Source organism: Callithrix jacchus, chromosome 3, assembly GCF_049354715.1.
Source record: "Callithrix jacchus isolate 240 chromosome 3, calJac240_pri, whole genome shotgun sequence".
Lineage (NCBI taxonomy): Eukaryota > Metazoa > Chordata > Mammalia > Primates > Cebidae > Callithrix > Callithrix jacchus.
Window position 1 is genome coordinate 7,657,912 of NC_133504.1, and position 144,179 is coordinate 7,802,090.

Genomic DNA, 144,179 nt, shown 5'->3' on the forward strand with positions numbered 1-144,179 from the left:
TGAAAATGCTAATCCTCAAAGTTACATATCCTATTTATATAACATTTTTGAAATAAAGTGATAGAAACAGAGAGCAGATTAGTTGTGGCTAGAGATGAGAAACTGAGGTGGACAGTGACAATCGTGAACCACATATGGAATCCTCATAGAGATGGATCTTTTCTGCATCTTGTTTTAGGTTTTGGTTTCTTCTTAGGAGAAAAAAATAGAATAGGTCTCACTATATCGTAGGCTGGTCTCAAAACCTTCTGGCCTCAAGCAACCTTCCCACATTGGTCTCCCACAGTGCTGAATTATAGTTACGAGCCATCGTGCCTGATCTACACTACGGTGGTGGATATGTCAACCTATATAGGTGATAAAACTGCCTGGAACTAAATACACACACCCCCCAAGTGAAAGTGGGGAAATCTGATTGGTGGATTGTATCAGTGTCAACATTGTGATCTTATACTGTAGTTTTGCAAGGTACAAAGGATCTCCCTGTAATATTTCTTTTTTTTTTCCCGAGTCGCAGTCTCACACTGTCACCCAAACGGGAGTGCAACGGCGCAGTCTCGGCTCACTGCAACCTCCGCCTCCTGGGTTCAAGCGATTCTCCTGCCTCACCCTCCCAAATTGCCTCACCCACCTGGCTAATTTTTTGTATTTTTAATAGAGACAAGGTTTCACTGTGTTGGCCAGGCTGGGTAATAGTTCTTACAAATGAATGTGAAGCTATAATTATCTCAATATAAAAAGTTTATATTTAATTTTTTAACAATGCAGTGCTCTGGGCTCACCAATGTTCTTTCAACATCAGGGAAATGTCCCTGATGACAATGGTGAAAGTGGTAGTGCTGATAACGCCAACTGTCATTTGCTGAGCTGTCACTGTGGGCTCCAAAATAGCTGAGATTTGGTCTATATCATTCCCCACTATCCCCCAAACACTACAACCTCTTGAAAAATTATTTGTTAGCACTAAGCAAATAATTGTTGAATAAATAAATGAAAAATTCTGCAAGATTTTTATTTTTTTTATTTTACCTATTATCATGTTTCAGATGAGAAAACTGGAACTCAAAATGTTTAAGAAGGCCAGGTGCGGTGGTTCACACCTATAATCCCTGCACTTTGGGAGGCCAAGGTGGACGGATCACCTGAGGTCAGGAATTCTAGACCGGCCTGTCCAACATGGTAAAACCTTGTCTCAACTGAAAATACAAAAATTAGCTGGGTGTGGTGGTACACGCCTATGATCCCAGCTACTCAGGAGACTGAGGCAGGAGAATCGCTTGAACCCTGGAGGCAAAGGTTGCAGTGAGCCGAGAGCGAGCCCCTGCACTCCAGCCTGGGCAACAGAGCAAGACTCCATCTCAAAAACAAAAAGTTTAAGTAATACCCCAAGGTCAAACAACTTACAAGCAGAGAAGCCAAGATTGACTCATCACTGTCTGCGCTATTAACAAGGAATCATGGTCTCCCAAAATGCAAACGGAGCTTCCAATAAACCAAAACAAATATTCTGTATTTTAGCAACAATCACTGTAACTGCCTACCATCTCTCAAACGAACCTCCAGATGGTTCTTACTTCGGTTCTTATTTCTAGAAAGGCATCAGCAGCCCTCCTCCCACCCCGTATTGTTCCCTGAGCATCACTGTGATACAGTATTATTAGCGCTTCATGTGCGTTCAGAAAATCTACCAATGACTACGGCAGTTTGAAAGCGTGTTGGCCACTTCAGGAATGTCCACTAATCTCTGATACTACACTTAGGAATCTTACCCTGTGGGTTTGTATGACTCCGATTTAAGTTGGCCATGTAAACTGCAAATAAGGTGGGGCAGGGTGGCTCGTGCCTGTAATCCTAGCACTCTGGGAGGCTGAGGTGGGAGGATTGCTTGAGCCCAGGAATTCAAGACTAGCCTGGGCAACACAGTGAGACAAAAATAAAAAAATTTAAAAAGTAGCCTTGGCTGGGTATGGTGGCTTATGCCTGTAGTCCCAGCACTTCGGGAGGCATTGGCGGGTGAACCACCTGAGGTCAGGAGTTTGAGACCAGGCTGCCAACATGGTGAAACCTCATCTCTTCTAAAAATACAAAAATTATCCGGGCGTGTTGGTGTGTGCTTATAATCCCAGCTACTCAGGCGGCTGAAGCAGGAGAATCGCTTGAACCCGAGAGGCGGAGGTTGCGGTGAGCTGCGATCCTGCCACTGCACTCCAGTCTTTTTCTGAGACTCTGTCTCAAAAAAAGAAAAAGAAAGAAATGTAAGATATTCTGGAATAAACTTAGCCCAGGTTCCCTAGAAACCAGGACCAAGGACAAGGCATTTGTGCTTAGGCTTTATTAGGGAGAGCAATACCGGGAAGTGTCAGTGAAGGAAGGAGGGAAGGAGGAAGGAGGAAAAAGGGAAGAAAAAGGGGGAAAGAGGAAAGGAAAAAGGAGGAAGGAGGAAGCAGGGAAGGAAGGAGCAAGGAGGGAAGGAGGGAGAGCAAACATAAGCACATTGCTGAGCTCATCACAAAGCCCTGATTTTTCTGCCTTACAGGATATCTCCGGAGAGGCTGACTACACTATAAACAGTCGTGAAACAGCCCACGAAGGAAGGGAGATTTTATCCACTGACTCCAGTCTGCCATCGAATGAAGTTTGCCCCGCAGGACACCAACTCCTTGTCCCTTACCTGGGCGGTGTCTGCAGGCAGCCACCAGGAGACTGAATCCCAAGCAATGGTGGCAGCCTCCCTGCCCACCTGCAGCCTGCAGGTTCCACAGCCTGGCGAGGTGAGCAGGAGGGCAACCATGGGCTCCAAGAGGTCATGGGAGCCGAGGAGTGTCCCACAGAGGAGAGGCAGGCAGTGGGGTGCTATCCGATGGTGAATGCCCTGGGCACCCCTGCAGCCAGTGGCCAAGTGTGCAGGTACAGCTCCACACGCCACTGCTGGCATCACGAGGTGGGGACGCAGCTCAACAGCCCTCCCTCCTGTGAAGGCAGAAATGCCCTCTCTGGACATGTGGGTTGTTTAGGGGTCGTGGACAGACCAGCCACTCCTGCAGCCCTGCTCTGGTGGGCACTCAGTACGTGGTCGGTGAGGGTGGCTTTGCTCGGCTCACCTTCAAGGGAAAGTCTGAAGCCCAAGGCTCCGTGCATCTGTGATGGGTACGAATCACATCCTGGTAACTTGTTTTCAACGAAAACTAAAAATAACATTCATCCTGTTGTTACTTGGGACTCGCCATGAGAATAAAGGTGGGCTCAGAATCACCAGGACTGTGCTGTGATGGGACTTGGAAGCTTCCAGGTATTAGAGATGGCTATGGCCAGTGCTTTTCCCGGCATTCATGTGGACCCTTGATTGACTGATTGACTGATTGATTGAAACTGTCTCACTTTGTTGCCTGGGCTAGAATGCGGTGGCACAATCTCAGCTCACTGCAACCTCCATCTCCCAGGTTCAAGTGATTCTCCTGCCTCAGCTTCCCCAGAGGCTGGGATTACAGGCACGTGCCACAATGCCTGACTAATTTTTGTAATTTTAGTAGGCACGGGATTTCACCACGTTGGCCAGGCTGGTCTTGATCTCCTTGGCCTCTCAAAGTACTGGGATTACAGGTGTGAGCCACTGCACCCAGCCTGGGCCTCTGTGGTTTATTCTGAGCAAATGACTAATGGGCAAAGGGTGGGGTGAGGGAGGAGTTCTCAAATGTAGATGCAAACGTGAAAAATGAAGAAGAAAGGCCAGGTGCAGTGGCTCGCGGCTGTAATCCCAGCACTTTGGGAGGCTGAAGTGAGGGGATTGCCTGAGCCAGGAGTTTGAGACCAGCCTGGGGAACCTATCAGGACTCTGAAATAAATAAATTGATAAATAAACAAAAAGAAGATGAGAAAGAAAGGGCAAGAAATGGGAACGAAAAAGAGGAGGAATCTGAAAACTGGGGAATAAACCATTTCTAGAGAGTAGGCCTAAATTTACCTGTATATGCAACAAATATTCAGTAGGTCTCTTTTTTTTTTTTTGAGACGGAGTCTTGCTCTGTTGCCCAGGCTGGAGTGCAAGGGCATGATCTTGGCTCACTGCAACCTCTACCTTCTGGGTTCAAGCAATTCTCCTGCCTCAGTCTCCTGAGTAGCTGGGACTACAGGTGTGTGCCACCAAGCATGGCTAATTTTTGTATTTTTAGTAGAGACAGGGTTTCACCCATTGGTCAGGCTGGTCTTGAACTCCTGACCTTGTGATTCGCCCACGTTGGTCTCCCAAAGTGCTGGGATTATAGGTGTGAGCCCCCACGCCGGGCCGAGTAGGTCTCCTCTGATGCACCATGGATGGTTCTGGGGAGCTGGAGGCAAGGCGGTGAATACATGTCTGTTTCACACTTGCAGCCTAATGGTTCTGCTGGAAGGCCGGTTTAGGAGGTTGTGGGAAGACTGAAGCCATCCCCTCCAGTTTAGTTAAGTCTCTGAAACTGGGTCACTTGGCAGCATCCCATTAGCCAGAGGCCCAAGTTTAGGTCTGTCTCCTGCCACCTAAAAACTGAGACACCTCAGAGTGTCTGCTATGAGAACTCCCCCTGGCCACGTTAGACCGGAAATGTGGAGAGAACCGACTCAGCGAACACGCCACGCAACATGTGACAGTCACTGACATCCTCAGGAACCTTCTGGGTTAGAGAAAAGCAACATGGCCGTCATTCCAGCAGTAACTCCTCTGCTTTTGCCCGGAGTCGCCATCAGACAAGAGCAGAGCGTTGTCTAATGCAGGGTGGAAGCTTGCCAGGAATCCACCTCAGGTGCTTTCAGTGTCCTATTGGTCACTAGATATGTTTTTGATCGAGAAAAACGGTGTGCACAAGAATTTTTGCAAAAATATCCAGAAATCCTAACCAGGTATCAGTGTGTGTAGCAAAGAGTGGGTGTTTGATAAACCACCTTCTAGCCCCTTTGAGTATATATAACTAGACATATACTCAAATGCACTGATGCCTCAAGACAACCAAAATCACATGCAAAAACCTTCATCTCAGCATGGCCACTAGGTGCCCAAAGGTTGAAGAGGAGGGTGGTAGAATAAGCTCGACATTGTAACTTGAGAGAACTGAGTTCTTACCTGACTAGCTGTGTGACCTAGGGCAAGTCACTTTAGTTCTCTCCAGCATCTGAGCACGTCCCATCAGTTCCACTGCCACTCCCCTCTCTGGGTCCCTGGGATCCCGCAATGTCTCCTCTGCCTTTGTGCACTGGGTCCAGGATCAACACAGCAGCCAGAGGGATCCTGTGAGAGCTAACTCAGAGCTTGTCACTCCTTTGCTCAGACCTCCCACTGGATCCTTATTCATTCAGAGAAAAAGCCATCTCTGTGCAATGAGTGGCTTGGAAGTTCCTGCACGATCGGACACCCCTGTGACCTCATCACCTAGCTCACTCTGCTCCCCACACTGCTCTGGAAATTCCTGAACCTGCTGAGCACGCCCCTACTACGTCGGGACATTTGAACTGACTCTTGTCTGTACCTAGAGCCTGCTTTCTCTAACCAGCTCAAAGCTGACGTCCTCCTCTACGGCAAGTCTTTGCTTAAACGCTACTTTTTGGGTGAGTCCTGCCCTGACCTCCTTTTTAGCAATGCAATCCCCACACACCCTGCTCTACTTCTTTTTTGTTGGGAGTTGGGCAGGGAGAGACAGGGTCTCATTCTGTCACCCAGGCTGGAGTCCAATGGCACAATAATGGCTCGTTGCAGCCTCAACCACTCAGGCTGCAGTGAGCCTCCCAAGTAGCTGGGCCTACAGGCATGTGCCACCACACCCAGCTAATTTTCGTATTTTTTTGTACAGATGGGGTCTTGCTATGTTGCCCAGGCTGGTCTTGAACCCCTAAGCGCAATCAACCCACCCACCTCAGCCTTCCAAAGTGCTAGGATCACAGGCGTGAACGACCATGCTTGGCAGCTGCTGTATTTCTTTTTTCTTAGTATGTATCACCTTTTAAAATACTTTCTAATGTTTATCTATTTCTGGTTTATTATCCATCCTAAAAGACCTATGAGGGGGGGAGTCTTGATGTATTTTGTTCACCAATGTCCCTGAACTGGCTTAAGAGAGCCCCTGACACATCCTCAGTGTTCAGTAAGCATCTGTTAAGTGAAGGAATGGGCACTTCGGAGTATAATAAGAAGTCTCCATCCACATGCAAATAGGACTCCAATGGAGATGACTACAGATGTCCAGGCAGTTTCCCACTTTGTCTTCCCAACAAGTGGCAACGCATATGTGAGCAGAGGCAGGACCCAACCAACTTCCAGGGAAAGCTGCCCCTTCGTAAGGAATGTTTGTTTCTGGCGCTTCTCCTACGACCTCTATCAAGGTTCCAACTGTCTCGGTGGAATCAGTGCTGGGGTCAGAGACCAATGAATGATGGACCGACACTGGGTCGCTGTCAATCACAAGGATCTGCCAGCCCCTCCCTCCCCTTACCCCCTGAGTTCGGAGGGTTCATTCGCGCCACCCCCTTGGACTGAACAGAATCCAGGTGAGAGCTGTGCAGCAGGCAGAACAAGCCACTGTTTGGCAAAATGATATTCTTAGCACTGGCCAAACTGGAAATGCGGAGAGAACTGACTCGGTGAACGAAAATGGTAACATTTCTGTTAACATTAGATCCTGTTAAGGTCCGGGGTCTAGGCCGGGCGCAGTGGCTCACGCCTATAATCCTAGCCCTTTGGGCGGCCAAGGCAGGTGGATCACTTGAGGTCAGGGGTTCAAGACCAGCCTGGCCAACATGGTGAAATCGTCTCTACTAAAAATAAAAAAAAATTGCCAGTGCAATGGCTCGTGCCTATAATTGCAGCACATTGGGAAGCTGAGGGAAAGCGGATCACTTGAAGTCAGGAGTTTGAGACCAGCCTGGCCAACATGGCAAAACCCCATTCTGTACTGAAAATACAAAAAAAAAAAAAAAAATTAGTCTGGTGTGGTGGCAGGCACCTGTAATCCCAGCTACTGGGGAAGCTGATGTGGGAGAACCGCTTCAGCCTGAACCTGGGAGGTGGAGGTTGCAGTGGGCTGAGATTGCGTCACTGCCCTCCAGCCTGGGTGACAGAACGAGACTCCACCTAAAAAAAAAAAAAAAGGCCGGGCGCGGTGGCTCAAGCCTGTAATCCCAGCACTTTGGGAGGCCGAGGCGGGTGGATCACGAGGTCAAGAGATCGAGACCATCCTGGTCAACATGGTGACACCCCGCCTCTACTAAAAATACAAAAAATTAGCTGGGCATGGTGGCGCATGCCTGTAATCCCAGCTACTCAGGAGGCTGAGGCGGGAGAATTGCCTGAACCCAGGAGGCGGAGGTTGCGGTGAGCCGAGATCGCGCCATTGCACTTGGGTAACAAGAGGGAAACTCCGTCTCAAAAAAAAAAAAAAAAAAAAAAGATCTTGTTAAGGTCTAGGATCTCTCCTTATTTCTTCACAGATAGAGAAAGGCAAATCAGCTATTCTACAAGCACTGGCTGCCTTTAATTCCATTTTTAGCATTCAGGAAGTATGCATTTTTAAAAATGTTGCTTGATCACTGAATAAATCCTTATTTAACTGCACCAAGTAAAACGATCATTGACAAGAACACCTAGAACCATGTCCTGTAACTATCCAGGACATAGTCCCTGAAGGTAGCGGCTACACTTCTGGGTACTCTGGCTGGAGAGCTTTCTCCCTGCGACTGAATCAATTAGGCAGCTGACCTTGGGCCTCGATACTATTTAGATTCTCTCTAGTCACTGTATCCAGTTCAGTCACTGAGTTAAACCAGCAAGTGGCTGTAACTGTGGCATTTCACAGAACTATTTTTAGTAACAACACAACCAGATCGCACATTTTTGAGCATCTAAGTCATCCCTTGGCTATTGATGGCTGTGTCTAACCCTATCTGAGCCCTGCGTTGGACACTGGGGAGAAAAGAGATACAGGACAAAGAGATTCCATCTAGTCGAGAGACAGAATGCAGCCTTTAAAAAGATACGAAATGGTGGCCAGGTGCAGTGGCTCACGCCTGTAATCCCAGCACTTTGGGAGGCCGAGGCAGGCAAATTACATGAGGTCTGGAGTTCGAGACCAGCCTAGCCAACATGGTAAAACCCTACCTCTATGAAAAAGACAAAAAAATAGCCAGATGTGGGGCCAGGCGCCTGTTATCCCAGACACTTGGGAGGCTGAGGCAGGAGAATCGCTTGAACCTGGGAGGTGGAGGTTGTAGTGAGCCGAGATCATGCCATCGCACTCCAGCCTGGGCGACAGAGCAAGATTCCATCTCAAAAACAAACAAACAAAAAACAAGTAGGGTATCTGCAAAGCCTGAGTCCTGTCCTCCCACCTTCCTCTATGGACAGGATGAGCTTCGCCATTTGCTCCACCTTCTCCACCAACTACCGGTCCCTGGGCTCTGTCCAGGTGGCCCGTTACTGCACTCGGCTGGTCAGCAGCGCTGCCAGCGTCTATGCAGGGGCTGGGGGCTCTGGTTCCCGGATCTCTGTGTCCCACTCCACCAGCTTCTGGAACCATATGGGGTCCAGGGGCCTGGCCACAGGGATGGCGGGGGTTCTGGCAGGCATGGGAGGAATCCAGAATGAGAAGGAGACCATGCAAAGCCTGAACGACCACCTGGCCTCCCACCTGGACAGAATCAGGAGCCTGGAGACTGAGAACCGGAAGGTGGAGAGCAAAACCCAGGAGCAGCTGGAGAAGAAGGGACCCCAGCTCAGATACTGGGGCCATTACTTCAAGACCACTGAAGACCTGAGGGCTCAGATCTTCACAAATACTGTGGACAATGCCCGCATCGTTCTGCAGAGCAACAATGTCCGTCTAGCTGCTGATGACTCTAGAGTCGAGGAGACAGAGCTGGCCATGCGCCAGTCTGTGGGGAGCGACATCCATGAGCTCCGCAAGGTCATTGATAACACCAGTGTCGCTCGGCTGCAGCTGGAGACAGAGATCAAGGCTCGCAAGGAGGGGCTGCTCTTGTGAAGAAGAACCATGAAAAGGAAGTAAAAGGCCTCCAAGCCCAGACTGCCTGCTCTGGGTTGACCGTGGAGGTAGATGCCTCCATATCTCAGGATCTAACCACAATCATGGCAGACATCCAGGGCCAATACGACCAAGAACCAAGCAGAGCCAGACAAGTAGAGGTCTCAGCAGACTGAGGAGAACACCACAGTGGTCACTATGTAGTCCACCGAAGTTGGAGCTGCTGAGATGACACTCGCGGAGCTGAGATGTACAGTCCAGTCCTTGGAGATCAGCCCCGACTCCATGAGAAATCTGAAGGCCAGCCTGGAGAACAGCCTGAGGGAGGTGGAGGCCCACTACACCCTGCAGATGGAGCAGCTCAACGGGATCCTGCTGCACCTGGAGTCATAGCCAGCACATACCTGGGCAGAGGGACAGCGCCAGGCCCAGGAGTACCAGGCCCTGTTGAACATCAAGGCCTGGAGCCGGAGATCACCACCTACCGCCGCCTGCCGGAAGAGGGCGAGGACTTCAATCTTGGTGATGCCCTGGACAGCAGCAACTCCCTGCAAACCATCCAGGAGACCACCGCCCGCCGGACAGTGGGTGGCAAAGTGGTGTCTGAGACCAACGACACCAAGGTTCTGAGGCATGAGGCCTTTGGGGGGAGCAGAACCTTTGCGGGGAGCAGGAGGCCAATAAAAAGTTCAGAGGTCATTGGATGTCAAAAAAAATTTTAAATACAAATAAATAAATAAAATTAAAAATTAAAAGGTATGAGATGGGCATCCATACAGGAAACGCTAGAAGAGTCCAGAGGACAAGAAGGACCCCTGAAGTCTGTGCAGGGAGATGGAGTTTCAGCTGAGCCTTGCAAGGTTCCTCTGGCAGTAATAATGCTATGTCCCCCACACAGTCCCCTTCCTGGGCACCCTGCCTTCTCTGCAGTCAATTCTGGCCACTAGAATGGAGCTGGACTTTTAGATGGGAAAAAATGAAGCCTCAAAAATAGATCTTTGTGTCTTCTCCTGGTTGGTCCCCTCCATCCACAAGCTGCCCACCCACTGTGCCTGCCCTTCTGGATGCATCTCAGGCAAGTCTGCAGTAACAGCTCACAAGCAAACGTGTGTCTGCAGTAACAGCTCACAAGCAAACGTGTGTGCTTCAGCGTTGAACTGAACACTTCTTGTCTGAGACATGTAACAGTGCTTTCACCCAAAGAGAATTTCAGGGTTACATTTTTAGATACACAGAACCTATGACCTTTGCTTAAATCATCTTGCTGGGAAGCTCTCTACTATTCCTAAGAGGAATATTTGTTCAAATGGGAACGGATTTCAGGGCTGAGAACATCAACCTGTTAATGGCAACCCTCATCTTGGAACGCTGATGTAAACATACTCTTTACCTCCTGGGTGACTTGTGGGTCCCTGGGAAGCAAGTATGTGCAGAGGACCAATCCGCTGGGTCTCTTCCCTCTGGTGCTGTGATACATGTTTCTTTTAAAAATGAACATTTATAATCCCTTCTTTTGGGGAAAAAAAAAAAAAACTTCTTTACTGTTGAAAGCCATTTGGAACAGATAAGTAAAATAAAGAGAATTGTCATCACTTGTACAATGCAACAATCCATAAACGAGAGAGAGAGAGAGAGAGAGAGAGAGAGAGAGATGGGATCCAGGTCCATTGCCCAGCCTAGAGTACAGTGGCACAATCATAGCTCACTGCAGCCTTGACCCCCTGGGTTCCCACACCAGTGGCTGGCTAATTTTTTAATTTTTGTAGAGATTAAGTCACGCTTTGTTGCCAAGGCTGGTCTTGAACTCCTGGGCTCAAGCGATCCTCCTGCCCTGGCCTCCCAAAGTGCTGCGATTGCAGGCATGGGCCACAACCCCCAGCCCCAAAGGGATATTTTTATGCCGGATCATTTTCCTTTGGGTCTGTGTTTGTGTAGTGTCTGTTTTGTTTTGTATTACGAAACAAGATCATTACCATACACACTGTTTGGTCCTTTTTTCAGCAGTAGCTAGTGATCATTTCCCCACATTATTATTGAGTACCCAATCTCTCCATGACAGATCTCTATAACCCGAATAAAAGTGATTTCACAAGGAAGAGGGCCCTTCTTACAAAGACAGCCGTGTCTATCGGGGTTTCAGGCCCCACTGAGAGCTCTGTCATCTGCCAAACCAAAAAGAACAGACAGAAGGAGGTGCCTGGGGTCAGAAGCACCTCGCCGTGCGCACAGTACTTGATTCTGGGTAGGAAGCTCCAGGACACCCGAGTTTGCAGAGGCCAGGGGCAGCACAGAGGCCAGGGGCAGCAGAGGCCAGGGGCAGCACAGAAGCCAGGGGCAGCAGAGGCCAGGGGCAGCACAGAGGCCAGGGGCAGCACAGAGGCCAGGTGCAGCAGAGGCCAGGTGCAGCAGAGGCCAGGGGCAGCACAGAGGCCAGGGGCAGCACAGAGGCCAGGGGCAGCAGAGGCCAGGGGCAGCACAGAGGCCAGGGGCAGCAGAGGCCAGGGGCAGCACAGAGGCCAGGGGCAGCACAGAGGCCAGGGGCAGCAGAGGCCAGGGGCAGCACAGAGGCCAGGGGCAGCAGAGGCCAGGGGCAGCACAGAGGCCAGGGGCAGCACAGAGGCCAGGTGCAGCAGAGGCCAGGTGCAGCAGAGGCCAGGGGCAGCACAGAGGCCAGGGGCAGCAGAGGCCAGGGGCAGCAGAGGCCAGGGGCAGCACAGAGGCCAGGGGAAGCAGAGGCCAGGGGCAGCAGAGGCCAGGGGCAGCACAGAGGCCAGGTGTGGCAGTGGCCACGTGCAGCAGACAGGGCACATGCAAGAGAGGCCAGGTGCAGAAGAGGCCAAGTTCATGAACATGGCAGAAGCCAAGTTCAGCAGACAGGCCAGATGCGGCAGAGCCAGGCGCGGCAGAGACCAGGTGCAACCAGAAGTTTCACGCGGCTACATCTCCCGGGGGGGCTTTGCAAATCCTCACCGGACGTTCTGCGTTGTGCTTCCGAAAAGCCACAGGGGCTTCCCGCGAACCGCAGCGGCGCGGGTGCAGGCGGCGACAGCTCCCACTGAAGGCCCCTACAGTGTCCGCAACGGACACTTCCCAGGGCAGGTGCTGGCGGCGGCTGGGACGGAGGCGCAGGGGAGTCCCGGTCACGCGGCGGCCGCTCCCCCGAAGCCCAGGGCGCCCGCCCGCTGGGCTCGCACGAGTTTCTGCAGGTCTCTCCCGCAGCCGCAGGGAAGTCTCTTTGCGGCGCTGGGTCCCGGCTTTCAGACAGAAAGGCTCATTGTCCCGAAGTCCCCAGGCCGGTCTGACCGCTGCGGAGACGCCCCGACGCCCCGCCCCGCGCCGAACGGCCCAGCTGCCGGGCGGGAGAAGCCGGGACCGGGCGCGGGAGCCGGGAGGGCGGGACTCGCCAGAGAGGCAGGGCTGGTGGGGTGGGTTGTTTTTTTATTTTAAAGACGGGGTCTCCCACTGTCGCCGGCTGGAGTCCACTGGCGCCATCTAGGCTCACTGCAACCTCCGCCTCCCGGGTTCAAGCGATTCTCCCACCTCAGCCTCCCCAGGAGCTGGGATTACAGATGCCCCCCTCCACACCGAGCTAAATTTTGTATTTTTAGTAGAGACCCTGTTGGCCAGGCTGGTCTCGAACTTCAGACTTCAGGTGATCCACCTGCCTTGTCCTCGCAAAGTGCTGGGATTACAGGAGCGCCACCGTGCCCTGCTAAATTTTTTTGTATTTTTAGTAGGGACGGTTTCACCAAGTTGTCCAGGCTGGTCTCGAACTCCTGACCTCAAGTCAACCGCTCCCCTCAGCCTCCCAAAGCGCTGGGATTACAAGGGTGAGCCGCTGCGCCGGCCTGGGTGAATTTTCTGTGCGCGGAAGGGAAGCAGCACCGGAACCCTCCTGTTTCCCGCGCCCTCGGTAAGCACCGTGGACACTGCCACCTGGCAGCGGAGTAGGAAGCAGCGGGAAAAATAAAATGTCGCAGGGCGCAGTTACACGTATCCGCTAGTGTTCGTGTGTGGTAAAAAAGCCGTCATTCAATGAGTACCCGTTTTCGAAGAATGAACGTAAAAGGCATTTATTAAACATAATGTAATCTCTTCTCCATGTCAGGCCCTGGCACTGATTTCTCAAGGTGACCGTTCGGACCACCCGCACATTAATATTGGTTTTCATTCGATAAAGGCTGTGTTTGAAGCTGCCTTCTTGATTTTATCCTGGCAGCTGAAGATACCTTGTGAACTTTAGTTTTCAGAATGGAGAGTCTGAGCGGTGGGCCAGGCACGAAGCTTGAGGGAAGCCGATGGAGGGAGACGCTCTCCACGGAGGGCGCTGGCACCAGCCGCTGCCAACACCCCCGGAAAGCCCTCACCCTAACCCGAGATCCCCGACGTCAGGCTCCCAATTTACATCGTTATTCCATGAGAACTGGGTAGAAACGGAGAGAGCACGAACCACAAACACGGAAGCTCTGGGATAACGTAAGAGATAGGAGGGCCACCAACTCATCACATTGCAAACTAGAAATACGAACGCCGGGCGCTGGGGCTCACTCCTGTAATCCAGCACTTTGGGAGGCCGAGGCGAGAGGACCACTTGAGCCCAGAAGTTGGAGGCCTGCCTGGCCAACTGGTGAAACTCCGCCTCTACTAAAAATACAAAGATTAGCAAGGCGTGGTGGCCCCGCGCACCTGTAATCCCAGCTACTCTTGGGAAGCTGAGGCAGAAGAATCTTTGAACCAGGGAGGTGAGGCTCCAGTGAGCAGAGATCATGCCACTACACTCCCGCCAGGGTGACAGAGTCACGCTGTGTCTCAAATAATAATAGTAATGAAGAAGGAGAAGGAGGAGAAAATCACAAAGAGACGGAATTAGGTTATTAAAATTATCTTTGCTTCCTTGTCTGTTGAGCTAAATTAAAGAAAATAAGTTCTCTTTGCTCTAAGACCTATATTGTAGGGTAATTAAATAGACCTAGTGAATGAGGAAAAAAATTCTCTAAGAATTTCAGTCAATGAATACAAAATAACATTCTTTAATTACATTTTGCAACGTCTAGTTAAATAACTTCTAGTTTTAAAACATTTAACTAAGTTAAATATACACTTCAGCTATCTGATCAATGCAATTCAGACAATTGCATTGATCGCTGTTTAGCTGAATCTTGTGATAAAGGAATTTGTCACCCTCTAAACTCATTGATCAATCTTATCACAAAACGTGAGACAACTAGACATTAGGTGTGGCGATAGGAAATATATCATATCACCTATGAGATAGTCTTATCCAAAAAAGAGAAAAAATGGAAGGAAGGAGTGAGGGAGAGAAGGAGGGTGGAAGGAAGGAAGAGGAGAGAAGAACAGGAGGGAGGATGAGAGGGAGAAAGAATTTGAGCTCAGCCAGCTTGGAACTCTAACTCCCAGTCCACTGGAAGAACAGTAGACAGAGGAAGGAACAAGTTACATAAACACGCTGGGTTGCAATTAACCAAACCCCGAGTGTGGGATGTTTTACAAAAATCAACTGACCCACTTCTTCAAGTCAATAGGGGACATAAATGAAATTTAACAAAGACTTGCCAGGTAACTAACTATAAAGATGGAGCTTGTTTGGATCCATTCAAACAACCCAACTGTGAAAGGACCTAGGGAAAATTAAATATGTTAGACAACTGTTAATTTATTAGATGTAATAATGCATTGTGGTTATGTAATTTAGAAAGTCCTTTTCTTTCTGAGTTAAGGACAATGGACGGTGGAGGACAAGGCATTCATGGCTGAAGCTGAGTACAAGTGTGGAAGTGCGTTACATACAGCCTCTACTTTTGTGTCTGTTCTGAAATTGTCACACAAAAAAAGTAGAATGAAATAAAGATGGCAATCAGAAGTGGAGAGAATATCCTAAATGTAGTCTGACCAGCCGGTGGCCGCTAATGGCTTTGATTAAAAAAATATATCAGCTATTTGTTAAAAAGCCGCCATGGAGCTCCTCCCATCCTATGATTGAATAATTCTGTATTTCATCTTGAATAAAGGGTTTCTTAGTTGTTCCTGTTAAATTTGGCATTTGGAATTCAGTCCTTTGTTGAGATAATGATTGTGAATTCCTCTCCAAGATCAAATATTTTCCAGACTACAGTTCTTCAATCTGATGAGCGTTACCAAAAAGAAGACTAGCTTCCTCCAAGGCAGCAGGGAGACAGCAGCAAGCACTCTTGCATTTTAAAGTGAGTGTCATCCCCCACCCCCCATTCTCTTATCACTGAGCATCTATGGTAGAAAAAAATAAAGGTTAGGTTTACTCAACAGTGGACAGGTCTGTCTACGTTGAAAGCACTGGCATGCCAGTGTGCCTCAGGGGCATGTGCCAACAGTCCCTTTCATCACCTGGAAAGCTCTTCCTTGATCTGTTTATTTTACAAACGTTTCTACGCCCTCCAAAACCCAGTTCACAGAACATTATCTGTTCGTGGATGATGGAAATGCATTCCCACACAACAAAAGCACAGAATCATTTTATTATGAACACAAAAACAGAAACAACTCCAATGTCAATGTCACTCCTTGAGGAAGCCCTACTCCTCATACTCTCTACAAAGTTAATCCTTTCCTGGGGCTCCTTTCTACCTTGTATCCTTTTTTTTTTTATTATGATGGAAATTTTCAGACATACCCAAAAGGAGAGTGAATGTAAATGAGCCCCGCCAGGCCCACCCATCTTTAATGGCATCAACATTTTTCAAGTCTTATTTCAGCCATTTCTCTCCAACCTGGATATGTTGTTTTCAGGAGTATGTTAACGCGAATCCCAGACAGCCCCTCCATTCACCGGTCTTGTACCCATTTCTATGGCACTGAGCACACTGTCAGAAGACCACTGGTCTTCCATTATGGCCGCAGCAACCAGCCCACAAACTGGCCCACGGTAAATACGTGGGATAAATTTGCGTCGTTCAGGGCACTAGATTTACTACCATAGACTGAAGGAAAAGTCTTTTTATTTTTATTTATTTATTTATTTTGAGATGGAGTCTTGCTCTGTCCCCAGGCTGGAGTGCAGTGGCGCGATCTCGGCTCACTGCAACCTCTGCCTCCTGGGTTCAAGCGATTCTTCCACCTCAGCCTTCTGAGTAGCTGGGATTACAGGCGTGCCCCACCATTCTAGGCTAATTTTTGTATTTTTAGTAAAGACGGGGTTTCACCATGTTAGTCAGGATGGTCTCAATATCTTGACCTTGTGAACCGCCCGCCTTGGCCTCCCAAAGTGCTGGGATTACAGGCGTGAGCCACCGCTCCTGGGCTTTATTTTTATTTTTAAGAGCCAGGCTCTCTGTCGCCCAGGCCACAGGGCAGTGGTGCAGTCATGGCTCACTGCAGCCCCACCTCCTGAATTCAAGTGATCCTCCTGCCTCAGCCTTCGGAGTAGCAGGTGGGCACTGCCATTCCTGGCTAATTTTTCTATTTTATGTGGAGATGGGGTCTTGCTATGTTGCCCAGGCTGGTCTCAAACTCCTGGCCTCAAGCAATCCTTACCCCTCGGACTCCCAAAACGTTCGGATTACAGGCTTGAGCCAGGGACGCCCAGGCAAGGAGAGGTCTTAATTCATAAAATGCATAGTGCCTCAGGCATACGTCATTTAGCTGAAGACAAATTTATTTAGGATAAGCCATGGCAGCATGAGCCTGGCGGCTCTGTAGTGTAGTGGGCTCTGCAGGACAGTGCTTTGATTAGAGTTACAGCTCTTCTCCCACTTGCCACATCATTGGGCACAGCAGATTTTGTCTGTCAAAGATGGATGCAATAATATCCTGTCCTATCTCTTCTGGATGAGGCCGTTTCTCCCTCAAGAGGTGACATTTATAGTTTGTGTTCCGTCCCCTTGAACCTGGGTGGACCGTGACCCTGGAAGTGATGTTGTGTGATATTCAAGGCAAGGTCAAAAATGGGGGTGCAACTCCCCTTGCTGGTTCCATTCTTACTGGAGGTTTGTGCTGCCAGGTAAGCAGTCCACCCACCTTGAGGCGGCCATGCTGTGGGAAATCCCGGGGAACACATGGAGCGACCCTAAGACTACACAAAGAGAGGTGCCTGGCTAGCTCTGAGCTGCCTCGGTTCCCCTGGTTCTCACGGTTCGCCCTATTCTAACTCCAGCTACTGTTTGACTACAGCCGCACGAGTGACCCCGAGCCAGAACTGCCCATCTGAGTTGTTCCCAAATTCCTGCCCCACTGAAACCATAAAAGATAAGACTTGTTTTAAGCCATTAAACATTGGGCAGATTTGTTTTGTAGCAATGGATAAACAGAACACTGGGCACATGACTTAACCTTTCTGTGCCTCGGTTTTCACATATTTAAAACTGGGATAAAAAGAGTACCTAAAACCACCTTGAGCTTTTATAAGTATTAAATGAGATCAAAACATACCCATCTGGCACATCACAGCACTCAATAAATGTTGGCAATTATCATTTGGGAAAGATAGTTTAGAAATCTGAACAACAAGGTAATATTTGTAAGTTTCCAAATACCATGCATGCCGATACTTTTTTTTTCCTGAGACAGGATCTTGCGCTCTTGCTCTGTCACCAGGCTGGAGTGCGGTGGTGTGATCATGGCTCACTACAGCCTTGACTTTCCAGGCTGTAGAGATCCTCCCACCTCAGCCCCTTGAGTAGCCGAGACTACAGGACTACAGGCACGAGCCACCATGCCCAGCTAATCTTTTGTATTTTTAGTAGAGACTGGGTTTTGCCATGTTGCCCAGGCTGTTCTTGAACCCCTGGGCTCAAATGGCCCAGTGCTGGGATTACAGGCATGAGCCACCACACTCTGCCTCATGCTGATATATTTTGGATAAGGGTGAACTCTGTACAGGAGAGGTTACTATGAGTTTTGCATTCTTTAATGTCTTAAAAGTTGAAACCAATTGTAACCAATTTAATTCATTTTAGATGACCTTTTTTCCTTAACTCATATTTGCAGGTGACAAGTTTGAAAACAAAACAAGATCGGGGCAGGGAAGCCATATGATATACTGGGTGACAAATTTGTCATTCATTTAAATCAAGTTAATAAGGATTAAATTTGTTTCAAGAGCTATTGAGTTTTCAAATTTTCAGTGTTCTCATAACTTTTAAGAACATGAAGTATCAGCTTAACATAGTTTTCTCTGTTGGTTTCTTGCTCAAGTTTGTGTTGTTTTCTTTTGTTAAAATTAGAGATTTCTTTTTCTTTTCTGGTTATAGTAATACTAGCTGTTAGTTTAAACCCTCTGTAATAGGAGATGGAAACAGACACACAAAGATGCTAGCTGAAAAAATAGACTGAAAATCAACTATTTTTTACTCCCCCTAATTTCAATCAATCTTTTTCAAAAGTGTATAGGATTCAGTCATTGGATTTATGAGGTGTCACGTCTGACCAAACTCTAAGAGTTCCTTTTTATCATATTCTTCAGAGCGGACATCTGTCCGCAAAGTAACGCTTTCCACCTCGTTTTACAGAGTACTGAAAAACTTTTGGCAAATGCACAGATTGGGTTGAGTTTCAAAATACATGTAGTTTAAAAAGTTCTGATCTCCAAATATAATACATTTAAGCATATACGTTAGGAGCCACCAATAACTTCCACTGCAGCGGAGCAGGATATATGGTAACATTAATTTTCTGTCATTTTAAATGAGATAGATTTTTTATTGGGGAAATTAAAGTCCCTATACTTTTTTCCCTATTAGCATATTTTATTAACATTTTTTTCTTTTTAACATATATTTTTTCCTTATTAACAAAGTATTAATCGTCTAAAAAATAACCCAGCAGTTAATAATAAATTACTGAATGAGAGGATAATGAATCTGAATCGTAGCAGGAATTTGCACTATTAGTTACGGTTAGCTATTTTTCTCTCATTGATTTTCGTGCCACTTGAATGGAACAGAAGCGTGCCTTTTGTCTTGGAAGGTCTGGATTTAGTAAAATGCTGTGACTGTTTTCCTTCAATTGCATGTGTGTTGCCTGTGACTTTTCAAACACTAGAGGGGGCCTCTGATTTAAGATATGAAGAGAAAATAGAAAAAAAAAAAAAACTGGAGTGAGCATAGTAAAAAACAAAAGAAAGAAACAATTTGCTTGAAGTATAATTTGGAGGTACATAGACCCTGAAATGCAGGGGTACTTGGCAGTTTGGGCTTTTCGCCTTTTTAATACAGCTCCCTGTGGAGCAGGGCTAACCCAGGCAGTGTACCCTGTGTGGGCATGCTCGGCAGTGACTGACCTCGGTTCTACTTCCCCCTCTAGTAAAACATGCTTCAGAAAGCAGAAACAATAAGGCCTTGTGATCACTTTCTCTTTCGTTTGCAGGCATAAGTAAACTGTGGAAGGAAATGTTTTTTCACCAATTTGACCTTTGAGGAGAACTTGAATATAATTAAACTATGAATTTTTCTTTTTCATGAAAAACATAGAATGTTGTGCTCATTTAGTGAATTTTATGGGGCTCCTCAGTAGATGTGTCTGAGAATGACATTGTTAAAATTAAGGGTATCGTTATGGTCACCAAAGAATGACATTAGTATGGTCCAGCACGATGGTTCAAGCCTGTAATCCCAGCACTTTGGGAGGCTGAGGCAGGTGGATCACCTGTGGTTGGGAGTTCGAGACCAGCCTGGCTAATGTGGGGGAAACCCTGTCTCTACTAAAAATACAAGAATTAGCCTGGAGTGGTGGTCCACGCCTGTAATCCCAGCTACTAGAAAGGCTGAGGCAGAAGACTCACTTGAACCTGAGAGGCAGAGGTTGCAGTGAGACTCCGTTTAAAAAAAAAAAAATAGGAGTGTCTCTTGTTAGAAATGTTTCAGAACAAATCTGTAAGTGTAAAAAAGGGTATGTAAGAATATTGGGACAGTAAAATAACATATGAAATTTGTTTCCTTATATAACTGAATGCACGGGGTCAATGGCTTTTACTTAGCATTCACTCATAAGGCTTTAGCTGGAAAAGATTTAGTCTTATGGGGTGAATCCACATGGCATGAAAAAATGGAGGAGATGAGATAACGATGTGTATATTTCTTTTTTCTTTTTTGTGAGATAGAGTCTCACTGTGTTATCTCGGCTCACTGCAACTTCTGCCTCCTGGGTTCCAGTGATTCTCCTGCCTCAGCCTCGTGAGTAGCTGGGACTACAGGCACCCACCAACACACCTGGCTAAATTTTTTTGTATTTTCAGTAGAGATGGGGTTTCACCATGTTGGCCAGGATGGTCTGTGTCTGGCAATGTGTGCGTTTCTATTTGGTTATCACATATTTGACAATCTCTAGCCACTAATGTTGCATGCACACAACTGCTTTGAAAATTATAGTCACTGCTATTTATGTTTATAATCAATTCTTTGCAGCTTGGATTTTTCAGATGAGGATTTTATTGATACCTGTAAAATGCAAACCGGCTTCATTAATGATCCATATTTTGGCTGCAAGCTGAACTTATTTGATACTTTTTGATAGTAAGCCATTTTTGATACCTTAAACTGCTTTGATTAAAACTTTGATGAAGTTTTCCGTATCAGTCATACAACTCCCTATGTTGCTGTGTTTGTATTCTGAGTACACACTGAATTTACGAGGATGGATTTATTTCCGGTCCGGCCAACTCTGAAAGACACACATAGGAGACTCAGAACTTAGGGCACACGTATTGATGCATCAACTCTTTGTCCAGTCATACTTAGGGTGTTTAATTTTCCTGATATTGTGCATGCAAATCACTTACTTTTGATAGAATTTACTATTCATCACTGCCATTTGTCCACTCTACCATTAAATAATGCAACCCATGCCTAACCTTTAAACTGCGTTGGGACACTTTGAGTGCCTTTTCCGAATTTTAAGGCCCAGTGAGGAGGCTTCAGAAGGGTATTTGCTGGGACTGCATGGACCCTCCCCATGAAAAGGTGAGCTTCACTTGTCTGCTTGCTGTCCTTCCCCTAAAAGCACTCGCTCTCTCTTACAACAGCAACAGGGAAATTACAGCTGGAATTCCTCACAGCTATTATTTCAGAGTATCAACTAAACAGCTTTTTATATTCTGGGTGGAAATATAACATGGGCCATGAGATAAATGACTGAATTTGAACAAAAATAATGAATCTCCAGGTAATGTGAAGACATTTTGAAAAACTTGAAGATCCATGGTCTATAAAACCTCTTAATTCTCACAAAAATTCAAAGATGAAGACCAAAGACATTACGAGGAAAACTGAGTTGAAGGGATCCAATTTGTAAGTTGAACTTGAAGGATCACAAGGACATAAAGTAAGCAAATTAGTAACTCTTTCCTTCCCAAACACATGACCATCTGTTTCTTCCTTTTGGTATGATTTGGATTATCCACCGGTGCTTAGCCCCATCATGTACACCAGTCAAACTTCTATACACACCTCCCCACAATTTATAACACTTTATTTAAAAAACTGTATCCCCGGACGGCGTGAACGCTGACAGAGAGCAATGTTGAGAGCCAAATGTACGAAGACAGAAGGCAGATGTTCTCACGAGGGACAGACAGCTGTGGCTGACCGTGGAGGCCAGGAGAAAGACCGGGAGGTCCTCCCTGACACTCGTAGCTTCAGCGAATGCACAAAGAGCTCCGGCAACACCTAACAGTTCTGACTTTACAACCCAGGGGAGATGATGATTTCATGTATTTTTGAATCAAAATTTTCAGTTTCAAATTTTGAAATAGAACATACTCACAGCAGAACTTACGATATGGGAGAATTCCTGGTTGGGAAAGGCTTACTCCACTGCCAACTTAAGGAAGATTAAGAAATAAAAAGACCTGTTTGATACCGGTGCAGAAGCACGCACAGGTGCACAATTCCCACTGCCATCAGTGGTGCTCACTTTCAAGCCCATGTCAGTGGCCCCGTGTTCAGACACGTGCTCGTTTGACAATGGCAGCGTTAGCACATGAGATCTTCGTTATGTAAGCACTGCTTCAAACCAGCTTAGAATTCAACAGAACCCTAAAGATCTTCGTCCGGTATTTTTCAAACCACAGTTTACATCCTGTTAGTAGGTCATGAAATAAATTCATCAAGTTTATAACCAGGGATTTTTTTTTTGAACAAAACAGCGTAGAATAAAAAATATTTAAGACTATACAGAATGCATTATTCCACGAAACCTGTTTATGGTTTGATGTATTTACATGCACACATTTGTCCTCATATATGTAAATTATGTAAAATGTATCAACAAATTCTGATAACATGAACGTCTTGAGCCTTCCCATAAAGATACAGATGACCCTGGCTGAGCACACTCATACGTAACTTTGGGTCAGGCACTATTCCAAGCTCTTTCCATGTATGAATCTATATCATCCTTCATAACAAGCCTATAAGATGGGTGCTATTTACATCTTACAGATGAGAACACTGAGATACACAGAGGGTAAGGAACTTGAACAAAGTCACCTAGACGAAAGCAGCAGAGGAGGGATTTGATTCTAGACAGCTGGACTCTTGTCGGGCTCCATGCCTTCTACCTGAAAAACCACATCACAACAGGGAGCTCCTGTCCTCCCAAGATGGCACTGTGCAAGTCTCACCTAGTATGACCAGAGCCAGTTCTAGCACAGAGCCTTTCAACCCTGTGCTTGCCACTACTCATGCAACAGTGTTCTTAGTAAAAGCTGTTTCAGGAAGCTGAAATCAAACAAGCTCAAGATAAAAGATACAGACAAGCATATTTGCAAGACAACATATTTATTTACATCACTATTTCCTTTTTACAATGCCTCCACTTTTTAAATAAAAAGTTTTCCAGCAAATCAGGTAGTTTTAAATTATTAAGATATTTTAACAAATACAATTTTCACCCTATGATTTTTATTTACATGAGTTTTCAAGACTTAAATCGTTCTTTTGAAACCGCACAACATAACCAAAAGGTCTCACTCAGACCCTGAATCTTTGCCAAAAACTTTTCGTCTAGGAAATCATGTTTATAATCAAATCCTTGCAGTTTGGATCTTTTCAGATGAGGATTTTATTAATACCTCTAAAATATAAACCTGCTTCATTAATGATCTGTATTTTGGCTGCAAGCTGAACTTATCTGACACTTTCTGATAGTAAGCAAATATAGTTTTGATACTTTAATTAAACTGCTTTGATTAAAACTTTGATGAAGTTTTTCGTATCAGTCATACACATCCCTATGTTGCTGTGTATGTATTCTGAGTACACACTGAATTTATGAGGATGGATTTATTTCCGGTCCAGCCAACTCTGAAAGACACACACAGGGGACTCAGAACTTTACGGCACAGGGTTGGTGCATCTACCAATCCTTTCATGTTGTATTGCTAGATTTCAAATATTTATTAGAGAAACTCTAAGACAAGATAGATTTTCCTGATATTTTTGAAGTATGAGTTCCTCTGAATAGTTGGTATAACATCCATTAAAAAATAGAAAAGATTGACTTTTTACCACGATGACAGCTACAGTTCACAATGAAACACCTGTAGCTCTGCCCAGCACCTCTGTGAACAGCCAAGGGCCCGTCTTGAACATCACGCAGCAGCAATAGAGGTATCATCCAGGAGTCGACCCTGTGGCTTTAAAGTGGGGAAAACAGGGTGGCTTTACCAAGTTATAATGCAATAACAAAAGCTCTAGTAACTGGAAGGGTTTTGAAATTCCTGGACCTGTTTTACAAAAACAGAATAAATGAGTGTTAAGTATCAGAATACAAACGGTGATCCTCCTCCTTTCGCCCCATCTTCTTCCTTCCTTCACATGCGCCTGGGGATGGTCACACCAGCCCCTCTGGGGGCTGCCCTCTCTGCAGCCTTCACCAGCTGACTCTGCACCTCCCCTACCGCATCCTCTTCCGTCAGCACTTCTCTCTCAAACCTGTGTTCCAGCAGCTACTGCCAGGCCATTTCCCACTGATGGCATGTGGAATGGAACCTTGTTTATCATTTTTTCTTTTTTGAGATGGAGTCTCACTCTGTTGCCCAGGCTGGAGTGCAGTGGCATGATCTCGGCTCACTGCAACCTCCACCCCTTGAGTTCAAGTGATTCTCCTGCCTCAACCTCCCAAGTAGCTGGGATTACAGGTAACTGCCACCATACCTGGCTAATTTTTCTATTTTTAGTAGAGATAGGGTTTCACCATCTTGGCCAGGCTGGTCTTGAACTCCTGATCTTGTGATCCACCCGCCTCGCCCTCCCAAAGGGCTGAAATTACAGGCGTGAGCCACCACACCTGACCTGTTTATCATTCCTGCTTAATGATAGTTTTATACTCTCTCTCTTGCTCGGGGCCCTCCTATGTCTCAAGCTTTAAGCAGGCCCAAAGCCTGAGCCTACAGTAAGTTCTTTTTGGGGACTCAAGGTTTCCCAATCTCCTGTTTGAGAAAAAGAGGTCTGCAGTGAACTCCAACACATACTGCGAGGATAAAAGCAGCAGATAAAAACAAAGACTACCCCATCTCTAAGATCGCTGACTGAAATAATTTAAAATACCACATCAGAAAAGACTAAGAATGAGTAAAAAGTATCGTAACTGTTTTTAGTGGTAAAATTTCTGGCAGGTTAACATCTCAGAGGGATTATCTAGCAGCTAAAATAATACAATTTATGCAAATAATGTTTTTATTTTTTATTTATTTATTTTTTTTTTGAGACCGAGTTTCGCTCTTGTTACCCAGGCTGGAGTGCAATGGCGCAATCTCGGCTCACCGCAACCTCCGCCTCCTGGGTTCAGGCAATTCTCCTGCCTCAGCCTCCTGAGTAGCTGGGATTACAGGCACGCGCCACCATGCCCAGCTAATTTTTTGCATTTTTAGTAGAGACGGGGTTTCACCATGTTGACCAGGATGTTCTCGATCTCCTGACCTCGTGATCCACCCGCCTCGGCCTCCCAAAGTGCTGGGATTACAGGCTTGAGCCACCGCGCCCGGCCAATAATGTGGAGAAAGCATGAGAAAGATGATGGGGAAATGAAACAGGAGAGTGCTCACGAGCAAAAGCCATTTGCTATGCTTTAAACAGAAGGACGCTGAGGGATGCCCAGGCGGGGAAGACAGCACTCCTGCTTTCAGTTTATTGCTGTTGTGGTTGTTCAGATGTATATAGGGGTGTGTGTGTGTCTGATGTATATAGGGGTGTGTGTGTGTCTGATGTATATAGGGGTGTGTGTGTGTGTGTCTGATGTATATAGGGGTGTGTGTGTGTGTCTGATGTATATAGGGGTGTTTCTGATGTATGTAGGAGTGTGTCTGATGTATACAGGGGTGTGTGTGTGTCTGATGTATATAGGGGTGTGTGTGTGTCTGATGTATACAGGGGTGTTTGATGTATATAGGGTTGTGTGTTTCTGATGTATATAGGGGTGTGTGTCTGATGTATGTAGGGGTGTGTGTGTCTGATGTATATAGGGGTGTGTGTGTGTGATGTATATAAGGGTGTGTGTGTGTGTGATGTATATAGGTGTGTGTATGTCTGTGTGATGTATACAGGGGTGTGTGTCTGATGTACATAGGGGTGTGTGTTTCTGATATATATAGGGGTGTGTGTCTGATGTATACAGGGGTGTGTGTGTGTCTGATGTATATAGGGGTGTGTGTGTGTCTGATGTATATAGGGGTGTGTGTGTGTGTATATAGGGATGTGTATCTGATTTATATAGGGGTGTGCGTGTGTGATGTATACAGGGGTGTGTGTGTGTGTCTGATTTATATAGGGGTGTGTGTCTGATGTATATAGGGGTGTGTGTCTGATGTATATAGGGTGTGTGTGTGTCTGACGTATATAGGGGTGTGTGTCTGATGTATATAGGGGTGTGTGTGTCTGATGTATATAGGGGTGTGTGTGTGATGTATATAGGGGTGTGTGTGTGATGTATATAAGGGTGTGTGTGTGATGTATATAGGTGTGTGTATGTGTGTGTGATGTATACAGGGGTGTGTGTGTGATGTATACAGGGGTGTGTGTGTGATGTATATAGGGGTGTGTGTTTCTGATGTATATATGGTGTGTGTGTCTGATGTATATAGGGGTGTGTGTGTCTGATGTATATACGGGTGTGTGTGTGTCTGATGTATATAGGGGGTGTGTGTGTGTGATGGATATGGGGTGTGTGTGTGTCTGATGTATATAGGGTGTGTGTGTGTCTGATGTATATAGGGTGTGTGTGTGTCTGACGTATATAGGGGTGTGTGTCTGATGTATATAGGGGTGTGTGTGTCTGATGTATATAGGGGTGTGTGTGTGATGTATATAGGGGTGTGTGTGTGATGTATATAAGGGTGTGTGTGTGATGTATATAGGTGTGTGTATGTGTGTGTGATGTATACAGGGGTGTGTGTGTGATGTATATAGGGGTGTGTGTGTGATGTATATAGGGGTGTGTGTGTGATGTATATAAGGGTGTGTGTGTGATGTATATAGGGGTGTGTGTGTGTCTGATGTATATAGGGTGTGTGTGTGTCTGACGTATATAGGGGTGTGTGTCTGATGTATATACGGGTGTGTGTGTGTCTGATGTATATAGGGGTGTGTCTGATGTATATAGGGGTGTGTGTGTGTCTGATGTATATAGGGGTGTGTGTGTGTCTGATGTATATAGGGGTGTGTGTGTGATGTATATAGGGGAGTGTGTTTCTGATGTATATAGGGGTGTGTGTCTGATGTATATAGGGGTGTGTGTGTGTCTGATGTATATAGGGGTGTGTGTGTGATGTATATAGGGGAGTGTGTTTCTGATGTATATAGGGGTGTGTATCTGATGTATATAGGGGTGTGTGTGTCTGATGTATATAGGGGTGTGTGTGTGATGTATATAGGGGTGTGTGTGTGATGTATATAAGGATGTGTGTGTGTGATGTATATAGGGGTGTGTGTGTGTGATGTATACAGGGGTGTGTGTGTGATGTATATAGGGGTGTGTGTTTCTGATGTATATAGGGTGTGTGTGTCTGATGTATATAGGGGTGTGTGTGTGTCTGATGCATATACGGGTGTGTGTGTGTCTGATGTATATAGGGGTGTGTGTGTGTCTGATGCATATACGGGTGTGTGTGTGTCTGATGTATATAGGGGTGTGTGTGTGTGATGGATATGGGGTGTGTGTCTGATGTATATAGGGGTGTGTGTCTGATGTATATAGGGTGTGTGTGTGTCTGACGTATATAGGGGTGTGTGTCTGATGTATATAGGGGTGTGTGTCTGATGTATATAGGGGTGTGTGTGTGATGTATATAGGGGAGTGTTTCTGATGTATATAGGGGTGTGTGTCTGATGTATATAGGGGTGTGTGTTTCTGATGTATATAGGGGTGTGTGTGTCTGATGTATATAGGGGTGTGTGTGTGATGTATATAGGGGTGTGTGTGTGATGTATATAGGTGTATGTGTGTGTGATGTATACAGGGGTGTGTGTGTGATGTATACAGGGGTGTGTGTGTGATGTATATAGGGGTGTGTGTTTCTGATGTATATAGGGTGTGTGTGATGTATATAGGGGTGTGTGTGTGTCTGATGTATATACGGGTGTGTGTGTGTCTGATGTATATAGGGGGTGTGTGTGTGTGATGGATATGGGGTGTGTGTGTGTCTGATGTATATAGGGGTGTGTGTGTGATGTATATAGGGGAGTGTGTTTCTGATGTATATAGGGGTGTGTGTCTGATGTATATAGGGGTGTGTGTGTGTCTGATGTATATAGGGGTGTGTGTGTGATGTATATAGGGGAGTGTGTTTCTGATGTATATAGGGGTGTGTGTCTGATGTATATAGGGGTGTGTGTGTCTGATGTATATAGGGGTGTGTGTGTGATGTATATAGGGGTGTGTGTGTGATGTATATAAGGATGTGTGTGTGTGATGTATATAGGTGTGTGTATGTGTGTGTGATGTATACAGGGGTGTGTGTGTGATGTATATAGGTGTGTGTATGTGTGTGTGATGTATACAGGGGTGTGTGTGTGATGTATATAGGGGTGTGTGTCTGATGTATATAGGGGTGTGTGTGTGTCTGATGTATATAGGGGTGTGTGTGTGATGTATATAGGGGAGTGTGTTTCTGATGTATATAGGGGTGTGTGTCTGATGTATATAGGGGTGTGTGTCTGATGTATATAGGGGTGTGTGTGTCTGATGTATATAGGGGTGTGTGTGTGATGTATATAGGGGTGTGTGTGTGATGTATATAAGGATGTGTGTGTGTGATGTATATAGGTGTGTGTATGTGTGTGTGATGTATACAGGGGTGTGTGTGATGTATATAGGGGAGTGTGTGTCTGATGTATATAGGGGTGTGTGTCTGATGTATATAGGGGTGTGTGTGTCTGATGTATATAGGGGTGTGTGTGTGATGTATATAGGGGTGTGTGTGTGATGTATATAAGGATGTGTGTGTGTGATGTATATAGGTGTGTGTATGTGTGTGTGATGTATACAGGGGTGTGTGTGTGATGTATATAGGGGTGTGTGTGTGTCTGATTTATATAGGGGTGTGTGTGTGTGATGTATACAGGGGTGTGTGTGTGTCTGATTTATATAGGGGTGTGTGTGTGTCTGATTTATATAGGGGTGGGTGTGTGATGTATACAGGGGTGTGTGTGTATCTGATGTATACAGGGGTGTGTGTGTGTCTGATATATAGGGGTGTGTGTGTGTCTAATGTATATGGGGGTGTACGTGTGATGTATACAGGGGGTGTGTGTGTGATGGATATGGGGTGTGTGTCTGATATATATAGGGGTGTGTGTATGTGTGATGGATATTGGGGTGTGTGTCTGATATATAGGGGTGTGTGTGTGTCTGATGTATATGGGTGTGTGTGTGTGTGATGGATATAGGGGTATGTGTCTGATATATATGGGGTGTGTGTGTGTCTGATGTATATAGGGGTGTGTGTGTGTGATGGATATAGGGGTGTGTGTCTGATATATATAGGGGTGTGTGTGTCTGATGTATATAGGTGTGTGTGTGTGATGGATATAGGGGTGTGTGTGTGTGTATGATGGATATAGGGGTATGTGTCTGATGTATATAGGTGTGTGTGTGTGTGATGGATACAGGGGTGTGTGTCTGATATATATAGGGGTGTGTGTGTCTGATGTATATAGGGGGTGTGTGTGTGTGGATATAGGGGTGTGTGTCTGATATATATGTGTGTGTGTGTGTGTGTGTGTACACACATACCTAAACACAGCTAAGTATATAGCTTCCATATATTCAAGGCAGGAATGGAGTGAGTGAAGTAGATGCCCAGTCTTTGATTCTTGACTCCTTTTTTAGTACTCATGGAAGCTGCTCAATTTTAGAAACAAAATCATGGCTCAACCTAGTTAAATCCTGCCAAATGTAGCTTTTACAAGCAGGGGCAGAAAATGAGCACATCATACAATTAGAAAACCAAAGTCTTTTATTCAAAAGAAGAAAAGTATGGATTCAACCTTGCCTAGGACGTCACTGTCTGGTCCGGTAGCCACTAGACACATTTGGCTATTGAGCACTTGAAGTGTGGCAGTATAACCAAGTACATTTAATTTAAACTGAAATCTCTATAGTCACATGTGGCTAGGGGCTATACTGGACAGCACGGCTCTAAAGTTTAATACAGGTACACTAGGCCTAAAATTTTAGTCAGTGATTGTCCAATAAATGGGAAAGGGTAATCCTCAGCCACTGTCCTTAGTGTGACAAGTAAAAACAAAATGGTACACATTCATGGTATACAAGATGATGTTTTGAAATATGTACACTATATATATGCTGTGAAATGGCTTTTTTTTTGGGGGGGGGGGACATGGAGTCTCACTGTTGTTGCCCAGGCTGGAGTACAATGGTGCAATCTTTGCTCACTGTAACCTTCACCTCCTGGGTTCAAGTGATTCTCCTGCCTCAGCCTCCCAAGTAGCTGGGACTACAGGCACCTGTCACCACACCTAGCTAACATTTGTATTTTTAGTAGAGACGGAGTTTCCTGTTGGCCAGGCTGGTCTTGAATTCCTGACCTTAGGTGATCCACTCACCTTGGCCTCCCAAAGTGCTGGGATTACAAGTATAAGCCACCTTGCCCGGCCAAAATTTTTTAATTATAAGTTTTTTCAACTGATAAAAGAGCTGGCTCTGAGGAGTCCAGTCAACATTTTTGGCAGCAGTCAAGTTGCTAGAAGGTGGTACCTGTACTCAGAAAAGGGATCTCTGTAGTTAAAAAGGGCATGCTAGTTACGTTAAAACTTATGAATGCTTATTTTCTGGAAACTTTCCTTGTGAATTTAAACACTACCCAGAGGAGGTTTAATGTGAGAGAAAATCAAAAGACTGAATTTGCATTAGTTGGGATTACGTCTAGGTCTTCTGAGCACCACAGACAGAGGAATAAAAGAGATTAACTGACGGAACCAAATCTCTCCTTTTCAGTATCAGGTCTTCTAGCAACCCCAGCAAGCTATCTCTGTGTGGCTAGAATACGATCAAGTCTGCATACGTCTAAATGATTCAAACGGTACTTCTAAATTTAAAAAGAGCAAACTTCAAAAAGTCAAACAGCTGAAGGGACGTTACAGAAGCCACTTGCTCCCCTCTGTGCCCCTACCCAGTCATGAGACTTCTCCCCTACAGAGTGACTTCACACATGAGAGTGTAGGATGGCAATGGAAGTGTCATTAGACTGAAGTGACTAGGTGAAAATGTTAAAAAGCCACTGTTTAAACACAAGGAGATCCAAAATTATGAGATTTTTCTTTTACAACTTAAAAGTATGGTGTGGAATAGGAGCTTGGGAGGGCTAATGATTTTTATACAGATGGAAAAAATATTGTATAAGTCTGGAAATATAAAAGCTGGCAGAGTACGGAGAATATATTAACAGGTAATTTACCAAATCCTGGATTATATAAACAAGGAATGGTTCCCCCAAACTTGAATAAGACAGACACAAAAAAGGAAGCAGCGAGCAATATAAACTGTCACTCCAAAAGAGAGGACAAACTTCAAGAGGGCACACAGCAGGGACATACATTCACGCACATGCAGTTACAGAGGGACAGCAGAACCACGTGGAAGGATGGCTCTTATTTCAGGTTTCGGGGTGGCAATCAGAGGTGGACTGCTGAGCCAAATGAGCCACTCATCCCTCCAGTTTGCTTACACACTGCCCATCCTACATATTCTTTTACTGCAGGAACCTGGAAATTGTGTAATTTTTAAAAAATGAAAACATTAAACCAGAGTATAGCTTCTGAGAGACAATCACTTTCAGAAGACAGTTAAATCCAATATTACAGAGTTACAGGGAATCAGGGGAGTCTGAGGATATTTAAAGTTAATTCGTTTTGATGACTAGTTAAAAACAAATTACAATTTTAAAGTATACTTCACTAAGCCAAAGAGAAAATATGCGATATTATAAAGATTAATCATTATTTACCTAAGGAAATAAAAATCTTTGAAATTAGATTCTATAAAAACTAACTTTATAGAAATGAATAGCAAAACTGCCAAACACATATGATAAAAGTCGAAACTATCACTGTTGGTCTCAAAATACTGTTCAGGGAAGTTCACATGAAAAAGAAGTCTGTTTGTTTTGAAGAGACTGAATTTAAAAAGCAGAAAATTTCTAAGCTTTACCTTGACAAAAATACTGGTAGGTATAAAACGCCTGAGCAGCTGATTTGTGAAGTTAGGAAATCTAAGCAAGTTGATGCTGAGAGATGGCAGCTGCTGGTATCCAGCCATCAGAGGGTAGAAATTATATAACATCTCCTGCTCTGTGCCGGGTAGGATACGTAATCGAATCTGCAGCAAAAGAAGTCAGAGAAAGATCATCAAATATACATATATGCATATCTATATGTTGTTATCCTCGATTCTTTACAAAAGACTGGATATCCAAATCCTCTTAGTGAAGTATTCGCTCTCTCCTAGTCCATCTTTCAAAATGTAGGGCTAATTAGTACGAGTTTAGAACAAGGCAGACAGGAAATGTATAAAAAACATATGGAGGATTTCTCAGTTTCTACCAAGATCTACAAAGGTAACGTATACCTCCTAAACATGAGAACATTAGACAGGTTAGTATTTTCTCTATGTTAGCCCAGGTAATTTTAAGGTCACAGTATGTTAAGGGATAATTTGTACAAGAGTGTCTACTTGTAGACATTATGCCAATATAAGACAAATTAGTTCTAATTTGTTCAGTTGTTTCTGTTTTCTCTTAAGGATTTTACCTTTGTGTCACAGTAAGTAACTGCAGGATGAAAAAAAATGTTTTGAAAATCTTTAGCAATACTTTTAAAAAGTATACAAACTGGTAAGATTTTGGCATCTTTATATTTATATATATATATATATATTTCCTACTATTTGTAAGTCAACACCTGGAAAAAATCAAGACACTCAAGAAAAAAAGCTTACTCATTTGTAAGTAATATGGCTGGTATATTTAATACGTATATTACAAATATAAAACAGTATCTGAGCATACAGCACGTATCATATAACATTCTGTTTTGCACTGAACAAGAAACAGCACTCAGAATCTGCAGAGCAGTTGATGAGTCAGGGTAAACACTTCTGGGTGTTAAGCCATGCTTGTTCTCTACTTATGCCTTGTTAACTGGGAAGTCTTTCCTGACTTTGGAGGACATCTCTGCTATCCCTCTCACGGAGGAGAACAGGACTCTCACTGAACCATGGTTTTGCCTGGGTGTTTTGTTTGCTCATTTAAAAACCTGATGAACTTTTCCAACTCTGATTTGACTGCATGAATCAAAAAATCTAGGTGACTTATAGAAACCTTTGCTGTATCCAAACACAGCAAAGGTTCTATGCAAAATCAAAATCTCTGTGAAACTGTACTGATAGAAACATGGGCTGTTAATATTAGTACAGTGAGGTCTCCAGGCCTCCCACTGACGCACGCGCGCACGCGCACACACACACACACCCTCATCAGTAATAAAGGAAAGATTTAAGTTTTCTAGGAACTAAAATATAATACAGTCCAAGGATTTGTGGACTTTTGTTTTGTAAGAAGAACCCACATGTCTGATCTCAATGATGAGACAAAGGTAACCCACCTTTAGAGGGAGCTGTACGTAAGGTGCTTAAAAATTCCCTATTACCAAAACAACAGGGACCACAGTCAGCTTTACCCAGTTCATTCATAAAAAGTAAAGGTACAGCTCACCATTTCCTGGACACACTTTTGTGTCAACATAAGCAACACAAGATATGACCTGTACCTGTTTGAGACCTGAGAACATGAAGGCATCACTGGGCTCCACAGAAATTTCCACATCTTGAACTAAGTCGGTCTTATTCTGTAGGTGATACCTGACAGGCAATGACTCTCTGACTCGCCCAAATGATGGCAAATCTACAGAGAAAGATGACACATTTCTCTTGGTTTAAAAAATAACTCACCATTTATGGCTTTATTTTTATAAATGAATCTCATTCAACGGACATAGTAACATTTAAATGAATGAAGTTATAGTGTGCTTGCCAGATAAGAAAATTCTTTGATTGGACAACAGTGTTAGGACTGATAAGACAGGCTAAGGAAGTAAGTGTTCTTCTAAAATGACTGGCCTAGACAGGTCTTGGCTAGCAGGAACGGAATTGTATTTTAGGCATCATTTTTTAAATCTATAAAAGATTTCCCAAAATATCAATCATGGTTCCTAAACTAGAATAAGCAAAAGCTGTGTTTTAGTGAAGTTATAAGTAAAACTTTCATTCATGCATTTATGGATACACTGTTGTTTGGCTGTGTGTGTGCGTGTGTGTGCGTGTGCGTGTGTGTGTGTTGGCAGTTCTGCCATTTTATTTTTCCTGAGACACTAAAATATGGAGTGCTTCATGCATTTGAGCATCATCCAAGCCAATTTACAGGAATAGAGAAACATTTAAAAATGACACCATGTAATCTGCAAAATTCAGCCTATGGGAAACTCTATAGGACAGATGACTTAGTTTCCTCGGCAAGGAAGAGATGGAGGTGGGGAGGAGAAGGACAGAGTGGTAGAGAAAGTGGTATTAGAAGTGATGGAGGGGTTAATGGTGGAAGTCGGGGGAGAGGAGAGAGGGTATGGGAGAGGGAGAGGTAGTCAGCCTACCTGCCTACCTATAGGTTATAGATGGATAGTATGAGACTTATCCATCAATTGCAGTGTATAGACCTCAAAATAAACTGAAAAAATATCCAAAGTTAACTAGGAAATTTTCAACATTGGAATTTGATGACATTAAGACATTACTGCTAATTTTTAAAGTCATAATCATGGTGCTGTAATTATATATTTTAAAATAGCCATTATTTTTAAAACAGGCATATGAAAGTATTTATGGCTTAAAATGGTATCAAGCATTTGTTTCAAAATAACAGGGGTAGGAGGAGTGTGTAGAGGGGGAGATGAAACAAGACTGGCCACAACCGACTTTTACAAATGTTGAAAAATGTTCATAATAGGATGTTAAAATAACTACTGCTATTGTATCTTTCTCATCAAGGACGATTTAAATTCTGCTACCTGCATTGACATGGAGAGGGATAGCTTCCACAATCACATGTGGCAGAGTGATGACAGTACTGATGATGGGGATGTTCTCCATGGCTGAAGTCCTGTGACAAAAGAGGTCATCTTTCAAACTCACACTTTCCGAAAGAAGTTAATAAATCAAAAACAGGAAACGTGTACTCACCAACTAATTTCAAAAGAAATATGTTACTTATCCATTTCCCAAAATATTATTATTATTATTATTATTATTATTATTGAGACAGAGCCTCACTCTATCACTCAGGCTGGAGTGCAATGGCACAATCTCAGCTCACTGCAACCTCTGCCTTCTGGGTTCAAGCAATTCTCCTGCCTCGGCCTCCCGAGTAGCTGGGATTACAGGTGCACACCACCACGCCCAGCTCATTTTTGTATTTTTAGCAGAGATGAGGTTTTGCCACATTGGCCAAGCTGGTCTTGAACTCCTGACCTCAGGTGATCCACCAGCCTTGGCCTCCCAAAGTGCTGGGATTACAGGCATCAGCCATCATGCCCAACCTCCCAAAATATTATTAGTGGAAGTGGTTTTGTGAACTTAAGAGCTTTTAAAATTCCACGTCTGAATATTTCCAGTTAACAAATGGTTATGACCCAGGGCTGCTGTGTATTACCAGCAGGGGATAATCATTATGCACGCCATTTAATATAGTGTTTTGGTAGCAATACTTTCTCAATTCAGGAACAGTGCAGTGATTTACATTATAACATAAATTCCTTCTCACTGAGGATGGTTTACAGGTGGGCCCAAGACCAGTTTGAAGAGCACTGTTGTAACTCACTACAAGTATATAGCAGAAACTGAAGAACTAAAAGTATTTTACTATCAACAAACATGGTGGTATTCCCATATTTAGGGAGCCAAAGGAACATTATGAAACTGGTAAGTATTTTCCCTGTGGTACGGTTAAAGGTGGGAACTACAGGGAAATCCCTGTGAATCTAGGGGCAGAGCAGCTGACATTATGTGCAAATTATCAGAGAGCTAAAGCAACAGGCAAAGAATCTAAGCCCTCATCAGTAATACATGAATACACCTCTGTCGTAATACTGCAGCATGATGGAATAATTCAGCAGGGCCTTAAACATGTTGTTTTGACACCTACAATCAAATAAATAAAACTAAACATCAATATGGTAAATTCAGGAATGGAGAAAAGAAAGACAAGTTTATTCACTTCTTAGTAATATTACATATTTCTCCATTCTTAAAAAGTTTCTGCTTTCGTTCCTAACACGGTAAATATTTGTGCATATAATTCACATAAATAAGCTGTTTAGGGTTCTCAATGATTTTTCAAAGTGGAAAGGTGTCTTGAGACCAATACGTTTGAGAACTGTGGGCCTACAGTTACCTTTTATTTTCTGCCTGTCAGGCTTAGGGATGGGCGCTCTTCATGAACAAACCCAGGGAATTTTCCTTCTTGCTCTATGCTTTGCATATAACATGAAAACAATAAATAATACCATGTAATTATATATGCTAAACATATATTCTTTGAAGATAATCTCGTGAATTTCCTCCAATTACTGTTTTTTTCGGTTAAAAATTTTCCTTTAGTCAGTTTTTATAATTTATAACCTTTTTGTGACAGCATAACATTCAGATCTTTCTACTCGTTACTCTGAGTTGTATAAAACATTCCCTTAAAACTAGTGTCTTCTGATTCCTTTCTCATTTTTAACACATGTTATTCCCTGTTTTAGAATTTTTGAAAGTAATTAAAATGTATCTATTTTTTAGTATAAGGAAGAAATTACAACCATACAACTAATCTTCTTACAGAGCCCTTCCTGCTTGTATCTCCCCACCCAAAGGTAACCACTGTCCTGAATTTGCTATGTATCTTTCCCATGTATTTTATACTTTTCCAAATTACGTATGTAGTCATAAGAAATACATAGCATGTTTGACATGTTTTCAATGTCATATTAATGCAATTTATTCATATTCTCATCAGTAGCTTACTTTGCTCACTTTACCTTAAGATGTTGATACGTGTAGCCCTGGTTCATTCATCTCACTGCTATGTATTCATCTCAATAGCTATGTAGCATTCATCTCACTGCTATGTAGCATTCATCTCACTGCTATGTATTCATCTCAATAGCTATGTAGCATTCATCTCACTGCTATGTATTCATCTCAATAGCTATGTAGCATTCATCTCACTGCTATGTATTCATCTCAATAGCTATGTAGCATTCATCTCACTGCTATGTATTCATCTCACTGCTATGTAGCATTCATCTCACTGCTATGTATTCATCTCAATAGCTATGTAGCATTCATCTCACTGCTATGTATTCATCTCAATAGCTATGTAGCATTCATCTCACTGCTATGTATTCATCTCACTGCTATGTAGCATTCATCTCACTGCTATGTATTCATCTCAATAGGTATGTAGCATTCATCTCACTGCTATGTATTCATCTCAATAGCTATGTAGCATTCATCTCACTGCTATGTAGCATTCATCTCACTGCTATGTATTCATCTCAATAGCTATGTAGCATTCATCTCACTGCTATGTATTCATCTCAATAGCTATGTAGCATTCATCTCACTGCTATGTATTCATCTCAATAGCTATGTAGCATTCATCTCACTGCTATGTATTCATCTCACTGCTATGTAGCATTCATCTCACTGCTATGTATTCATCTCAATAGCTATGTAGCATTCATCTCACTGCTATGTATTCATCTCACTGCTATGTAGCATTCATCTCACTGCTATGTACTCATCTCACTGCTATGTAGCATTCATCTCACTGCTATGTATTCATCTCACTGCTATGTAGCATTCATCTCACTGCTATGTATTCATCTCAATAGCTATGTAGCATTCATCTCACTGCTATGTATTCATCTCACTGCTATGTAGCATTCATCTCACTGCTATGTATTCATCTCAATAGCTATGTAGCATTCATCTCACTGCTATGTATTCATCTCAATAGCTATGTAGCATTCATCTCACTGCTATGTATTCATCTCAATAGCTATGTAGCATTCATCTCACTGCTATGTATTCATCTCACTGCTATGTAGCATTCATCTCACTGCTATGTATTCATCTCAATAGCTATGTAGCATTCATCTCACTGCTATGTATTCATCTCACTGCTATGTAGCATTCATCTCACTGCTATGTATTCATCTCAATAGCTATGTAGCATTCATCTCACTGCTATGTATTCATCTCACTGCTATGTAGCATTCATCTCACTGCTATGTATTCATCTCAATAGCTATGTAGCATTCATCTCACTGCTATGTATTCATCTCAATAGCTATGTAGCATTCATCTCACTGCTATGTATTCATCTCAATAGCTATGTAGCATTCATCTCACTGCTATGTATTCATCTCACTGCTATGTAGCATTCATCTCACTGCTATGTATTCATCTCAATAGCTATGTAGCATTCATCTCACTGCTATGTATTCATCTCACTGCTATGTAGCATTCATCTCACTGCTATGTATTCATCTCAATAGCTATGTAGCATTCATCTCACTGCTATGTATTCATCTCAATAGCTATGTAGCATTCATCTCACTGCTATGTATTCATCTCAATAGCTATGTAGCATTCATCTCACTGCTATGTATTCATCTCAATAGCTATGTAGCATTCATCTCACTGCTATGTATTCATCTCAATAGCTATGTAGCATTCATCTTACTGCTATGTATTCATCTCACTGCTATGTAGCATTCATCTCACTGCTATGTATTCATCTCACTGCTATGTAGCATTCATCTCACTGCTATGTATTCATCTCACTGCTATGTAGCATTCATCTCACTGCTATGTATTCATCTCAATAGCTATGTAGCATTCATCTCACTGCTATGTATTCATCTCAATAGCTATGTAGCATTCATCTCACTGCTATGTATTCATCTCAATAGCTATGTAGCATTCATCTCACTGCTATGTATTCATCTCAATAGCTATGTAGCATTCATCTCACTGCTATGTATTCATCTCAATAGCTATGTAGCATTCATCTCACTGCTATGTATTCATCTCACTGCTATGTAGCATTCATCTCACTGCTATGTATTCATCTCAATAGGTATGTAGCATTCATCTCACTGCTATGTATTCATCTCAATAGCTATGTAGCATTCATCTCACTGCTATGTATTCATCTCACTATGTATTCATCTCACTGCTATGTATTCATCTCAATAGCTATGTATTCATCTCAATAGGTATGTAGCATTCATTTCACTGCTATGTATTCATCTCAATAGCTATGTAGCATTCATCTCACTGCTATGTATTCATCTCAATAGCTATGTAGCATTCATCTCACTGCTATGTATTCATCTCAATAGCTATGTAGCATTCATCTCACTGCTATGTAGTATTCCATTGTGCGAATGTGTCAATTTATTCTCTTTTCTATTGATGGGCATTTAGGTTATTTTCCACCCCCCATTTTTTTACTACTACAATCAATGCTACTATAAACTTTTTTTTTTTTTTTGAATCAGGGTCTCACTCTGTTGCCCAGGCTAGAGTGCAGTGGCACAATCTCAGCTCACTGCAACCTCCACCTTTTGGGCTCAAGCCATCCTCCCACCTCAGCCTCCTGAGGAGTTGGGACTATAGGTGTGCATCGCTGAGCCCAGCTAATTTTTGTATTTTTTCAAACTCCTGAGCTCCAGCAACCCTCCCATCTCAGTCTACAAAAGTGCTGGGATTACAAGTGTGAGCCCGTGCACCCGGCCATGAACATTCTTACACATACCCACTTTGTGTACAGATTAAGTTTGGCTAAAATTTCAATACATGTAAGTCACAAATTGTGACAAGCACAAATTCAGGTTTAATTATCTTTCTCAGCTTTATGTTCATATCCATGTGACTTCTGCTCTTCAGAATGACAGAAACTCTCAAATATTAAGTGACAAAGATGAATAATAAAGATATCAGAATAACAAAGACACTGAAGAAAAGACCAGATTGATATAATTCTTACCTTTTCCAAGAGATAATATAATGGCCGGTTGCTACTCCACCTTCAACATTTCCAAGAGATGGACATCGAAGACAAAAACACTCACTAGCACTCTCTCCAGTCTGTAAGACAACTACAGGGAAGAGCTTTATACTCTTTATGCAATGGCTTCATCTATGAGAGGAGAGTTTCACATCCAAGTAATATAACTAAGAAAGAATATCTCACCTATTATATATTATTTATAGAGACTCGGAAAGTAGGGCTCAGAGATGTTAAATGACTTTTTCAAGGTCACAAAGTCTAATATATCAATATTCCATTACAATAAAATCCAGCGAGGCATCTATGTATCTGTGAGTCAGTCCTATGGAAACTAATGAGTGTGAAAAGCTTAAGAGACAGAATAAATATCTTATGGTGATTGTTTTTCCTTTTCTAAATTATTTCATGCCTCCAAAGTAAATACTTTGGGGTAGAGAAAAAGAAAATAGAAAACTTCGCTACCCTTAAAGTACTCAAATTCCAGAAAATTGTGGCTTTTTCCTAATAAATACATACAGATTGACCATTCCTAATCTAAAAATCTGAAACCAAAATGCTTCAAAATCTGAAATGTCTTGACTGCCAACATGACACGAAAAGGTTATTCTACAAGGAAAGGCATCCAGGCGTGGTGGCTCACACCTGTAATCTCACTTGGGGAGGCCAAGGCAGGAGGATTGCTTGAGCTCTAGGAGTTTGAAACTAGCCTGGGCAACAAAAAGAGACCCCGTCCCTTCAAATAATTAAATTAGCCAGGTGTGATGGCATGCACCTGTGGTCCCAGCTATTTGGGAGGCTGAGGCAGGAGAATAGCTTGAACCAGGGAGTCTGAGGCTACAGTAAGCCATCATCCTGCCACTACACTCCAGCCTGGGTGACAGAGTGAGATCCTGTTTCCAAAATGAAAATAAAAAATTTTAAAAGGCTGGGCACAGTGACTTATGCCTGTAATCCCAGTACTTTAGGAGGCCGAGGTGGGTGGATCACGAGGCCAAGAAATTGAGACCATTCCTGCCAACATGGTGAAACCCCATCTCTACTAAAAATACAAAAAATTAGCTGGGCATGGTGGTGTGCGCCTGTAGTCCCAGCTACTCGGGAGGCTGAGGCAGGAGAATTGCTTGAACCCGGGAGGCGGAGGTTGAGGGAGCCGATATTGTGCTACCGCACTCCAGCCTGGCGACAGAACAAGACTCCCTCTCAAAAAAAAAAATTTTTTTTTAAAAGACAAAATGTTATTTAAAGCATTTCAGATTTCTAGATTAGGAATGCTCAACCACTAATTATAATGCCAATAATCCAAAATCTGAAGAATCCGAAATCTGAAACACTTCCGGTACCAAGCATTTCAGGTAAGAGAGACTTAGCCTGTATTACTAACAGCACTCATACTGCCTCATGTGGCTGTTCACCTCTGTGCAAGAATGCTTTCCTCTGCCAATTTTATAGCAAGTTCCCTGATGACAAGATAAGCGCCCATTCAAATCAAGTCTCCTCCACCTTTCAGTTCTCCAGAGCCTGCAGTGTCGCTCCTTTAAATGCAAGCAGGCAACAGTACCTATTTAATGGCAATTTTGGCAATCTGTGAGTGAAACTCTGAAGTACAACAACCGGCCAGGTGTGGTGGCTCACACCTGTAATCCCAGCACTTTGAGAGGCTGAGGCGGGCGGATCACAAGGTCAGAAGTTCGAGACCAGGCTGACCAACAGGGAGAAACTCCATCTCTACTAAAAATACAAAACTTAGCTGGGCATGGTGGTGTGCACCTGTAGTCCCAGCTACTCGGGAGGCTGAGGCAGGAGAATCACTTGAACCCAGTAGACAGAGGTTGTGGTGAGCAGACATCACACCACTGCACTCCAGCCTGGGCAACAGAGCGAGACTCTGTCTCAAAATAATAATAATAATAAACAAAGTGTTTAAACATTAGGTTTTTTATGGTTTTCTAATGTAGAAGGTTGTGACAGATTAATGGAGGTCTGATTGTGGACAGATAACATTAGTGAAAGGGAAAAAAGCTGGATCGACCTTTGCTTTAATTAAGTATTTTTAAGTAACGTTAAAGACTTAGAAAATATATTGTAGCCCAGTAAATAAAATACACATCAATTCGAACCTCTAGAGATAGCCTTTTAAAAAACCTGGGCCATTCATATTAAACTCTGCCAAAGTTCGCCTTAACGATCGTGACTTTTTCCTAACAATTAACATTGGGATCAGTTTGTGACAATGAAGTGGTACACTGCCAGTTTTGAAGGCGGAGGAAGGGGCCAGGCAGAGGAGCACAGGTGGAGAAGCTTCTCCAGAAGCTGGAGAAGACAAAGAAACAGGTTTCCCCCGAGAGCCTCCGGAGGGAACGCAACCAGGATGACACCTTGTGTTTTGGACTTCTAACCTGCATCACTTTAATACAGTTAACTCTATGTCATTTCAAGCCACTAACTTGGTGGTCATTTGCTACAGCAGCAGTAAGAAACTGATACCAGAAGTTCAAGCCAGAGATTATGGCTTAATTTAGTAATCACTTATTAGCTAAGGACTACGATGCTGGTCACACGAAGATGAGTGAGACCCAGCTCAGGTTCTGAAGGAGCGCAGTCCAGTAAGGGAGCCATATTTACAAACAGTAACTGCAATATAACAGAGTAAGTGTAACATTGTAAGCATGTGCAAACAGACATGGGAGTAAAGAAGGAACAGTACGTAGCTCTGCTTGGGAGGAACAAGAAGTTAAAAGTTTACATGAGCTCTGAAGAGCAAGCCACAGTTCAACAGGCTGAAAAAGATGAAAAAGGTTTTAGACAAAAGTTCCAAAGATACATTCAAAAGTAGCTGGGGGCAATGATGGACGAATGCCCTAAGTTTGTCTTGGTTGAGACCTGGGAGAGCACAAAGGGCAGCAGAGAGCCTGGGGTAGAGGCAGCTGGGAAGGTCAGCCAGAGCCGGACCAGGTGAGGTATCATGGCAACAGGAAAGGCAGGCTGGGGAAAAGAATGACTGCCAAGGAAGAAACCACTTAAGAACCTACTTCTGTAGACTGGGTGAGAAAAACGGTAAGATGGCACTGAGGATGGAGATGAAAAGCTGAATTCAAAAAACGTTTAGCTGTAATCCCAGCACTTTGGGAGGCCGAGGCGGGTGGATCACGAGGTCAGGAGATCGAGAACATCCTGGTCAACATGGTGAAACCCCGTCTCTACTAAAAATACAAACAATTAGCTGGGCGTGGTGGCGCGTGCCTGTAGTCCCAGCTACTCAGGAGGCTGAGGCAGGAGAATTGCCTGAACCCAGGAGGCGGAGGTTGCGGTGAGCTGAGATCGCGCCATTGCACTCCAGCCTGGGTAACAAGAGCGAAACTCCGTCTCAAAAAAAAAAAAAAATGTTTAGAAGGTAGCACTTGAGCTCAGGAATGGATGTGGATATGAAAGAGTGTAGTTTCTCTCTGCCATTTCCAACTTGGATGAAGGGTACTCACAACGACCCCTCCAACTGGACATGGGAATGCAGGCAGCCTGAGATCGTGTGGCAGCTGAAGACTTGTAAAGAACAAGGGAACCAAAGTCAGGACACTGGAAATGACCAACACTGAAAGCAAAGGAACCAGCAAGAATGGACAAATAACCAGCTTTTGCTAAGCTGTCAGAAGGGAGCACTGAACTAAGAGATTTCATAATCTCTCACACATACGACTCGATTATTTCACATGCATCATCCTCTCTGCCTCTAAGAAGTGAGGAAATGACCTTTTGAGTTCACAAAAGAGCAAGTGGTAGGGCTGGAAACCGAATCTAGCTCAGTCTGACCCTCAAGATCATTATTCCCAATTAAAACAGTAAGGAAAAAGGGAAGGAAACAAAAAACAAAGTAGGACAGAGAAAATGATTTCCAAACACACCAGAGAAAACCAAGTTTCAAGAAGAGATGAAAGAAAAAAAAACTCAGGAAGACATTGTGAAAGCAAAAGATATTATTAGTACTTTTTAAAAACAGAGAGGTATTGTCCTGGGTTTGAATCAGTCTTACAAACTGTTTTAGCTGGGAGACTCAGAAAATTTATCTTCTACTTTTCTACAGTTGCCAAAGTATCTTTAAGAAATATCTTTTCTAGGGGAGGGATAACATGGGAAGAAATGCCAGATATAGGTGATGGGGATGGAGGCAGCAAACCACATTGCCATGTATGTACCTATGCAACAATCCTGCGTGTTCTTTACATGTACCCCAGAACCTAAAATGCAATAAAATATTTATCTTTTCCCATGTCAGGTTATGAAAACAGTAAACATTAAGAGTCAATGAGAAAAAAAGCCTTTAAAAAGTTCAAAAATGAAAAAAGAATTCTTTTTGTGAAGTACATTTTCAAAGTACAACTTCCTTAGAGTATGAAAAAAGTCTGATCTTTAAAACTCTGGTATAGTCAAGCAAATGGTATTATAAATGACACTAATTCCACCTTAATTCTATATGCATTTGCTTTCCTGAGTATAGGTCTCAAGTTCCCTCACTTAGTAAAAAGCGAATTAACTCCTCCTTTGCCACCTGACACACACACACACACACACACACACACACACACACACACAAGTCTCCTGCTCTTTAAGTGGGAATGAACCAACTTCTCACCATTGTCCACCTGGGACTCTAGCTGGTCCACTGTGGTCATGGATGGAGCAAGCTGGAGCTCACTGGAAACAATGGTGAGGGCCCAGGGTGAGGCACTTAAGACGTCCGTCATCAACAGAAAGGGGATGTCAGCATAAACCCTTTCCAGGTGCTCAAACTGTCACAAATGAAGGTAAAAGGTCTGTCAGGAATTACTTTATCCAGGCTATCGTTTCAGTCCATTTCTAGAACTGAAATGATTTCTAGTATGCCTCGCAGGAACATACCTTGGTAGAAACAAATTGAACTGCAACATCAAACGGGAAGACTGTTTCTATCGTTACAGTTTCATCCTGCAAGAAAATTTAAAAAGCACATTCAATGGCTTCTCTAAATCTTTGTATATAAAGTTTAAAAACACAATCTATCACTGATCAATAAATAATCCCAAATTATACACACTAAGAGAGAAAGGCCTTTCTTTTAAATGATGCTTGTAAAAATCTGTGTAGAGAGAACTGAGTACTGTTTTCTTTTTGGAGACAGGGTCTCACTCTGGCAACCCAGATGCAGTGAAGTGGCAGCATCACAGATCACTGCGGCCTCGAACATGTGGGCTCAAGTGATCCTCCTGAGCAGCTGGGACTATAGGCGCACACCACCATGCCTGGCTACTGTGGCTTATTTTTTTAGAGATAGGGCCTTGAACTCCCAGCCTCAAATGATCCTCTTGCCTCAGAACCCCAAAGCGCTGGTATTATAGGAATGAACCACAGCACCCAGCGAACGTGTTTTCTTATATATTATTTATCTCTGGATCTAATGAAGTGGGCAGGGCAGGCATCATCACCATTTTACAGAGGAGGAATCAGATGTTCCACAAAGCTAGGGTCTTCTTTTGTCTAAGCTCTTACTACACCTCAACTCAAAATAACTAATAATAAAGATAATATTAATGTAATATGACAGACACTGCTACCATCACTATACATGTATGATGTAATGTTCATAATCACACAAGGAAACGAGTGCTATTATGATTGCCACTTTAAGATGAGGTCACATAACTGGAAAGTAACAAAGGCATAAAAGCAGAACTTAAACTGTCATGGAGCCTACACTCTTAACCAACATGCTACATCTCCCTTCTAAGAGTCTGTTAGAAAAACAATGGGGCCTGGGCATGGTGGCTCACAACTGTCATCTCAGCATTTTGGGAGGCTGAGGTGGGCAAACTGCTTGAGCTCAGGAGTTCGAGACCAGCCTGAGAAACATGGCACAACCCTGTCTCTTCCAAAAATACAAAAAATTAGCTGAGCATGGTGGTGCACACCTGTAGTCCCAGTTACTTGGGAGGCTGAGATGGGAGGATTGCTTGAAACCAGGAGGTGAAGGTTGCAATGAGCCAAGATAGCATCACTACACTCCAGGCTGGGCAACACAGTGAGATCCCAAGTCACAAAAAAAAAAAAAAAAAATAGAAAAAAGAAAAAAATGGGGTTATTTTATCTTCCAAAACAAATAACACGACCTCTTGGTAAGAACCCTTTAAAAAAGGTCATACTGGTGAAAAGCCCAGGCTGTAATGCCAGGCACAGCTGAATTCTAATCCTGACTTGATACATACTTACTAGCTATGTGACCTTGAAACCTAATGATGTGACCTTGGGAAAGTTACACAGGTTATCTGAAATGCTGGGACCAGAAATGTCTCAGATTTTTGGATTCTGGAGTATTTCCATGCGTACTGGTTGAGCATTCCAAATCCAAAATTCTCCTGGAAGCATTTCCTTTGAGTGTCAAGCTGGCGCTCAACAAGTTTCAGATTTTGGAACATTCTGGATTTTGAATTTTCAGATTTGGAATGCTCATCTCATGCAGTCTCTTTAAGTCCCAGTTTCATAATCCTCACAGGGTGGTTAGAAACATTAAATGAGATAATACATATAATGTGCTCAAAGTGGTACCCTTATCTCCTAAGTTACCGTACAGGACTCTATGGATTACACCAGGCTACGAGAAATTTTCAACAGTACATGACATGCCTCCTCTTTCACTTGGGAAATACTACCAATTTTGAGATGGTTTTCTTTCCCAGTGACCTGTAAATAGCCAAACTGTGGAGTAACAAAACAAATCCCCAAATTGCTAGGCCTTCTCCTTGGTGGGCTGAGGACCCAATTCCTAAGAGAAAGCTAAGAAAACGTTACTGTCAGGACCTAGAAGATACTAAATATCATAATGTTTTATTATATACAGCACAGTAAATCTATTTAAAAACATGGCCTCTTAAAAATCTCTATAAATAGAAAAGAGACCAATAAGGAATACGAAGAGTCAGCAGCTGCCTTCGAGTTGTGAACTGTGGCTGTGATCGTTCCTATTTTCACTTTTATTTGCACTTATCAAAAACAATTTTTACAAGTATTTTTTAATAACTGAAAAAGTTTTTTCAAAGGGAGACCTCCTTTTCTCCAGAACCTCCTATATATAAATCAACTACAGACTTTATCTTATGTGTGATTTGCTTGAGATCTCAAACCTATTGATCCTCTATATGAAAAGCCATACAGGCCAGGTATGGTGGCTCACGCCTGTAATCCCAGCACTTTGGGAGGCCGAGGCGGGCAGATCACCTAGGTTGGGAGTTCGAGAACAGCCTGACCAATGTGGGAAAACCCTGTCTCTACTTAAAAAAAAAAAAAAAAAAAATTAGCTTGGCATAGTGGCGCATGCCTGTAATCCTACTTGGGAGGCTGAGACAGGAGACTCACATCAACCCAGGAGGCGGAGGTTGCAGTGAATCGATATCACACCACTGCATTCCAGCCTGTGCAACAAGAGCAAAACTCTGTCTCAAAAAAAAAGAAAGAAAACCCATATAAGTCAATTTTCTATTTAATGTTTGAGCAGTGAATGCCAGCCTAAACAAATCTCAACATAAGCGATTTTTTTAAAAGTTTAATTAAAATTTATAATAGACCATAAGAACCTAAGCTGCTTAGTTCATAAGTAAACTAAAATAACACAAAATGGGAACACTCCACATATGATGTTTCATACAGTAGTTATAAAAAAATACCTTGTGACACTTGCAAACAATTTCTTTTTCTTCAACAGCTGTATTGATCAGGTAAGAAACATACACGAGAAACATTCTTGAACCCACTGTTCCACAGCGAACGTACAACATTTTTTCCAGCTATAACAAAATTAATGTTGTGATTTAATTAGTACTACAGACATTGCCTCTTGATATATATTCTCGGATAACGTTCCCGCCTTCCAGAGTTTACCATACCAACTGGCTAAATTCTTTATAACTTCTGCAGAACATTACGGTGTAACTGATCAAAGCTCCCACTGTAGAAGAACACTTGGATTATCTGGACACAGCGTTAGAGTGGAATCATTCCTACTGCATCTCTTAGAAATTATTATTCTCAACTTGCACAAAATGTTTGTATCTCGTTTGGAAGCAGAAGTTAACTGAGAAGTTACTACATTAAGTTACAAACAACAGTTATTTTATTAGCCGACTAATTCATATTAAGCACGTTTTCTAAATTCCCTTGTAGAAAAACTGCTTAAGACATTTTATACATTTAAGTACGTAAAATGTGTATGAAACGTTCATTAATTAAATCACTTTTCAGTCCTAGAATTTGCTGTTAAAATGCTCTGAACTGTTTAAAACTCACTATATATTTAAAACTACAAACTAATTGACTTCTTCTCCAATCCCTGTTGGCCAAGTTTACCTGTTCCCCTGGATGTAAGTCTCCAACTGGAATGTCAGTGAGTAAAGCCGGGTAGGATTCATCACACAGTTCTGTCCCATGAAGAGTCACATGCGTTTTCTGAGTTAAATTGGCATCCTGTCCTGAAAGAGTTAAGATTGGTTGATTCTTCAAAATAAAGAGCTCAAACACTATCCCATGATCAATGCTGTGTGAAGAGCACTATGTCATACCTTCTTTCAAACAAAAGTCCTAGAGTTGACATCACCGATGCTTATTTTATGTTGGATTAATACTGATCAAACTTTCAAAAAGGAATGCTTACCTGGTTTTAAGCCCGCGGTGAGCTTCACATCTCTGATTTGGGTCTTTTCATGAGATTGAACAGTCACAACCAAACAATACATTTCATTAGTCAGGGCAGGGGGCTCGTGTCGCAGATGTACAGAAATGTTTGGAACTCTGGAAATGATCCTTTGAAAAGAAACCCTAGCTGAGTAACTGATTAAAAAAGAGAGCAAATAAATTACTTAAATAAAGTATTTAAAAGAAATAAGAGGTTGGGTGTGATGGCTCACACCTGTAATCTCAGCACTTTGGGAGGCCGAGGCAGGAGGATCATTTGAGCCTAGGAGTTTGAAACAAGCCTGGGCAGCATAGTAAGACCCTGATCTCTAGAAAAAAATACAAAAATTATTCAGGGATGGTGGCACCTGGCTGTAGTCCCAACCACTGGGGGTTGGATAATTGTTTGAGCTTAGGGGGTCAAGGCTGTAGTGAGTTGTGATCATACCACTGCACTCCAGCCTGGGCAAGAGAGAGACCCTGCCTCAAAAAAAAAGAATAGGATGACCTTTAACACCAGCTCAGCAAAGCGGACTTACATTGTGCTTGCCTGAATTGTTATGCTGTCCCAGTGAACTTCACTGTCGGGTAGCTTAGGTCGCCTTTTGAAAGACCGAGCTGCCTGTAAGGCTTCTTGGGAGGAAGCAGCATCTCCTCCTCCTCCCTGCCAATTTAAAACCACACATCTTCCCATCTCATTGCCCAGAGCAAGATCCACTGAAGTAATCTAAAAAAAAGGATGTCAGAAATGCCATCTCACATGTGGTTGTCACCATCCCCTCTCACCAAAATTACATCATAGACTACTAGACCACGGAGTTCCTTAAAGACCCCCTAGTGTGACAGAAGTCAGAACACCTGCTGTTAGAGCCTTCCTCTGGCTGGGACATACACTAACTGCACTCTGGGTTTCAACTTCTTCACCTTAAAACAGAGATAATAACCTGACCTTCTATTGAGGGGCTGACTGTACGGCAGTGTTATGGATTCAGCATGTGGCACAGTCCCTGATGCAATGAAACTGAATTCGCGGTTGCTGAATGGAATAAATATTGTGATGGCCACAGATACATTATAACCTACTTTCTGATGCCACAAATATTCTTCCTGAAAATATTTATAGTATTAACAATAAAATGCTTTATTAATTGAATACATGTTGCATTTAACTAAATCCTTTAACAAAAGGACTCAAAATAAAATTACGAATTATAATTTATGTCTGGTAGGTTTCCTTAGGTACCATTAAAAAATAAAACATGCAATTAGGAGATTTAATCAAAATCATGAAGATTTTTTTTAATGAATAAGCAAAACACTTTGGATATTGGTTAATAATAAAATCAACATGTTCATAGAAACTGTTATGGGAACCTTGGTGGTACATATATCTGAGCAATGGTCCCAAGTGTAGATGAGCTAACCATTCCCATTCACGTCATGAAAAGCAAGCGCTTACTGTGTGCTAATCACTATTCCAAGCGAGTCACATTAACCAGCTGATTTAATCCTCATGAAATCCTCACAGGTAAGTACTCCTATGATCCCCATTTTACAGATGAATACACTGAGAAGACACATAGAAGCTAAGTAACTCCCCAGGGCCACAAGCTTGGTAAGCTGGAGAGCTGCAATTTAAACCCACACCGTTTGGCTCCAGAGTTTATGCTTAATAAAGATATGACTTAGATCCTATATTTCTAAAAGGCATTTCAATTGCCTATACTGTTTCAATCTTTACAAATATATGTTCATTTTTCCTTTAAAAATATGTACTCAGTAATGTTTAAACATCAAAAGATATTCAGTCTGAATAACATAAAAAAATATTTTTTATATTACATAATATACATTGTTTAAAACTCCTTAACTGATTATATAGTCATTAAAAAATGAGATTGGTTGTATGTACTAACAAGAAATAGCGTCTAATATTTTGTCATTATTAAGTGACAAAAGCCAGGTACAGTTTATTCTCAATTTTATTACTTGAAAAAATTTTAAACTACAAATATGTTCAAAGAAAAATGTGTGGAAGGAAACTTCCCAAACTATTACGAATGGTTTCCTTTAGGAAGTTCAAATAGAAGATTTTCATTTTTTTTACTTAATAAGCTTTTATATTATTTACAGTTTTCTGATATAAACATACTACTTTTACTAAAAATATTTTTAAACACATTTCATAACTAACCTCAATTTTCTTTCCCACGTCTTCAGTTTTTGCAACAAATTTAAATAACAGTTTTCTTGTTTTACCAGGAACTAAGCACATCTTTCCTTGAGTCAGATTTTCTAAAACTTCACTCGCTTTAGAAGCTTCTTCTATCACACAGAACTGGTTGTATTCCTGAAAGGGGTGAGCAAGGGCCATCAAATGTCAGATGTCTGCTAACGCTGAATGCCAAGTGCTTTGGAGCTCATTTAGTTTTAACACAAACACCGAAGCATTATGAGAGGTTACCAATAAAAGAAAGTATTTTTATCCCAAATAGAGGCACTTACCCACTCACTGCTGCCACAATGAGACAGTTCACTACACACAAACTGTTTCCTGAAAATATTTAGATAACCCTCTCCCAGAGAGAGAACAGTTTGTGCCTTGTTGTACTGCACACGACACTGTTTATCCTTTTTTTACTGGGCTTCTGTGAGGCTATCATCTTTCCTGTTTCTCTTCCTGCTTGGTTACTTCCTGTTTTTCCCACCTGGAGTGCAGTGGCACAATCTCGGCTCACTGTAGCCTTAACCTCTTGGACCCAACGGATGGTCCCACCTCAGCCTCCAAAGTAGCTGGGATCACAGGCACATACCATCACACTTGGCTAATTGTTGTATTTCTTGTAGAGATGGGGTCTCACTATGTTGCCCAGGCTGGTTTCAAACTTCCTGGACTCAAGCGATCCTCCTGCCTTGGCCTCCAAAAGTGCTGAGATTCCAGGCATGAGCCACTGGGCCCAGCTCCATTCCTTTGCTTTCAGGTCTTCATTTCTCTCTACATTCACTTCATTGGAAAACATATTTGTTTCCACATACTCCGTACCATTGTTGCTAGTACCTCCCACATAAAGTTGTCCTACTCTGTCTTATTTACTTAATTCCAAGCTTATATCCACAACTGTCTAGAAGACAAGTCCACTACCACCTGAAACTCAGTATGTCCCAAAGTGAATGTGCATCTGCCTTGCCAGAAGAGAACATGCCTTACAGATGAATAAAGGAAGATATCTTTCATGTTTCTATCTACGGAGTCACCATGCTCGTCTGTTCAATAAATAAAACAAACCTTTCCAAGCAAGAGCCATCTTCTATCCCAGCAGATAAATTACCTTCGTAGAAATTCTTACACAGTTCCAATTTTATACTTTCCAAATAATTTTCATTTCTATTCCATGCTTCCAAAGCCGATTCTACTTTTTTCCTTATGATTTATATCGTGACTTTCTTTTCTTTTCAGATGGAGTCTCATTCTGTCACCCAGGCTGGAGTGCAATGGCACAATTTAGGCTCACTGCAACCTCCCCCTCCCAGGTTCAAGCAATTCTCATGCCTCAGCCTCCCAAGTAGCTGAGACTATAGTCACCGACCATCATGCCCCGCTAATTTCTGTATTTTTAGTAGAGATGGCGTTTCACCATGTTGGCTAGGCCGGTCTTGAACTTCTAACTTCCAGTTATCTGCCTACCTTGGCCTCCCAAAGTGCTGCGATTACCAGCATGATTCACTGCACTCGGCCTGTACCTTGAATATAATCTAAATTGTAAAACTAATTGCTTTATATTCAATTTTAACATTTTTATTAGTTTTTAATTATAGTTTATGTTTGTTGTTAAAAAAAAAGAAAAGAAATGAAAGAGTAGACTATTGAGGGAGAAGTTAAATAAGAGTTCCCTTACACGAGCCCAGGAATTTGAGGCCGAGGTGAACTATGTGATCGCATCACTGCACTCCAGCCTGGGCAACAGAGTGTCTCTTTAAAAAACAAAACAAGCCAAACAAACAAACAAAAAAAGAATCCGTGTGTTGACCCTCTAGTTTCATAATGAACAAAACAAAAAAAAAAAAAACCCTGCCCTTCTGTCCTTGAGGAGCTTAGATTCTGGTAAGGAAAACAGGTAATTTACCAAATAATCACACAGACAAAGGTGAAACCACAGTGTGATTAGTACTAAGGCTAAGAGAGCCTGGCTAAGTGACCGAGTCATGTAAGTCAGGGGAGGCTTCCCTGAGGAAGTGATGCTTTTAAGTGAGAAAAGCCAAAGAGGAATGAACTCGTCAGAGAGGAGGGCAATCCAATTCAGGAAGAGGAAAGGCCATGTACAAAGGCGCCTGTCCTTCAGTCATCCTGTCCCCACTTTCCAGCTTCTGTATGCACTCGGCAATGCAGATTTATCTATTTTTAAATGCCTCTTGTATTCCTAAATCTCCATTCTCAACACCAGTATCTTAATCCCAATCCTTGTACTTCTGTACCTGGATTAATATAAAGAGCCTCGAATTGGCTTCCATGATATTATTTATTTCTATTTTGCTACTAGAAAAAAGTTTCTTAAAACTTTAGAAATAAATTTCATGCTTTTACTTAAAAATTCTCAAACTGGCCGGGCATGATGGCTCACATCTGTAATCCCAGCACTTTGGGAAGCTGAGGTGGATGGATTCTTTGAGCCCAGGGGTTCAAGACCAGCCTGGGCAAAACAGCAACACCCCGTCTCTATTTAAAAAAAAAGGCAAAAATTAGCTGGGCATGGTGACACGTGCCTGTAGTCCCAGCTACTCAGGGGAGGCTGAGATGGGAGAATCACTTGAGCCTGGGAGATTAAGATTGCAGTAAGTCAAGATGGTGCCACTGCACTCCAGCCCAGGAGACAGAGAGACACCTTGTCTCAAAAACAAACAAACAGACGCAATAAAATAAAATTCTCAAACTGATTAGAGGGAATCTTGAATAAGGGTCCGAAGTTGAATAAAACATCGTTATCTTCAGGTGATCCAGCTTCATCTAATCATTTCTATTACAGAGACATTTCTGACTTCTTATGAGTCAAATCCTAATAAAACAGACAATACCGTTTCTTTATCACCAGCCAATAAATAGAACACAGATAAAAGAATGAATACATCTTGAAAAACATCTGTTTAGCCTATCCCTGCTTAACAATGCAAGGTTCCTTTAAGCCACCTGGCCTTATTTCCCACTACCCAGCATTATAAACCCTCGATTCTAGAGAGGCTTGACTATCCCAGAAACACAGAATACGCTCTTCTGTCTCCATACAGTGTTTTCTCGTTGCCAAACGTGTTCTCCCCTCCCATCATTTTAGACCTATTGTAATTTCATCTTCATTCTTCATCCCTCCCTTTTCTCTGGCGTGCCTACTACAGCTGTACTTCTTTCTAGCCACACTGTATGATTTCGTCTTCATTACCTACTTGGGCAATCTTTGATTCTGTCCTGGCCCTTGTCCCCCAAAATGCCTATATTTCAATGAGGTCGACATATGCTATACTCAGGTTCAGAATGTTAAGAATATTGTAACTCTCAATAAATGCTTATTGGTTAAAGACTTACTGTACTTTGGTAATCGAAAGTTGATTATCTACTAAGTGCATTCATAACAGAGTTGTAATGTAATCAAGGGCTTGACTATCTACTACATCATGCTTCACATGTATTCAAATGCAGAAAATGATTCAAACAATCCCAATTCTGCAAGGAAAACAAGTCGCTTATATGTTTGTGCACAGAAAATGTCTAGACTATTCAAGAAGTTAGCATAGAGGATGTACGGGAGAACGGAATTAAAAGAAGACTCACGTTTACTTTTCACTTTATATCCATCTATTCCATTTCAATTTTTCAAATATCAAACATAAATTGCTTCCATGATCATAAACTAATAACATTAACTACTAATGTTGAAGTAGAATATAAACCAAATGACTTTTTAAATTTTACTCATTCTGAATATACCTTATGTGGAATTCAAGTATACACTATAAAAAAATATAAGCCCAGATGTGGTGCCTCACACCTGCAATCCCAGCACTTTGGGAGGCTAAGGTGGGCGGATCACTGGAGCCCAGGAGTTCAAGACCAGACTGGGCAATATGGCGAAACTCTGTCTCTACAAAAAATACAAAAATTAGCCAGATGTGGTGGCAGGTGCCTGTAGTCCCAGCCACTTGGGAGGCTGAGGTGAGAGGATCTCGAGTCCAGGAGGTTGAGGCTACAGAAAACTATGACTGCACCACTCCACTCTAGCCTGGGCAACAGAGCGAGACTCTGTCTCGAAAAAGACCAAAAAGGTATATATATACTGTGTGTGTATATACACCCACACACAGAATTCTTAGACTTCACAAACACAGAGTGAAAACAAAAATTGGAGTAGGCAAAGTATGAAACTTGAATTGCCAGAAGTTTGGAAATTATTTGTAAACAGACCTTGCCAAAGTTCATTTGTTACTATGACGCCATTAAGACATAAAATTCACTAAGCTCGTTTTATCTAGTTTAACACAAGCTACAAGATAAAAATGTGGTAAAAACACATGAAACGGCACCGTTACCTGATTATTAAAGCTGACACAGAGCTTGGAAAACCTAATTGGATGTGGACAATCAGCCTTCAGATAAATATCAAACTGAATGGGAACATCAACATGAAAACTTGGAGCATGAAACTTGGCTTTGCATTGCACTAGAAATAAAACAAAAGGGCTGCGTTATGCACAAGCAGATACCCAAGACCCACACATCCTGTTAACCACATTTCTTCTTCAGAAAGACACATCTGCACTGACCATTCTTCCTGACTTCTGCACTTAACGCATTTCAAGAGACAAATGAGCTCACTTTTCATCATAAAAATAAAATTTAGGCTGAGTGCAGTGACTCACACCTGTAATCATAGCACTTTAGGAGGCCAAGGCAGGTGGATCACTTGAGGTCAGGAGTTTGAGACCACCCTGGCCAACATGGTGAAACTTTGTCTCTACTAAAAATTCAAAAATTAGCCGGGCATGGTGGCATGCACCTATAATACCAGCTACTCAGGAGGCAGAGGCACAAGAATCGCCGGAACCCAGGAGGTGGAAGGTGCAGTAAGCTGAGATGGCACCACTGCACTCCAGCCTGGGCCACAGAGTGCAACTCTGTCATAGAAAAAAAAAAAATAGGCTAGGTGCAGTGGCTCATGCCTGAAATCCCAACACTCTGGGAGGCTAAGGCAGGCAGATCACCTGACGACAGGAGTTCAAGACCAGACTGACCAACATGGTGAAACCCATCTCTACTAAAAATAGACAAATTAGCCTGGGCCTGTAATCCCAGATACTCAAGAGGCTGAGGCAGGAGAATCACTTGAACCCAGAAGGCAGAGGTTGCAGTGAGCCAAGATCGCACCACTGTACTCCAGCCTCGGCAGTAGAGTAACACCCTGTCTCAAAAAATAAAATAAAATAAAATAAAACTTAAATAAATTATACCTTCAAAACCATCTTTAATTTTAAAATCACAGCTGTTCCAGAAATGTAGGTGACAAGATTTTAAACAAAAAAGAGCCATTTTGTTATTATTTCAAAATACCTACCTGGACAGTAAAGCACAAACCTTTTAAATAACTGTCAAGTGTTTCTAATAACCCCTGAACTATAAATGAGCAAAGCATATTTTTAAGACATAAAGTATTTAAGATGCTGACTATCTTCATAAGTCACTGAGGAGACACACACACAAAAATCAGTTTATCTATAACATGAATATACTTCGAAAATTCTTTCTTGACTTTCATATTTATTATTCTGCATCTATTCATTCCGTAGAAATAAGATTTCTCTAAAATAACACTGTAGATGTTAGCTACCTACCGAATGGCACAAAGTCCTGTACTCCTATTGTGAAAATATTGCTGCCAGCCAGAGAAATTCGGTCTGCCCACAGCTTCTGAGCAGTTTTCACAGCTAAGATATCACAGTCAGGTTCTGGATCGGGACTTTCATTCTGCATCAACACAGAGTTAACGTTCATTCGACTAGTTGAAAGAAAAACCACTAGGTGCATTAGTTGATGTAGATACACGTTTACATATGCCTAATGACACACTTTATATAAACAGTTCCAACCTACCATTAAAACATTTATGAGGTTCTTTTCTATCCGAGACTTCTGGTCATCTTTCAGAGTTGAAGCTAGTATGAAGAAAAAAGGAAGAACATTCTAAGTACTTATTTTTAAGTCTCCTACCCCATATACTGTTTTAAACACTTTATATAATAATAAATAGCTCTTCTAAGATGACCAAGCATGGTGATTTGCATATAGTAAAAGTAGTGCTAGTTATCTGAGACTAAATTATCCTTTAAATTTTAAAAAGCTTAAAGATGCTACATAATTGTATGTATCAAGAATTTTACTCAAAAGAACATCAGGTTACCTCTGCCAAGGAGTTCTAGGGAGTAAGTAATGTAATCCTTTAACTGGGCCATGAGGTAGGAGCACTTCAGAGCTGTAGTTAATATAGATGTAAGCAGAGTCCACCATCCTTCACTACGGTAATCACACATCACATAATCCAGCAACCTCAGAGAAGACAAAAGGAAAGACTTGCTGAACCGGCTTCACAAGAAAGGGAGAGTTCATGGAGAAAAAAGTACCCTCCTCATTGTAAGTATAAAAAAATCTTACTGAGATAGTTGAACAGGTATTCTCATATTCAGCTAAATGTGAGATTTCCTAAAACGCTGAAAAAGATTGTGCCATCAATGGCACTTGAAAAAATGTTACAGAAATGGAGTTTAAAAGCGATAGAAATAAATATGAAAATACTAACTCCTTCAACACTGATTTCGATTCCAATTTCACTTAAGGTCATCTGAATACTTGTAAAAGTAAATAGTGAACAGGACTCACTTCAAGGCTTTGGTATAATCCTTTGCGTAATAATATTCCTCTCCCATCTGAACCACTATAAAGGAAAAAAGATGTATGCATGTCATTTAAAAAGTCATTCGGAGTTGCATGCAATGCTGACGTCTGTGGATACATACTTAGGTGACTTTTCATCCGCGGGCACTTATACTTCTTGAATTGTGCAACGGCATTGCTCAGAAGAGTTATGATCATTTCCTATTAGACAAAGTAGAGTGCAAAACATTTCAGTACGAATGTTTCTTTTTTAATAGTGTAAAAAATACTTTATGTTGGACACAAAACTTACGGAGTGAACAACATTTCTCTCCTTCAGCTGAATGGCAAGAATTCCCACCTTTTCTTTTTCAGGATCAGAAAGATCAAAACCTGTGTAAGAAAAGATACAACCCATCTTAGATAGCTCATTCAATACAAATCTTCACATGAACAGTGTATGTGTACACTCCTTGAAGTCTTTATTTAACATAATCATTTCAGATTCTTGAACATTCTAGAATCTTAAAGGTGCTAAGAGGCAACTTTATTAACATGGTGACTTCTCCGTGTTCTGTTCTGATGGGAACATTGTGGATGGAGCTCAATGTTCTTTTACCCAGTGGAATCGGCCATCTGAAAAGCAGTATCAGTATTATCCTCTATAGAGGATATACTCGCTGGAGATTAAATCATTTCCTATTTTTTCTTTCTTTGAAACGGGGGTCTCACTTTGTTGCCTAGGTTGAAGTGCAGCAGTACAATCACAGCTCACTGTAGCATTAACTTCTTAGGCTCAAGTGATTCTCTCATCTCAGCCTCCCAAGTAGCTGGGACTACAGGCATGTGCCACCATGTGTGGCTAATTTCTGTATTTTTTTTTTTTTTTAGAGATGGGGTCTCACTATGTTGTCCAGGCTGGTCTCAAACTCCTGGCCTCAAGCAATCCTCCTGTCTTGGCCTCCCAAAGCACCAGGATTACAGGCACGAGCCACCTCACCTAGTCAGTAATTTAACAGTTACAGTTCAACTGCTTGAATTAAATTATGTATAAAGCATTAAAAAGATAGGCAGAGAAATTGTTTTTAAGGTAATACAAGTTAATGCTGTTTTAAAACGTCGAATCAATTGTTAAAGTTAACTGTAATTAAAATACTTAAAATAGCCAACAGTGGCATGTGTCATTTAAAACAACAGATGTCCAAATGCTGTATTTTTTTCTTTTTTTTTGAGATGAGGTCTCACTATGTTGCCCAGGCTGGAGTGCACTGGCTACTCACAGGTGTGATCCTTCTGCCTCAGCCTCCCAAATAGCTGGGACTACAGGCAAGTGCCACCACACTCAGATAAATGTTTTAATCACAGCAACATCTTTAATTATAAAGTTACGCTAAGAAGTAGTGATACATACAAAGCATTCTAAAAATGAAAACAATGTTTAAAAAGCACCCATTTTTACTTCAACATAATTTTTTATGCATGTGCAGCCAATGGAAAATGCATGATAGTTATTGTTGCCTTTTGAGATTGAGAGGAAAGGATGGAGGGAAAAATTATTTACTTAGTATTCCTTGTCGCCATGATCTTTGTCCATAAAAGTCAAGCACGCCTGTTTGTGTTTCTAAGGGATCAGGATTGGGATACATTACAGAAGCCTGTAAATTGAAACACAAGCCTGAATAACAGTTTGTGGAACCCACTGCCATTCAACTCTTGCCCAATCTTTGACTGAATAAAAACTTTTCATAAATACAAATACCAAACACACATTCAATTATCAAATTGGTGAATATTTTAACATAAATTTTAACAAAAATTAAGCTAAAATGTTTTATTTAATATTTAGTTAGTCTCATAAAAATTAATCAATCTGATTCTGACAAATGATTTCAAAGCAATTTCTTCACATTTTTTAATCATTGCTCTAATAAACAAGTAAAAATATATTACAAATTATGCTTGATATTTATTCCACATACACAGATGCTCTTTGTGTAAATGAAAACAATGTTACAAGGACGTTTACAGAGAAGACACTATTTTCCTTCTTTATCACTTCTGTATAAAATCCTGGTACTGTAGGGGGCTATTTTTGGCACCAGAACTGACAGATTTACACTGCTTTTTCTTCTTCATAGCTTTTTCCTCTGAAACCAAGATGTAATACATGTACATTGTTGAAAAATGCAGAAAACATCCAAAAGGAAAAGGATGAAAATCTAAATTCCTTACAAACCTACTACCAACTCCCACTGTTGAAATGTATATCACTTCCAGATTTCACATGCAAAAATTTGTTAATGATTGATTTTTCAACCTGCTTCTTTCATTTAAATATATTCTGTACATTTAACCCAGCATTAAATATTTTTCTAGAATATTATTTTTCATGGCTGCTTGCTGGTGCATATTTTAACCAATTCCCTATAGCTATTCATCTTATTTCTGTTTTATAATTAATAAATCTGTGAGAACAACTTTATAAATAAATCTTGTTACTTATCTCAGAATGTATTAGCTGCCTTAGCATTCCCAAAAATTCAATTCTAGGTCAAAAGATATGCATAATTTTAAAGCTTCTCAAATTATTTGATGAAAATATTATTTTACATTTTAACCAATGATATTTATTAATGCCTACTTCCTTATATTCTTATAAAACCTAGTTTTAATCACTTTTTAAAATACTGTGTTCAAATTACAATATGCCAAACTTTAGAAATAGGATTCACACAATAAAATTATAAATCATACAAATAACATGGTAAAAATAGTTAAATCATCATTTTAGAGAAAAAAAATCTGTTCACTTTAAGTGCTAATATGCAAACTATTTGTTTCTGAAACATTTTTAAAAATAGTACTACTGATAATATTCACTCATGTTCAGAGACAAGAACTGAAGGTTTTAAGCAAAAATAAACTGATGTAACTGTACAAATAGAAATGTATTTTTTTTTTTTTTTGAGATGGAGTTTCGCTTGTTACCCAGGCTGGAGTGCGATGGCACGATCTCAGCTCACCTCGGCCTCCGCCTCCTGGGTTCAAGCAATTCTCCTGCCTCAGCCTCCCGAGTAGCTGGGACTACAGGTGCACGCCACCATGCCCGGCTAATTTTTGTATTTTTAGTAGAGATGGGGTTTCACCTTGTTGACCAGGATGGTCTCAATCTCTTGACCTCGTGATCCACCCGCCTCAGCCTCCCAAAGTGCTGGGATTATAGGCGTGAGCCACCACGCCCAGCCATAAATGTATTTATATATGTATAACACGTTCTTAAAGATGTTTATAGGAAAACTGATATTGAAATGTAATCATCCAAGAAAAAGGCAAAAATCAAACATCAAGTTTAAGAAACTATGCAATTAACACTTTTCTTCAAATAGAGCCTTAAGAGTCTCCATACAGGGGGCCAGGCAGGGTGGCTCATACTTGGAATCCCAGCACTTTGGGAGGAGAGGAGGGTGGATCACCTGAGATCAGGAGTTCGAGACCAGCCTGGCCAACATGGCAAAACCCCATCTCTATTAAAAGTACAAAAATTAGCTGGGCTTGGTGGTAGGCACCTGTAATCCCAGTTACTCAGGAAGCTGAGGCAGGAGAATCACTTGAACCCGGGAGGCGAAGGTTGCAATGAGCTGAGATTGCACCACTGCAAGACTCTGCCTCAAAAGAAAAAAAAACAAGGGTCTCCACGCAGGAAAACCCCAGGAAGAGAAAGCAGTCCAGAGACCAGTGGGTCAAAACAGATTTCCGAACTCTTAGAGCAGTGATCACAGAAACAAAACAATGGACTTACAGTGTGACAAGGATGAAAATGTGGCTTTTATTTTAAAGTAATTTTCTCTTGTCTAAACAGTCACTAACTTACTGCCAAACATAAACTAATTTTTCAAAGAAAAACTTCTGCTCAATCCACAGGTAAAAACAGAGTACTCAAACTAAAACCAAAAATCACTATAATTCCTGAAACTATAAAAAATAAAAGCGAATTAAATTTAAGGACTTGAAAAAAATTATCAATACCAATCAGTTCTAGCTTCTTTCAAGAGAAGAATAACTCTCCCACATGCTAGATGACACGGAGTCAGTAACTTACCTCGTGGTTACAGAGGGTTTTTGCGAGCTGTTTCCGCTCCTGGGCATAGTATGCTGCCTGCTGGTAATAGAAACCAGGATTCTGAGTTTGAATAGCTGTTAACCCTAACTTAATAGCTTCATCAAATAAATCTCCAAAGGCCTGGAATCTTAAAAGAAAAAAAGAATCAAGAAATAAAAAAGAATGAAAAGAAAAAGCAGCTTATTTCTGGTAATTCATCCTGGGAACCTTCACTTCAGCAGATTGTATTAAAATGGTGCTACTGACGAACAGTTAATATTTGTTGCAAATTTCTTGGTACATATTAATGCACAGTAATGGTAGGCTACAGACAGGTTCTATATTTAAGTCATCTCTTCTAACAAGTCTTTAGAAATATACCATCAAACTGGATCTCAACATAGATCCTACGACTCAGACACACCTAAGTTGCTGAGAACAATTTCATTCTAGCAATTTTTAAACATCATTCCCAAACAATAGGCTCCATGACAGCAGGAATTTTGTTTACTGCTATATCTCTAGGACCTAGACATTTGGTGGAGACTCAATAGATATATGTTAAATGAAAAAGACGGTACCATCAAATAAATAATTTCCATTAAGGAACTGTATATACAATATCAACGTACAGTATTACCAGAAACATACTTAAGCTACATCACCAAAAACCTACGTGGTGACAAAAACCCTAGTTCAGTTTTAGAACCAAAGTCCATGCTATTTCTCCAAATACTACGTATTATCTTAAAAACATTCTAAAAATACAATGTAAAACATACTGTTTAGACATCCATGCAGCATGCTCAAAAGACAACTCTGCACTTCCAATCTTTTTCTTACAGAAGTCGATGTGTTTTCGGAACTGAGCGATTGCATCCAATGGGGTATTGTGTTGAAAACATAGCCTACAGATCTGCAAAATGTAAAATTGATCCCAAAATAAATGAAAAAAAAAGTCAAAAGGCATCATTTAAAACTATTTTGAGAACACTATAAAAAGACTATGAAATTCCCGTCTCCGAAATTCTTTGCGATACAATTGACTTTCCTCATCAGAATGGTTATGCTAAAAGCAAAGGTTATACAGCCCTTTTAGAATTAAAATAACTCATGTTTGTACATAATTTATTCTACACCTTAGAAAAGCTTTTAAAAAATATGGAATAGAATTTAAAACTTATCCCCAATGAAGAACATAGAGACGGTCTAAAATAAACTGTATCTAACAGGTGATTGAGAAAAGGCAGATTTTCAGTTTTAGATTTGCCACAAAGCTAAAAATTTTCTGTAGCACAATTAAAGCAAAGTACCTCCATATGAAACAAGTATTACAGAAATTCTTGGAAACTTGTGTCTGGCATACTATTTCAAAATACTAATCATACGCATGTATTTGGGACAAAAGGAAAAAAGGAAGAAACAAAGCCTAAATTTATTTCCATGTGCTTGTTACAATTTTCACTTTTATTTTTTAAGTACAAAGGAACACATGAAAAGTCAGTCTCTCATCCATTCCTGTGCCTCAGCCATCTAATCTCCCTTTCTAGAGGCAATCAGTTTCTGGCATATGCTTCTTGATATATTCTACACACTGATAAGGATGCGTGTGTATTTCTATAAAGCTATTGTTTTTGTAAGAATAACGACATCACGCTAAATTTGCTAATCTGTGACTTTATTCACCCTGCAATACATTTTGGATATCATTCCATATGTAGTGACATACAGCTGCCTCATTCTTAATAGCTTTTAATATTTCTTTGTTTACAGTTATAATTTATATAATCAATCACTTCTAACTGGGTTGTTTCTAATCTTTTCCTATTAGAGGAAGACAATGAATTAAAGCATCTATTTGAAACCAAACAGCCCTTCTTGGCTTCTGAGGGCATCTATTCTTATGACATACAATCTTATAATTGACTTCTGAGGGCATCTATTCTTATGACATACAATCTTATAATAAAATGTTCAAACAATAGGTATAAAAGTTTCCTCTAAGGTGAATAGATACACCTTTTCTCTGTCATTAAACCAAGGAGTCACATAGTTCTAGTAAGTTTTATCTTTTAAAACTCAGTAATACAGGCAACTTTCTTCTCAATAACTCTTCCTTGCTCCCACTTAAATAAACAAAAACCAAAAAACCCACCAAACTTTAAAAACCTCTAGAACTTATCAATTCAAAACACAGTATTATAAATAGGCTGCTAAGAATCAAGGCTCTTTCTGAGAAAAAGTATATGAAAGGGGAGAGCATAATCAATCAAATACTAACTTTTCAGAGCAAAAAACTAATTTTGATGTTCAAATTTTAAGAATATAATTTAATATTTAAACACAAATTCCCTGAATTTGGTATTACCTTGTAGTTTATAAATCCTGCTATAGTCTTAATTTCCAGAATATTAGTTTCATGGGCTCTCAATTCGTGTACAAGATTATAGGCGGTCCTATAATTCCTAAATGGGGAGGGTGGTTATTAATGACATAAATTAGTTTAATAAAAGCTTTCTAAGAACAAAATCACTAGAAATAACAGAGAATATTTACTCAACATTTCTAAGGCTCAACAGCTCAATAATAACATACATGTCAATCTCTGATTTCCTGGAAAATGAGTTATTGGTTCATAAATACATGTGAGAGGAATCAACGATTTCATAAACTACAGAACCGTGACATGTGAATTGTTCTGTCATTAACATCTGTCAATAACAAACAGATAACTTAAAAAAGGAAACTGGACAACTGTCCAGAAAAAAATCAGCATTTTGTTACAAAACCTAAGTACTTTAAAGTACCATTACAAGCTCTCAAACAAATAGAAATTGCATTAGCAAAGGTGGTATCAAGACAGTACATGTCAGCTGGGCACAGTGGCTCCAGTCTATAATCCTAGCACTTTGGGAGGCTGAGGCAGGTGGATCACCTGAGGTCAGGAGTTCGAGATCAGCCTGGCCAACATGGTGAAACCCCGTCTCTACTAAAAATACAAAAATTAGCTGGGCATGATGGCGCACGCCTGTAGTCCCAGCTACTCGGGAGGCTGAGGCAGGAGAATTGTTTGAACCCAGGAGGCGGAGGTCGCGGTGAGTCAAGACTGCTCCATTGCACTCCAGCCTGGGTAACAAGAGCGAAACTCCGTCTCAAAAAAAAAAAAAAAAAAAAAAAAAAGGAACTACATTAAAGACAGTTATATGAAGTTGTCGAGATTCAGAAAACACAACTTGGTGCTCTGGTACTTAAACATCTCAAAACAACAACAAAAATAAGATGTTTCTGCAATATTCCTGTGGATAATGGAATTTTTTTTACTTATTTCTATTTTTCTTTCCCCTCTTCAATTCTGGGATAAATAGCTGTTGTTAATACCTTTGTCTTCAAAAATTGAGTTAAAGCTACAAAAAGGTCAAGTTTCATTAAATTCTCCTTGGGAAAAGCAAACGACTAAAATGTTTAACCTCTGCCAGCACACCTGTAACTAACTGACCCTCAAGGCTCTAAGCAGAGACTTCACACGGAAAATGCTACTGACAGATATTATCAATTTTTTTTTAATTAAAGTAACTGAATTTAATAAATGTACTAGTATATAAACCTATAAAAATAAATAGTTCAGCAGCACATATACTAAAACTCAAGCAACGCAGAGATTGGTATGGCTCCTGCGCAAGGATGACGTGCAAATTTGTGAAGAGGTGCATTTAAAAATTTACTTTGGGAAAAAAAAAGTCTGATTTAGATAATGTTTCATGTATGTTATACTTTGGAAAACAGTCTCTTAAGAATTTTACTGCGTATACAAATTAAAATCAGTCAAGAAGATGGGGAAGTTTTTAATATTTCTGTGGCTCATAAAATTTAATAAAACAAGAAAGCTTTAAGATACAATGAAAATTTACTTCCAATAAAAAAATGAAAATTAAAAAAAATAAACCTAAAATATTATATTCCATTCATCTCTAGACTAGTCCCTAAATCTAACCAATATGAACACTTTAGAATGAATTACAGTTTGGGGGAGATTCAGAAATTGCCATGGTATGTTACTGTTAATATAAAAATAGGAAACATTGAGTTTGAAAGCTTAACAACTTACTTCAGCGCATTTTGTGTATCCTGTTTCAACTCACTGAAGAAAGCTATTTTGAACTGATGCCTAACAAATAAAAGCTAAAAAAAGACACACACACAAAAATCACTATTATTTTACATATTCAATTTAAAATGTGAAAATTATCATAATGTTTTTTACAAGAAGACATAAAAGAATGAAGAAAGACACTCAAAACTGAAATCCCACAAGAATTATTCCCACAAATCAGTTACAGTTAGGAAGTCTATACAAATCAGTTACAGTTAGGAAGTCTATACAAAAGAACTTTAAGTGCAAAGAGTTTAATTTAAAAACAAATTAATTTTTAAAAAGCTTTAAAAAATACTTTAGAAATGCTGAAACCATTTAAAACATCATAGTATTAAGAACATACAATAATCACCTCAAAAATAATAATAATCCACTCTAGAATGCTTCTATTATTGCAAAAATCATGTACCTGGTGTGTTGTTTTATTCAAAAATTCTTTATGAGATTTCACTCTTCTGATCTCAGTGTAGTAATAAGTCTGTGCATGTTCATAAAAGGCATTTTCCAATCTGTAAAAAACAAAACCAAACCAGCATTTAAATCTTAGTTATTTTAATCCAAACTTTTCAAGAATCATATTTGTGAGACCTGAAAGTAAAATGGTGACAGAAATATCTATTTTACATTATGATTAAGACGAAGTGAGGCAAAAGATAACCTGAATTTTCAGATGAAAAAGTCTAAAAATGAGACCACCCAAAAACCATTTAAAATTATTTATAATACAAGATATGACAAACAAAAATACCTTTCTCTAATTCATAACAATTTGGTAATCTCTCTCTCTCTTTTTTTTTTTGAGACAGGGTTCGGCTCTGTCACTGCTGGAGTGCAGTGACGCAGTCTCGGTACACCACAACCTCTACTTCCCTGGTTCAAGCAATGCTTGTATCTCAGCCTCCCGGGTAGCTGGGACTACAGGCACATGCCACCACACCTAGCTAATTCTTGCATTTTTAGTAGAAATGAGGTTTCACCGTGCTGGCTAGCCAGGCTGGTCTCCATCTCCTGACCTCAAGTGATCCACCCACCTCAGCCTCCCAAAGTGCTGGGATTAGGATTACAAGCGTGAGCTACTGCTACTGGTGTACAATTTGGTAATCTCTAAAAGTACATTCACCCCTACTATTTTATATATTTATAAACATTCTGAAAAACAATTATTAAACACTCAATTAGATTTCACTTTTTTCATGATTTTAGTATTTAGTATTTAAAAGAATAAGAAAACTAACAGGGAAAGAACCGAAAATGAGAACTGGCAAATAAGGTGAAAACATTTGTGTGATTTAAATCCGCCTTCATTCTATAACTTTGAGATGACATAGGAACAAGAAAATCTGACCAGAGATAGATGCACAACTCAAGCTTTCTTTGGTGAAAAGAAGTTATCGGGAGTCATCTGCCGAGGGCTTGAAAGAAAGCAGAACTCAACCAGATAAAAGATGAACTTAAAAATCAGGTATTATATTTTAAATTTGATTTTCTAGGTTAAGATTTTTTTGTTTTTTTTGAGACAGAGTCCCGCTCTGTCGCTCAGGCTGGAGTACAGTGTGCCATCAAGGCTCGCTGCAACCTCAGCCTCCTGGGCTCAAGTGATCCACCCACCTCAGTCTCCCGAGTAGCTGGGACTAGAGGCATACACGACCACACCCAGCTAATTTTTGTATTTTGTGTAGAAACAGGGTTTCACCATGTTGTCCAGGCTGGTCTCAAATATCTGCGCTCAAGTGATCCATCTGCCTCGACTTCCCAAAGTGTTCGATTACAGGCCCCACATCCAGCCTTTTAAGATTTTTCTATGTTCAAAACTGCAGTTTTAAAAATGTTAAAATATGACAAAATTAGATTCTAACCTTGAACCAAATAATGTGTGAAGGAATGTATTAACCTAAGCTGTCCTTTAAATTTTGCAAATGGGTAGGAACAAGGCACTGACTAGAAAGTTTAATGTTATGGTAGCCAGAAATATGCCTACAGGCTATTCTGAATGGTTAAAAAAAAATCCTTCTGAATAGAGAATCAGTATTATTAATCGAGACTGTCTCAGTAAATATTGAAGATAAGCATGGTTTTAGTTTTCAAACTGAATGTGTACTCAGAGATAAAACACCTGTTAAACAATCAATACAGAGGACTGAGAGCAAGTAGGCTTGCTAAGTGCTATTCTTTCCTCTAAGCTGAGGGATGGAGTCAAATCCTTCCCTCTCTTTAACTCTGTAACTGGCTACAGAGATATCACTGGATACAGCATAAATGTTGTAAGACTTCCACTTTTTAATTCATACACTTCATTATTATTTGAGGCTTATTTGGAAAAAAACCTTAAACAGCTTTAAAAACGTAAATAAATGACAGATCTAGTCAAGATTTAAGGGGGTTAGTGAAAAAACCAATTCTTTTAGCAGATACTCAAACATCACACTTTTAAGGTAACACTGAACAATTAAGAATACTCTTTTAAGGAAAGAGATCTTGAGTTTTCTTTGTTGCACAATTTTAAAAATCCAACTGATTCAGTCTTCCCATTTCGTGATTTAAACTAGCTGAACTTTAAATGTCCATGCTTTTTAATGAAGTCCTCTGTCCCAAATAATCACGACTTCCCTCCCACTAATCCACACCTTCAAGCACAGCTGCGGGCCTTCCTTTTCCTTAAAACCTTCCCAGATCACTTTTATTCATTTCTTCTCTGAAATCCTATAGGACTTACAAGCTATATCACAGAACGTAAACTTGCAGTGCTCTGCGGGACTTAAAATGCATGCCTTCTGTCTCCACAATTAAATCAGCTCCTTTATGAAGCTCAGGTTAATGAACCTGATCAACCTGTTTTGAGCTAGACACAATGCACACATGCATACATACACACACATACGAACACAGTAAACTTTTAATTACAAGCAGTTCCCTATTCTAACTTTTTATTAGAAGACATGATATTTACTCTTAGCAGTACTCAGACAAAGATCACCTGGAGTCTATTTCTGCTACCACTGCACTAGTGTATCAAGCAAGCATGTTTTTCAGAGCACACAAACATCTATTTTAGCCATTGCAATTGAACTTTGAAAAACTAGCACTACTCCAGCAAAGAGAGCGACCAGTTTTCAGATGAAGGACATTCAAGCTTCTAAGTTATAGATTCAGATTTATGTCTAAAAGGAAAGAGAGGTTCCCAAATTGTGTAAAGTGCGTAAGAGGCAAAGATACTCACACAGCTTTGGAGGACAAGAGTCGGAACTACTGTACATGTAAAAGGAAGTTATCATATGAAGGGTTGATCCTGTGCTAAAGGCTGAAAATAAAGGGCCTAAGAGCAGAAGCAGGAGCAGCAGTCAGGGCTGGGGGGTGGAGGGCAGGGTCCTTACATCCCTTTTTCCTTTCCCCTCCAGCCTTTTCAGTAAAGAGAGACAGAAGGGAGAGTTCAATACTGCTTCAATACTGTCCCACCCAGCCAAATGCTTATGGTAGTTCCAATTTTTAGTTTATGGAAAGACAAAGATCAGAGACACAAATCTAACTGCATGGGTCTGTACATCTGCATATGTTGTTCTGTATGTTTAACAATGAATTCAGGCCCACTGAAATTCTTCGCTCGAAAGAATTTTAAACTAATTAGAAAACTACTTCTAGGCCTGGAACAGTGTGCAGGAACAGTGGCTCATGCCTGTAATCCCAGCACTTTGGGAGGCCGAGACAGGCGGATCACCTAAGGTCAGGAGTTCGAGACCAGCCTGGCCAATGTGGTAAAACCTCAACTCCACTAAAATTACAAAAATTAGCCGAGCGTGGTGGTGCATGCCTGTAGTCCCAGGCACTCAGGAGGCTGCGGCAGGAGAATCACTTGAACCTGAGAGGCAGAGGTTGCAATAAGCCGAAATTGCGCCACTGCACTCCAGCCTGGGTGACATAAGACGACTTCATTTCAAAATAAAAAAGAAAAGAGAAAAAGAAAACTTTCCAGAGCCATTTGTGGCACGTCCTCTCTATAGTACAACTTTCCTCCGAAAAGCATTTACTTTCTTACTCATTATTAAAATGCCATCTTTGTTTTGAAAGGCAAAGTATGTATGTGGTTTTTAAATACTTGCTAGTTAGCATGACACAGACAGCCTACTGCCCTAAGAAGAAAGGTGTGAAAATTGGGAACACTTACTTTTTAATAAAAGAAAAATTCTTACTCATATCATTAACTTGGACAACTCATGTATTTTGCTTTGAGATGATCAGCAAACTTCTCCAATACAAAAGATTGTCACAATCATTCCCAATGGATCACAGAAGGTTTAGAAAGATTTTGACACTTAAAAAAACACAAATGAAATCACTGTAGCATGTATATGTAATACATTGAAAGGCTCTGAAATCGCAGGAATAAGCTGCCATCACTAGCTCCACTACTTCCCTCCCAGATCAATGAGATGAAGATTTCCTGATATTCAGTTTACTCTCTCTCTTAAGATAAAATATAAATATGAAGAAAGGGTGTATGCTCCCTTATCTCCAGTGGGCTGTCTTATGCACTCCCCATCTCATATCCACATACTGGAGGCCACGGACCCAGGGCACTTGCTTTTTCATCAGTTATTCTGATCATGTATTTCTTATTTAAATGTTTCATTATCCCCAATAAAACCACAAGTAGTTAAAGGTAGAGCGTCATCCTCTGTTTCCCTTGAATCCATGACCACACTAAATTTGAAAGTGGAGGAGGGCAGGATCACTAAGGGTTAAGGCAGGGTTCTCAAGCTCAGCACTGCTGACATTTTGGCCAGGTCATTCTCTGTTGTGCACAGCTGTCCCACACACTGTAGAGGGTATAGCAACATCCCTGGACTCTACCCACCAGAAGCCAATACAGCAACCCCCTCAGTTGCGGCAATCATAAAAGTCTCTGGGCATTACCAAATAGGCTCTGGAAGGTAATACTGCTTGGTTAAGAGTCACTATGGCAGGGTATAGCACAGAGGACAATGGCTTTCTAAAGGAGTCTTCATTGAACTAAGCCTTAAACGTTGAATAAGAGAGAGCCCAGAAAAGGTGAGCTGGCAGGTGGGCACGAGTATGAAAGCATCTGATGAGTATGAACAGCACTGTGACTAGGGAGGCACTGAAGGGGACAGTCAAGGGGGAGGTGGCCAAGCCTGGTGCGCTGAGGCCAGCTGTGATACTGGGATGAGCCTCAGTGGAAAGAAAAGCCGCCTGCGTGTGCTACCAGTTGTTTCTCTCCTCTCTCTGTTCCCTATTGGTTATATGTCTGCATTTAAGAAACAAAACTCAACCAGCCGCGTTGGCTCAAACCTGTAATCCCAGCACTTTGGGAGGCCCAGGCAGGTGGATCACCAGGTCAAGAGATCGAGACCATCCTGGCCAAGATGGTGAAACCCCGTCTCTACTAAAAATATAAAAATTAGGGCCGGGCGCGGTGGCTCACGCCCGTAATCCCAGCACTTTGGGAGGCCGAGGAGGGTGGATCACGAGGTCAAGAGATCAAGACCATCCTGGTTAACATGGTGAAACCCCACCTCTGCTAAAAAATACAAAAAATTAGCTGGGCATGGTGGTGTGTGCCTGTAATCCCAGCTACTCAGGAAGCTGAGGCAGGAGACCTGCCTGAACCCAGGAGGTAGAGGTTGTGGTGAACCGAGATTGCGCCATTGCACTCCAGCCTGGGTAACAAGAGCGAAACTCCATCTCGAAAAAAAATATATAGTTAAAGGTAGAGCGTCATCCTCTGTTTCCCTTGAATCCATGACCACACTAAATTTGAAAGTGGAGGAGGGCAGGATCACTAAGGGTTAAGGCAGGGTATATATATATATATAATATATACCCTGGGCATTACCAAATAGGCTCTGGATATATATATATAGTATATATATATAAATTAGCTGGGTGTGGTGGTATGCACCTGTGGTCCCAGCTACTTGGGAGGCTGAGGCAGGAGAATTGCTTGAACCCGGGAGGTGGAGTTTGCAGTGAGCCGAGATTGTGCCACTGCACTCCAGCCTGGCACCTGGCAACAGAGCGAGACTCTGTCTCAAAAAAAAAAAAAAAAAGAAACAAAACTCATTTATTCCTTTCCTCGGAATTCCAAGCAATTATCTCAATGTTATCCTTGGTGCCACTGATTTGATTTTCTGTGGTGTGAATTCTACTGTTAGTCTGAAGAGTTATTTTGCTAATTGCAATTAAGTTTCTTTGCAATTCATCTTTTCATTTGATCCTATTCCTTTGCATGTTCTCTGCTAAATGTATGCTTCTCTCTTAAAAGCCTAGTCATTTATATATGGGTGAGAAGGCCAGATAACCTCCTGCAGTGGATCATTTTCAGAGGTTTGCTTCTGAGAAAGAAACAAATGCAAGACCAGCAATAATCAAAAATCAATAAAACTGCCTATGAGTTAAAGAACACTTATGCAGAATGAAAAGGAAAACCATTTTACAGTGAAAATCAATGAAAATATTCATATCTAAATACATCCTAGCGTAAAAACTACTATGCAACTTCTTTGTAACAATAAATGCTACACAACAGTGAATAATGGCCACATAGTTTCTGAGGTAATGTTGTGTCTCCAGGTAATCTGCCCTCTACACACAAAGGCTTATAAAGATATTTAAGATATGATAGAGCTCAGACCCTTCCTAAAAAATTACTTACATGGATACATCAACATATCAAGAATGAAGCAAAAAGAGGCCAGAATGGGATGGAGACACTCATAAAAAAGGACACACATGTCACTCAAGGACATGAGGTAATTACTGCAAAGTACAATGGAAAAGCATATAAACCTTTTCCCTTACATAAAGCTGACCTAGATGCAGGTACGGAAGGGTGTTAATGAGGTGATGGTAAGTGGAAGATCACTGTGTACCATGTGATCACATTTATGTCTTTGTGTCTGTGGGTGTGGCGTGTATACTGTAAAGAAATACATATATCTGCTCCTATACAAAACGATGTTTGTTGGAAGGAAACTTAAGAAACTGTTGATAGTGGTTACCTCAGGGAATTGGAAAAGGTTAAGAATTTAACAAAGGAGGCTTTTATTTTTACATTATTATTTTACATTATTGTTTTTCATGAACATGACTTAAAAACAATAATAAATAAATGGTTCTAAGCTAGCAATTTCTCAATTCTCAATAATGTAAAGAACAAACCCTTCAAAGACCCCTGCTTACCTTATTATATAACCCACGAGGTGGTCAGTGTGTGGCAGTACAAACAAAGACTTTCCTGAGAGTTCGCACGCGTGGCACAAAGCTGCAGCCCTTTCTGACGCCATGACGTCTTCTCCTGGTGACAATCCCCGTAAAGATGAAAAGAGAAATCAAATAACTAATTAGGAATAAAAACCCATACAACTTTTCATCATACCCAGAGGACTCAGGGGCTCCTTGAGAGCTGTGTGTGGTTCTTAGAAGTTACATAGTATATGCCTTTTAGGAAAACACTGTGGGATTTTCTACTGAGCCAGGATAGGAAGCCAAGTAATGCCAACAGACATACCACAAAACTATTTCAAAAAAATAACTAAAAATGGAAGAAGCCTCCAAAATCATTTTGAATACTGTAAGTCTCGACAAAAGTGGAAGTAAGTATTTGAAACTAACACATTTTCCTAGAGGAAACCACAAATCCTATAGCCCTTTTCTTTGTCCTACAGAAAATTAATAAAAAAATTTCATATAAGGAATACAGTTTCAAATAGATCTTAGATAAGTAAATTACAATCTTTTTAGAACGCTTTGGAAGCCAAAAAAATTATCTTCTTGTAAAAAACTTTAAGCGAATTAATCATTTTGTGAATTAAACGTCCCTTCCCATATCGCCTACATAAGAAGGCAAGTGGGACTAGGGGAACAGGATTCAAGATTTGCATTTTTTACTATCTTTACTTTTTTTTACAATAAGCATTTATTCATGTGTCATTGGTGTCTTTTATTTATTTATTTCTTTTTCTGAGACAGTCTTATTTTGTCACCCAGGCTGGAGTGCAGTGGCGCGAGCTCGGTTCACTGCAACCTCTGCCTCCCAGATTCAAGGGATTTCTTCTGCCTCAGCCTCCCGAGTAGCTGGGACTACAGGCACATGCCACCATACCCAACTACTTTTTTATTTTTAGAAGAGATGAGATTTCACCATGTTGCCCAGGCTGGTCTCGAACCCCTGACATCAGGTGATCTGCCCGCCTCGGCCTCCCAAAGTGCCTGGATAACAGGTGTAATCCAATAAAAATTGGAGGTATAAAATAATTAACTAATTAATTAGACTTCTGATACCTGGGGGCAAAGGGGTTTTCTTCTGAATCAGAACCACTGCAACTTTTGTATTTCTTCCTTGTAAACTTTGCCTGCAATGAAAGAGCAAGAATAAAATTAATTATTTTAACTTAAAAAAAAATGTATCCATGACTTCACATAAATTACAACCTTAGTAATACAACCGAAGATAAACTTCAACTAAAAAAACCAAGATCAGAGGAAATCTTTGTCTGCACACAAAGCACATATGCCACAATGATTTGAATTCTAAAAGTATGATCTCACACCTTCTAATCTTAAAAATCTGCCTTAAAAGCAAAAGATTAATATATACTTGTATGTAAAAGTTACAACTTAATTCTTTATGGTGATACATTGCAAAGTAGTCACCCAAAAGAAAGAATTATTTGAAATTTAAACAGTGATAAAGCAAAGTGTTCTCAAAGACTAAACAGTATATTACTCTGTCTCCAAAATAGATAATAAATGCAAGAATAACATTTGGAAATTCAGACCAATTAGTCTTCTAAATTTTTTCACATACCCAGCATTATATACAGTCAATAATTATGCTACCTGAGAGGAAGCGAACAAGATTCTCTGGAGGTCAATCCCAAAGTGACCACTGCAGTCTGAACAGTACTCTGTTGCCTTCAAGAAATGTTAGTGATTAACACACATGTGCAAACTGACTGCCACCCTGACAGAGGAGATCATACCTGACTATTTCCACTCTGGTGGCGCACTCAGACTGCTTTTCTTTCCACTGTGGCTCATCCCAGTCCAGTTCATAGAATACAACCACCAGGGCTGGCACCAGATTCAGATGCTTATTCATCCAGCCAGTCTTTAAGATCCCTTTAGGAATGTACCACTCATAGGAAGTTCTCTACAAACATTGGCAAAAGTTGAAAAGTTACCTAACAGCAGCAGAAACCATCTGTTACTGAGTGCCAGGCGCTTTATGTGCATTACTCTCATTCAATATACACACCCCCTATTTTTGATTAGGAAACTCAGGCTTACAGATTCAGCAAGAATTAGTAAGTGTTGAAGGTGGAATCTCAACCCTAGAGAAGCTATACTTTCCAGTTAAAGAATGACTAAAGCCAGAGTTTCTATCAGCCTCATAACTAAATGCATAAAATGATGACACATGTCTAATGATGTCAAGGGTCTCAAATACTTTGTTAAAAAAAAAGTAGCCCATTTCCAGGTAAATTCTACTTATATTCTTCACCATTACAGCTTCTGTTCTTATATAACTTTTAAAATAAAATATTATCTAGAATCCAATATGGCTTTATTTCTGACACATACTGCCGTGATGGCATTTTACCTCACTTGTGGATGAAGCAAAAAGCAGAGAACAGGTCTTAAACAGAAGCCTAACAGCAGCCGCTTGGGTCTGAGCACTAAGTGCCGCAGAGTGGGAAGGGATGCTGTAGATTTCAGTGTCAGCCCTAAAGAATGCAGTGGAAACCTCACATTCCTTCCAAATCACCCGCGCTGACTCAGACTACTCCACTTCATGTTGCTGAAGTGTCTACCTCCAGTAACGGAACATGAGGTCAGTAAGGAAGCCTGACACAAAGTAACATGGGATTCAGCCATGAGCTGGGAATAGAGAAATGAAAAGTAGCCTGAGTTCGAGCACTGAGAAAGGAGAAAAAGGGGCTTGTGGTCTGGGGCCCTGCCTTCCTGACACAAACATGACACTAAAAAAAAATCATCAGGTCAATGTTGGAGACCAGCCTGGCCAACATAGTGAAACCCCATCTCTACTAAAATACAAAACTTAGCTGGGTGTGGTAGTGGGCACCTGTAATCCCAGCTACTTGGGAGACTGAGGCACGAGAATTACTTGAACCCCAGAGGCAGAGGTTCCAGTGAGCCAAGATCATGCCATTGCACTCCAGCCTGGGTGATGAAGTGAGACTCCATCTCAAAAAAAAAAAAAAAGAAAGAAAGAAAAAATAATAATCATGAAAAGGCCAGGGCTGGGGTGCTATTATTTGCACAACTTCAGACAGCTCAGTTTCTAAGGCTGGGTATATAAAACGGTGTCTCCTGTGTGTGGTTCTCAAACACACACACCCAATAATCAGCTGGTGACCAAGTCCTACATTCTCTGAGACCAAGTGGGGAGGCCTGCAATCTACATTTTAAATAAATACCCCAGGTTATGGTGACACATTTGGTCCAGAGACTGCTGTGTCAGAGACACTGTTTTAGGACAAAGGAAAAAAAAAAGATATGGGTCAGAAGTAAAAGGGTTTCATCACCTGACTTTCAAACCAACCTCATAAGATTACGATAAATAACAAATCAGCCAATATACATAAACTGCATAAAACAGGAAACTACCTTACTGCTATTTCGCAACTATGTTAGCTATTCATGATGCTACCATCATGATAATAATTACCGTCTAAGGTACAGCAGTGTCTACTACGTTGTTCGCCTTAAAAGTCAGTTTTGAACTTAAGACCTTTCTTCTTTCCACAATGAATAAACTGCCTTAGTTTATGTTTAACTCCTCAAGAACAGGGAACCTGTCTTACTTCAATTCGTATCACCAGCTTGTTGCAGGTACCTACCGCAAAGCAAGTGCTCAAAACATCTGTGAAACTGAACCAAACTGCACAGACCATGGGATTCTACAATGACATTGGTAATGGTGGTGGGGAATGCAAGAGCTTCCTTGTAGAGTGTGGACTATGTTAAAAATATGGAGACTCGAAGTTTTTCTCTACAAACAAAAATGGGGAAACCTAGGCTCATAAGATACAAAGCTTTATAAAGTTATTATTCCTCTGGAGTTTAAAAAAATAGAACTATTATTAAACATACATGCAGTGTATTACATGAAAATGCCTAAGGCTCTCTTTATGCACCTCTGTAACCACTGTCTTGATAAACTCAGCACATACAACAGAACAAAAAAGACACACACACATTCATACACACACAGAGACGGGAAGAACACACCCCATCACGATGCCATTACCTTGGGTCTACATTTGGGATACTCATGGTCACCTGGGAGCACCTTGAAAGAAATTGGTACCCGATCAGCTCTCCGATTGGCACAGAAGGCATCCCAGACAGCTCGATGGACTGCATTATAAACTACATCCAGGCCCGTCAGAGTAACAAAAGCCATAGGCCGGCAACATAATTCCACAGGGAAGTCCCACTGTGTGGGGCTCATGTTTATGACGTCACGAAAAACCTGAAATACAAACGTTAATGCACTCATAATTCATTTTTAAAAACTCATCTTCATTTCTAATACATGAGTCTCCATTTAAAAATCACTACCAAAAAAAAAAAATCATTACAAAACCAGGTGTGGTGGCTCATGTGTAATCCCAACACTTTGGAAGGCTGAGGCAGGTGGATCACTGGAGGCCAGGAGTTCGAGACCAGCCTAGCCAACAAATAAAACCTCATCTTGACTAAAAATACAAAATATAATCTCCAAAATATAATCTATTTATAATCTAATTGGCTGGGCATGGTGATGTGCACTACAAGTGCACACTTGATCTCTTGACCTCGTGATCTGCCCACCTCGGCCTCCCAAAGTGCTGGGATTACAGGCTTGAGCCATCACACCTGGCCTGTAACAAGGTTCTTTTAAAAGGTAATCTACACCAGTATATTACAGAGAATTCAGGACAGGCATAAGTGGCTCATGCCTATAATCTCAGCACTTTGGGAGGATGAGGCCAGAGGATTGTTGAGGCCAGGAGTTGGAGACCAGCCTGGGCAACATAGTGAGAGCCTGTCTCTAAAAGAAATAAAAAAGAAAACAGCTGGACATGGTGGCGTGCACTTGCAGTCCCAGCCACTGGGGAGCCTGAGATGGGAGGATCATTTGAGTCTAGGTGTTTAAAATTACAGTGAACTATGATTGTGCCACTGCACTCCAGCCTGGGTGACAGAGCAAGATCATGTCGCACACACACAAAAAGTTATTCCAAACAAAATTATCACTATATTTTTAATATAATCTTATTTGAAAAAGAGTATGTCGTGAGGCTCTTTTAAAAGGTGATCTACACTGGTATATCATAGAGAAGTTGAATATAATCTTTGCGAAAAGTGAGGCACGCTTAGGCTAATACTTGATTCCAAAACACGGAATATTTTTAACTGAAAGGTTAATTTAGGAAAGACTATTAGGTTCCTCATGTTTAAGTACTGAAAGAACAATAGGTATTGAATAAATGATTTACAAAGCTTGCCAGAAATGTCTACAATGGATAGTTTTAGAACTGTTTAAATATTTTTAGGACAGGATTAAGTTATGAGGACACAGGACTGCATGTTGACAGAAAGAAACAGTCTAGTTATGGGCATTTGGGAATGAAAATTAAAAAGAGGTGACCAGACCAGGCTCAGTGGCTCACACCTGTTATCCCAGCACTTTGGGAGGCTGAGGCAAGATCAGGAGGTCAGGAGTTCAAGATCAGCTTGATCAATAAGTGAAACCCCATTTCTACTAAAAATACAAAAATTAGCTGGGCATGGTGGCGCGCACTTGCAGTCCCAGCTACCTGGGAGGCTGAGGCAGAAGAATCCCTTGATCCCAGGAGGCAGAGGTTGCAGTGAGCCAAGATGGCGCCACTGCACTACAGCCTGGGCGTCAGAGAAAGACTATCTCGACGAATACAAAAAGAGGTGACCGAAATGCAATACAGGTACCTTTGCTTAATAAGAAAGAGTCTACACTAGAGGCCATCTCCTGGAATAACTCCAGAGGCCCAAAAGACATTAGCTGTGGACTTTGAATATGGAGTTGAAATAAGAGGAACTATAAATGACTGTGTCATACAATGGATGTATGAGCCACATAAATAAATTAAAATTTTCTAGTAATCATATTAAAAAGTAAAAAGTAGAATTCAATATTCCATTTAACCCAGTACAGTATGTCCAAAATATTACCATACTGGCACTAATATAAAAGTTATCCATGACATATTTTACCTTCTTTTATACTAGGTCTTCAAAATCTGGTGTGTATTTTACGCTCACAGCACATCTCAATTCAAAGTAGCCTTTTTCAAATGCTTGATGTAGCTGCTGGCTACAGAATTGGACAGCAGAGATCTAAATTATGAAAAATCTGTCCCAAAATGACTGCATGAAAATTGTATGGGAAATCCTTGCTACGTTCTCCTATGGCACTTGAAATGGTCGTGCTTAATTCTGCAGCAAAGGAATGAGAACAAGAACACCGATACCGCACAGGCGCAGACTGAATGGATCTCAATGACAGCCTGGAAGGAGAAATTTCGGGTATCCTGGAAGAAGCCAATGGAGCAATCAACGAAACGATACAGGAAAGGAAGCGCAGCTATACAAAGTGAATAATGGATGGGAGATCAAGTAGCGCAAGGGAAATAAACTGGCAACTAGCGTGGAAAGAAACGTGACCCAATCAAAGTGGCAGCTAAAGAAAGCCCCTAACCTAAAGTGGTTACTATTTTTTTTTTTTTAATGAACTGGAAGTTCAGCATGCAGGACACAAGGCTACTAAGAATGGGATTCGGAGATGTCCAACTACAAAACCAGGTGCTTCGATGCTAAAGAAGAGAAGTAACAACCCCACCTAGGAAAAACACCGTCCCCGTAGTGGCAGTGTACCTGCTCTGGTAGTTCCAGGGAGGAAAGGTGGAGAAATAATCTTGCAGTCCCTAAAGGCAGGTATCTTCCTCCTCCTATTCCCCTGTGTTAAACCTGGTAGGTCCTAGAAATGGGTGCGTCTTTCCTTGGGTCTGAAAGAGAAGTGCCCGGATTGCACCCGTCGATGCAATAGCAAAACGCAGGCCCCCAAACCAGCATTGCTAAGAGCTAGCTCTCTTCCTCGGCGGTCCCGCCTGGCCCCACGGGTCTCCGGGCCCAGACTCACCTAGGCCCGCTGCAGCTGAGGCCGGTCGCTGCCAGCCGGGACAGGACGAGGGGAGGCGGGAGCCTGTCACAGAAGGCCAGGGCCCGTCCCCACCGCCGCAGCCCCACCGCCAGCTCCAGCAGGCAAGACTTCCCTGTACCCACCTCCGCCGGCACAGGAAGTACTTTCTGGGCTTGAGTGACAGCGCTCTACACCAATCGCTGTCCCGGAACCTTACGCGCTCCTCCTCCAGGCGTCGGGAAGACGCTGCACTTCCCAGGCCCCACCTGCCACGGCTGGGGTTCTGCACCCCAGGGCGCGCCCGGTTGGCGTCTGCCAGTGCCGAGGCTGTGCTGCCCACGCAGCCAAGGAGCCAAAGTTGGACCCCGGGCCTCGGGGCCGCTGCCCTCGCTTTCTCTTGATTGTTGCGGACGCCTTCCGCTCTGGAGGCGCCCCGCGACCGGCGCGATGAGTGCCAACGAGGACCAAGAGGTGAGCCCCCCCACTCTCCCCGCGCGGGCGCGGCGCGGAGCCCCGGGCCCTGGTGAGACCTAGTGCCCGGACGAGCGGCCTGGCACGTGCCCTGCGCCCTCGGAGCCGGCGGGGGTGCCCCAAGTTCACCGATGTCGCCCCGAGTTCACCGGCGTCTCATCCAAGCTCGCATGAATGGGCAGGAGTCCGCCTCTGCGTCTGTTCCACCCGCATTTTTCATTTTTGCAAACCCGGGAGTCTCCCCAGGTTTCCTTAATAACAGGGATGAGCGTCCTTGGTGCACGACTCAGTGCTCTTGGCTCTCCTTGAATCCCATGTGTTTAGTGCCTGTTTACTGAGTTTTGCTGATCACCTTTAAATTTTAGTCTGGTCACCTTTTAATCTCTTGGCTAGTGGAGAGATGAGTTAGTTACATTTCTGATGAAAGAAAGTGACACGAGTGGTGCCTCTGGTTTCTGTCCATATTGTTTGGTGAAATCTTTTACTCATCTATTTTGAGCATTCATGTACCACTTGAATTTATGGTTTATGCTCAGATATTTCCTTGTGAGTTGCCATTTTGACACTGAATCATGTAACAGTAGAGTTGGGCGGGTGCCACAGACCATCTGTAGGGGAACCTTCTAACTTCGATAGGTGGGTAGATGAGGAGACGTCCACAAAGGTAAGTTAGTAGCCTAGGGCTGCACCGTGAGTACATAGTAGAATAGGGACTAGAAACCAAGTTTTATTGGGTGGTAGATAAGTAGTAGTTCACTGTTAATTTAGAATATAATGCTTCACCTTCTTTTCTTTGAGATGGAGTTTCGCTCTTGTTGCCCAAGCTGGAGTACAGTGGCTCGGTCTCGGCCAACCTCCTAAGTTCAAGCAATTCTCCTGCCTCAGCCTGGGGAGTAGCTGGCATACAGACTTACAGGCGTGTGCTACCACACCAGGCTAATTTTTTTGTATTTTTAATAGAAACGAGGTTCTACCATGTTGGCCAGGGTGGTCTCGAACTCCTGGCCTCAGGTGATCTGTCCGCCTCAGCCATCCAAAGTGCTAGGATTACAGACATGAGCCACAGCACTGGCCCTGATCATTTTTATGTGATTAATGTAATAGAATCTCTGGATTGGAAGTTAACCTTTAAAGGACCCAAAGTCCAACAAGCTAGCTAGTTGATACCGGAATCGCTTCTAAAATATTCTTGCCAGGTAAATTTCTAAGTCAGTGCATTAATAGCCTTGCCTCCCTGCAAAGCAAAGAACATACAGCACAATGTTTCTTGGCGTTTGACCGTAGTGCACTACCTCAGAACCATTTAGATGGTTGCTGGAGAACTGATGCCTGCACTCCACCCCAAACCTACTGAATGGAAATGTCTGTGGCGGGCCCAGGAATCTCCACTTTAACAAGAAAATGTTATTCTTTTTTCAGATGACTGATGTTCTGATCTTTGAAGATAGTTTGCTGCCAGGTTCCTCAGACCTCTTCTCAGATGAAATGATTCTTTTTAGCTTTTCTTCCTACATCCATTCTTTAATTTCCTCACCATCCTGGAATCACGTGTCAGTGGACAGATTTGATTTTTGTTAATATCCTGTTTCAGAGTTGTGGCATCATACTGTTTGTCTAGTTCAATTTACTGTTAACTAAAACCTTTTAAGTGCTTTATACAAAGCAGTTTGTCTTTCATCTTCTTCTTCTTCTTCTTTTTTTTTCTTTTTTTGAGACAGAGTTTTGCTCTTGTTGCCCAAGCTGGAGTGCCATGGCAGGATCTCAGCTCACCACAACCTCCACCTCCCAGGTTCAAGCAATTCTTCTGCCTCAGCCTCCCAAGTAGCAGGGATTAAGGCACACACCACCACGCCTGGCTAATGTTTTGAATTTTTAGTAGAGATGGGTTTCTCCATATTGGTCAGGCTAGTCTTGAACTCAGCTGGTCTTGAACTCCCGACCTCAGGTGATTCGCCTGCCTTGGCCTCCCAAAGTGCTGGAATTACAGGCGTGAGCCACCACGCCTGGCCTTGTCTTTCATCCTCAACTTTTATATTTAGATATCTAATATTAATACAAATTCTACTTACCCTGCTAAATTTCATTATTAGCTTGCTTTTCAAAGACTTTTTGAATTCTTATTCTACCATCAGCATTGTTTATTATCCCAACAAATTATCATCCACAAATTTAATAAACTTGCCTTCTATTTTTGTTTCTGTCTAAATCATTAATTAAAATATAGCAAAGGATTAGGGACAGAAGGAGTCATACTATATTTTGAGTAAGGTTGTTTGTTCCAATCTAATCTTTGTTATTTCTTGAATCCGGCTTGAATTTCTGTATTTTTTTTCTGTAAAGGTAGCAAGGGAAACTTGTGGAGCCTTGCTGAAATCAATATAGTCTGTATTTTATGCCTTTCTTCATTGTGCCAATCAAGTTTCCCTTTCTAAGAAGGGTATTTCTTGTTTTCCATATGCTTCCTAGATCTTGGGGACTATTCCTTACTCTCTCAGTTCCTCAGACACTATTTCTCTAATAATTTCTTTTCGCTGTTGTTGTTGTTGAGATGGAGTCTCTGTCACCCAGGCTGTAGCACAGTGGCGCGATCTCGGCTCACTGCAACCTCCGCTTCCCGGGTTCAAGCGATTCTCCTGCCCCACCCTCCCGCTTAGCTGGGATTACAAGTGCGCATCACCACGCCTGGCTAATTTTTGTATTTTTAGTAGAGATGGGGTTTCACCCTGCTGACCAGGTTGATCTCGAATTCCTAGCCTCAGGTGATCCGCCTGCCCCAGCCTCTCAGAGTGCTGGGATTACAGGCATGAGCCGCCACGCACGCGCGGTGGATTACAGGCGTGAGCCACCGCGCGCGCAGTGGATTACAGGCGTGAGCCACCACGTACACACAGCCAGTAATTTCTATTATAAAATTTTTACCGTAGATCAAGCCCACTTTCACCATCTTTAGTTTGTAGAATTCTTGAAAATTCAAACGTGGACCCAAGTGCAGTCTTTCTTCTTTTCTCAGATACTCATCAGTGATCACAGTGATGAACTTCTGTTGTAATACCAAAATATTCTAAAAACAATATCCAGGCAAGGATTACTAGTTACATTTTCTCTGACAGCCCTTGATCTCATCTTGGGTAGATACTTGTCAACCTTTTTCTTAAAGTTATTTTTCTTGCCTTTAGATGTGTTTTAAACCCTTGTATCACTCTATGGGAAGGATTACAAATAAAAGGAATGGATGTAAATAACAGCAAAGTATTGCTTTTTATAGTTCTCATCTCGAGGTTTAATGCTCCTTACACCCAGGTTCCTCTTTAGCAGAGTGCTAAGAGCACTTGCTGTGGAGTGGCTTAAACTGAGACTTCTTGCCTCCCTAGTAGGAAGTAGAAAATAATAGGACCTTTTGACAGGGTTGATTTGAGAAGTCAGTGCAATAATACATTGTACAATGCTTAGCAGTGCTTGACATAGAGTTTTAAAGTATCGTTGGTAGTCCTATTGCCACGTGTGCTGCATGCGTGTGTATGGTAAGTATCTAAGCTTGTGTAAGTCAAGTTTTACACAGTTGAGTGGGTTTGAATGAGAAAGTAAAGACCCTCTATTTCTAACTCATTTGTACCGCTAAACAAAACTCATTCAACTCTTTATTTCAGATGGAACTAGAAGCATTACGCTCTATTTATGAAGGAGATGAAAGCTTCCGGGAATTAAGTCCAGTTTCTTTTCAATATAGGGTAAGACATGGCATGAATGAGAGCACTTACAACTTTGCTAGAAAAGACTAAAAGCAGCTAAAATTGCTTGTTTTGTTTCTTCAACTTGTTTAAATTTATTATGTCTGTACTTTCTACAGCGTTTAAATGGAAACATCACCCTAACATCAGTCGTTTTTAACGTTTGAAAACTTAATTCAGAAACTTTTGAAAAACCAGGATAGGGCCGGGTGTGGTGGCCTCACCTATAATCCCAGCACTTTGGGAGGCCGAGGTGGGTGGATCGCAAAGTCAAGAGTTCAAGACCAGCCTGACCAATACTCTGTTTCTACTAAAAATACAAAAATTAGCTGGGTGTGGTGTTGCCAGCCTATAGTCCCAGCTACTAGGGAGGCTGAGGCAGGAGAATCGCTTGAGCCTGAGGGACGGATGTTATAGTGAGCAGAGATTGTGCCACTGCCCTCCAGCCTGAGCATCAGAGCGAGAGTCCATCTCAAAAAAAAAAAAAGACCAGGATAAACTTGTTTTTATTGTACCAGAATCATAAGACATTATAAATGGAAAAAACCTTAAAAATTATATGATCCTATCTTTAACATAAAATAGTAACAGTATTTTATTTTGTAAAAAAGTCATATAAACCTTTTATTCAAATGATCATAAGTAGGCCAGACACAGTGGCCCACACCTATGATCTCAGAACTTTGAGAGGCTGAGGCAGGCAGATCACCTGAGGTTGGGAGTTGATGACCAGCCTGGCCAACATGGTGAAGCCCTGTCTCTATTAAAAATACAAAAATTAGCCAGGCGTGGTGGTGCACACCTGTAATCCCAGCTACGCGGGAGGCTGAAGCAGGAGAATCGCTTGAACTTGGGTGGCGGAGATTGCAGTGAGCCGAGATGGCGCCACTGTACTCCAGCCTGGAGGAAAAAAGCAAAACCACAAATAATTAGAAGTAACGGAATGGGAAAGTTTTTTGTAAAAGGTTTACAGTTATTAACATTGTCACAGTTGAAACTAAACTGTATGAGAAATAATCCTTATGCTTGATTGATGCATAACCATCGCAGAAAAGAAGTTTCTGGTAGTTACCTGTATATAATAACTCCAAGTGTATAATAACTAGGGGGCCTCAAATGCCCAAAGTTAACAGTGGAGCTAAGTCCTAGGCCCTTCTATTTGAATCCAGTTGCTACTCTCTCCTTAGCAAATGGGAGGCTGAGAATTTCCCTTTACTTTCCTAAATGTCTCTATTCACAGTGGCAGTGATTCAGAGCATCGTATGCAGAATGCTCAAGTCCATTTTTACGTACTGTAAGATGGACACTGACGTGACTCAGGATGGATGTAAGAAGAAGGAGACGTGAGATGAGGAGGCAGCATTGATAGGCGGAGGGTCTGGGGTAAAGTTCTGCCCGCGTCCTGAGTCTGACCCCAGTTCTTACACGGAACGGTCTGGTAGCCTCCTGGTTGGCTTCCCTGGTGAAGTGTCTTTAGCCCTTGTACGCCCCATTAGTCCTCCAACAGTGCTAGCTGGCTCTCTGAAACATTTAAGTCGTCATCCCATTCACTTGTTTGAAAAGGTTTCTCCATGGATTCCTCTTGCCTATAAAATGAAGACTAAAGTTTTTCATTTGACACAATGAATCCTCCCGTTAGTTTCCGTCTCTCCAAACTTTCCCCTCCGCTCACATCCCTTAGACGTCACGGGTTGTTATGTTTTCCCCTATGTGTTCGTGTCTGTACTGTGCTTTCGCGCACACTGTGTGATCCTTCCCTCACCTCATGTCTGTCATCTCCCTGCTTCTCCTTTAAGGCCTAACTCAAGCCTCCTCTGGGACCTGCTAATATTTGGGCCACGTCTCCTGTTTCTTCCCCGACTTTGAAGCAGAATTGACTCTTCCCCATTTCTTCATATTTTGTTCTGTTACTCTTGAACTGTTATTCATACAGCAGTTTTATAAGTTATATAAATGTCTTGAAGATAAGAATGGCCTTGCCGCTGTCTTTGTGTCTTCAGTACCCAGCACAGGGTGAGGCATGTGATCACTTGTTCCTAAATGCACCATGAGTGAGGACACAGTGATTGCCTGAAGTAACTTTTACCACTCCAACTACCTCTATTTGAAACCTAAACATAAGCCTATGACATCTGTTACTGCAAGTCCTCCTTACCGAGGTATATCAGGAGGTCCCTACATTTATTTGGTCTTATTTCTGAGCCTTGCCTTCTATTTGTAAGAGTGCAGTTGAGGGTGAAGGCATAGGGGTGAAAAATTAGTGGTCAGAAAATGTAAATCAGGTACTAATTTGGGGTACCTGATTTTGTAAATCTTACTGCCGTTGTTTAAGAATAAGTATTTTTAAAAGCAGCATATATATTAAAAATAATACAGACAAGGCTGGGCATGGTGGCTCACACCTGTCATCCCAGCACTTTGAGAGGCCAAGGCAGGAGGATCATTTGAGCTCAGGAGTTCAAGACATAGTGGGACCCCGTCTCTATTCTTAAAAAGTAAAAAATGTAGGCCGGATATGGTGGCTCACGCCTATAATTTCAACACTTTGGGAGGCCGAGGAGGGTGGATCACCTGAGGTCAGGAGGTCAAGACCAGCCTGGCCAACCAACATGGTGAAACCCTGTCTCTACAAAAATACAGAAAAAGCTGGGTGTGGTGGTGGGCATCTGTAATCCCAGCTACTTGGGAGACTGAAGGAGGAGAATCACTTGAACCTGGGAGGTGGAGATTGCAGTGAGCCGAGATCACGCCATTGCACTCCAGCCTGGGTGACAAACTCTGTCTCAAAATAAATAAATAAAAGTTTTTTTAAAAAAAGAAAAAAATAGTAAGAGGAGATTAGCATAACCCTTTGCAAGGATGAGATGTTGATTCATGAATCATTCTAGAAAATCACCCTTTTGCAATCACCAGTAGGATAATTGATTCATTTAAGCACTGCTCACTCAAAGGTTTTAGCCTTTTGGTGAAAGGTCATCTGGAAACAAGGTATTCACACAGTTTTGTGGTGTCACCCCACAGATGATGATGATTTTTTTTATAGAGACAGGGTCTTGCTATGTTGCCCAGGCTGCTCTCCAATTCCTGGCCTCAAGTGATTCACCGGCCTTGGCCTCCCAAAGAGCTGGGATTACAGACATGAGCCACCTCACCCAGAAAGATTATTCCTTAATTACAAAGTGAAAATGTTTGTGTGGAAGAGATCTAGAGATCACCTTAACCATGTGATCAATCTTAGTGTCACCAATGATGATTCTGGAAGATGTTGTGTGCCTCCTTATGTGATACCCTGGGAAGATGCCACGTCACCTCTGTAGTTTCCTTACCAAAAATGCTTAATTTGAATCTGAACAGAGAAAACAATCAGTTCAGAACTGGGGACATAATATAAGAAAATTAGCCTGTATTCTTTTTGGTGGCTTAAAAGACAAGAGGAAGCCTGGCAGTGGCTCATGCCTGTAATCCTAGCACTTTGGGAGGTTGAGGCAGGAAGATCAGTTGAGCTCAGGAGTTCGAGACCAGCCTGGACAACATAGGGAGACCTTGTCTGTTCAGAAAGTTTTTTGAAATTATCCTGGCATGGGGCACACACCTGTAGTTCCAGCTACTGCAGTGGCTGAGGGGGGAGGATTTTATTTTTATTTTTTATTTTTTTACTTTTGCCAGAGTCTTGTTCTGTCACTCAGGCTGGAGTGTGGTGCATGATCTCGACTCACTGCAACCTCTGCCTCCTGGGTTCAAGTGATTCTCCTGCCTCAGCCTTCCTAGGTACATACCACCACACCCAGCTAATTTTTGTATTTTTTAGTAGAGACGGGGTTTCACCATGTTGGCCAGGCTGGTCTTGAACTTCTGACCTTAAGCCATCCACTCACCTTGGCCTCCTAAAGTGCTGGGATTACAGGCATGAGTCACTGCACCCTAGCCTGGGCGATAGTGAGACCCTGTCTAAAAAAAAAAAAAAGCAGGGGAGAGGGCTGGGGACTGTTCTAAATTAAAGCAGAATAAAGAGGCATAACAACCCAATGCCGTCCACGATCCCTCAATGGATTATGGATTTGTGCGTTGGGGTAAAGTCTATTAAAGAATACTTTAGATATGATAGGGTAGTTTTTAATATGGTTTATCTATTAGGTAGTATTTTTATACCAATGTTGAATTTCTTGGGTGTGATAATGATCTTGTAGTTATGAAGACTGTCCTTAAGATACTTTACTGAAATATTGAGGAAATTTCATTACTTTTAAATATTTCGGCAAAAACCAAAAGGGAAAAAAACCCCATTGGGAGAGTAGGAAAGGGGGTAAGATAAAGTAAATGGTGCAAAAAGTGTTTGATGAATAAGATGAATGTCAGTGAGTGTTCATTCTACTATTTCAGTTTTTCTTTATGATTAAAATTATTTAAATAGTTGGCAGAGAAAAAAAAAGATGTCTTTATTCAGAAATTGTTACTCATCTGAAGGCATTCCTTTCCCTTATCCTTTGCCTTTTCCTTCTTTCTCTCAGTTTTATATTTCATTTTCTGATCTCTTGGGGTTGTGCCTGTTGGGATTTAGCAGTTGTGTAATTTAAGACAAAGATGAGGTATGTTGAGTTTGTGAATTATTTTTGTCAATTCTCTCCCATGGACAAGTTGATGTTTTATTTTAATCCTCAGAAAACTGGTGAAAACACTGAAAAATACCTAAGACGTAGGTGTGGTACCAGAAAAGCTGGTAGGCTGGTTAGGGACAAATCGTGGGCATAAACTGAACCTATTCAGATGTAATAGGACTAAATTAAAGTCAGGCTGTCCTGAGGCTCCCTTCACCCCTGCTCAGTCCTAGCCTGTACCCCTAGACTTTTCAAAATGTTGCATTTCTGATCTGGGCATGAATATTGGAAAGAACTTACCCTTTTGAAGATTATAATTTAGTTTTCTATCTTTTTATCACCTTTTACAAGCCTAAGATTTCCCCTTCTCTTCAGATAGGTGAAAATGGTGATCCCAAAGCCTTCTTAATAGAGATTTCCTGGACAGAATCATATCCCCAAACACCTCCAATTATATCTATGAACGCTTTTTTTAACAACAACATGTGAGTAGTGTTTTGTTTTTACTGCCTCTCATTTCACTCTCTGTTACGCTTTTCTCAGCCAGGTGTTCTTGTTCTTTGTAGATCATCAGCAGTAAAGCAGAGTATATTAGCCAAACTGCAGGAAGCAGTAGCAGCTAATCTTGGAACCGCTATGACCTATACGTTGTTTGAATATGCCAAAGACAATAAAGACCAATTCATGGAGAACCACAACCCCGTCAATTCCACAGTGAGTATGTGATTGTTTTGTTTTTTTTTTGCCGGATTCTTTTGTTGTTCTGGTTTTGCTCTGTAGTAATTAATTGGTACTAGTTAATATATATTCAAAATTGTAAGAAGACTTTTGTTAAAATGAGAGTTATGCCTGAGTTAAATAAGAACAATGAACTTCACCTTTCTTCTGTTTAACCTAGAAAATGATATCATAGTCTCTAGATTTTTACCCTTGATCAAAGAGTAGACTGCGTCTCATGCCCACCAAAACTGAGATATTGTAGAACCTAGTGTTTTTAATATTTGCCTCATCTCTTCGTAAAGCCTAGAGAGCTAAGTAAGTAGGGAACTGCTTTCTCCATGAGGCTTGTCTGGCTGTAATTAGTCTTGCCACATTTCAGTTTGTAGATGTTGCAGCATATGGAGACTTTATTGAATAGAATGTTGTATTGTTATTTCCTGAATGGCTTTAGGAAATATTTCTTTCCTGACCTTAAGCATCTGTGTACGAGACCCCTTTGTATCACGTCATGCACTAAAAGACCTTCATCGGTTCATTAGTTGAGTTTTGTCTTGTGAACCCAGCGGGAAGCTTTTGGCAGCAAGGCTTGTCTTCGGTTTGGGTGGTTTTGGCTTTCACATTCCCAACAGGACACAGAACCCTGAGAGGCAACTGGAGGAGCAGTAGAGGGTGGTAGCTAAGATCGTGGACTCGGGGCCGGACCGCCTGGGTTCACATCACTGCACCACTTACCAACTCTGTGACTTTGGGCAAGTTTCTTAATCTTTCCATACTCAGCTCCTCATCTGTAAAATGGCTTATATAGCATCTACCTCGTAAGACTGTGGTGAGGATCAAATGTGTGGTATGTGGAAAACATTTGCGGCAATGCTTAGACCTAGGAAGCATTTTAAGTTTTAGCTATCATATACCCTGACTGCATTAACCTAAATGTCTTAAAATTTTTCTTCCGGGAACCAGGATGTTCTAGGGAGGTACACGTGATTTTTCTGAAGACATGTGAAAATTGCCAAACATTCACACTGAGAAACACCTCTGTAAAGAAAAGAAAGATTTTAATTAGATTTCCAAATAATAACAAGTTAACTGAATTGTAAAACTACCTTGGAACCTCAGATCTTCAACGTGATGCTGATAATCAGATCTTCTTTCCCAGGATTTTGGTTATAACAACTGAACTAATATTATGTCCTTTGATGTGAACTTTTAAAAGAGTGAAACCAATAATGTGTTAAGGGCACTTGATTTAAAAAATGAATCGTAATAATATAGGATTCTTTTATTCGTAAGTGTAAAAATTATCAACCCATTTCAGAATGTAGCTGTATTTCATGTAACAGGTTGTAAAGCATGAGGCTGAGAATTCTTTCTTTTTTTTAGACAACAATAAGCAATATCATCTCAATTGAAACTCCTAATACAGCCCCATCAAGTAAGAAAAAAGACAAGAAAGAACAACTTTCAAAAGCCCAGAAGCGTAAGCTGGCAGATAAAACAGGTTTGTGTGTTTTTTCTTTCTTTTTTCTATTTTTTCTTTTTTTTTAGACAGAGTCTCGCTCTATCGCCCAGGCTGGGGTGCAGTGGCATGAGAACTAACTGCAACTTCCACCTCCCAGGTTCAAGTGGGATGCATGCTATTACACCTGGCTAATTTTTATATTTCTAGTAGATACGGGTTTCACCATGTTGGCCAGGCAGGTCTCGAACTCCTGACCTCAGGTGATCCACCTACCTCGGCCTCCCAAAGTGTTGGGATTATAGGCGTGAGCCACCACGCCTGACCTTTTTTTTTTTCCTTTTATAACCCAGATAAATGGATGCTTTTTAGTGTCATGTGGTGAATATATCTAGATTAATTCTGTACTTTTTATTCTTGGAACATTTGGGTCAGAGATCTTTTGGGTCATGTGTATATTTTCAACATACTGAGACTGAGGCTGAGACAGAGAATCTCTTGAACCCAGGAGGCAGCAGTTGCAGCAAGCCGAGATCGTGCCACTACACTTTAGCCTGGGCAACAACAGCAAAACTCTGTCTCAAAAAAAAAAAAAAAGAAAAGAAAATACTTACTATTACTTCATCACAAGAGATCATCATTTGAAAAGAAGGTAACTGAGGGGCCAAGTAACTATAAATGAGTCTAGAGATTGAGGAACATTCGAATAGTCTGCAAAAACGTGTTTTACCTGGAGCTCTGACATGATTGGGATTGTATTTGTTTATCTCTTTGGGAGGTGTGTGTTATTAAACAATTTTTGAAATACAGCTTTCATTTGAAATGAATACTGGTATACCATTAGATCTTAGTGTGATAAGTAATTTAACATTTATTTATTTATACAACAATAAGATTTAAGAATAAAATTCTTGGCTGGGCACGGTGACTCACGCCTATAATCCTAGCACTTTGGGAGGACAAGGTGGGCGAATCATGAGGTCAGGAGTTCGAGACCAGCCTGGCCAACATGATGAAACCCCATCTCTACTAAAAATACAAAAAATTAGCTGGGCATAGTGACGGACGCCTGTAATCCCACCTACTCGGGAAGCTGAGGCAGGGGAATTGCTTGATCCCGGGAGGCACAAGTTGCAGTGAACTGAGATCACACCACTGCACTGCTCTCCAGCCTGGTGTCAGAGGGAGACTGTGTATCAAAAAAAAAAAGAATAGAATTCCCTTGTGTCCTAAACAAGAAACAAAAGTCCTTTAGAGATTATGAACTCCAGCTCATATCAGCAATATTGTTTGATTACTTTTCGTTATTTAACCTGAAAACTTGCGAATTGATAATAGTCTGTGAACGTTTTCAGTTAGGGAAAATGAGGACATTGTCATTTGTCCACTTGCGCATTTATACTTACGTATCTATGTGTGTGCTACTAGTGTGAGGTTAAAAAGTTTCTCTGTTGAGAAGAACTGACCCTTTTATTTTGGTGAGGGCCTTTTAAATGCCCTTTCTTTTGTAATGGAATGGCAGTTTTTTTGGTTTATGTTTTGTTTAATGTCTGTCTGTGGCAAATAGCAGCTCTGTGTTTGTCCCCAAAATGCATTTTTGAAATGGTAATGGTTTATGAAATAAAAAAGCTAGGAATTCATTATACCTAATGTCAGAGCACCATTAAAGTATAAAAACAACTGAAGCAGTGAATTGTAAGCCCTTACGGTGTTGTCTAGAATTCGGTTTCTCTCTCTTTGAGTGTTGTAGCATCTATGTCAGTTAGGTACTGTTGCTTTCATACAGAATGACCTGTGATCACTCATTTCCATTTCAGTAATATCTCCCTACCTTCGTCTCTTCGATGATGTCCCCCTAAAGCCATTACCTTCCTATAATGACAGTATAGGAGTTTGTGACTTGGAGCTTTCTTTCTAAATAAAACTTTAATGGGACAGCCATGGCACATGGTGATTTGCTCCTTATAACCAGTAACCAGTGGGATACGATTCTTCTTGGCATGAAGGAGAAAAGAACTGGTGTCATCTAAAATTGAGCTCCAGTAATACTGCTTCTCCCTTACAAGTATCGGGGGTTAATTTCTTTTTCCCTCGCTGGAAAATTCATATAACATACTTGTTTTGAGTGTTTTAAGTTTTGAAGGTTTCATAAAGTTGAGACATGTATGGCATACATCAAGCATAAAGGAAATCAGGCCACTTTTAAATTGAAGAATTTGTAGATAGTATTTGTTAAGCTATTCTTTGAATATTCTGTTAAAAGAATAAAAGCACTTTATAAACTATTATGAGCGAATTTCCATGCAATCCCAACAGACTAAAGCCCTTTTTAAAGAATGTTAGATTAAATAATGAATATTTTATCAGAGCACAGCAACTAATACATAAGTTAGCCAGCCCTCCTCTTAGTCTTGAAGCCAAGCTAGACTGTGTTTGTTGGTCTTCCCGTCTTGAGCCTGGCTTCTGGGTGTGAAATGCTAATTTATTAAACAGAACAGTACAGGTTCTTTCTTGAATAAGCAATGACCTTAGATAAAGCAGAAGCTTCATGCAAATGTGTGAAACTAATAAATGGATTAACTGCTCTTCTGGCATTGCCAACCCGTCTCCAGATTTTTTCCTTGCTTTCAGATTTTTCTTGGACAGCAATGTCATAAATGTAAAAAAGGAGTATACCGAAAATATTTTGCGGGTATTCCCAGGAGAACAGTATCGATTCATAATGATAAACTGTGTTTCCAACTTAGTAATACGTCATTTAAATTTTTAATCTATTTGTTGTGTATAATAGTATAAAAATCTTATTTAGAATATTAATTTGAAACTAGCTGATTGGTCTTGGAAATAAAGTTACTATTTTTGTCTTCTAGATCACAAAGGAGAACTTCCTCGAGGCTGGAACTGGGTTGATGTTGTGAAGGTATTTAACATTTATATTCTAGTCTTTCAACTTGTTATCATTGTTACCAGCAAATAATGAAATTCCTGTTTTTTGTTTCCCTCTTCACAACCTTTGGAATTTCCTGGGATGTCTGTTTCCTTTTTCACATTCAGCATGTAAGTATTGTTGAAATACCTTTCACATTCTTCTCTTCCCTGCACTCGCAATTCTAGCTATTCTTTTTTTAAAATAATGGAAGATTCACAGAAGTAAGTTATAACTACAACATAGTATGACTGTGTAAGTACATCTTAAGAATGCAGATGTGGCTGGGCACGGTGGCTCACTCCTGTAATCCCAGCACTTTGGGAGGCCGAGGCGGGCACATCATGAGGTCAGGATATCAAGACCATCCTGGCCATGGTGAAACCCCATCTCTACTAAAATACAAAAAATTAGCCAGGTGTGGTGGTGTGCACCTGTAGTCCCAAGCCACTCAGGATGCTGAGGCAGGGGAATAGCTTGAATCTGGGAGACGGAGGTTGCAGTGAGCCAAAATCGTGCCACTGCACTCCAGCCTGGTGAAAGAGTGAGACTCCGTCTGAAAAAAAAAAAAAAAAAAGAATTCAGATGCTTAGGGCGTGGTGGCTCATGCCTGTAATCCCAGCACTTCAGGAGGCAAAGGTGGTTGGATCACCTGAGGTTACAAGTTCAAGACCAGCCTGGCCAACATGGTGAAACCCTAACTCTACTAAAACTACAAAAATCAGCTGGGCGTGGTGGCACGAGCCTGTAGTCCCAGCTACTCAGGAGGCTAAGGCAGGAGAATCGCCTGAACCCAGGAGGCAGAGGTTGCAGTGAGCCAAGATCATGCCACCGCACTCCATCCTGGTTGACAGAATGAGACTCCATTTAAAAAAATTAAAACTGGGTTCTTCTTTACCTCATGGGAAAGAAGAAAAAAAAAAAAGAAGAATGCAGATGCTTAAATACTACTATAAGTTATCAGCAATATATGGAAACTAAAGAAAACCAGACATGGAAAATAGTGTTTTAGTTAGAAATTACTTTTTTGTTTTTGAGACAGGATCTTGCCCTGTCACCCAGGCTAGCTGGTGGCATGATCACGGCGGCTCACTGCAGCCTTAACTTCCCAGGCTTAAGTGATCCTCAGCCTCCTGACTAGCTGGGATCAAAGGCACGTGCCACCATGCCAGGCTAATTTTCTTATAATACGTAGAGACAGATATGTTGGCCAGGCCTGTCTCGACCTCCTGGGCTCAGGTGATTCTCGCACCTCAGCCTCACAAAGTGCTGGGATTACAGGCATCAGCCGCCACACCTGGGCCCAGTGTTTGTGGGTTTTGTTAAGGACAGATCTTGAATTCAGTTGTTCATCATACCAAGAACAGTTTTCTGTTTTTGTTTAAAATGGTTTGCTTTCGTTTTGAATTTTTCTGCCTACATGTCTCAAATTGTTCTTGTATTAGCTGTAGTTTCAAATACATTAAACTAATATTCAACACAGTAAATGAATTCTTTTTGTAGGACTTGATGAAATACATTTTGCATTCCAGTTAGTGCCACAACTTTTGTGAGAAGCATGTAATGTGATGCAAGGGTGGTTAAAGATGAGGGTTTTAGTGAGGACCCACACACATGGGTAACTCACAGGCAGTGGTTCCTAAACCTTTTTGCTTTTTGTTTTGGGTTTTTTGTTGTTGTTTTGTTTTTGAAGACAAGGTCTGGCTCTGTCGCCCAAGCTAGAGTGCAGTGGTGTGGACGGGACTCACCGCAGCCTTGACCTTCCCCGAAAGGTGATCCTCTCACCTCAGCCTCCCATGCAGCAGGGGCCGCAGGCATGTACCACCACACCCATCTAATTGTTTGTGTTTGAGACACAGTCTCACTTTGTTGCTCAGGCTGGCCTGCAGGGGCACAATCTGGGCTCACTGCAACCTCCACCTTGAGTTCAAGTGGTTCTCCTGCCTCAGCCTCCCGAGTAGCTGGGATTACAGGCATGTAACCCACACCTGGCTAATGTTTGTGTATTTTAGTAGAGATGGGTTTCACCATATTGGCCAGGCTGGTTTCAAACTCCTGACATCAAGTGATCTGCCCACCTCCGCCTCCCGAAGTGCTGGGATTATAGGTGTGAGCCGCTGTACTCGGCCTAGTTTGTTAATTTTTACTAGCAACAGGGTCTCACTTTGTTGCCCACACTGCTGGTCCCAAACTCCTGGGCTCAGGTGATCCTTCCACTGTGGCCTCCCAAAGTGCTGGATTACAGGCATGAGCCACTGCTCATAGCTATTTTCTTTTTTTTGTTTTGAAACCAAATCTCGCTGTCACCCAGGCTGGAGTGCAGTGGTGTGACCTTGGCTCACTGTACGCTCCACTCCTGAGTTCAAGCAGTTCTTGTGCTTCAGCCTCCCAAGTAGCTGGGACTATAGGCACACACCACCACACCTGGCTAATTTTTGTATTTTTAATAGAGATAGGGTTTCACCATGTAGACCAGGCTGGTCTCAAACTCCTGGCCTCAAGTGACGCCCCTGCCTCTCAAGTTATTGATATTACAGGTGACAGCCACCATGCCCGGCCCTGGCCATTTTCTTAAACTTTATTTTAAAGCCAGCTGTTTGGTCCATGGAATGCATTTTCTATTGAAGCTTCAAAATAATATTTGTGCTTCTAATAACTAGTACAAAAATATTTCCTGGGAATGGGGCCCTAAGGTACAATTGGAAGAAACGCAGTATTTCTTCCTCCCCTATATAAGATACTCATATGAGTGAAGTCTCTCTGGCATTCTCTCATTTTCCCAGGGGCCCTTCTCCACCGATGCTTGATGGATACTTCATGTTGTCCTCCGTGTACCAATATTTAGCCTAACCAGCTAAATCCATTCTTTCCTCCAAATGTGCTGTGCTCCAGAATGAGCAGTTGCCATTTCCATTTTTTTTTGAGATGGAGTTTTACTCTTGTTGCCCAGGCTGGAGTGCAGGGGTGCCATCTTGGCTCACTGCAACCTCTGCCTCCTGGGTTCAGGCGATTCTCCTGCCTTAGCTTCCAGAGTAGCTGGGATTACAGGCATGTGCCACCATGCCCAGCTAATTTTGTATTTTAAGTAGCGACAGGGTTTCTCCATGTTGGTCAGGCTGGTCTTGAACTCCCAACTTCAGGTGATCCGCCCACCTCGGCCTCCTAAAGTGTTGGCATTACAGATGTGAGCCTCCATGCCTGGCCAGACTGAGCAATTTTCTTAGCCAAAATGTTGCCTCTCTCAGTGCATCTCTAAGCGGAAAGTGAGAAGAAAAAGAATCTGATCTAAAGGTGTTGATAGTGCTCCTCCTTCCCTAGCTCCAGAAGCTTTTATTTTTAAGAGTCCTTGTTAATATAAATAGAATTACAATTTGTAACAAAGAGTAAAATTCAAATTATCCAGTAATCTTGGGAGGTGAAAGATTTTTTTTTCTTGAGACAGAATTTCGCTCTTGTTGCCCGGGCTGGAGTGCAGTGGCACGATCTCAGCTCACCGCAACCTCTGTCTCCTGTGTTCAAATGATTCTCTTGCCTCAGCCTCCCAAGTAGCTAGAATTATAGGCACTTGCCACCGGCTACTTTTTGTATTTTTTAGTAGAGATGGGGTTTCGCCATGTTGGCCAGGCTGGTCTTGAACTCCTGATCTCAGTTAATCCACCTGCCTCGGCCTCCTGAACTGCTGGGATTGCAGGCGGGATCCACCGCGCCCAGCCTGAAAGAAGATATTTTTTTAAGGAGGTTACTACCTAGACATAATTTGGTCTATGAATCTATTATGCTAAGCTAGTGGTTTCCAACTGTGGGCTTTGGACCCTTGGGAGGTCCCTGAGACTCTCTTAGGGAGTATGCAAAATCAAAACTATTTACATAATAATCCGAACATGATGTGTGCCCTTTTAACCCCCCCCCCCTTTTTTTGTAAGACGGAGCCTCGCTCTGTTGCCCAGGCTGAAGTGCCATGGTCCAGTGTTGGCTGACTGCAACCTCCGCCTCCCAGGTTCAAGCGATTCTCCTGCCTCAGCCTCCCAAGTAGCTGGGATTACAGGCGCCCGCCAACACGCCCAGCTAATTTTTGCATTTTGAGTAGAGACAGTGTTTCACCATGTTGGCCAGGCTGGTCTCGAACTCCTGACCTCAAGTGATTTACCTGCCTCAGCCTCCCAAAGTGCTGGGATTACCAGCTTGAGCCACCACTCCCAGCCTTAACCCATTTTCTTATGCATCTTTTCTGGCATTTCCAGAGGCTGCATGACATTGGATGATGCCATCACTAATACTCTTAAAGCATTAAGAGAACATGTGTTTGAATATCCTTGTGTTTGCCAGAATTTTCTCAGCTAATAGGTTGAGGATGTGTGTATTAACCCAGATCGCTCTTAGTATTTCTGCTGTGTTCTCAGTACTTCTGCTGTGTTCTCAGTACTTCTGCTGTGTTCTTAGTACTTCTACTGTGCTGCTGTTAGCTGTCTTCCATTATACCTGATTTACTGTTGGAGCATATTTGTGAGAAGCCGGCCATCTTCCACTGAAATAGATAATAAAGAGATTTGGGTGGGGCATGGTGGCTCACACCTGTAATCCCAGCACTTTGGGAGGCCTAAGCAGAAGGATTGCTTGAGCCCAGGAGTTCAAGACCAGCTGGGAAACTTGGTGTGAATCCCTCTCTACAAAAAGTTTAAAGTTTTTAAGAGCGTGAAGAGGTCCTTGGGCCGAAATGTTTGAGAACCAGCACCTTTAGTGGCTTCTGCTTTTCGTGGCTTCCCACAGTCTCTGGAGTTCCTGCAGTTGTCGGGTACAGTAATCTTTCTCAGTAGGTGGGGCACTAGTCTGCTCAGAGTTGCCTTGCTATTTTATCTGCCCCTCTTACCCCAGATTTGCCAACCCCTACCGAAGATTTTTCTCAGAAAAAAATTGCAACGCAAAAATAAGACTCTTACCATATTTTCAAGGTAAGAATGTGTTGTCTGGTTAAGATGGTAAATCTCATGTTACATATTATTTTTATTTGACCACAATTTAAAAATTTTTTTTAATGTTAAAAGAATGCATGATAGAAAACAAGAACTGGAAGAATGTCATTCATTTTATAAATTCTGTTTGTATATTCTTGGTTCCAGTTTATTTCCTAAAAAGCTTCAAAAGTATCCCACTCACCCACACACCTGCCACCCTTGTTCTGTTGAGTTTAGATTTTTGTCGAAGTTATATTTTGAAAACTTTGAATTACCTGAGCTAGAAGTTGAAAAGTGTGATAAAAGCTATAGGTGATTTAAATTACTTGAAACTTGTTGCCTATAGTTTAATTTTGTTACTCCATGGAAATAATGAACTCAGAAAATATCGCTTAAACTTGTTGACTATTTTCTGTTTTTGTTTTTTTTCTAGTTAAGCAAAACTGGCTCTAAGGATGATGAGTAGCACTTGGAATTTGAGACGAAGAAAGAGCATTCTTTAAAAAGTAGACTGGGTTCAAAATCTTCCATTGCTATTTTCTGGTATTGAGGTGGCTTTTTATAAACCACAAATTTTTGTATGTTTCTTACATTAAAAATGTTGTAAGTTGAAAGTTGATGAAGAGATCTGGTTATATTAAATTATTTTCACAAACTTGCCTTAATAAAAGGTGAAAATGTTACTGTTTAGTATACTTTATGAAGCCTCTTGAGCTTCGTAAATGGACAGGCATGGGAATAAGAATCAGTGTTACTTTATATGCTCTTATCCTGGCAGATGTGGTATTTTCTTAAAGGAGTTTGAAGCCTTTTCAAACCATCACCCCAGTGGAGCACAGTACTCAATGAATAGTTACTCCATAGTGCAGTCCATATGAATAGTCTTCTTATCTTACAGAAAGTCTTCATTTCTCCTTTTGCTTGTTAACTGAACCATAAATTGCTTCAGAGAAATTCAAATGCTGGTATTTGAACTTTATTCATGATATTCTTTGTAGTTTCTTTTAAATTTTTGAAAGGTGAACTGCTTCCCTTGAATAAATTAATATCTATTTATACTTTTCATTTGCGTCAAGATGTTTGATCACGAGTGCTTTGAATGATATGTGTAACGGGAGAATATGGAAACAAACCTGCCAAATACACTAGAAAGTATTGTAATGAGAAACGCTGGCTCTTACTTAAAACATTCTCTTTTGCATATACCAGGATGGGAGTAAAAGATGCCTTAATATTTAATTTTTGTGTTGTTGGAGACACTGATTTTAATAAAATCCTATTTATCTGCCGTTCTGTGCTTTTAGTCGTTGGATAACTGAGGTCTCCTAAATGGTTCAACATAAACCCACATTTCAAGTCTTTTTTCTTTTTCGAGTGTCTTTTCAAGTGTTCAAATGTATCTCGCAACCTGAGCATCTTTTTAATCATATACGTGGGAATCTTTTAAATGCTCAACTGTTATACATGCTTGATTTTAAAAAAATAATAATAGAGGAAACCACTGGTCTAGTTGTACCAAGATAAGTTTCTGCTGTTTGTGTGTGTTATACAGTGATTTTTGTGTACGTGCCCAGCTTTAAGAATACATAAAACTACTGTTAGGTGTGGTAGGGAGACTGTTAGTTTCTCAAGTCACACCTGTGCAGCTTGGGTCTGAGTTTTTATGGAATAATACTCGCTTAAAGAAGTTCAGAGCAGTTTGAGTTGTATCTGTGGTTTTTACTGGTTAACTGACTTCAGCTAAATAGTTTGAATTATAGAGTAAGTGTAATTACAGCAAAGGAATTAATCTCATTTTCAAAAGCCAAATCACATTTTGTTTCTTGAATTAATGTAGAGCAAAACATGTTAAAAATTCAGGGCTAGTGGAATTGCGCCAAATTTTGTTTCAGGGTCGAATGTGGGTAGTATCTGTTGTATTGGTTTGTTTCTGTGTTTTTGAAGAAACATCTGCTAGTGGAATAAAATACTTGGTTTTGCTCTGAGGATTCTGAAATTGTTCAGGCTTATTATGGCTCATAGATTACAGAGAATGATGCTAGTTACATGCCAATGAACTATTTTTACTCTTTTTACATGAAATGTACAGATTTCTAGGGGCGGTGGTGACGGTGGTGCCTCCTATTTCCTTATGTGAAACACTGGAACAGTCCCATCAATATTGCCGTCATCTGTTTAACACGCCCAGTATATTTTCTCAATGTCTGTTTACGTAAATTTTGTGGAGCGACACAATTCATAAGCAATAAAGTCTGAATTACACACTGATTTTTCTACACGTTTTATTTCAAATCACTCCAGAGAGAACTGTTGATTTTATAAATCTGCATAGCCTTATGGTGTAAGATGTACCCTCCTCCTAGAAACAATTCAAAATGTTGGATTAAAAAATGTTTTTCAAATGAGCTCACAGAAGATAAGTAATGCCCAGAGTCTAAAACATTCAGTGAAAGTTGGAACGTGGAGGTTTAAGGACAGCTTTAGTTTTCAGTTTCAAGGGCCCAGAAGACAAGAGATGATGGCCAGGATCAGCCCAGGTTAGGGAGTTATACCCCCGAAACATCTATGAAACTGAGGCCCAATCCCCAGTGGGAGCCCCAAGGAAGTTTTCTGTCTTGAACTGTGGTTCTGGATGGAAAAGTAAAATATAAGTATATACATAAATTAGCGGACACACACACACACACACACACACACACACTCCTGACAGGTTGTGCCCCAAGTTACCTCACACTTGGCTTTCAGCCCAAATTCCTCCTCCGTGTGTGATTTTAAAACAGACAAAAACCGTCAAGCCAATATTTTAGTTGAAAGTAGTACCAAATCGGTAAGGGCTCTGGGTAACCGTGAGAAATGAACACACATCTGTTCTGCTTTTTCAGAACTCAACTTCAACCCTGACCGCCAGTGAGTGCCCTATAAGGAGTTTATGGAATGTGGCCTTAAAGTCAAAAACGACAATACATAAAAGCAAGGCAGGAGAGCCTGCCAAAACAACCTTAGGGCCTAGGAGCCACAAGGATATGGTGACACCATGCAGACTCTAAGTGTGTTTTCAATAAATGAGAAACTATTTCAATAAAAAAATAGAGAACAAGAAAATTATCAAACAGATTTGAAAACCAAAGAGAACTTTATGAAATGAAAAAATAATTGAAGTTAAAGATGACAAATCCGCAAGGACAGATACCCCGTGGGATGAAACCGGTCCTAGGCCCGCATTTTGGGTTTTCTCTTTTTCATTGCAGCGTTAGAATAATTCCACATCATTTCTTTGCAGGCTACAACTTTTTTATTTGTTGGCATGATTCAAGCTTTGACCAAGCCCTGCTCCATACTATAGATATGCCTAACCCTAGTTACTGGAACTTTTCTGGAGGAGTTTCCTTTCTGTAGAGAGATAGGGTCTTGCTCTGTCACCCAGGCTGAGTGCAGTGGCACAATCATCTCATTGCAGCCTCCCCGGCACCTCGGCTCCTGAGTAACTAGGACCCCAGATATGCAGAAGAGAGCTGTTTTGAGGATTTGGCCAGTGTTTCCAGAAGGCTATCTGTGATTGCTTTAAAAATAAATTTGGCAGAGCACATTGGCTCACTCCTGTAATCACAGCACTTTGGGAGGCCGAGGTGGGCAGATCATTTGAGGCCAGGAGTTCAAAACCAGCTTGGCCAACATAGCAAAACCCTGTCTCTACTAAAAGTACAAAAAAATAAGCTGTGCATGGTGGCAGGCACCTGTAATCCCAGCCACTCGGGAGGCTGAGGCCCAAGAATTGGTTGAACCCGGGAGGCAGAGGTTGCGGTGAATTGAGATCACGCCATTGCACTCCAGCCTGGGTGACAGAGTGAGACGCTGTCTCAAAAATAAATAATAAGTATAAAAGTCATGCTATGTAATAACAATAGAGATTAGTGATTGCACGTTTTTACCTTTGAATATTCCAGAGTGAAAACAGAACAAGAGAGATTGGCCACCTAGGATTCAAAATTTCAGTATTTTCAGTTAATGTGACAAAAATAAGTAATATGTAACCCAGAGTGATTTTCAAATTTGTGTTGCTTTAGTGAGGAAATTAATCAGGAGTCTTCACTAGCATTTTTAATGGAATGGGAGAGAATAGCCCTGAACAGAAAATACCAGCATGCACTACCTGTTGTTAGAGTGGTGTTTGTTCCCTGTGAAAACTAGTTTGAGGTATGCACATATGGATACTGAGTCACCAAGTAAAATTTATTAAAATGAGTCATGAAAAAAGTGTGAAAGCCACTGATCAGAGTATCCGAAGGATGGAACAACTCTCATATGAAGACTGTTAACTTTTAGAGGCACAAAATGTGCCTCTCAAAGTGCTAAGGATGGCTGGCTCAGTGGCTCATGCCTGTAATCCCAGCACTTTGGGAGGCTGAGGTGGGCGGATCATGAGGTCAGGAGTTCGAGACCAGCCTGGCCAATATGGTGAAACCCCGTCTCTACTAAAAATGCAAAAATTAGCTGGGCATAGTGGCTCATGCCTGAAGTCCCAGCTACTCGGGAGGCTGAGGCAGAAGAATGGCTTGAACCCAGAAGGTTGAGGTTGCAGTGAGCCGAAATCACGCCACTTGCGCTCCAGCCTTGACGACAGACCGAGACTCTGTCTCAAAAAAAAAAAGAAAAAGAAAAGCGAAGTGCTGAGGACTTTGATCGTGGATTTTTGCATTATTCCTGAAGATAAAGTAATTGCACAATATGAGGAGGGGAGCAAGTGTTTGAGAGTGGGGTCTTTAATGACTTTGTAAATTCGGAATGATGAAAATTCTTGCATGATAATTTTGGCCCATATGAAGAGCTGAGAACATTTTAAGAGGCAATGCCTGAATAAATAGATAAGGAATTTTAATGGCCTTAATTTCTCACTAACGAGAATCAAAAATAAGAAAATTAGTTTAGCTTTCCCATTTCTAGAGGAATAACCGCATTTGCTTGCTGAGTTTCCTGTGTAAATCTAGTTTGCAGAATAAATTGTCACAATAGGTTGATGGTGGTGATAAAGTAGACAGGAAACGTGCCCACCCCTGCCCGTTCTCCGTTTGTTATTGCTGGCACCTGGGGAGTTTGAAGCGCTCTTGCCTGCTGGGCTGCAGCCTTTGGGAGCTGTAATAAGTCCTTTTCTGTGCCTGCCACGAAGTCTGGCCTGTTGGGAAACAATTCTTGATTTTTTTTTTTTTTTTTTGGGACGGAGTTTCGCTCTTGTTACCCAGGCTGGAGTGCAATGGTGCGAACTCGGCTGACCGCAACCTCCGCCTCCTGGGTTCAGGCAATTCTCCTGCCTCGGCCTCCTGAGTAGCTGGGATTACAGGCACGCACCACCGTGCCCAGCTAATTTTTTGTATCTTTAGTAGAGACGGGGTTTCACCATGTTGACCAGGAAGTGCTGGGATTACAGGCTTGAGCCACCACACCCGGCCAATTCTTGATATTTTGAACAACAAGCCACGTCTATGCTCCATTGTTTCTCCTCTTGTTAGTGGAAAAGAATGCAGCTTAGAAAAGGAGGAAACCTGGGAGTGGAGACGGGATGCAGGTTTAAAATATTTGGCTTCATAATGGGGTGATCAGAAATTAACCAGCCGGGTGCGGTGGCTCACGCCTGTAATCCCAGCACTTTAGGAGGCCAAGGTGGGCGGATCACGAGGTCAGGAGATCAAGACCATCCGGGCTAACACAGTGAAACCCCATCTGTACTAAAAATACAAAAAAATTAGCCAGGTGTGTTGGCAGGCACCTGTAGTCCCAGCTACTCTGGAGGCTGAGGCAGGAGAATTGTTTGAACCCAGGACGTGGAGGTTGCCGTGAGCTGAGATGGCACCACTGCCCTCAGCCTGGATGATACAGCAAGACTGTCTCAAAAAAAAAAAAGAAAGAAATTAACCTTGAAAGTTTAACACTGGGATAGTTTTTAGAGTACACAAAGCAATCACGGAAAAGGTTTGTGTTTAGTGTGGTTGTGGAATCTACTTAGGAGGAATCTTTTCCTCCTAGGTGCTCCGGCCTTTCATTGTCCTGCTCCTACGGGAAGATGAAGCCGCATGCCATATGTTGGTTTTTACAGAGGGCAGTAGGTATTCTGAGTCTCTTACAGTCGATCTCTGTGAAGGAACGTATACATATTTGGAAACCGAAGCCCACAGGAGATTTTCATCTCTGAGGCTTCCTCACGGGAAGCCAACACTTTAGCTTCTATATCTCTTCACTATCCTTTGTGTTCCTAAAATTGTACTTTTTTCAAATATCTACCCAACAGTATGATTATTTTTAAAACACAAAATTATTGGCCAAGTGTGGTGGCTCACACCTGTAATCCAGCACTTTGGGAGGCCAAAGCAGGAGGATCACCTGAAGTCAGGGGTTTGAGACCAGCCTGGCCAACATGGTGAAACCCTATCTCTACTAAAAATAAAAAATTAGGTGAGTGGCCTGTAGTCCCAGCTACTCGGGAGGCTGAGGCAAGAGAATCGCTTGAACCCAGGATGAGGAGGTTGCAGTGAGCCGGAATCGCACCACTGCACTCCAGCCTGGGCGACAGAGCAGAGTCCGTCTCAAAGGAAAAAAAACTATCAAAACCTTTTCCTCCCCCTTCCATTTTTCTGAAGATCGCTAAATCTACCATTGTCGTTTTGCCATTTCATTTGATAAATTACACGAACAAAATATTCTTCACCTCCCAGGGGCATCTCACAAATTAAATTTAAATTGACGGATGTTAGTTTTTTGTTTGAAATCCTCCTGATAGCTGAGAAGTCATGCAGTTTGGTTATAAGAATGTCCATCCATCTGCTGAAGGAAAGCTTAACTCCCACTACGTGCTGACAAATACCATCTGTTAAATTTTTCCGTTGGTTTCTATATTTTTCTTCTTATATGTCAGTGTTTTAAAATTTCTTATTTTTTATTTTTATCAAAGCCATACGTGTAGATAGTTTTAGAAGGCAGGCCGTCGTGCAAGGCTTTTAACTTCATAAAAAAGATCTTTTCCCTCCTATCACAATACCCACCCCACGGGGGTCACTGCTTCCAGCTGTTTTTAGTGTGAGCTGGTCTCTAAGGCCCTGGACTCCTGCTGGGTCTGGCCCTCCTCTCAGGTTCTTCCCCACCACGATCTTGCCTGTGGCATTTGTTCTGGCTATTTCCTCTGCCTGAGACTCTCCCCCAGATAATTGTAGGATCTTTGCTCCAAGTCTGCTTTTTACTGAGTGAGGCGGAGAGCCTCCAGAGCATCCGTATTGAGCAGAGGAGCGAGGGGATCTGACTTGTGTGTTGAGAATAGTCAAGCCAGAGGGAAGGCAGGAAGGTCACTTAGGGAGCTGTTGAGAAGTGGGTGAAGAATGACGATTACTGGACACGGGTGGGAGGTGGGAGTGGGTGAGCAGCGGTCAGTTTCTGGATGTGTAGTGAAGGCGCCGCTGACAGGCTTGCTGATGAATCAGATGAAGGATATGGGAGAGCTGGAAGCGTCAAAGATGACTCCAAATTGGTTTCTGGCCTGAGCAATTGAAAAAAAAATCAATTGTTAATGATATTAGTTCTGCTTAACTGATTCTATAAATAAGGCAATCCTGTAAATAAGTAAGGTAATCCCAATGAAATTGCAACTGGATTTTTAAAAGAAAGAAAGGCTGGCCGGGCGCAGTGGCTCAAGCCTGTAATCCCAGCACTTTGGGAGGCCGAGGCGGGTGGATCACGAGGTCAGCAGATCAAGACCATCCTGGTCAACATGGTGAAACCCCGTCTCTACTAAAAATACAAAAAATTAGCTGGGCATGGTGGCGCGTGCCTGTAATCCCAGCTACTCAGGAGGCCGAGGCAGGAGAATTGCCTGAACCCAGGAGGCAGAGGCTGTGGTGAGGCGAGATCGTGCCATTGCACTCCAGCCTGGGTAATGAGAGTGAAACTCTGTCTCAAAAAAAAAAACAAGAAAAAGCTGATTCCAAAGTTCTTGAGGAAAACTAAGCATACTAGAATAGACCAAAAAATGTGTAAAAAGGGTTACAATCTTTTAATTAAATATTTCAAGCAGCAAGAATTAAAGTGACACTGCTGACATCTACTCAGATCAATGGAAGAGAACAGAGCCCAGAAATAGAAGCGTGTGTGTGTGTGTGTGTGTGAGAGAGAGAGAGAACAGAGCCCAGAAATAGAAGCGTGTGTGTGTGTGAGAGAGAGAACAGAGCCCAGAAATAGAAGCGTGTGTGTGTGTGAGAGAGAGAACAGAGCCCAGAAATAGAAGCGTGTGTGTGTGCGTGAGAGAGAGAGAGAGAACAGAGCCCAGAAATAGAAGCGTGTGTGTGTGCGTGAGAGAGAGAGAGAGAACAGAGCCCAGAAATAGAAGCGTGTGTGTGTGCGTGAGAGAGAGAGAGAGAACAGAGCCCAGAAATAGAAGCGTGTGTGTGTGCGTGAGAGAGAGAGAGAGAACAGAGCCCAGAAATAGAAGCGTGTGTGTGTGTGTGAGAGAGAGAACAGAGCCCAGAAATAGAAGCGTGTGTGTGTGTGTGTGAGAGAGAACAGACCCCAGAAATAGAAGCGTGTGTGTGTGTGTGTGAGAGAGAGAGAGAGAGAGAACAGAGCCCAGAAATAGAAGCGTGTGTGTGTGTGAGAGAGAGAGAACAGAGCCCAGAAATAGAAGCGTGTGTGTGTGTGAGAGAGAGAACAGAGCCCAGAAATAGAAGCGTGTGTGTGTGTGAGAGAGAGAGAGAGAGAACAGAGCCCAGAAATAGAAGCGTGTGTGTGTGTGTGAGAGAGAGAGAGAGAGAGAGAACAGAGCCCAGAAATAGAAGCATGTGTGTGTGTGTGAGAGAGAACAGAGCCCAGAAATAGAAGCGTGTGTGTGTGTGAGAGAGAGAACAGAGCCCAGAAATAGAAGCGTGTGTGTGTGTGAGAGAGAGAGAGAGAGAACAGAGCCCAGAAATAGAAGCGTGTGTGTGTGTGTGAGAGAGAGAGAGAGAGAGAGAACAGAGCCCAGAAATAGAAGCATGTGTGTGTGTGTGAGAGAGAACAGAGCCCAGAAATAGAAGCGTGTGTGTGTGAGAGAGAGAACAGAGCCCAGAAATAGAAGCGTGTGTGTGTGTGTGAGAGAGAGAGAGAGAACAGAGCCCAGAAATAGAAGCGTGTGTGTGTGTGTGAGAGAGAGAACAGAGCCCAGAAATAGAAGCGTGTGTGCGTGTGTGAGAGAGAACAGACCCCAGAAATAGAAGCGTGTGTGTGTGTGTGAGAGAGAGAGAGAGAGAACAGAGCCCAGAAATAGAAGCGTGTGTGTGTGTGAGAGAGAGAGAACAGAGCCCAGAAATAGAAGCGTGTGTGTGTGTGTGAGAGAGAACAGAGCCCAGAAATAGAAGCGTGTGTGTGTGAGAGAGAGAACAGAGCCCAGAAATAGAAGTGTGTGTGTGTGTGTGTGTGAGAGAGAACAGAGCCCAGAAATAGAAGCGTGTGTGTGTGTGTGAGAGAACAGAGCCCAGAAATAGAAGCGTGTGTGTGTGTGAGAGAGAGAACACAGCCCAGAAATAGAAGCGTGTGTGTGTGTGAGAGAGAACAGAGCCCAGAAATAGAAGTTGTGTGTGTGTGTGTGTGTGAGAGAGAACAGAGCGCAGAAATAGAAGCGTGTGTGTGTGTGTGAGAGAACAGAGCCCAGAAATAGAAGTGTGTGTGTGTGTGAGAGAGAGAACAGAGTCCAGAAATAGAAGCGTGTGTGTGTGAGAGAGAGAACAGAGCCCAGAAATAGTTGTGTGTGTGTGAGTGTGAGAGAACAGAGCCCAGAAATAGAAGCGTGTATGTGTGTAAGAGAGAGAGAACAGAGCCCAGAAATAGAAGCGTGTGTGTGTGTGTGAGAGAGAGAACAGAGCCCAGAAATAGAAGCGTGTGTGTGTGTGTGAGAGAGAACAGAGCCCAGAAATAGAAGCGTGTGTGTGTGTGTGTGAGAGAGAACAGAGCCCAGAAATAGAAGCGTGTGTGTGTGTGTGTGAGAGAGAACAGAGCCCAGAAATAGAAGCGTGTGTGTGTGTGTGAGAGAGAGAGAACAGAGCCCAGAAATAGAAGCGTGTGTGTGTGTGTGAGAGAGAGAGAACAGAGCCCAGAAATAGAAGCGTGTGTGTGTGTGAGAGAGAGAACAGAGCCCAGAAATAGAAGCGTGTGTGTGTGTGTGTGTGTGAGAGAGAGAGAACAGAGCCCAGAAATAGAAGCGTGTGTGTGTGTGTGAGAGAGAGAGAACAGAGCCCAGAAATAGAAGCGTGTGTGTGTGTGAGAGAGAGAACAGAGCCCAGAAATAGAAGCGTGTGTGTGTGAGAGAGAGAACAGAGCCCAGAAATAGAAGCGTGTGTGTGTGTGTGAGAGAGAGAACAGAGCCCAGAAATAGAAGCGTGTGTGTGTGTGTGTGTGAGAGAGAACAGAGCCCAGAAATAGAAGCGTGTGTGTGTGTGTGAGAGAGAGAGAACAGAGCCCAGAAATAGAAGCGTGTGTGTGTGTGTGTGTGAGAGAGAACAGAGCCCAGAAATAGAAGCGTGTGTGTGTGTGTGTGAGAGAGAGAACAGAGCCCAGAAATAGAAGCGTGTGTGTGTGTGTGTGAGAGAGAACAGAGCCCAGAAATAGAAGCGTGTGTGTGTGTGTGTGTGAGAGAGAGAACAGAGCCCAGAAATAGAAGCGTGTGTGTGTGAGAGAGAGAGAGAGAACAGAGCCCAGAAATAGAAGCGTGTGTGTGTGTGAGAGAGAGAGAGAACAGAGCCCAGAAATAGAAGGGTGTGTGTGTGAGAGAGAGAGAGAGAGAACAGAGCCCAGAAATAGAAGCGTGTGTGTGTGTGTGAGAGAGAACAGAGCCCAGAAATAGAAGCGTGTGTGTGTGTGAGAGAGAGAGAGAGAACAGAGCCCAGAAATAGAAGCGTGTGTGTGTGTGTGTGTGAGAGAGAGAACAGAGCCCAGAAATAGAAGTGTGTGTGTGTGTGAGAGAGAGAGAGAGAACAGAGCCCAGAAATAGAAGTTTGTGTGTGTGTGTGTGAGAGAGAGAACAGAGCCCAGAAATAGAAGTTGTGTGTGTGTGTGTGTGAGAGAGAGAGAACAGAGCCCAGAAATAGAAGCGTGTGTGTGTGAGAGAGAGAGAGAGAACAGAGCCCAGAAATAGAAGCGTGTGTGTGTGTGTGAGAGAGAGAGAACAGAGCCCAGAAATAGAAGCATGTGTGTGTGTGAGAGAGAGAGAACAGAGCCCAGAAATAGAAGCGTGTGTGTGTGTGTGTGTGTGAGAGAGAGAACAGAGCCCAGAAATAGAAGGGTGTGTGTGTGTGTGAGAGAGAGAGAGAACAGAGCCCAGAAATAGAAGCGTGTGTGCGTGTGTGTGTGAGAGAGAACAGAGCCCAGAAATAGAAGTTGTGTGTGTGTGTGAGAGAGAGAACAGAGCCCAGAAATAGAAGCGTGTGTGTGTGTGTGTGTGTGAGAGAACAGAGCCCAGAAATAGAAGTGTGTGTGTGTGTGTGTGAGAGAGAGAGAACAGAGCCCAGAAATAGAAGGGTGTGTGTGTGTGAGAGAGAGAACAGAGCCCAGAAATAGAAGCGTGTGTGTGTGTGTGTGTGAGAGAGAACAGAGCCCAGAAATAGAAGGGTGTGTGTGTGTGTGTAAGAGAGAGAGAACAGAGCCCAGAAATAGAAGCGTGTGTGTGTGTGAGAGAGAGAGAACAGAGCCCAGAAATAGAAGTTGTGTGTGTGTGTGTGAGAGAGAGAACAGAGCCCAGAAATAGAAGCGTGTGTGTGTGTGTGAGAGAGAGAGAACAGAGCCCAGAAATAGAAGGGGGTGTGTGTGTGTGTGAGAGAGAGAGAACAGAGCCCAGAAATAGAAGCGTGTGTGTGTGTGAGAGAGAGAACAGAGCCCAGAAATAGAAGCGTGTGTGTGTGTGAGAGAGAGAGAACAGAGCCCAGAAATAGAAGCGTGTGTGTGTGTGTGTGAGAGAGAGAACAGAGCCCAGAAATAGAAGCGTGTGTGTGTGTGTGAGAGAGAGAACAGAGCCCAGAAATAGAAGCGTGTGTGTGTGTGTGTGAGAGAGAGAACAGAGCCCAGAAATAGAAGCGTGTGTGTGTGTGTGTGAAAGAGAACAGAGCCCAGAAATAGAAGCGTGTGTGTGTGTGAGTGTGAGAGAACAGAGCCCAGAAATAGAAGCGTGTGTGTGTATGAGAGAGAGAGAGAACAGAGCCCAGAAATAGAAGGGTGTGTGTGTGTGTGAGAGAGAGAGAGAGAACAGAGCCCAGAAATAGAAGCGTGTGTGCGTGTGTGTGTGAGAGAGAACAGAGCCCAGAAATAGAAGTTGTGTGTGTGTGAGAGAGAGAGAGAACAGAGCCCAGAAATAGAAGCATGTGTGTGTGTGTGTGAGAGAGAACAGAGCCCAGAAATAGAAGCGTGTGTGTGTGTGTGTGAGAGAGAGAGAACAGAGCCCAGAAATAGAAGGGTGTTTGTGTGTGTGTGTGTGAGAGAGAGAGAACAGAGCCCAGAAATAGAAGCGTGTGTGTGTGTGTGTGTGAGAGAGAACAGAGCCCAGAAATAGAAGCGTGTGTGTGTGTGAGAGAGAGAGAACAGAGCCCAGAAATAGAAGCGTGTGTGTGTGTGTGTGTGTGAGAGAGAGAACAGAGCCCAGAAATAGAAGCGTGTGTGTGTGTGTGAGAGAGAGAGAGAACAGAGCCCAGAAATAGAAGCGTGTGTGTGTGTGTGTGTGTGAGAGAGAGAACAGAGCCCAGAAATAGAAGCGTGTGTGTGTGCGTGAGAGAGAGAGAGAGAACAGAGCCCAGAAATAGAAGCGTGTGTGTGTGTGTGAGAGAGAGAGAACAGAGCCCAGAAATAGAAGGGTGTGTGTGTGTGTGAGAGAACAGAGCCCAGAAATAGAAGCGTGTGTGTGTGTGAGTGTGAGAGAACAGAGCCCAGAAATAGAAGCGTGTGTGTGTGTGTGAGAGAGAGAGAACAGAGCCCAGAAATAGAAGGGTGTGTGTGTGTGTGTGAGAGAGAGAGAACAGAGCCCAGAAATAGAAGCGTGTGTGTGTGTGAGAGAGAGAACAGAGCCCAGAAATAGAAGCGTGTGTGTGTGTGAGAGAGAGAGAACAGAGCCCAGAAATAGAAGCGTGTGTGTGTGTGAGAGAGAGAGAGAACAGAGCCCAGAAATAGAAGCGTGTGTGTGTGTGTGAGAGAGAGAACAGAGCCCAGAAATAGAAGCGTGTGTGTGTGTGTGAGAGAGAGAACAGAGCCCAGAAATAGAAGCGTGTGTGTGTGTGTGAAAGAGAACAGAGCCCAGAAATAGAAGCGTGTGTGTGTGTGTGAGTGTGAGAGAACAGAGCCCAGAAATAGAAGCGTGTGTGTGTGTGAGAGAGAGAGAGAACAGAGCCCAGAAATAGAAGGGTGTGTGTGTGTGTGAGAGAGAGAGAGAACAGAGCCCAGAAATAGAAGCGTGTGTGCGTGTGTGTGTGAGAGAGAACAGAGCCCAGAAATAGAAGTTGTGTGTGTGTGAGAGAGAGAGAGAACAGAGCCCAGAAATAGAAGCATGTGTGTGTGTGAGAGAGAGAGAACAGAGCCCAGAAATAGAAGCGTGTGTGTGTGTGTGTGAGAGAGAGAGAACAGAGCCCAGAAATAGAAGGGTGTGTGTGTGTTTGTGTGTGTGAGAGAGAGAGAACAGAGCCCAGAAATAGAAGCGTGTGTGTGTGTGTGTGTGTGAGAGAACAGAGCCCAGAAATAGAAGCGTGTGTGTGTGTGAGAGAGAGAGAACAGAGCCCAGAAATAGAAGCGTGTGTGTGTGTGTGTGAAAGAGAACAGAGCCCAGAAATAGAAGCGTGTGTGTGTGTGAGTGTGAGAGAACAGAGCCCAGAAATAGAAGCGTGTGTGTGTGTGTGAGAGAGAGAACAGAGCCCAGAAATAGAAGCGTGTGTGTGTGTGTGAGTGTGAGAGAACAGAGCCCAGAAATAGAAGCGTGTGTGTGTGTGTGAGAGAGAGAACAGAGCCCAGAAATAGAAGCATGTGTGTGTGTGTGTGAGAGAGAGAACAGAGCCCAGAAATAGAAGCGTGTGTGTGTGTGTGTGAGAGAGAGAGAACAGAGCCCAGAAATAGAAGGGTGTGTGTGTGTGTGAGAGAGAGAGAGAGAACAGAGCCCAGAAATAGAAGCGTGTGTGTGTGTGTGAAAGAGAACAGAGCCCAGAAATAGAAGCGTGTGTGTGTGTGTGAAAGAGAACAGAGCCCAGAAATAGAAGCGTGTGTGTGTGTGTGTGTGTGAGAGAGAACAGAGCCCAGAAATAGAAGCGTGTGTGTGTGTGTGAGAGAGAGAGAACAGAGCCCAGAAATAGAAGCGTGTGTGTGTGTGTGTATGTGAGAGAGAGAACAGAGCCCAGAAATAGAAGTGTGTGTGTGTGTGTGTGTGTGTGTGTGAGAGTGAGAGAGAGAGAGAGAGGAGAGGAGAGAAATTTAATAGATATCTGTCGAAAATGCAATTTCTTCAATGTATGGGACAACCAGATAACCACTGGGGGAAAAGGAAAGGTACGCCTCTCTCACCTTGACAGCACTCGTGGAGGAGACTGGCTTGTTACCACTTGCTATCAAAAGAACAGAGCCTGGCCTGTGCCATGGAACTTGGGATCAGGGGACCTCGCTCTGCAATGCTGCGCTGCTGTCGTTTGAGGTGCTGAGAGTAATGAATTGTCTCGCTTCGATCCACCAAGTCTCATCAACTTACTGTGAAGTAAATTCAGAGAGATGAATAAAACTTTTAAAATAAAATGGATTTGCAATGCCAGCACTTTGAGGGGCCAAGATGGGAGGATCGCTTCAGCCTAGGAGTTCACGACCAGCCTGGGAAACATAGTGAGACCCCCATCTCTATGAAAAATTTTAAAAATTAGCCTGGTGCAGTTGCACACACCTGTCGTCCCAGCTACTCAAGAGGCTGAGGTGGGAGGATTGCCTGAGCCAGGAAGGTCAAGGCTGTAGTGAATCTCTGATCATGCCCCTGCATTCCAGCCTGGAGAACAGAGCAAGACCCTGGAAAGAAGGAAAGAAAGAAAGAAAGAGAAAGAGAGGAAAAGGAAGGAAGGGAAGGAGGGAGGGAGGGAGGAAGGAAGGAAGATGTCTTTTCACTATAAAATGAAGAATTGTTGAGAGAATCAGTCCCCGAGGCCCTGGGACCCTGTGTGTCTTTGCAGACTGTGCCAAGCCACAAGGCCCCCACCACACTCTGACCAGTAGCCATTTGTGTAGCTAGTCATAGACGCAAGCTTAGAGCATGACTGCCATGCCACTGCTCGCCCCATGCTTGTCTCCACTTGCTATCAAAAGTACAGAGCCTGGCCTGTGCTATGGGACTTGGCGTCAGGAGACCTAGCTCTGCAGTGCTGAGCTGCTGGCCTTTGCTGTGCTGAGAGTGATGAACCGTCTCGCTCAGACCCACCGAGGCTCATTGACCGCCAGCACCCGTACACTGTGGAAAGACGGACTCGTCTACTCGCTTGCTTGCTCATCTCCTTGTCGGGGTCCGGCACATCTGCCAGGGGGCTACCAACCTGCGGGAGTCCCCGAGACCACCAATGTAGATGTCTCGTTCAACCTGAGGGAGAGAGCATGCGGAAGTGAGAGAAGATAGGAAAGTGGAGTCTGGAGGTCTGAATGACTTGCAGTCAAGCAGCAACTTTATTTCTGTGGGTGACAGCTTTTATACCTTTTTTCTTGTTACATTTACTTTAGCTCAGCAGAAAAGGGGGCAAACAGAAAAGGGAACAGAAATCACGCAAAAATAGTTATCAGGAGCTTGTGATAACAGCTCACAAAGCATTTTAAGGGTTAATATGTGTTTTTTCAAAGATACGTAGTACAAGCAAACAATGGTGCCCTTAAGGTGGCTTGTTAACTACGTTTTCCATCAGGAGGTAGAGCAAAGGCTCAGCTCCTGAGAAAATATGGGCAGGGGTCTCTGCCCCTCTCAGGCATCTCAATTGCGGCAAGCCTATTGCTTACACAGAGACTAAAGGGGATATGAAGCAGTCAGCACAATGTCCTCATAAACCGCAGGCCCTTACTCTGCATTCTGTTTCTGCCTCAGTGGCTTAGCCATTTTTACCTCGACTCGACAACCCTCGAGAGCAGGGGGAGAGCAGACAGGTCCAGCAGCCAAGATGGGGTGAGTCACGCTAGCTGTCTCAAGCCCTTGGCGTGCACGCTGCATCTCCTTTGAAATCTGGTTACTTCTGGCCATCCCCTGTGATGTACAGAAGCACTGTCATTCCTTGATGGGAAGGTAGTGCCCTAAATCACAAGGTCGTTGCAGGAATTTGAGAAAATGTCTGTAAAGAGCCTCTTACTATAAGAGTAGGCAATAAAAGTGGTAGTTATTATTTTTAAAATAAATACCTTTGTCACCTTTGTTCGAATCAGATGTCCTTGAATATTAATATCAAATGTTTTCTAGTTTATAAAATCTTGGCTGTTATTCCACTAAATGATTAAATGATTTATTGTTATTCCAATAAATGATTAAAATAGAGAAAACTACATTTTCTAAACCTGTGTTTTTCAGGTTGGTTTATAACCCATTAGTGGATAAAAATTCAATCTAGGGTGGGGCGCAGTGGCTCACCCCTGCAATCCTAGTACTTTGGGAGGCCAAGGGAGGCGGATCACCTGAGGTCAGAGGTTTGAGACCAGCATGGCCAACATGATGAAAACCCATCTCTACTAAAAATACAAAAATTAGGTGGGCATGGTGGCAGGTGCCTGTAATCCCAGCTACTCGGGAGGCTGAGGTGGGAGAATCGCTTGCACCCAGGAGACAGAGGTTGCAGTGAGCAGAGATTGCGCTATTGAACTGCAGCCTGGGTGACCAAAAAACAAATAAATAAATATAGATTTTTGGCAATCAATGTAGTAGATTTTTAGCAACTTTTTTTTTTTTTTTTTTTGAGACCAAGTCTCACTCTGTTGCTCAGGCTGGAGGGCAATGGTGTGATCTCAGCTCACTGCAGCCTCTGCCTCCCAGATTCAAGCAATTCTCTTGCCTCAGCCTCCCGAGTAGCTGGGATTACAGGTGCGCACCACCACACCTGGCTAATTTTTGTATTATTAGTAGAGACAGGGTTTCACCATGTTGATCAGGCTGGTCTTAAACTCCTGACCTCATGATCCACCTGCCTTGGCCTCCCAAAGTGCTGGGATTACAGGCCTGAGCCACTGCCCCCTGCCTATAGCAACATCTTTTTTACCTAACAGAACAGAGTTGAACAGAATATACTGATCGGAATGTAATATGTGTCTAAGAGGAGAGACGTTTGTGAAACATCTTTGGCTTGCTTTAGAAGGAGCGTGTGTGCTGAAGTGCTAGCTTGTGACGTAAAATCTACTGCAAGTTCTATTTGAAAAATTGACAACCACTTTTCTAAACCTTAAGTTGCTGCTCGACTTCAATGTTTGTGAGGGTTTCAGTGGAATCAAATCAAATGACCTTGAATGTAACCAGAACAGTGCTCAGCTTGGGCCAACAGTGGCAGGGAGTCAGTCGGGCGAATTCTAACAATCCACTAGCTGGAGCGTCCAAAGCGTTTTATCTCTGGCACCAACCCATTTAACAGAGCAAGTGTCCCGGACAGTCCAGCCTGAGACTGAAAAAAACAACAACATACACACAAAACCTGACCACTTTCCACTGTCACCAAACAACCTCTTTAAAATTTTATTTATTCCACCTGTAAAATGGAGCAAACTATAATATAGAGCTAAATCCTACCATTTTACTTAAGCCTCTTCTCCTTCCTTCCTTTCTCTCTCTCTTTTTTCCTCTTTCTTCTTTCTCTTTCTCTCTTCCTTCCTTTCTCTTTCTTTCTGTCTCCCTCTCTTTCTTCATCCCTCCCTCCCTCCCTTCCTTTCTTTTTTCAGACTGAGGCTTGCTCTGTTACCCAGGCTGGAGTACAGCAGCACCGTCTCAACTCACTGCAACCTCTGCCTCTAGGGTTCAAGCGATCCTCGTGCCTCTGCCTCCCATGTAGCTGGGATTACAGGTGCTCACAGTCATGCCTGGCTCATTTTTGTATCTTTAGTAGAGACAGGGTTTCACCCTGTTGACCAGACTGGTCTTGAACTCCTGACCTCAAGTGAGCCACCCGCCTCGGCCTCCCAAAGTGCTGGGATTATAGGCGTGAGCCACTGCACCCGGCAAGCCTCCTGTTTCTTAGTAAGCTGCAGAATTTGTTGTACACCGTTTCCCACTTGAGCTGTACCTATCTTTCCCACCACGTCATGCTTGAAATCAGGACACCCACTTTACTTCTGCATTGAGTCAGTGATTAAAAACAAATATATATTCAATTTCTGCACTTATGTGGTAATTCTTTTTTTTTTTATTTGCAACCCTATTAACTGACATGTTGTGATATTTATTTATTTATTTATTTATTTTGTGGCAGAGTCTTGTCACCTAGGCCAGAGTGCAATGGCACGATCGTGGCTCACTACAACCTCTGCCGCCCAGGTTCAACAATTCTTGTGTTTCAGCCACCTAAGTAGCTGGAATTACAGGTATGTGCCACCATGCCTGGCTAATTTTTGTATTTTTATTAGAGACAGGGTTTCACCACATTGGCCAGGCTGGTCTCAAACTCCTGACCTTGTGATCCGCCCACCTCGGCTTCCTAAAGTGCTGGAATTATAGATAGGCATGACCCACCGCACCCAGCTGAAACTGATCTTCATTAACTGGCTCAACAGAATTTGGTTTCTTGGATTTATAGCTTAGATCAGGAATAGGCAGATCTGTGGACACGTCAGTTAAAAATTTTGGTGACGAGTCATTAACTTAAAACTTGCAGCACTGCCATAGACAGCCTAAGTAAAACTGTGAAGAATGGCAATTCTGCTTCCCACCTGTCTTCCCTGTCCCAGCATCCACGTTCCATAGACACTCGGAGCCCACGTGCTACAGTAAAACCCAGAGTTCCCACTGCAGGTTCCATCCCCTTACCTCCCTCTCTCAACCATATCTTAAGTGCATGTCCCCTTTCCCCGTGAAACTCATGGTAGTGCCTCTGATGAAGCGCCACTCTGCGTTTGGAGGAACACTATGCTTTAAGTAACTCATCTGCCCAGCGTCGCAGTGACCTCCTAGCTACAGGAGTACCCATATTCCATTCCCTGGTGCTCAGAACCAAACGCCTCTGCTCTTACCCGAGGCCCACACCTTCACGTGGGTTCTAAATCCATTGCCTGGAACATTCTCAAAGGCTCCCGCAAGTCTGAGCTTTCTGTCTTGCACCACCACTTTCTATTTCTTTATTTTTAAAACAGAGTCTTGCTCTGTCACCCGGGCTAGAGTGCGGCGGTGCCATCTCACCTCACTGCAACTTCCGCCTCCCGGGTTCAAGTGATTCTCCTGCCCTCAGCCTCCTGAGTAGCTGCGATTACAGGCACCTGCCACTGCCTCCAGCTAACGTTTGTATTTTTAGTAGAGACGGGGTTTCACCTTCTTGGCAAGGCTGGTCTCGATCTCCTGACTACCCGCCTCGGCCTCCCAAAGTGCTGGGGTTACAGGAGTGAGCCACCACGCCTAGCCCTGCATCACCATTTTCTATCTACTGGACCATTCCCCTCAGCAAACAAGCATGCTCTAGTATCTCTGAAATAACAAAAACGGAAGTCCTTGGTTGGTCTCCCACCTGTCTTTCTGCTGACCTGAACGGCGAAGCTCCCCTTTGGAGCCATTCATTCTGGATTGCCGCTGACCCGCCCAGGCTGCTGCGTCTTTCCATTACACACAGCAGCTGGCATTTTCGAGCCTCTGAAGATCTGCCATTTCACTTCACAAGCAAGCATGTTCCCTTGAGTCAAAAGAGACACACCAGCTCACACAGCACGACCGCTACCAGATGGGAGTCACAGCGTCCTGGGAAGGCCACAGCACTGTCTTCGCTGCTTCCCGACATCCACCGGAGGCCGAGGGCCGGTAAAGCCCCAGAGGGTCCATTTCAGGTCTGGCTTCCTTCGCATAAGTTCACTTTCCTGTGTGTGTTTTGGGAGATCCCAACAACCCGCATTCAGCATTCAGAACAGATGGCCTTTATTTCAGCAGGTGTTTCTGGCTGACAGTTTATAGAAGATGGGCGTCACAAATAGCATCAGCCTCTACAGAAAGTGGGAGAAAAACAGCCGGGAAAGTCCGAAGGAGCCCAGAGCAGCTTGTTCTTCCTCGCTGCGTGCAGTTGGTTCTCCCTTGGCCCTCAAACTGAAGTAGCGATCATCTCCTCTGGTCCTTCCCCTTTCTCAAGATATGGCTCAGGAGCAACACTCTCTTAGAAGCCTGTGGTCCCTGAAATCTAAATGCAAACACACTAGATATCCTCCCTCCAAGCCACCAGAACCCTAAAGTCATGCATGAAAAATCTGAGATTGCAGACGAATGGAAGTGCAAAAACACAGCATTCAGGTGCTGTTGGAAGCTTTGGTTTGGGCTGGGCGCGGTGGCTCGTGCCTGTAATCCCAGCACTTTGGGAGGCCAAGGCCGGCGGATCACCTGAGGTCAGGAGTTCTAAGACTAGCTTGACCAACATGGCGAAACCCTGTCTCTACTAAAAATACAAAATTAGCCGGGCTCAGGAGACTAAGGCAGGAGAATCACTTGAACCTGGGAGGCAGAGGTTGCAGTGAGCCAGGATCACGCCCTCACACTCCAGCCTGGATGACAGAGCAAAACTCCATCTAAAAACAAAGAAAAAAACCAAGGCAGGTTTGGTCTGAACTTGCTAAGAGCCAGCGGTGTGGTGGCATGCCGTGAGATCTGGCAGCACTCCGAGGAAAGCTCTTGCTTTCTGGCTTAAGCCAAGAGGCTGTAAGCTTTGCACTTGCTGCAGTCCCACCTTGTGATCAGTGCAGGGTCAGACAGTAGCAGGGACTGAAAGCTAAAATACTGACAGGGAGCTGGGCACAGTGGCTCAGCCTGTAGTCCCAGGCATTTGGGAGGCTGAAGCAGGAGGGTCACCTGAGCCCAGGAGTTTGAGGCTGCAGTGGGGTATAATCACACCACTGCACTCCAGCCTGGGTGACAAAGCGAGACCCTGTCTCAAACAGACAGACAAAAACCACAAAGCCTACAGGTGCTGGGTTGTCACAAAACATAAGCAGGTTCGCTGTAGAGAAGAAAACAACCCAAAGCACTCAGGAACGACGACTTCCTGGTCAGCCTCCAAGTCAGCGAGTCGGGGCTGATGGGGAGTGTGGTGATCTGTGGAGTTCAAGGTCAGAGCTGCTGTGTGATGCCAGCCTGTTGTTGCCATGGAAGAGTATTACTAGATCTTTCAAAGAGCAGCCAAAAGTTGTGTTTTTATTTTTATTTGTTTATTTATTTTGGAGACGGAGTTTTGCTCTTGTCACCCAGGCTGGAGCGCGGTGGCGCGATCTTGGCTCACTGCGACGTCTGCCTCCCAGGTTCAAGTGATTCTCCTGCCTCAGCCTCCTGAGTAGCTGAGATTACAGGCTTGCTGCACCACACCTGGCTAGTTTTTGTATTATTAGTAGAGACGGGGTTTCGCTATGTTGGCCAGGCTGGTCTCAAACTCCTGACCTCAGATGATCTACCTGCCTCGGTCTCCCAAAGTGCTGGATTACATGTGTGAGCCACCACACCTGGCATAAAAGTTGTGTTTTTATGTAGACTCTCCTGAATTCTACACATTGGTGCTTAACATTTTGTAAAAAAAAAAAAAAAAAAAAAAAAAAAAAAAGGCCTAAAAAAATATGATGGGCTGAAGTTCAGCTCCCGGATGGAGAGTTTGTGGTGCCAGCAAAGCAGGGTCATCCTGTGTGTTTGTACTTGCTCAAGGGCACACGTGAATCAGAGCTGTGTGCCCAGGCTTGAGACACTCTCAGCGTGGGTGAAGAAAACCTTTTTCCTGATTGGTCTGCCAAAAGGATGGGTCTCCTTTTCCAGTTTGCACAAAGGTGCCATGTGTACCAGCAGTATTCCCACAGTCAAGATAAACCACCCAACAGTAAGGCTACTGAGGGGTTTCCCAGGACACAGGACTTTCAGTGATAAAATGAGAAAATTACAACAAGTTGGTCACCCTAACCTGACCGTGCCCAGCCTCTGTTCGTGATGTTAATTTCTTTTTCTGTTTGTTTGTTTGTTTTTTGAAACGGATTTTCACTCTTGTTGCCCAGGCTGAAGTGCAATGGCGTGATCTTGGCTTACCGTGACCTCCACCTCCAGGGTTCAAGTGATTCTCCTGCTTCAGCCTCCCGAGTAGCTGGGATTTGGGGCATGCATCACCATGTATGGCTAATTTTTTGTGTTTTTAATAGAGACAGGGTTTCACCATGTTGGTCAGGCTGGTCTAGAACTCCTGACCTTGTGATCCACCCGCCTCCGCCTCCCAAAGTGCTGGGATTATTGGCGTGAGCCACTGCGTCCGGCCCGTGATGTTAATTTATTTGGTTCTTTGGTTAATTTATTTGATGGATCTGTGCAAGCTGTTTGGTTAAAAGCTAAGTCGAAGTACATTTGCTCATAATTACAATTATAGTAGCTTTTATGAAGGCAAACACAGGGTTTTATGAGCTAGATTCATGGGAAGAACCCACATTTGTTTGGCTGTGGCTAGGTGGTAGGTATAATGCATGCTGAGAAAACGGATCCAGGTGCCGATAGTCAGCCTCTGCATCCCCCATCCCTGCTCCAGGCAGGCGGCCTCCTGCCTCAGCCCCTGGGACTCCAGCTGGGCCCGGCCAGTCTGGGATGGCGTGTAAGACATCCAGGTCAGCTAGTAAATACCCCTTTTTTTTGTTTTCAGCTGGTGTTTCTGCTCTGCCACCCAGGCTGCAGTGCAGTGGTGCAATCTTGGCTCACTACAACCACCGCCTCCTGGGTTCAAGTGATTCTCCTGCCTCAGCCTCCTGAGTTGCTGAGATTACAGGCACCTGACACGATGCCCAGCTCATTTTTGTGTTTTTAGTAGGGACGGGGTTTCACCATGTTGGTCAGGCTGGTCTCCAACTCTTGACCTCAGGTGATCCAGCTGCCTCAGCCTCCCAAAGTGCTAGGATTATAGGTGTGAGCCACAGCGCCCAGCCCACTCCTGCTGTTCTGATTATCTTTGGTGGACCCTAGTGTTTGGCCTAAAGAGCACATTTCTCTACTCAGCCTCTGCCCTGCAGACAGTTTTTAAGCTTGTTGTTTATATATATATGTTGTTTATACATATATATATATATATATAGTCAGCCCTCTGCGTTTATGGGTTCTGAATTGCTGGATTCAACCAACTGTGGATCGAAAATACTCGAAAAAAATTGCATCTCTACTGAACATATACAGACATTTTTTGGGGGGCATCAATATTCTCTAAACAATAGAATATAACAAGTGTTGACATAGTAATACATTGTATTTGGTATTAGGACTCTAGGAGGATTTAAAGGCTACAGGAGGCTGTGTTTGGGTTCTAGGCAAATACTAAGCTGTTTTATGTCAGGAACTTGAGCAGATTCTGGTATCTGCAGGAGTCCTGGAACCAATCTTCTGTGGATACTGAGGGATTCCTAGATCTAAATTGGTCTTTTCCCTACACAACAGTGGCAGAGGGAGGCAACCAGCTCTCCTGCTGCTTTAGCATCTGTTGCCTTATCTGCGACTCCCTAACGATATTTTTCTAACCTGGAAGTCCTCCCTTTCCCGACCCAGTCTTCTCTGAAATCGCACATGAGAGCATCATCAGTAGATGTAATAGGGTCTGGGCGCAGTGGCTCACACTGTAATCTTAGCACTTTAGGAGGCCATGGTGGGTGGATCACTTGAGGCCAGGAGTTTGAGACCAGCCTGACCGACATGGCAAAACCCTGTCTCTACTAAAAATACAAAAATTAGCCGGGCATGGTGATGCGTACCTGTAATCTCAGCTACTCAGGAAGCTGAGGCAGGAGAATCACTGGAACCTGGAGGGAGAGGTTGCAGTGAGCTGTGATCACACCACTGCACTCCAGTCTGGGCAACAGAGCAAGACTCTGTAAAAACAAATAAATCAATAAATAAAACAAAAAAAATGTAATGGGTTTCAATTATTTACATGAAAAGTTCAGGAAAAATATCCTTTATTTTGCTAAAATTCTTGTTTTATATATTTTCACCTGCTAGTTTTAAAACTGTTACCAGAGGCCAGGCATGGTGGTGCACATCTGTAATCCCAGCACTTTGGGAGGCCGAAGCGGGCAGATCGCTTGAACCCAGGAGTTCAAGACCAGCCTGGCCAACATGGCAAAACCCCGTCCTTGCTAAAATACAAAAATTAGCAGGTGTGGTGGTGCATGCCTGTAATCCCAGCTACTCAGGAGGCTGAGGTGGGAGGATCACTGGAGCCTGAAGAAGTTGAGGCTGCAGTCAGCCCAGATCACACTACTGCACTCCAGCCTGGACAACAGAGCGAGGCGCTGCCTAAAACACAAAAATGTAACAATGAAATGTGGACGTGTATTTATTTTCAAGACTCTAACTTTTGTCTCAGTCAACTCTGTGCTGAGATCTTTGTGCAAACATGAAGTGAGCTCCCTCCCTCTGTGATTCTCACCTTTGAATGGCAGCCCAGTTCCAGTCTGTTAACGCTGGCTGCCTGGGTTCCACCCTTGGCTCTTCTGCTTTCTTTTTCTTTCTTTCTTTCTTTTTTTTTTTTTTTTTTTTTGAGATGGAGTCTCACTCTGTCACCCAGGCTGGAATGCAGTGGCTCAATCTTGGCTCACTGCAACCTCCGCCTCCTGGGTTCAAGCAGTCCTCTTGCCTCAGCCTCCTAAGTAGCTGGGACTACAGGCACCCACCACCACACCTGGCTTGTATTTTTAGTAGAGACAGGGTTTCATCATATTGGCCAGGCTGGTCTCAAACTCCTGACCTTGTGATCCCCCCTGCCTTGACCTCCCAAAATGCTGGGATTACAGGCATGAGTCACTGCGCCCGGCCGGCTCCACTGCTTTCTAAGCTGGTGAGCTCGTGTGCTCCCTAACGTCTCTGTGCTTTCGTTCGCCCTTCCTAATGTGGCAACAGGAGCATGAGTCGCCACCTGGTGGGGTTTCATGTACAGTAAATCCTCACTGAATCGGTTCTTGGAAACTGACTTTAAGCAAAACAACATATAAACCAAACACATTTTCTTACACACTGATATAAACCAGAGTTAAGCTATAATTTCTGGTCACAAAATTATCACCAAACTTCTAAATAAAGACCACAATACTCCTCATATTAAACACTGAGTAAATGTGAGCTGTTCACACATTTAAGAAGCATTAATCAAAACAAGTCAGATGAAGACTTACCTGTTTATTCCAGCTCAGGGTCGCCAGTGGCCACACAGTCCTTCACAGCAGCTTAGGGCACCAAGTGGGACCCACCCTGGGTAGGACACTGTCTATCCTAGGGCAAGTCACACCCACATTCACTTGCACTGGTCCACACTCACACCCTCAGTCACACACCCACACTCTCCCACACCCACACTCTTCTTCATCCCTCCACTCACCACACTCATCCTCACCCATGCTCACACCCACACACCCTCACCCACTGTCACACACACACTCACCCTCACTGTCACACTCACACACCTACACTCACCCTTACTGTCACCCACACACCCTCACACCCTCACACTTTCACTCATCCACACTCACCACTCATCCCCCTGCACACACACCACACCCACTCACCCTCACACCCACACTCACCCTCACACCCTCACACTTTCACTCATCCACACTCACCACTCATCCCCCTGCACACACACCACACCCACTCACCCTCACACCCACACACCCTCACACCCTCACACTTTCACTCATCCACACTCACCACTCATCCCCCTGCACACACACCACACCCACTCACCCTCACACCCACACTCACCCACACACCCTCACTCACCCAGTCACACTCACACGCACACCCACACTCACCCTGTCTCACACACACACCCACACACCCTCACCCTCTCACTTATCCACACTCACCACACTCATCTCCACACACACTCATACCACACCCACTCACCCTCACACCCACACTCACACTCACCCAGTCACACACCCACGTTCACCCTCACCCACTGTCACACTCACCCTCACACCAACACCCTCGCTCACTGTCACACTCACACACCTACACTCACCCACACACCCTCACGGTCACACACCTACACTCACACCCACACTCATGCTCACCCACTGTCACACTCACACTGGGACCATGAAGACTCACCACTGAACCTCATGGAAACAGCTCTGGGAGGAACCTGGGGTCTGAGGAGGAAACCCGTGCAGACATGGAGAGAACGTGCAAATGAAACGCCATTATTTGAGGACCTGCTGCACATGAAGTAAGACAGAAGATGAAAAGCAGAGTCTAGAACACAGAGAGGCTGAGTGCAAAGATGCTGCTGTGTATCCCTGTCCTGCCTTGGTCCACTGAGGATTTGTGCAGATGAACTATAACAAGCCAGGTAGTGCACAGCGGTGGTCCCACCTACTCAAGAGGCTGAGGCAGGAAGATCACTTAAGCCCAGGAGGCAGAGGTTACAATGAGCCAAGATCACACCACTGTACTCCAGCTGGGGCAGCAGAGCAAGATCCTGTCTCAGAAAGAAAGAAAGGAAAGAAAGAAAGAAAGAAAGAGAGAGAGAGAGAGAGAGAGAGAGAGAGAGAGAGAGAAGAGAAAGAAAAGAAAGAGAAAGAAAAAGGAAAGAAAGAAAGAGAAAGAGAAAGAAAGAAAGAAAAAGAAAGAAAGAAAGAAAGAAAGAAAGAAAGAAAGAAAGAAAGAAAGAAAGAAAGAAAGAAAGAAAGAAAAGAAAAGAAAAGAAAGAAGAAAGAAAGAGAGAGAGAGATACAGGGCTGGGCATGGTACCTCACACTTGTAATTCCAGCACTTTGGGAGGCCAAGATGGGTGTACCACAGATCAGGAGTTCAAGACTAGCCTGGCCAACATGGTGAAACCCCGTCTCTACTAAAAATACAAAAATTAGCCAGGTGTGGTGGTGGGCACCTGTAATCCCAGCTGCTCAGGAGGCTGAGGGAGGAGAATCACTTGAACCCGGGAGGCGGAGGTTGCAGTGAGCCAAGATCTAGCCACTGCATGCCAGGCTGACAATAGAATGAGACTCTGTCTCAAAAAAAGAAAAAAAAAGATCAAAACAAACAAAGGTACCAGGACTAGGGAAATGTAGGAAGCACAAAGTGTTTTCTTTCTCTCTCTCACTTTCTTTCTTTCCTTCTTTCTGTCTTCCTTTCCTTCTTTCTTTTCCTTCCCTCCTCCCTCCCTCCCTCCCTCCCTCCCTCCCTCTCTCTCTCTCTCTCTCTCTCTCTTTGATGGGTCTCACTCTGTCACCCAGGCTGGAGTGCAGTAGAGCAGTCTTGACTCACTGCAGCCTCTGCCTCCCAGGTTCAAACAATTTTCCCACCTCAGCCTCCCAAGTAGCTGGGATTACAGGCACACACCACCACACCTGGCTGATTTTGTATTATTAGTAGAGATGGGGTTCCACCATGTTGGCCAGGCTGGTCTTGAACTCCTGACCTCAGTTGATCCACTCACCTCAGCCTCCCAAAGTGCTGGGATTACAGGCGTGAGCCACCGTACCCAGCCCACAGGGCATTTTCTATAGGGTCCTCCATGGTCAATATAGGTAGCTAGAAACTACAGAAACTACTAGAGTTAGCCCTGAGCTTTCTGAGCATTAAGAATAAAAGGGAAACCGTTTTATACTTGTAACAGGCAAAAAGAGAAACTACACAATCTTCGGAAAAAATTAAAGCTTGTATAGCTTTTGATTGTAAGAATTTGCTAATACGGTTTCTTTTCTTTTTTTTTTTTTTTTTTTGAGACGGAGTTTCGCTCTTGTTACCCAGGCTGGAGTGCAATGGCGCGATCTCGGCTCACCGCAACCTCCGCCTCCTGGGTTCAGGCAATTCTCCTGCCTCAGAATTGGGATGCAGAGGTTTATGCCTCCCACAAGTATAGTAATGGATTTCATAAGGTTATTTATTCTATTCATTTTCATTTTTAAAGTAATTTCAGACCACAAACAATTGCAAAAAAGGTACAAAGAAGTTGCTAATACTCTTCATCTAGATTCCCCAATGTTGTATTTTCCCATATATTCACCTTTTTTTTTTTTTTTGAAATGGAATTTCGTTCTTGTTGCCCAGGCTGGAGTGCAGTGGCACGATCTTGGCTCACTACAACCTCCACCTCCCAGGTGCAAACAATTCTCCTGCCTCAGCCTCCCAACTAGCTGGGATTACAGGCGTGCACCACCATGCCCAGCTAATTTTGTATTTTTAGTAGAGACGGGGTTTCACCATGTTGACCAGGTTAGTCTTGAACTCTTAACCTTGTAATCTGCACACCTCGGCCTCCCAAAGTGCTGAGATTACAGATATGAGCCACCGTGCCCAGCCTAAAGTTACTAGTTTTTATTTTTATAATTAATAAATATTTATAAGGAGACACTTTGGTGTCATAAAAATCTCGTCTCATGTCCAACCCACTAGTTTCTTTGCTGACTCTTGCATAAAACGATTTGTCTACGACAGCCAAATGGCGAAGTTCTAATTCCATCATTCCCTCTGCATTCATTTGTTGGCATTCTGTGGTTAGGAAGAACTTCCCATTCTCCTCCACGTGTTTATTTACATCAGTACGGACTATTTTCATGCTGGGTTAATTCTGTAATCCATTTTATCATTATTTATTTCGCTGCTCAATTTCTCTCACATTCGGCCATCAAATGCCACATCAGGCTCTCACATCTCTCCTTGGACAGGTCCCCACCATGCTTACTTCTTCACTTTCTGCACAGCAGTATTCACAAGGCTATTTCTTTTTGTTGTTGTTGCTGTTGTTTTGAGACAGAATATCACTCTGTCGCCAGGCACCAGGCTCTAGTGCAGTGGCGCGATCTCGGCTCACTGCAGCCTCTGCCTCCTGGGTTCAAGCAATTTTCCTGCCTCAGACTCCCGAGTAGCTGGGACTACAGGAGCGCACCACTGTGCCCTGCTAATTTTTTGTATTTTTTAGTAGAGACGGGCTTTTACCATGTTGGCCAGGACGGTCTCATCTCTTGACCTCGTGATCCACCCGCCTTGGCCTCCCAAAGTGCTAGGATTACAGGCGTGAGCCACCGCGCCCGGCTGTTGTTTTTTGAGACAGAATCTTGGTCTGTCTCCAGGCTGGAGTGCAGTGGTATGATCCTGGCTCACCGCAACCTCCACCTCCCGGGTTCAAGCAATTCTCCTGCCTCAGCCTCCCGAGTAGCTGGGACTACAGCTGTCATCACACCCAGCTAATTTTTGTGTTTTTAGTAGAGATATGGTTTCACCATATTGGCCAGGATGGTCTCAATCTCTTGACATGATCTGCCCGCCTCGGCCTCCCAAAGTGCTGGGATTACAGGCGTGAGCCACCGCGCCCGGCCACATGGTTATTTCTTAATGAGTTCTTGGACAATATCCTAAAATGTGGCTCCATGAAAGCAGTTTTGTAGACTCTGTGATCCAGAAACACTGCTATGGGGTTGTTTGATTCGAGGCTAAAGCTCAAATAAATTTATAGAGATGGGCACCCTTCCACCAATCAGTCCACAAATATTGCTTCTCCTAAACATGCTTTTTTTTCCTGCCTATTTCTGGTGTAAATAAGCTTTTGATGAGACCTGGACACCAGTCAATTCAAGACTTTGTTTCCTGCCAAGGGTTGGCAACACTGTCCATGCAACTTTCTGCAATGATGGACGTGTCCCTTACCTGTGTTATCCAGTAAAGTAGCCACCGGCCACACGTGAGCACTGGGAATGTGGCCAGGATGATGGAGGAACTAGCTGTTCATTTAAACTAATTAATTGTAATTTCCATTTACATAACCACACATGGCTGGTGCCTACCTTATTGGACACACAGGTCTAGAGGCAAGGTTTTCTATGGCATTGATAGAGGATGGATTAAAATGTAATAGAGATGAAATAATGAAATGTAGCCCTAAATTATTAAACAATTAAAGAGCTTCGTGGAATTATTGAACCTACACCACTTAAGTAGTTTGTATTTATCGGATTATTTAAACAGTAAATTGTAAAACTACCACACTCCATTGAGGCCACTGGTAATTTGTGACAACATCATTACAGCATCAGCTTATGGGATATTTGTCCTTGTGGGTTTGTTTGTTTTGTTTGTTGTTTGTTTGTTGTTTGTTTTGAGGCAGAGTCTCGCTCTGCTGCCCAGGCTGGAGTGCCGTGGCGCCATCTCGGCTCACTGCACCCTCTGCCTCTCAGGTTCAGGCAATTCTCCCTGCCTCAGCCTCCCGAGTAGCTGGGATTACAGGCCTGCACCACCATGCCCGGCTAACATTTGTATTTTGTAGTAGAGAGCGCGTTTCACCATGTTGGCCAGATGGTCTTGAACTCCTGACTTAAGGGGATCCGCCCGCCTCCGCCTCCCAAAGTGCTGGGATTACAGACATAAGCCACCACACCTGGCTGTCCCTGTGGTTTTTCCTGCATGCAGATCATCTAAAAGTTGTTTCAAATCAGTAACATCTTTGGGCAATGATGAGAATGGGATTAAAAAACAATCCCAGTTGTATGTTCCCTTGACAATCTAGAAGTTGTTAATGCTATGCTTTGTGGAAAGACAAACAGGACAGGCCGACCCTGAAGATGTGGGTTGCCTGGCAACAATCTAAATGGGGCTGTAACCTCCCCCTTACCCCGCAGGAGGGGCTGTGCCCAAATGGAACTTCCCACAAGGTCAACAGGTGCTGGCAGCAAGCACTGCACACAGCGAACTGCCTGAACAACTATCACCCAAGCCCAGCCCGCCCGATGCCCAAGCAGACATTTTGTTCCCCCTGGCAAAGCCAATCGGGCTCTTTAAAAAAGGAACCCAACTGAGTGGGGGCGGGGGCTCGAGGCCTTCTCTTGCAGTCCAGAGCTGTATCAGTCCAGCTAGCTGGACCCAAGCTCCCTCTGCAGAGGCTGAGGGTGGAGACTCATCTGCAGCGTCTCTGCGTGTGAGTGCCAGCCTGCACCAAAAGGCTCACTCTCTCAGCTTTGTGCAGGGAGGTATCGTAGCCCATGAGGTGTATCCGAGGCGCCATTATTGCTGATTGAAAACTTTTCCCAAGACCCCGCCGTGACGACTTGCAATATAGACAGCATTGGCAATTTTTGATAGTCTCTACGGAGACTGAATTTAAAAAAAAAAAAAAGACTCACTTATTTGCCCAAACCCTTTCAGTGACACGTTTTATAAAAATAATCTATATTTTGGTCGGGTGCAGTGGCCAATGCTGTAATTCCAGCATTGGGAGGTCAAGGCGGGTGGATCACCTGAGCTCAGGAGTTCGAGACCACTCGGGCCAAAATGGTGAAACCCCATCTCTACTGGAAATACAAAAAAATTTAACTGGGTGTGGTAGTCCCAGCTACTTGGGAGGCTGAGGCAGGAGAATCACGTAAGCCCCAGAGGCGAAGGTTGCAGTGAGCCAGGATCGTGCCACTGCACTCTAGCTTGGGCTAAAGAGTGAGACTCTGTCTTTAAAAATAAAAATAATAATCTATATTTTCCCCCAAATAGCTGACATCAGTGAAGATCGTCAAAGAAAATTCAATATATGACCACAGAAAAGATCACGCAAAAACTAAAACTGTTCCGAAACAATGCAATAAATGTGTTTTCCAACATATATAAATCAATTTTCTAATAAGACTTGTATGTGCGTGTTAGTAAAACTTTATTAGGAACTAAGTGAATTCAATGCTAGTTAAACAGTGCATAGGAAATATAAATTTTGACTTAATATTGCAAAAGAAAATCAATGTTTCTTTGAAAACAGAGATGGTTATGGTGATGCTTCACTATGTGTGCACTAGGCTTGGTGGTGGCGCCCAGCTGTTTGGTTAAACACGAACCTGCATGTTGCTGTGAAGGTATTCCGTAGATGTGATGGATACGTACAATCAGCTGACTTTGAATAAAGTAGCGTGTCCTCTTGAATGTGCGTGAGCTTCGTCCAACCAGCTGAAGGCTTTCAGAGCAAAGACTGAGCTTTCCCTGAGAAAAAGGAATTCTGCTTCGAGCCTGCACCACAGAAACTCGGAGTTTCCAGCCTGCTTGGCCTGCTTTACAGATTTCAAACTCAAGACGGCAACATCAGCTCCTACCTGAATTTCCAACCTGTGGGCCTGTCCCAGAGGTTTCAGACTTGCTGGCCTCCACAATTATTTGAGCAATTCTTTAAAATCTCTCTCTCTCTCTCTCTGTGTCTGTGTGTCACACAGACACACACATACACCACACATACATACATACACATACACACACATATTCACACATACACACACACACACACACATCTCCTATTGGTTCTGTTTCTCCAGAGACCCCTGGCTGATGCGGTTATATTCTAAAGTTAAGCATTTTACAGAAGTTATTTGAGAAGACGTGTTGAACAGCTGAGTTTTGCTACATTTATTCTTCCTATAAACATCATGAGTCAAGGAAATTCCTTAACTGTACTTGGTCACTTGTTTCAGTGTCAAAATATATTTAATGTCATTCTGTCTGAAAGCCGAATCTGACTTTCTTTTATTGTCATCTGAACATATTCCCTCTTATTTTCCACTCAATGTGAAGATTAAGTCTCAATTTCTGTGGACTATACAGTAAAGGAATGAAGCCACATGTAATAGTATCTTTTCCAGCCAACAGGAATTATCTTAATCTAATTTGGGATCATAGGAAATTTGGATGATTTCATACTTAGTTCTACATAAGCAGTATTATGTAAGAAAAGAACAGGCTGGGCATGGTGGCTCATGTCTGTATTCTCAGCACTTAGGGAGGAGGTGGGCAGATCATTTGACTTCAGGAGTTTGAGACCAGCCTGGCCAACATGGTACTTCCCACAAGGTCAACAGGTGGAACCCCGTCTCTACAAAAGATACGAAAATTATCCTGGTGTGGTAGTGCATGCCTGTTGTCCCAGCTGCTTGGGAGGCTAAGTCAGGAGGATAGCTTGAGTCTAGAGAGGTCAAGGCTGCTGTGAGCCAAGATCGGGCCACTCTGTACTCCAGCCTGGGTGACAGAGCTAGACCGACCTTGAAAAAAAAGAAAGGAAAAAGAAAGAGAAAGGGAAAGGAAAGGAAAGGAAAGGAAAGGAAAGGAAAGGAAAGGAAAGGAAAGGAAAGATATATAAATAGTCTCACGTTTTCTTACTGATTCCGAAAGATTAGTCATGCACAGTAGAGAAAGCTGACAAATACCACCTTAATCAAGTGATCATAGTTGATCTGGGCAGAAATGGACTAATGAGAATCGTTGCCACCTGATAGAAGGCAATGAGAAGACAGCCTCTAGATGGAAGGTGAGTAGAGACACGAGCAGTGAACACAGCAGGACCCCCGTCCTGGATCCTTTGGCTGTAAAAGATATTATTGGTGCAACTGGAGAAACTGGGGTGCAATGCATAGAGTTGGTTGTAGGAAGATTTCATTGTTAATTTCCTGATTTTTCTGGTGGCATTTTTGCTTGTGTAGGCGAATCTCCTTTTTTGAAGGAATTACCAACTGGAGACTTGGGCATTGTGTCAGCATTACTCTCACATGATCCAGGAAAAAGTTTCTACTATCCTTGAAAATTTCAGTATGCTTGTAATTGTCTGAAAATCAACAACAACAAAAGTGGGATAGGCTCCAGGGAAGATCCTGTCTCCTTGCCTTTTCTGGCTTCTGCATTTCTCTGCTCAAGGCCCCTCCCCCAGTCTTCAAAGCATCTTCTTGCCTCTATGACCTCTGTGCCCAACCTTACATCTTCTGTCCCACCCCAACGCCACTGCCCCCTGCTGGTAAGGACATGTGATTACCTTGGGTTCACTAGGATAATCCAGGGGGTACATCGCTTATTTTTTATAATAATGTATCTTGAGGGTTTTTCTGTGTCAGATGTTTTAAACATAGTATTCCTTACTATGAATAAACCATAACGTATCCATTTCTCTAGAGATTGTTTCTAATCATTAGCTATTGCAAACAATGTTAACTGGTATATTCCTGCATCTGTCATTATTTCTGTGATGTCAAAGAAGAATTGCTGTGTGAAGACATGGGACGTTTTGTTAGATGGCGACAAATTGTTACCCCGAAAGACTGTATCTTTAGAGTCACTCTGGATGCACTGCCGAGGAGTTAGCTCTGGAGCAGCTAAGAAAAAAAACAACTACATCTTTAGATTCCTACCAACAGGGTAGATTCCTACCTACATGGGAAGAAACCATTCACTCATACATTTACAGGCAGTATCAGCTGTCAGATGAGTGAGATATGGTATATTGTTGTCATTCTCTTTGCACTTATCTGCTAGACTACCGGAGAGTTTGAGCATCTTTCCGTGTGCATAAAGGCCATTTGCATTTCTATGACTAGCAGGATCCTTTACACCCATCTCTACTTGGTGTTTAGGTTTTCCTATTTTATATGCAAAGTGGCAGCGAGGCATGACAATCTGCAATCAGCCTTTTAACTAAGGTCTGTGTTGGTTACCGTCGACCCTTAGAGTTTCTGTGGGGCTCTGTTTGCAAGGACGGCAAGCCTCTGACAACGCCTGTGTTTGCTGGTGGAACTCTCTGCCTTGTTTCTCGTAAGTTAGGCCATTTGCTTTCAATATTCCAGAAATCTGCAAACCGCCCCCCGCCCCAGCAACCAAATTCTGATTTAATGCTGAGAGCCTTCTTCTTTTCCAGCTCTGTGATGGAGAATGGATTTATTCTCTTAAGAAAATAGATTGTGTATCCTTTTTATCAGATTTTGGGAGCTAGGGAGGGGAGGTAAAGACAAATAGTGACTGCGTCATCCTCAAAGAGGAGGCTCACTGCATTTTTCCCTGGTCTCTCCGGTCATTTTCAAGGACAAGTTTTCAGATACTATAGTAAAGGGACAGATCGTCACCCTCAAAAGAAAAGTAGCTCACGGCCGGGCGCTGTGGCTCAAGCCTGTAATCCCAGCACTTTGGGAGGCCGAGGCGGGTGGATCACAAGGTCAAGAGATCAAGACCATCCTGGTCAACATGGTGAAACCCCGTCTCTACTAAAAATATAAAAAATTAGCTGGGCATGGTGGCGTGTGCCTGTAATCTCAGCTACTCAGGAGGCTGAGGCAGGAGAATTGCCTGAACCCAGGAGGCAGAGGTTGTGGTGAGCCGAGATCACACCATTGCACTCCAGCCCCGGTAACAAGAGTGAAACTCCGTCTCAAAAAAAAAAAAAAAAGAAAGAAAAGTAGCTCAAATACCAAGACGAGCTCAAGGAAATTTGTGCATTTTCCAGAAAAGGGGGATGTGAAAATCATTTATTCCTGAAGATCAGTGCTGCTATATGCTTACTTGATAAGTGATAACAGATTAAGCAGTTATTAAAGCAATATCTTCCCAGTTGTGTTTAATTAAATGAGAGATCCCCAGGCTGCTGACAGGGGACCTGATATTTCAGTTTCCAAATGATGGCGAACCTAACACGAGGATTGGCATATCCACAATTAAAACCAAGGCATATAATTGAACGATTAGAATTCACGTGATCTACAGACTCAGAAAACAATTCATTTGAATATACACAAAGTCCTCATTTAATGTAATAGTTTCTTGGAAACTGTAACTTTAAGCAAAACAATGTAAATGGAACCACTTTTTTTTCCTCATCAACATTATAACCAACGTTATTCAAGGACCTGCTGTTAGTCAAGGACTTTGCTCAAAGTCACAGTTTCCAAGACCCTACCCATGACGTTACATGAGGACTTACTGTATAAATGCGCTCATTTTTTTCAGAAAGGAGGTTTCGATGATAACCTCTGAAGGGAATTAGAAATGATGGCTTCCCCTGGAGATGTGCATCAGAGAGGAGGAAGGAAGCCAGAAGGAGCTGTGATGCCGACGTCCCTGAGAGCAGAGTGCAGGCCAGCCATGCTCCTTCAGCTAAAGGACAGCTCAAGGGGGAGAGTGTATCTGAGCAGGGGACGGAGAGACATGAGAAAACGCTGGCATGTGTGAAAATGACCCCCGCCCTCAGTAGGACCGGGCTGCATGGGAAGAGACAAGATACAGCAGAACCCATGCGCCGGGGGCGGGTGACAGAGAAACAAAGCAGCCGCGTGAATGCTGAAGGGAAAATGCAGGCATCACGAGGCGGCCAGAAGTGTGTGTGCAAGGATGTGCTGGAGGGAACACAGCCAACAGGATGTGTAGAGATTTCTATTCAGAGATTTGTGCCAGGGAACTGGCTCACACAGTGTTGTTGGTGAGCCCACAGTCCGCAGGGTAGGCTGGCAGGCTGGAGACCTGGGGAAGCATCGATGCTGCAGGACGAATCCCAAGACAGTCTGCTGGCAGAATTCCTTCTTCAGGGAAACCTCAGCCAGTTTTCACTTAAAGCCTTCAACTGCTTGTGTGAGGCCCACCCACATTCATTTTACTCAAATTTAGTGATTTAAATGTTCATTTCATCTTTAAGATACCTTTGCACAGCCTGGGAAACATGAGGCTGTGCAAAGGTCCCTTAAAGGTATGGTGATGCTTACCTGCAGTCCCAACTACTTGGGAGAACAAGGAGGGAGGATCACTTGAGCCCAGGAGGCGGAGGTGCAGTGAACCGAGATTGCACTACTGCACCCCAGCTTGGGTGACAGAGTGAGACCCTGTCTCAAAAACAAAAAAGAAAATAAAACAAAAAAAACCCATAAACCTTTGCAGAAACAAAGGTGTTTGAGGCTGGGCGCAGGGATCTTGCCTGTAACCTCAGCACTTTGGGACACCAAGTAGGGCAGATCATCTGAGAACAGGAGTTTGAGACCAGGCTGGCCAACATGGTGAAACCCCGTCTCTACTGAAAATACAAAAAATTAGCTGGATATGGTGGCAGGCACCTGTAATCCCTGCTACTTGGGAGGCTGAGGCAGGAGAATCACTTGAACCCAGTGAGGGGAGATTGCAGTGAGCCAAGATTGTGCCACTGCACCCAGCCTGGGTGACAGGCGAGACTCTGACTCAAAAACAAACAACACAACAAAGGTTTTCTGTTTGTTTTTAGACTGCTGTCTGATCAAATATGTGGGTACCACGGCCTACCTAAGATGACACCTAAAATTAACCCTCTTCTCCACCCTTCCTCCTGGGTTCCTTTTCAATGGTTCAGGAGGCCTGGGATGAGACAGATAACGGAAGTTCCCGCAACGCTGCTGGTAGCGAGGAAATACTGGTTTCTGTTATTGCCTGGGAACTAATCCACTGTGGGAAAATTAACATTATTACTTAATGCCATGCCACACGCACATGCCCATTAAACACATCTACACACAGACGTCTTCCCAAGTCCCTACAGACTGAAGCCCATCACCCTAAGCTTCAGTCCTCAGAGTTCCAGAGGAGAAAGGAGCCATGCTTTTGTTGTGTGTGTGATGGAGTCTTGCTCTTCCCCCCAGGCTGCAGTGCAGTGGCGTGATCTCAGCTCACCGCAACCTCCGTCTTTCAGGTTCAAGCACTTCTCCTTCCTCAGCCTCCGGGGTAGCTGGGCTTACAGGCATGCACCACCACGCCCAGCTAATTTTTGTGTGTTTTTCTTTTAGTAGAGACTGGGTTTTGCTATGCTGGCCAGACTGGTCTCCAACTCCGGACTTCAAGTGATCTGCCTGCCTTGGCCTCCTGAAGTGCTAGGATTATAGGCATGAGCCACCGCACCAGACCTGTTGTTTTATTAGAGGGAAGAGAAGACAGTATCAACCCTCCCTAACCGTTTTTTCTTTTTTCTAGAAGAGAGCAAAGATTAAGTTTTCCACACACCTCTGAGCTTTGCATTCCTTCCGAATGAGAATGTGCTTCTGAGGAAGAAAAACGTGTTTGTGAGATCAAAAGTTTGTAATAGTGCCTCCCAGCAGAAGAGCAATCCTGTGTCGTGGAGAGGCTGGTTGAGAGGAAGACGAAGTGTTCTCCAGGGTGTTCTCCTGGCTTTCAAGGGCATCCTGGAACAGGGCCGTTATAATAAGGGCAGAGACTGTTCAGGCCTCAGGCGGGTCTGCATTCTGAGGCTGGTTCTGCACAAGCTGATCATGTGACCTCAGGCAAATGACGTACGTGTTCTGCCCCTCCGTTTCCCAGATCCGCAAAATGGAGATAACAGCAATGCCTGCCTCCCAGAGTCACCGCGCTCATCAATTCTGATCGTAGATATGATCGCGCAAAGTGCTGTGTCAATGTGAACTGTCGCTTCTTTGAACACAGTCGGCTGATTCTATGGATAACAATTTTGAGACGGAGAGACTAAGGTTTAAGTACTTTATCTGAGAATTTTCATCTTTTTTTAATAGGTAGTAGGAACCCTGTAACTAACACTTGCTAAGTCCGTGGAAAGAGAGTGGAAGCCAATTTGCTATAAATTTTATGAACTATAGAAATGTTGATTGCAATTTTTATTTTTCCTTCAAATCTGAAACCAGATGAGTCCTGGTGGTATTGAGGGGTTGCAATTATATCTACCCAGCATTCCTTCCCTTTGGGAAAACTCCCTTCTCCATCCCATGTGACTCTGGTGAAGCTGTCTGTCATGTGACTCTGTGTCCCCAATGCACACGAGCATGTGACTCAGGCTGGCCAATCAGAGTGCCCACCTCCGCTGACGCAGTCCAGGCGTGGCCACATCACCCAAGCTGACTCCTGAGTTCCACATGGGACTGACATACATGTAGGGGAAAAGAGGTCCCCTGTCTCTCTGGGAATTTGAGCAGTTGTCTTCGGCAGCTCACTCAAGCAAATGAGCATGTAGGGGATAGAATAGCGTCCCTCTAAAACTTAGTCCAACCCGGAACCTTGGTCTGACCTTATTTGGAAATACGGTTCTCGCAGATGTGATTAGTTAAGGATCTTGAGATGAACGCTTCCTGGATTTAGAATGGGCTCTTTATACAGTGACGGGTGCCCCGATAAGAAAAGGAAGGGCCACAGAGATTGGAGTGATGTGTCTACAACCAGGGAGTGCCAAGCATTGCTGGCAACACCAGGAGGAAGCTGGGGACACACTGGGGGCAGCTTCTCCTTAAAGCCCCCAGAAGGAACCAATCCTGCCACACCTTGTTTTTTTTTTTTTTTTTTTTTTGAGACGGAGTTTCTCCCTTTCATCCAGGCTGGAGTGAAGTGGTGCAACCTTGGCTCACTGCAACCTCTGCCCTGCTCCGGGTTCGAGTGATTCTCCTGTTTCAGCCTCTTGAGTAGCTGGGATTATAGGCACCTGCCACCACACCCACTAATTTTTGTATTTTTAATAGAGATAGGGTTTCGCCATGTTGGCCAAGCTGGTCTCGAACTCCCCACCTCAGGTGATCTGCCCGCCTCAGCCTCCCAAGTACTAGGATGACAGGCATGAGCTACCGCACCCGGCCAACACCTTGATTTTGTATTTCTGGCCTCCTGAACTGTGAGACGATCCATTCCTGCTGTTTGAAGGCACTCAGGAGGTGGTAGTTTTTATGGCAGTCCTAGGGCACTAATACAGAGTGTTTCACACCACTCCAGGAAGAGTTGATGAAAATGGGCCTTTTTCTGCTTAGAAAAGCCCCAGGGGCCCAACAGGAGCATGTGGACCTTGGGTCTGATGCTCTTCCAAGTGACCCAGTTCCCAGCTCTTTCAGGCTCAGTCTCTCAATTCAGATAAAAGAACAGAAAAGTCTGGCCCAGCTTATGTCATATGCCTTCTCTTGATCAAATCACCGTGGCCCAAAAGAAAGGCGTCTTCCAAAATTGAACCTGTCAGGACCCACTACTTGTGGATGGAGAAATAGTTCTCATGAAAGCAGATCTTTGGGGGCTCAGTATTTGTAAACTTAACTACTACACGCCCGTCAAGTAGTAGAAGACTGAGACCAGTGGCTTCTAAATCAGCCTAATCATCACAATCCCCAAGAGAACTTTTGCAATTCTTACTGGGCCTATTCCAGACTTATAGGTAATCTATAGAAATCAGACTCTTTAGAAATCTGGCCTGGGATTTTTTTTTTCCCCAAAAACTCATAGTTGATTATGATGATGAACCAGTAGAAATACTGTGCTAGGGAATGCCTTAGTCAGTTCAAGCTGCTATACCAAAGGACCGTAGACTGGGTGGCTTGTAAGTAACAAAAACGTATTTCTGATCATTTGGAGACCAGAAGTCTGAGATCAAGGTATCCAACCCATGGCTGGGTTCCTGTGCGGACTCCGTTCTGGGTGCAGGCTGCTGACTTCTTGTTATATCTTCACTTCGCAGAAAGAGGGCGAGGGAGCTCTCTGGGGCCTTTTCTATAAGGGCACTAATCCCATTCATAAGGGCTCCACTCTCATGACCTAATCACCTCCCAGAGGCCCTACTTCCAATGGGGGTTAAGATTTTAATGTATAAATTTTGGGGAACACAATGTATAGTCCATAAGAGGAGTTACGTAAGATTTCGGGTTAAGTAAAATTCATGGGAGCTGTGACTTGAGCTGGAGCTTAAAGGAAGCATAGGACTTTGCTCACACAGAGGAAAAGAATCCAAGAAGATCCTTCAAAAGATTCTAGGAGTCCTCATACAGTCCTCATAAATTAGACAGAAATACGTAAAAATGGCTGCAAAGGAGACAAGTGGGCGTGTAAGAAAGATCAGTTCTTTCCTGTATGGGTTTGTCTTCGAATTTATTAGTTAGCATGATGTCATGATGACTTTAATGCATCCGCCGATTTTTCCCCGTTCCAAGGAAAACTGTAATAACCTGAAGGGAATCAGGGCACATGCACCCTTGAATTCAAAGGCTTTGATGGAACACAGTGAACTCCATCTTGGAGCATCTGGATTTGAGTCAACAGTTTATCATGGAAATACTGACATTCCACCGGTAACTACGAACATAATTTATTTCAATATCTCTGCCAAGAATTGCTTAGTAATTTCTGATTTGGAAAGGTTTTCATTCCTCAACTCTAATCAAAAGCATTTGGGTACTTATCTGTATATATTATTCTACCAATAGTGATATGGGAGGGGGCAGGGAAGTGCTGGGTAGAGAAGAGCGGAGTCCCTGGCGAGGGCTTCACCCTTGGGCCTGTGCCTACAGACATAACTGAGAACAGGCTCTCCTGTTTTTGCCCCCAAATGTTGCATTTTCCAAGACCACTCTGGCCTGACACGCCCCCCAGCCTGTGCCCATATAAGCCCAAGACCTTAGCAGGCACAGACACAAGTGGCTGGACATGGAGAGGAGCAGAGGAACATGCCAGCAGACACTGGCAGACTATTGATGGCGGAATGATGTGGACACCGAGGGGAATTTGGCTGGGGGCAGTCAGAGGAGAGTCTGGCCGCTGGGTGGCCCAACTCCAGGAGAAGATCACCTTCCCACTCCATCCCACTTTTGGCTCCCATCCATCTGGCTGAGAACACCTTGCACTCACCCTTTGAGCTCAAGTGTGATATGATTTTTCCAGCACACTGGGCAAGAACTCAGGATATAAGAAGCTCTCTGCCCTTTTGATAAGGCAGAGGGTCTATCAAGCTGATTAATGCATGCCGTCTGCAGACAGCAAAGCTGAAAGAGCGCACTGTAATGCACGTCCACTTGGGCTTCAGGAGTCAGAAACACTCACTCTAGACGCTGCCATGGGGTTGAAGCCCAACGACACTCTCCTCGACCTCTGCACCTGTCTGTCTGCATGCTGCCCTTAGGGGCTTGTGCATCAGGGCATGTAAGAATCGAGCCACACGCACTGTGGGAGGAATAAGGAAACTCACCCATTTCAATAGGTGTACTGAAAGCCTAGCTATGTTCTTTCTAAATATTTGTATTCCAGAAGGTGGAGTTCTGTAAACCTTACTCAGGCACGCTCATAAACGCATGCGCGCGCACACACACACACACACACACACACACACTGCTTCCCAAGGTCTCCATTTAGAATGAAGGACACTTCTAGCCAATCTCATCTCTATTTAACACTTATTAAACTGCTTGCTGTGAATAACATGGAATTTAAGATTTTTGCAAAGTAGAGAACCTTGAAAGCCCTTGGGAACTGAACCTGCAGGGAAGAGAGGAGTTAGAAGGTTATCTTACAGTGGAGCGAGCCGTGGGTGGATAGTGACCAAACACTTTCTAACCGCTTACTTTCTGGCACGTATTATTTTAAGTGCTTTGTTAACTTGCTTAATCCTCACAACAAACTATTAGGTCGGTTTTATTATTATCACCATTTAACAGACGAGGAAACTGTGATTCATGGAGATTACTTAAGGCACCCAAGTCACACAGCTCCTAAGTCGTGGTGCTTGAGATCACACCCAGGTCCTTTGGCTCTGCACTGTGGTATAACAAAAAATATATTTGGCCAGACTCAGTGGCTCACGCCTGTAATTCCAGCACTTTGGGAGGCCGAGGTGGGTGGATCATGAGGTCAGGAGTTCGACACCAGCTTGACCAACATGGTGAAACCCTGTCCCTACTAAAATACAAAAATGAGCCAGAACTGGTTGTGCGCACCTGTAATCCCAGCTACTTGGGAGGCTAAGGCTGGAGAATTGCTTGGACCCAGAAGGTGGAGGCTGCAGTGAGCTTAGATCACACCACTGCACTCCAGCCTGGGTAACAGAGAAAGAGAAAGACTCCATCTCAAAGAAAAAAATGTATGTGTGTATATATATGTATATATGTATGTGTGTATATGCATGTATATATGTATGTGTGTATATGCATGTATATATGTATATGTATATGCATGTATGTATATGCATGTATATATGTGTGTATATGTGTGTATGTATGTGTGTATATGTGTAAGTATATGTATGTATATATGTGTGTATATATATGCATGTATATGTGTGTATATATGTGTAAGTATGTGTATATATGCATGTATATATGTGTGTGCATATATGTGTATATATGTGTGTATATATGCATGTATATGTGTGTGTATATATATGCATATATATGTGTGTGTATATATGTGTATGTGTGTATATATGTGTGTGTATATCTATGCATGTATATGTGTGTGTATATATGTGTAAGTATGTGTGTATATATGCATGTATATATGTGTGTGCATATATGTGTGTATATGTGTGTATATATATGCATGTATATGTGTGTGTATATATATGCATATATATGTGTGTGTATATATGTGTATGTGTGTATATATGTGTGTGTATATATATGCATGTATATGTGTGTATATATGTGTATGTGTGTATGTATGTGTATGTGTGTATGTATGTGTGTATTTATATGCATGTATATATGTGTATATATATGCATGTATATATGTGTGTGTATATGTGTGTATATATGTATATGTGTGTATATATGTGTAAGTATGTGTGTATATATGTGTAAGTGTGTGTGTATATATATGCATGTATATATGTGTGTCCATATGTGTGTATATGTGTAAGTATATGTATGTATATATGTGTGTATATATATGCATGTATATGTGTGTATATATGTGTAAGTATGTGTGTATGTATGTGTGTATATATATGCATGTATATATGTGTGTGCATATGTGTATATATATATGCATGTATATGTGTGTGTATATATGTGTATGTGTGTATATATGCATGTATATATGTGTGTGTATATATGTGTGTATATGTGTATATATATGCATGTATACATGTGTGTGTATATATGTGTGTGTGTATATATGTGTATGTGTGTATATATATATGCATGTATATGTGTGTGTATATATGTGTAAGTATGTGTGTATGTATGTGTGTATATATGCATGTATATATGTGTGTATATGTGTATATATATATGCATGTATATATGTGTGTGTATATGTGTGTGTATATATGTATATGTGTGTATATATGTGTAAGTATATGTGTGTGTATATATATGCATGTATATATGTGTGCGTATATGTGTGTGTGTATATATGCATATATATGTGTGTGTGCGTGCGTGTGCATGTCTGTATGTTTATATTTGTCTCAGGTTTCTGCAACAAAGCTCTTAAAACCCTCGGAATTCCCTGAATATAGGAATGGCTTTGTCTGTTCTAAAGAGTCCCTTTCTAGCAATCTTTAAGTTATACAAATGAGGTGACATAGGGTGGGGCCTCTCAATAGCCTTAGGATGGGATTGGTAACCGGAAAGACCAAGTGATATGGAGGTCATAACTTTCAACCCCACTCACTGGAAAATGAGCTTTCTGAAGAGTCTTAAACCAAAGTTGATGAACTTCCAGGTTGTTGAGCACACGGAAGTGCTGGGCGTGGAATCTGACACTAACTGCTATAGTTAACGTCAGAATGGAATTGAACTGTAGGACACCCAGTTGGTATCCTGAGAATCAGAGAAGTAGTTGGTGTTGGAAAACACTAGAGCAGCCCATGCTGTATTCCCCTCTCCAGCAGTGATGGTTAACTCTGTGAAAATGGATGCTATTCCTCAAGGACAGAAAGGAAGAGGTCCGGGGATGGGGGCTCATGCTTGTTCTCTCAGCACTTTGAGAGGCCGAAGCGGGTGGATCACCTGAGGTCAGGAGTTCAAGACCAGCCTGGCCAACATGGTGAAACCCTGCCTCTACTAGAAATACAAAATATTTGCTGGGTGTGGTGGTGGGCGCCTGTAATCCCAGTTACTTGGGAGGCCAAGGCAGGAGAATCGCTTGAACCCAGGAGGCAGAGGTTGCAGTGAGCCAAGACTGTGCCATTGCATTCCAGCCTGGACAACAAGAGCAAAACTCCGTCTCAAAAAAACAAGACAAAACAACAACAAAAAAGAACTCTGCCACCACCATGTCAGAGAAACCACAAGAACAATACATATCAGACATCAGATGCTTGCTAGCCTTCAAGACAAAGAAGGTCCACCTGAATGTCTTACTGGACTTTGGGGATCTTTAGGGACTTTCAGGAATACAGATCCTGAAGGGGACCAAAGCCACGATCCAGAGTATAGAGGATTTAAGTGAGAACCAGCTGGAGGGAAGCAGAGATGGCAATTATGGAAGACGTGTCTTTTGGAAATTTTGCTGGAAATGATGGAAACCATTAGCAAAGCTTGAAGTCATCGTATTCATGCATGAAGTCATCGTATGAATAGGAAAGACACAGTAGATGCTCAGGGAACTCACAAATGAATGAAGATATTAACTAACATTTATTTTGTGTTTTCTAGGTGTCAGGTATTAGTCCAAGCACTTAAAGTGATTTAGCTCATTTATTATTTCCAACAATCCTATATGAAGTAGTGTTATTGTTGCCAACATCCCATTTATACTAAGAAAACTGAGGCACAGAAAGTTTAGGTCACTTGCCCAAGTTTGTTTTCAAGGTTCACACTACTGCCTGTAATGATTTTAAGACCGGAGACGAAGCTTTAAAGGGTTTTATCTTTTAAAAATAAATCTATAGTAAATTCCATTAATCTTCATTAATGATTTTATTATCCAAGGAATGATTATGACAATGAAAACAGGAATAAACCCATAAATATTTATACAATTAAAGAGCTTTAAAAAAATTTTTTTCTTTTGAGGCACGGTCTCTCTGTCGCCCAGGTTGGAGTGCAGCGGAGTGATCTCAGCTTACTGCGATTTCCACCTCCAGGTTCAA

General features: G+C 42.8%; 2 protein-coding genes, 2 long non-coding RNA genes, 1 other non-coding gene and 1 pseudogene across 6 annotated transcripts; 4 read left to right on the plus strand and 2 right to left on the minus strand.

Moving 5' to 3' along the window:
* Positions 1-8,363: 8,363 nt before the first annotated feature.
* Positions 8,364-11,356, plus strand: LOC144581702 (keratin, type I cytoskeletal 18 pseudogene; annotated as a pseudogene). Its single transcript, XR_013532786.1, has one exon. The product of XR_013532786.1 is annotated as a keratin, type I cytoskeletal 18 pseudogene (transcript).
* An 11,392-nt stretch (positions 11,357-22,748) lies between these two features.
* TRAPPC11 (trafficking protein particle complex subunit 11) lies at positions 22,749-79,528 on the minus strand. Its single transcript, XM_003732395.6, has 30 exons — positions 79,396-79,528; positions 76,748-76,972; positions 74,457-74,626; positions 73,756-73,826; positions 72,655-72,769; positions 65,870-65,969; positions 65,413-65,486; positions 63,676-63,772; positions 62,090-62,223; positions 61,308-61,455; positions 58,770-58,863; positions 57,522-57,601; positions 57,352-57,430; positions 57,215-57,269; positions 56,739-56,884; positions 56,432-56,493; positions 56,173-56,305; positions 54,874-55,004; positions 50,495-50,650; positions 48,840-49,027; positions 48,281-48,429; positions 47,977-48,098; positions 47,298-47,417; positions 44,503-44,568; positions 44,237-44,393; positions 39,589-39,700; positions 34,559-34,650; positions 33,269-33,402; positions 31,653-31,820; positions 22,749-23,622 (listed from the first exon to the last, which is right to left on the minus strand). The coding sequence occupies exons 2-30, from the start codon at positions 76,949-76,951 to the stop codon at positions 23,578-23,580; spliced, it is 3,402 nt and encodes a 1,133-aa protein (XP_003732443.3). The 5' UTR covers positions 76,952-76,972; positions 79,396-79,528; the 3' UTR covers positions 22,749-23,577.
* A 389-nt stretch (positions 79,529-79,917) lies between these two features.
* On the plus strand, positions 79,918-93,622 carry RWDD4 (RWD domain containing 4). Its single transcript, XM_078366189.1, has 6 exons — positions 79,918-80,131; positions 83,779-83,859; positions 88,830-88,939; positions 89,021-89,168; positions 90,555-90,672; positions 93,501-93,622. Exons 1-6 carry the CDS (start codon positions 80,108-80,110, stop codon positions 93,605-93,607), a joined length of 588 nt encoding a protein of 195 aa, XP_078222315.1. The 5' UTR covers positions 79,918-80,107; the 3' UTR covers positions 93,608-93,622.
* A 3,737-nt stretch (positions 93,623-97,359) lies between these two features.
* Positions 97,360-100,776, plus strand: LOC144581703 (uncharacterized). Its single transcript, XR_013532787.1, has 2 exons — positions 97,360-98,505; positions 98,942-100,776. It is a non-coding gene; the product is annotated as an uncharacterized LOC144581703 (long non-coding RNA).
* Positions 100,777-105,410: 4,634 nt separating this feature from the next.
* Positions 105,411-118,558, minus strand: LOC108590867 (uncharacterized). Its single transcript, XR_001910587.4, has 3 exons — positions 118,179-118,558; positions 113,041-113,220; positions 105,411-106,027 (listed from the first exon to the last, which is right to left on the minus strand). It is a non-coding gene; the product is annotated as an uncharacterized LOC108590867 (long non-coding RNA).
* An 11,038-nt stretch (positions 118,559-129,596) lies between these two features.
* LOC118152446 (U4 spliceosomal RNA) lies at positions 129,597-129,736 on the plus strand. The gene has a single exon (XR_004741211.1). It is a non-coding gene; the product is annotated as a U4 spliceosomal RNA (small nuclear RNA).
* Positions 129,737-144,179: the final 14,443 nt, after the last annotated feature.

What these genes read in the sequence shown, in the direction of transcription:
- TRAPPC11 (XM_003732395.6), bottom strand. Translation starts at nt 76,951, where the DNA reads ATGAGCCCCACACAGTGGGACTTCCCTGTGGAATTATGTTGCCGGCCT. An exon ending in GATACACAAAATGCGCTGAA is followed by an intron (nt 63,773 to 65,412) that starts GTAAGTTGTTAA and finishes CTCCCCATTTAG; the next exon opens with GAATTATAGGACCGCCTATA. An exon ending in TGTTCTCAGGTCTCAAACAG is followed by an intron (nt 31,821 to 33,268) that starts GTACAGGTCATA and finishes CTTTTGCTGCAG; the next exon opens with ATTCGATTACGTATCCTACC.
- RWDD4 (XM_078366189.1), top strand. Translation starts at nt 80,108, where the DNA reads ATGAGTGCCAACGAGGACCAAGAG. An exon ending in GTGCCAACGAGGACCAAGAG is followed by an intron (nt 80,132 to 83,778) that starts GTGAGCCCCCCC and finishes TCTTTATTTCAG; the next exon opens with ATGGAACTAGAAGCATTACG. An exon ending in GCTTTTTTTAACAACAACAT is followed by an intron (nt 88,940 to 89,020) that starts GTGAGTAGTGTT and finishes TGTTCTTTGTAG; the next exon opens with ATCATCAGCAGTAAAGCAGA.